The sequence below is a fragment of the Excalfactoria chinensis genome, chromosome 1, assembly GCF_039878825.1.
Source record: "Excalfactoria chinensis isolate bCotChi1 chromosome 1, bCotChi1.hap2, whole genome shotgun sequence".
Lineage (NCBI taxonomy): Eukaryota > Metazoa > Chordata > Aves > Galliformes > Phasianidae > Excalfactoria > Excalfactoria chinensis.
Genome location: NC_092825.1, coordinates 39,496,832 through 39,617,426, shown reverse-complemented (window position 1 = coordinate 39,617,426; position 120,595 = coordinate 39,496,832). Strand labels below are relative to the sequence as shown.

General features: G+C 34.1%; 2 protein-coding genes across 2 annotated transcripts; one reads left to right on the top strand and one right to left on the bottom strand.

Annotated features, from left to right (window-relative positions):
• Positions 1-2,816: 2,816 nt before the first annotated feature.
• LRRIQ1 (leucine rich repeats and IQ motif containing 1) lies at positions 2,817-100,921 on the bottom strand. The gene is made up of 27 exons (XM_072339853.1): positions 100,803-100,921; positions 100,441-100,594; positions 99,575-99,686; positions 98,441-98,535; positions 97,236-97,338; positions 96,271-96,500; positions 95,151-95,225; positions 93,766-94,974; positions 92,593-92,745; positions 90,446-90,596; positions 86,577-86,770; positions 85,706-85,833; positions 80,430-80,503; positions 79,606-79,699; positions 76,180-76,356; positions 61,107-61,571; positions 59,268-59,406; positions 56,953-57,069; positions 48,883-48,972; positions 47,896-48,017; positions 47,199-47,294; positions 46,808-46,893; positions 41,771-41,869; positions 22,329-22,458; positions 20,790-20,850; positions 15,521-15,641; positions 2,817-2,999 (listed from the first exon to the last, which is right to left on the bottom strand). Exons 1-27 carry the CDS (start codon positions 100,901-100,903, stop codon positions 2,860-2,862), a joined length of 4,716 nt encoding a protein of 1,571 aa, XP_072195954.1. The 5' UTR covers positions 100,904-100,921; the 3' UTR covers positions 2,817-2,859.
• Positions 100,902-108,284, top strand: TSPAN19 (tetraspanin 19). The gene is given in 8 exon segments (XM_072330509.1): positions 100,902-100,955; positions 101,039-101,270; positions 103,221-103,240; positions 103,243-103,269; positions 103,376-103,448; positions 104,349-104,512; positions 106,629-106,736; positions 108,129-108,284. Coding segments are annotated over 8 exon segments (834 nt in total).
• The last annotated feature ends 12,311 nt before the right edge of the window (positions 108,285-120,595 follow it).

Below are 120,595 nucleotides of genomic sequence, written 5' to 3'. Positions count from 1 at the left end.
CACCCCTTCCCCCCCCCTCCCACCCCGCACATTTTTGAAATGTGAATTTAAAACAACCTTTATTTACAGTTTCAGTAATATTCAGTATATTACGCACAGACTAGATAAATAGATGGAACAGTCCACAAGAATGCTGAACTATGAATTGTTTGATTTTGCATTTTGATCTCCAGTTAGCATGCCTTATAGTGGTCAATTTACTTATTACACTGGCACATAAAACGGCAAACATTTCAAAGTAATAAAGTCTTTCCTTCAAAACCGATATCCCATTGACCTTTCAGTAGTAAAGTGTTATTAGTAACAGCACGTTGATAGAATTTTAAGATGGAGGGCAACGAAGGACTAGAGCTTATGGCTGATGAGGCCACTGATTCATGATTTCTTCAGCTTAGTGGAGATGTGGGAGGTGGCTTGATCATAAAGGGGAATGGAAAGTGCTGATCTCTTGTCTCAGATAACCAGCAATAGGATGCAAGGAAATGGCTTAAAGATGCATTATGGGAAGTTTAGATTGGATATCAAGAAAAACTTTGTTAATGTAAACAAGAAACTTGCCCCTGGAACAGGGAAACTGTCAGAGCACCAAGACTGCCAGAGTTCAAGAAGCATTTGGACAATGATCTCAGAAATAAGGTTTAATCCTTATATTGCCACATGTAGAATTAGGATTTGGACTCAGTGGTCTTGATGGGTCCCTTCTTGCTCAAAACATTCTATGAGTCTATGACTTACACTGATTTAATGAGCAAGGCTATTGAAAGATATTAACTGCAAACTGGAGGTTCTCCACTGTATGAGCTATTAGCCAATGTAAAAATCATAGAATCATAGAATCACTCAGATTGAAAAAGACTTCTAAGATCATCCAGTCAAGCTGTCCATGCATCACCAATATTTCCCACTAAACCATGTCCCTCAGTACAACATGTAAATGTTTCTTGACAAGTGCCTCAATCACCTCCCTGGGCAGCACATTCCAACACCTGTCTTCTCCTCAGGTGAATTCATTTTCCCTCACACACAACCTGAATCTCCCCTGGCACAGCTTGAGGCCATTCCCTTTAGTACTACTGCTAGTTACATGCAAGGAGAGGCCGACTCCCACCTCACCACAACCTCCCTTCAGATATCTGTAGAGACTGATCTGGTCTCTCCTGAGTCTCCTCTTCTCTAGACTAAACAATTTCAGCTTCCTCAGCTGCTCCTCATAAGGTCTGTGCTCCAGATTCCTCACCAGCTTTGTTGCCCTTCTCTGAACAAGCTCTGGGGCCTCAATGTATTGCAGTGAGAGGCCCAAAACAGACCACGGTTCAGTACTTGAGACGCCAATGCCAAGTATAGAGGGATGATCACTTCCCTGCTCCTGCTGGCAGCACTGTTTCTGATACAAGCCAGGATGCCATTGGCCTTCTTTGCCACCTGGGCACACTACTGGCTCATGTTCAGCTAACCATCAACAAATACCCTGGGTCCATTTCCTTTACACAGTCTTCCAGACACTTTTCCTTAAGCCTGTAGCATTGCTTCCTAGCTCCAGACAGATAGATACTTCCTGCCAGGTATATGAGCATTCACAAAAATGGTGCTAAGTACTTTCAGTCCACAGTCATATACCCATGTTAGCATATAAAACCTCCTCCCAAAAGAATGCCTTATGAAATTTAAGTACATTTTAAAAACAGACACAATATATGAATTTATCTTCTTTACTGACTGAATTTTCAAGCCCCATTACCCTCTCCACCTCTCTCACTCTGTAAGGGATTGAGGCCTTACAATATTGGGCAAAAGCAGATGAGAAAATCCAAAAGCAGGCTCCTCTAGATTCAATTAGCAATTTCAACTGCCAGAGTGGAAAACATTAAAATAATGTTAGGCTTTGAAACCAAATAACCTCTTCTGCCTAGTTTGTCAGTGAGAAAAGAATTCATTAGAAGTAATGAGTTACATATCCACTTCAGAGTTTCTACCTGGAAGTAGTATGAATAGTTTAAATATAATATATTTTGTCTCTTTCTATAGATACCTTTTTTTTACATGGGTTTGAAGGAGTCTGGCCGCATGAAAAAACAGCAGGGTTAACCCTATCTTGTAGATGATTTTTTACGCTAGTCTAGCACAAAACAAGAGGTTAGTAAATGTATTTATTTATTTACATACTTATTTAATAATCTGGGAAAACATTACAAATATTTGAAATTATGGAATTTTAGTAAATTGCTTTATCATATTATTGCAGTGTTCTAGGGTGGAATTCAAGAGGATTTCTCATAGTGCTGTGAAAAAAGAAAAGAAAAAAAAAAACGTAAACACATTCCCACTATTTGCATATTTCTAAAATGCTGTGAAATTTTGTTGACTCAGAAAAACTTTTTAAACTGACTTTTTAAAGAATGACATCAGACATTACATCTAAAACACGGTTTACAAGTATGTGCTTTATTTGTGAGAAAATGAAAAATTACAGTTTACGTATATGGCATACATCATATGAGCATGAAATATTGATACATCTCCACATCCCAAAACAGTTTTTATAAGCAAGCCTAAACTTATTCATTGAACAACCATTCTTCTAGAGCTAATTGATTCTGCACCCTACACCACATAAACATACAAGCAATTGAAAAGACAAACTAAGATAATCTACTGACAGCTACAAAGCAATCTGACCAGAAAAACACCCAAACCACTGTAACCATGTATAATAAAATAAGTCATATGTAGTTAACTGAAACTGCTTATAAACGAAAATATATATGTATATATATTCACAGTCTTAAAATAAAACAGTTCTCCATATGTTTTGGGAACCAAAACTTTGATTGAATCACTTAGTTAAATAATCTCCAATATTCAGCTAATATTTTTAACCTTCTGCCTCTTCTTGCCTGTTCCCCATCCTCCACTGAACTGCAATGGATGGTCTCGAAATGATATCCGTTCTCTACAGGATGGACCCAAATGTGATCTTTCTGGGGTAGATATATTCTTTTCTAAGAAACAAACAGATAAATGACATTAAAACAAACAAACAAATAAGCATAAATTTCACTGTACCATGTTGCTTTTAATATAATAAAACATATCAATATGTCCAATCTGATAGCACACTTTTTATAATTACGTATTCCTTCCTGATTTAAAAGTCATACAGATACTTTTCACAAGGCAATAGTTTTTGAAAAACAAACAAGCAAACTGAAAGACCATATGAAAGCAACCAGTAAAATTACTACACAAATTACCATATGTGCACTTGTTTACTCTCTCTATAAATGTAATCAATTATTTTTTTTTCTTCAGATATACTCAAGTAGTCCCTAAGTCTATTTGCAAAAGGATAAAAATGCTAGAGTCATGCCTTTGCAGTATTCCTAATTTCCTTATCTTTAGATCTTTTATTTAACACCTCAAATAGTAGCAGATATCTCTTGTGCAGAAAGGCTTTTATTAAAAAAAAAAACAAACAAAACACAACCAAACAACAAAGTATCTGTCTATTTAATCAAACAGTATACATTCTATAAATCCTTTTGACTGGGAAACATAACAATTTAAAGCTGAGATCTTCAAATTAGTAAATAAACTGCTTAAGGAAACTTGAAAATAATTATAATAAAAAAACACTATTAAAAATATTGTTTCTTCTGCTTAAAGATTTTTTTTTTTTCCTGAAGTTGGAAAAGTTTTCAAACAACAAAAAGATTGTATGATATAACCTTTGTTCAATGCCCTCCCCCTCCCCCCCCCCCCTCCCCCCCCTTCCCCAAAGAAAAAAGAAAAAAAAGGAAAAAAAGAAAAGGAAAATAAAAGGAAGTATCTATTACATGTTCAGACTGGAAAAATGCTTTGGGCAAATATATGTTCAAGATCGACTCTCCTATGCACTCATCTTTAAGATTACATCAGTGATAAAGATAAATTAGACATACCATTTACTTATGTATTTTGATGAAACAAATATTTTTGTTATTTAATTCTGAAAATTGAGTAAACAGAAATGTCAAAACAAGCCCAACAATAATAAATTTGTAAATTAGTTTAAAAGTGATAGAGTCCAACATAGCAAAACAGGAAGTTGACCACATTCTGCTTGTCTAACCTGGATTATTTCTGCACTAACAACCTCACTTGATTATGAACCTATCTATACTTCTAAGTATTATTTTCATGATGGACTTCAGAAATCTGTAAATGTAGATCTCTTGGCTTTCCACTTAATACTGTACACAATTCTTTGGAGGTGATATATAGTCTTACCATTACTATGAAAGGTATATTATTACTCCATTAAAAAATCCCTAAAGACTTGCTGCAGTTTGCTACAAGATACTTGTGAAAAGTCTTTACAAGTTAGTAGTATATGCTTTTATTTTGGCATAAGGACAGCTGTATCTGTCATAGCATGAAATATGCTTGTCTAAACTACAGGGTCAATAGTTTACAATTTTATTTTATTTTATTTTATTTTTAATTTTTAATTGTAACTGATTGATACATTGCTTAGAGGGTATTGTTGTAAAATATTTTGTAAGTATAATGTAACATCTTATTAATTTTGAGTGCATATAATCTGACAAAACAACTTTCTATGTGAGAATCACAGCTCAGAATTTGTCGACCTTGTGGTCTCAGTAATAGGGCAGGATAACTTCTCAGCCTGAAGGTATTTTTTCAAAATCTCAAATACTCTACGGTTCCCTGAATCCAGGTTTAACAAGCCACAGGATACCGCAAAGTCTGGTTGTCATGGCTCTCTTTTCCTTTATGCAGCCTGAAGCACTGGTTAGACTTCCTAAGGTCTGCTTTACACGTTACCTACAGTAGTGATCTAGACAATGTTTATCAAAGCACAGACTACTCTGTATCCTTTCCACCCTTCACATGCTTCTTAGCACTTTCAGCCAAATAAAATAAAATAATCATACGGAATGATCAACTAATTTAGAATGAAAATATTCCTTGAAAATAGGATGGAAAAATACACACCCTGCAAATTACAGAACTATGGAATCATTTAGGTTGTAAAAAACCTTTTAGATCATCAAGGTCATCCATTCACCTAACAGTACAAGTCTACCGCTAAATTATTTCCATAGGCTCCACATCTATATGGAGACTGGGATTCAACCACAGGAAGCCTGTTTCAGTACCTAACCACCCCTCCTGAGAAGACATTTTTCCTGAGATTCAATTTAAGCCTCCCCTGGTGCAATGTGAGGTCATCATTGCCTTGCATTCTACCACTTGTCATCTAAGAAGAGACTAACACCTTCCTCATTGCAAGCTCTTTTCAGGTAGTTATAGAAAGCAATGAGGTCTCCCCTCAGCATCCTTTTCTATAGACTAAACAGCCCCAATTCTCTCATCCACCTCCTATGTTCCACCTTCCTGACTTTGAAGCGAATATAAGCATGCTTCTCTTCTGAGAACATATTTATGATATGAGCTCAATAATATTAATACATGGGTATTATTGTCAGCATCGCTGATCTAGAAATTGGTCTAGCTGGAGTGAGGAAAAACAGAACTGTCATGGAGAACCAAGAGAAAGTACCCTACAGAAGAATTCTCAGAGATATTCGTGAGATAGATGTAGAAGCATAACAAAGTTTGCTTACTCCTATTCATGCTATAATTAATTCTCAGACATGATATTCACAGAACTGCTAGTGGATTAGGTATTAATTATGGCTGAAAGTTGTAAGGCAAAGAAACAGTTCATTTATGTTGAAGGTATTAGACAACTATGAGAAAGGATTTTCTTGCATTTCCTTCTCCTAGAGTATAATGGAAAAAAGAACATTGAAAATATACAAATGGAATGCACTGCAAATATAGGACTTAACTGATTTATCGTATGTGTGTCTCTAAGGTTACATGCTTATTTTTAATTCATGTCCTTTGCAGTTTCAAGAATCCAGACAGGGACACTCCTGTGGCAAACCTAAGAGCAATTATCTGTATGCAAGTTTAAAGCAAGCATGTAGGTAGTCTTGTGAGAAATAAAATATCTTCTATTAATTAAAATTAACTTAGCTCAGTTACTGTCAATGTTGACAAAAGGTCCTCTAATTCTACATTATTAAAACAGGCAACTTTTTTCCTTCAGAAATATTTGATAAAGACTGGTCCACATCAGATGGTTATAACTTTGTCTAGATGGACAGAATGAAGAGACAATGATGCTATTTTGAATTAAGAGATTACAACTACAAATGATTCTTACAAATATAGCCTTGTTTACCTTTTCTTTTCTTTCTTTCTTTTTTTTTTTTAACATATTTTTAAAAATCATATTAAAATTAACAGATAACAGAAATCATATTATATTTGTTAATGTATTTATATTCATTGTATTTATTTGTACTTGTTGGACTTTTTTATTCATCTCCTTGGAGATAAATATTCTTACTTATACCTGCTCAGGGGAAGTTTTTCAATTTTATTGATTTAGATGATTTTAAAAATAATTTTAAGAAAAGGTGGGAAAATAACAAAAAGCGGGGAGGATGCTTGGTTCAGTGTATGGAAGAGTAAAGAAAGGATTCACTGAAAAACAATTGCAAATGAAAACATTTTATTATACCACACATATATCTAAAATACAGCAAGGTCAGATATTCAGGCATTATTAAAATATCTAAAAATAGTGAGATACCTCATGCTTTTTCAGAATGTGCTCTATTTGAAAGTTTTACTTTACATCTTAGTACTTTTTTTTTTTTTTTTTTTTTTTTTTTTTTTTTTTTTTTTTTTTTTTTTTTTTCCCACAGAGAGTTTTTAACTCTGTCTTGCAGTGTCACTAATAGCAATACAGATGGACAGCTTTTAAAGAAAATTTATATTTACAATACCTCATTTTTTCCCTAGACTACAATGTGTGTCTTGCAAACAAGTGCTTCAAGTATTAGCATGAATGAATGAATAAAATTAATATTATCAGAAATTTTTAATTGGAAAAATAAAATGTACAGATTTATTTTTTTCTGTATAGCAATCTGTAAGGCACAGCTTTCAATTGTGCACAAGTATGCATAACCATGTTTCTGATTTATTAATAATTTTAATCGTGACAATAATATTTTTTCATGTTATCTTCCATGAGTGTATTTGTAACAGGACTGAAAAAAGGCAACCGAAAGTTTCACATACTTTTAAGCCCACAAATATCTTTACTAAATAGAAACTAGAAGTAATGCATTGGTTTTAGACTGTAAAATATCAGTACTTTTGACATCCATAATAATAATAATAATAATTATACTGAAATAACATCAACAATGGCAACAATACTTACCATTTAGGTTTATTGGAGTTAAATAGGACCAGATAAATTTATTCAGTGTAATTTAACATGATGTATAGTTATTCTAATACCCCCTCATATGGGAACAAAATCATAGCCAAAAAAAGCAATTTAAATTTTCCTATGCCAAAGTAGGCTTCAGGAGATTGATGCTGTAACAGTAATTTACTATACTTTCAATTAATTGTAACTTTCAATTGTAGGAGTCTCTAGTATATTCTGAGATACATTCAGATGCCTGTATATATCAAATAACCATTTCCTTTGACTACGTGCTGAAAGCTTGTCATGGGCTTGGTTAACATGCTTCTATTTCGAAGCAGTCACTTTTCTGTTGTTTAATCTGTTTTCTGCTATTGATTTGTTCTGGTCTTTTTTGGTTAAAGCCTGGGTCTTTTAACAAATGTCAAGGTTTACATATCCTCTGTTTTGATAAGTAATGCAATATGTAAAATGCTTTGAATAAAATTCTTGGTGTCCAAGAAGAAAAGCTTGATTAAACAGGTTATGATAGAAATTTATGATGCATAGTATACGTCATAGGGTATTTATCGATCCACCTAACATTGTGTGTCTGGAGAGATAATTTCAAAGTCCTTACCATATTGTATTACTTAACAGCAAATATAGCATAAGAATGCATGGAAGAAAAAATCAACATCATAATGAAAGTGACCAGAACGAATCTTCAGCAGCAAAGCATTTACATCAGTTTGAGCTCTGGAAAGAAGTTAGGTTCAGCAGGTCTATGAAAACAGTGAATGTTAAAATCTCAGAAGAGTTACTTTTTTAATATTGTTATTTATGGCTGCATTGAAGTCAGATCACAGAATATTTGTTCCCCCTTTTATTTATTTTCTTTAGTTGCCTTGTTAACCTTAAAACAAAAAGAAGCATGCATTTATTGCATTTTAAATTTACATAATATTTTTATATTTCATACATATTTAAATAGTATCAAGAAGATTTAAGAGCATCTTACATGAAATCCCACATAATACGTAAAGATGCATTGCCCTTCCCTGTGGAGATCCTAATATAAAACATAACCTCGTTTGGAGGAGGGTGTGGGGGGAAAAGGAGGTGAAAAGAAATATATTAATTTTGTTTCTAGGTGTCTCTGACTTCAAGTTTGTAGACTTGAGACAAATCTTAATATTTTATAGAAATAATGATTTAAACAGTTTTTTGTTAAATCATACATTGATGCTATTCTAAGCAGATCATACTGGAAATTATGTACTTGAATAATTTCAACTCTTAACATGAAACTCAGACACATAAATGAATTCCTACAAGAAAGAATTTACAAAAATACTGGCATAAGCTACAAACATTTAATCATTTTCTACATATGGAAACAAAATAACACAAAAATTATAATAATCCAAACATGTTCCTGCAAAATACAACATACTCCAACTACACTGATTGCTCAAGAAGTAACACCTCCTGTTTATTTCCATGGAAATCACAACAGATACAAAGAGTTCAATAACACTAATTGATACAGCAAATTCATAATTACAAAATGTTATTTTTCAACATAGTCATCACCACCAGCTAAGCATCTTTGCCAGCAATGAACAAGAGCCTACACGCTGCACTTGCAACAATCTGCAACATTGGAGGTGACCCATTGCTGCTGCCAGCACTGCTGAAACCAAAAGCAACAACTCACTACACTCAGATCCACTGTTTGGTCTCTATAAACATTTAGCAAATGTCAATGAACATCAATGGGTGCCATTTCTTCCACCAGGATCATTTCAATGACACACATTTGATTCCAATGACACACCTTTGCTCCATTAGCAATTCTATGTCAAATGCTATTTTGACAGACTGCCTTGCTTGCTGTCATCTGCAAAGGAACAAAATTTAATGGAATTTTGGTGAAGGTTCAACATTTACTGCCATCCACCACCATCTTCCTCTGATGTCATGGGCCAAGATAATAAAATAGGAGGCATTACTTTCAGAGCGGCCTTCACATGAACAGGACTTTTAGCACCACTGGCTATTAAAGCTCAATATTTCCTTTGTACTCCAGCTTTTAACTATTTCCAAATTTTGATAATTTAGGACAAAAATTGCACTGAGTAACTGCCTTTGGCTGAAGTTTTCTGAAAGACTGGTCACTTCTAAGGCAAAAATATGTGAAATATTTATATTGTCCTTTGTAGAAATGACTTGAAATCTGCCAACTAGCAGAGCGTAGCTTTTAGAATATGTCCAAGTTTGATCAAGGATATACAAATTAAAGTTTTTGTGTGATTGGAGGCAATGTTCTTGATTTTTTGGCTATCTTCCCTAAAACATCAGTCAACAAGGAAGCATGCTTTACTGTGATGTTACATGGAGCTAATCAAGACTATTCCTAAAAATAATGTTGAAAGTCATGCTAGGTCAGGGAACTAAACAGCCTGCTTGTTATACGCTCTTTATTATATGCTCTCAGATTGAAGCTACAGTAACTGTGAAGATGAGGATAAGAAGCTCTTCTAGGAAGAAAACTGAAAGAATGAGGAGAAAGTTGGGGTTAAAACCTGATTGAGAAATGAGATCTAGGCTAGTTTGGAAGTGCACTGAAACAATACCCTGACATAGCTGGCAGAAGGAATAGACCGACACTGAGAGAAGAGACAAATTATTGGGAAGAGGGGTGCTGTGAACTGGCAAGGGGAGATTAAGAAAGAATAAAGAAGGCACTAGAGGCACTAGATTGGCCCTAACTCGCTTAATTTATCAAAATTGGTGGAAATGTATAGGTAGTGATAATAAAAGATATAGAGAATAGGTAGATTAAGAGTCTGGTGTGCCTAAATAGTAAACTAAGACTAAATAAACTCGGTGATGCTAAATTTTAGGAACACTGGCAAGTTAGGTACTACAGGGATTAGAGAAGAAGAAAAAAAGTAATCAGACAAGTATCTGTAGAAACAGACCTAACTCACTGATGGAAAAGAAATACTGAGAAGGAATCAGAGAGAATGCTTATGCTAGAACAAGGCAGAAATAAGAACTGCTCATATTTCAAGGAAGGGTTAGAAAGTGGAGGTACAGTTAGCAATGAAAAAGAGAATAAGGGGAGAAAATAAAGATTCTAATGGGGAAAAAACTATAGAAAAAAAAAGCTGCCATCTACTGCAACAGCCTTATAGAATAGCAAGTCTTCCCGTGCACTGATTTAGAAATATTTTTGAAGTTATATAACAAATCTTCAAAATCAAAGAGAACCTAAAACTGCTATTATTTACTCTTATATGACATGGGAGAAATCCTTGTGGTAGGTCTAATAGATCCAAGGTTTCAAGTGAATATCTAAACTACTTGGATATCAGTGTCACTGTATGAATTTTCTCTCTTTTTAAATTCCTATTATATTGAAACTATGTTCAAAACAATAAACAACAAAACCTAGTAAATTTTAACTACTTCAGAACTGTGTGACCCTTTTTCATCCATTTTATTTATTCCTTTTCTGAGCAGAAAAATATTCAGAATATTAAATTTTCTCATTATCTTGTACTGGACAAAATGCATATCCTAACATTTATGTGATCATACTACCAGATGTGGCTTACAGAAGAGATGGCTTTATTCCTAATATAGTGATAGCAGCTGTGGTTTTTGGTAAATTGGGTGCAGAATTTTACTGCGGAAAAGTAATTAGTACTGTAAGTATCTTCATATGTTTACAGCATTTCTGTGTATTTCCAAGGAGAAAGGAAAAACTTCATTGCTGTCTTCAAGGAATTCTACTAAGTAGGTTAATGGCAAAAAAACCTGAAAGGACTGCTAAATAAGTATCTCTATATTTGATCCCGTGATTCTAAAATGTTTCTTAGTTTCTGTAACTTCTATGACAAACTTCTAACAGCCAAAGGAGACTAAGAACAACAACAACAAAAAAGCCATCTGGCGATGTTCAGTAAAACATGAACAAAGGAATGAAGAAAAACTTAAAATGATATGTTTACTGTAGACAAGGAGTTTACAAATCCTAAATGATAGACAGTATTTATGGAACTGGAATATACAGACAAGACTAATAGGAAAGGGGTAGGAAAGCAGATTTTTTTATTTTTTTTTTAAGAAGTAAAGCTTCTTAAAAAGTGTAAGACAAAGCTGAGCACTTTCTCAGGGATTCTGGTTCATCAAAAGAAATGAAGGCAATAAAGTGCGTGAGGTAGTGTGAGGGTTCTTTCAAAAGGAAGAATAAGAAATGGAATATGTAAAAAGGAATGTCAAATAAAGATACCAAGGGAATTTGTCTTTTTTTTTTTTTTTTTTTTCTCTGAGTTGGTATTTCCACTGTAAGAACATTATTAATAAATTTCATTAATTTTATTTCACAGACAAAGAAAGTGGTAGAGTTAGATTTTATCTGAGAAATGATAAATGTTTTGCAGTGGACACTGTATTTAAAGACCATTTTTAGAGATAGGGGTGATTAAGAATTGACAGAATTGGGCCCCAAATTTTGTTTCTTCTTCTTTTTGTGGTTTTGTTTTGTTTCCTGAAAAACACTGTTTTACTGAAATCAGAAAGACTAAAATCCAGGAGGGAGAAGAATTAAGAATACCAGGGAGTATTTTAAATAACAATTAGAATCCCCCATTGCATACTGCTTCCAAATTATAGTTATTCCGTAAATTCCAGTCAAATGATTGAATTTCACAAGACAAGATGGAAAAGAAAATTAAGATTGTTTTAGAGCAAAGAAAATAATGATAGGTAGACAGTGCAGATATGCAGGAGGCTAAATGTGCAACATTGGTTGTATAGATGCAGGAGGGGCTGATAGAATAGAACTGATGACTGTCATAACCCACTCAAAAGCTGTTTATTAGTATAAAAATTACTATCTAGATAGTTATCAAAAGTTAATTACTTAATTTCTGTGTCTATCTTATAACTTGGTGTTTACTACATTACGAGTGTTCAGGAAAGTATTCACTAACAAATTTTACAACCAGAAATTCATGACAATATTGATGGAGTTCAAAAAAATACTGACAAGGTACACATCAGGAATGTCTTCCCTGTATTTCTTCTTGCTTTTACAAAAGCAAGGTGAGTTTATGTAAAATTGAAAGGTAGAATATACAGTCATCAAAGGGTTATTTTAACATACTGCCTTTTGTAACCCACTGGCACAAGGTATCATGGAGATCAAGATCAGTGGAGAGACAAGAATGGACCAAAAAAAAACAAAACCCCAAAAAACCAAAAAAGCAAAAAACCAAACCAAACCAAAATAAAACAACCTTCCCTAAAATCCTGTTTCCCTATTCTTTTTAATAATATATATTTAACATATAGAATAAATTTTTTCCTTTGAAGATACTGCACAGAAATATACTCTATACATAGATGCTTTTCTTAAACCAAGATTCATTATGTTCACAGAATTATTTAAATCTTAAATTATTTTTGTGTTAAGGAACAGAATAAAGATGGTTTAGAATTAATTTATTCCATCAGAGTCTTTCAGAAACACCTATTAATTTTGGATGGAACAATGTTAAAATTCTTTGCCATGTCTATCTTCAGAAATGATGTGAATCCACCCCCCAAAGTCTACAGAAAGTACATTGAAGTGGAGTAGTTTCCAAAAAACTCCAAATTCAAGTATTGCATGCTATATCTTTATAAAAACATGATTGGTCATGTTGCCATGTTATATAAAATGCATTTTTTATTTTTTTTTTTCAGTACTATACATATTTCAGGTTCTATTTTAATTTGGGCAAATGCAAGTAAAAATAAGTTCTGCATTTTTCAACCTCCCTTTAGAATCTGAAAGATCTGAACAGTTTATTGATGCAGTTACTGAATTACAAATTATATTTGTGAAACATACATAATATCCCTAACATCTCTGATATATATGAACATCTCTCTGCCATATGGCATCTACTTCTCAAAACTTCCTATCAATAATTAAAAATAACTCTGAACACCAACAAATATGGGAATTGTAAGATAAATGTAGGGCCATCTTATTGATTAAGACTTGCCAGATCACTGAGGCCAAATTCTCCTGAAAAAGAAAACTGTGTGAGGACTTGATTTGACTATCAATTCAAATGGAATACCTTCATGGTCACAGGATTTTTTAAAATCGCTTTGGTAATATTAATTCAGTGCTAATTGAAAAGGAACACATTTCATAAATCACTAGAATACTTTCCAAGCTTCTTAATTAAATATTACAGAATGTCAAATTAAGACAAAGGAGAGTACACAAGAAAATATGTTATAATGAATATGTTTCTCATATAAAAAAGATAGGCAAATATCTAGTGTTTTCAGATGAAGGTTACTACAGAACTAATAATTAATTGTAAATTAATTAGATTTTAGATTTAAATTAAAGAGCAGTAGTCTTTCACAAATTGAACTAATATAATAAATGTTTATTCACAGCAGATGAAACATATAAAGATAAAAGTATTGTCTGGTTTAATAAAAAATATGCATTTCAATGTAATGTATTATCACAGTTTAGTTTTCTCAAATCCATGATGAAAAAATTATATAGATACACATGAAGAAACACATATAGAAAATATTAAGATCTGGGCTCTTTTTTCCTTAGTACTTTGACTATGGAAAGGAAAATTAATATGGAAAAGAGAATGAACATGCCAAAGTATCCTTGTTTTTGGTGAAAACATACATATATTCCCAGACAGAGTAAACTGTCCCTCTCACACTTATGATTCTGTCAGTTGGATTGTTTTTCCCTGCTCCTCTACCAGTCTCTTCAAAGGGAATGGCATTTTTTTTTTCTTCACTCTACCAAAGCTCTGAAGACAAGTTCTACATGGCAGTTCTGTGTTGATCCTTTCTTACTTTCTTTTCTAGATGGCAATATAGTGTAGGTTACAATCTAGACAGCAGTTATGCGTTGAGATGAATATAGCATATAATATTTAACTCAATTATTCCAGATAAGCAAACATTATATTCTGAACATATGAATATTATGATAATTTTACCACTGACATTTGCGCTTAGCCACTAAATTCAGGGTTAGAGTAGTGATGAATTGCTTCTAATTTAAAAGGTGGTGCTTCACCAGCAGCCAATGTAGAGAAACAGGAAAATTCAGGATGCGATTAGAGCTTTTCTAAGATGGCAGGCAGATGAAGAATTTTATTCTTTCTCAATGGCTGCACTTAATCAAGCCTAGGATGCTAACTTATATAAAATCTATTTTTACACATTTTTTCTTGAATTTTATTTTAATTTTCTTTTAAAGTGAAAAGTCAGCTTAAATTAAAAAGAAAAGATAATAATAATAATAATTGGTTATTATATATAATTTATGAAGCAATCTGATTTATATTATGACAAAACATATCAAGGAACCTCATTACTTCGATAGTTTTAGAAATGTCAATAATTTTGCTGCAGTTATTTAATTCTGCTTATATTTTCTATAACATAAATTTTTGGGGCTTTGAAGTTTTATTTATTTTGAAATGTCACATTATGCACAAATGACAAAACAGTATTTCACATTAGAAATTTTCTTCTGTTGCATTATGCAAAGTAAAACACAAATCTGAAAATGCAAGCATTTTACATTTTTTTCTCTTACTTTCGAGTTCTGATTCTTCTGGTAATTTGTACCATATTTAAGACTGATTAAAAAATAAAGGGATTCTCTGTCATTGACCTACAGTAAGTTCTGTAGTACGCATATTTTACAGCACAGTTGGTAATCAACATGAAAGAAATCTGTGGCTTGACTAGGATAGGTGTTTTGTCTAATTAACAGAAGCTGTATTTTCCATCCTGGGGAAAAAAAGATAATAAAGAAAATTAAAAAAAAAAAAAAAAAAAAAAAAAAAAAAAGAGAGAGAGAGAGAGAGAATAAAAAAGAGAATGAAAAGGAGAATATAGAAAAGTATTAATTTTAGGATAAAATATTTTTCTGCTCTGTAATATAAAGCAAAAATAATAGCAACTTGGTCAGCAGTAGACCTAGCATACATCACAGGTGACTGTGGGTTAAAATTACAAGAAGAAATTCCATTGATACTAATGATACAATTTTTTAAACAGAACTATAGAAAATATATGAGATTTCACGTATGAAAGTAACAGAAAGACAATCAGCACACTCAGCTCCCCCAGAGTGTGTTAAAGTGATATTTAAAACTGTTAATGAAAGAATCTATAACTTACTTGAAGATCTTGCTGACTGCCTGTGTGGCTGCTTATTTTTTTCTCTGTTCACAGTCAAAGCACTTCCACTGGCCAGGGAAACAAGGTCTAACTCTGTGTCTTCTCTGCTTACAGGGCTTGCCTGGAAGCAGTGGGAGAGAATGTACACAATCATGAAATAAAATGTAACATTTTCTGAATGCAGATCACATTACCCCAAATAAACAAACAGGGTCTGTCAAACAACCTTCTTCAAAATGATACCACAATCCTTTATTGTTGCCCAGGCTGAACAAATGCACTATGTCAAAGCATTTTTGTAAATAGGAGCCGATTTTAAAATTGTGGTTTGTGATCTGAGTCAGTGCGGCAACAAAAGAAAACATTTTAGTACAGTAATTTTGAAGAAAATCAATCTTGCAGATGGCTGATGAAACCTTAAACAGCTTAAGATCATTTACTGACCAGTCTATAATTTAAGTTATAGCTGAATGTCAGGGATGTCATATTGGATTATTTTCTGCAATATTTATGTTTTATCCAGGGCATGTATCACTTCAGTCTATCAAAGACCCAGTAAGTAATCTAATCTTGTAGTTTTTTGCTACTTAATCATATCCACCAGTTAGCGTTTAAATTATACTTTAGGTAAGAGTGTTTTATTAATTATAAACTTCTACTTTTTGAAATGAGGCATGCTACCTGCACCTCAGTATGGCAAAATAGAAATGAAAATAATCTATCCACTTAGTCAGAGATCCTTGTTATGGCAACATGTAGGATAAAGGTTAAAAGTACTGACATGGAAGATTCCACGCACTTAAACTGGTAGATAGTTGATAGTTGGCAGACAGAAATTAATTCATATTTATTCAATAATAACTATCCTTGAAATGTAAAGCTATTCAATGTCAAAAGCAGTTAGCTAACAATACTAGATACTGAGGGCCAGCAGCACTGACTTGGAAAAGTCAGACATTGGAGAAGACTGAGCTACAGAATCCCCAGCACAGACCTAGTTGGCTGAAATTACTGACCATAGGGGTACATGTAAATTTTCTAGTTTCTGGCACTTCAGAAGCAGAGCCCAGGATGCAAATTAAGTCCTCTCCCTGTCTAGGCTGAAAAGACCCAAATGCTTTCAGAATCCTTTCAGAAAGAAAGTGCTGGTGGTAATGTTACCAATCTTTTGCACAATATACTAGTATCTTCCAGACTGCTGGATCAGGCCTTGAGAGACTGCGTCTCAGTTCCTTCCTCAGGCGGCTGAGTCCTGCAGTTCCTTGCTCTGAGGAAAAATGCCACAACTGTAAACTTAGGTTATTCTGGAGGAGACAGTCTCCAGACTTCCTGTTCAAACCAGCCCAATGTACCAAAAGAAGCATTTCTCCAATGTAGACAAGCTTTGTAGTCCAGTCTAACTTAGAGAACTCAGATGAAATAGAGACCTGTTTTATTTCTTTGTCTTTATCCAGGCACTGTTTAATGTAAAATTCATTGCAATTCATGCAATTTTCAAACCAGCAACTATAAAGATACAGATATTGTTTGCTCTTCCTTTGTGACTGCATACCCTTGATGCCACAGAAAGTTTATTCCTTGCTTCCTGATGTCTGTCTGTTATATGTTTAATGATCATGACTTTAAAAAGTTTTGTTTTGTGCAGGTAGCAGGCTGCATTATTGTTGTTAAAATCACTATTTTATTTTCAAGTACAGTACTAAGAATCTTTCAAAAGAATCCTGGCAACTCTCTGGCATTTTTGGCTTTCCTATTTACAGTCCTCACAAGTTTGTAACTTGTGCATTTGAAATCTTAGAAAGCTTTTACTTCCTCTTAAATTGAAATAATGCAATTAATGTGATTCTCAGATTCAAAACAATGCAACTGACCATTCTTATTTCCATCTAACCTGTTTCAACCCATAACAGAAATTTTCTCATGTCCCTGTTTCCAAAGACACCGAAGTCAGCAGTACTGTAAGCAAGTAATCTTTCCATGGAACTATTATCCAGTTTATACTACCATAGAAGCTGAGGCGTCATCAGCTTGTAGACAACATTATTCAGGGTCATATGCAAGATTTTAATAGGGTTGTCTCTCATGCAAAATATATGCTACATTCTTTCAAATAAAATCAAGTGTTTTTATGCAAGTACAATCAAAGTAATTTTTAAAGCTGCATTAATCTCTGAAGCAAACTTAATTTCAGGTTTGTAAAGAATCTCATTAAAAATCCTCTGAAGATAATTAAAACCTTGCCATTTACTTCTATAGCTTAAAGCCAAAATTTAGAAGAAATTTAAGATACTGGTACACTTTTCCACAAAGTACTGTATTGGTCTTCAGTCTGTACTGGTCACCATATTTAACTCTTTAGATATTTTTCCAATTAGTTGGAAATTAATTTTTCTCAGGAGGAATATTTGCCTTTAGAGCAGTTCTGAATATTTCCCTACTCCTATGTTAAATTATTTAAATGTTCTTGAATCTTCTGAGATAAAAAGTACTGTTTAAATTCAAGCTATATCAATCATTTTGAGATGTTGAACAGTAGTTTAATCATGTAGGTAGATTAAATGTGTAACATAAATTAGTAGAAAAGTCTATTCTACTGTAATCTGAAAACTGTGTTTAACTTAAAGTGCCCAGTATAAAGCATAAGTAAGTATGCCTTTCTATGCACTTTCCATGGTTGTATTATGCAAAATTATCAAGATGAACTTTTAAAGGTTAACAAAATGAATACACATTTTTACAGCAAAATTCTATGGACATCTAAGCGAACAAAACATATGATTACTTCGATGCCTATATAATGCTGCTTTCTATATAACATATACATTTTAGTCCATTTTCTATTTTTCGACCTAGTTCATTCTTCTCAGCATTTCATTCATGCAGAACAGCAGTGTAATATGTCTCAGGATGTGACAATCCCATAACATTTCTTGTTATGTGGGTACACCACATAATATTGTTGTGGGATTGCTGTAGACATTCGTGGACAGAAATGTTTACTGCAAACAGGAAACAGTCTACCTATATGCACATATGTTTACTGATAATTATCTAATGTGTAATTTAGATAACATTATTAGATTAAGATTTCTTCAAATTAGAGTACTTACTGCTTTAGACTTTGCCTAGAAATCAACTATTAGTAGTGCTGCACCTAGAATTCATCTCAAATCATCCAGATCATGACTTAAGCCACTGAGCTTTCACAAGAACCTAAGAAATGCATTTTTTCAACCATGAATTTTAGAAGAGTTTTAGAAGCATGTCCAAAACACATCATTGCAAAGGTGCTGAAACTGGATCACAGATGTTGAAAAAGGCCAAGATTGTCCCAAATACAGAATGAGGTACATAATCTTAGCATCGTACCATGCATAGTGTGACTTGTAAAAACTTTTATGTAACATCTTCCATTTTACATGAGGTCTGCTCTGAAAGTAATACTTTCCATTTTTTACTTTGGCCCACAGTGTCAGAGGCAGATGTTGGTGGTATGTCAGTGAAGGCTGACTCCTCCTGCAAATGTTCTATTTTGTTGCTGTGTGCTGGATGGCAGCATAAAGCCAGTCTGACAAAATGGTGTCTGACATGGAGATATGTATGAAGTACGTGGAAAACATTGCACTCATTGACATTCACTGATGCTTACTGAATGTTTATGGTGAAAAAACAGTGAGGTGGTGGGTGGTGCATTTCAGCAACAGTATCACCACAGGAGCTGTGAATCAGTGCATCACTTCTGCTGGTGCATATACAATGATGTTGGTGATTAAGTTGAAAAATAATGTTTTGTGGCTGAGAACTTGCTCTATCAAATGGTGCTATTGTGATCTTTGTAGCTGCTGTAGTTTCCACGAAAAAAGGAAATATAGGAGGCATTACTTTTGGAGTGACCTACATATGTGGATATAACACAGTTCTTGAAAATTTAACACTGAATTAATTTGGAAATAGCACCGTACAGTTCTATATGAACAGCAGCTCAATACAAGAAGTATAAAGAAACACATAAACAAAAACTTGTTGTCATACTTTTTAAACATATTTTTTATAAACAATCATAATTTATAAACATTTTGTCATACTTTATACACAAGAAATGTATTCTCATACTCAGTATCAACTGAAATCAAAGTTGTAAGCACTATCTAAATACTACAAAATCCAGATTTTCACATTTCCTCAGATAGCGATGGACAGAAGTGTATCAATAGACACTTGGAATCAACACATTCAAATGAAAGTACAGCCAAATCAAAATTAAAATTATTACTAATATCCTTTATAAAGCAAAATTCTACATTGTTCAAAAGTTTTCTCTCTCTTTTTTTTTTTTTGATCTCCCCATAATTATGTTAAAAAGAATACTGCCAACTTGGGAATGAGTCATACAGAATAAATAAATTGCTCTGCTAACTATAAAAACAAATTCTGGATATTTCTGACACTACATTTTTTCATCTAGTAGATCAACAGATTGTTAAATCATTTGTATTTCCTTTTGTGCCAGCCTACAGAATTACCCATTTCAGAAATACAGAAGTTTTTTGAAGTGCTGCAAAGAAAAGAGTTGATCACAAAAAGACAGAGGCCATTCTATGAAAAGAAGAAAAAGAAATGGTAGAAATAAATCTCTTTTTACACTGTTTTTAATAATGTCATTATATTAATATACAATTTCTATCAGTAAATCATACAGTGCAGTAACTCTAGACTGATTAAGATATGAGAATTAAGGAATTTAAGAACACTTAAGCTTGTCTGACTGACAAAAATACATGTTTTCTGTCAATAATTGGTGCTGAACCATATTTATTTTTTCAGCATTATTTTTCATTCAGCATTCTAAATGTTGATTTAGAAACTTTAAATCATAGAATCGAAGAATCACAGAATGGCTTAGTTGGAAGGGACCTTCAAGATCCATGGGTAGAGGTGTCACCCACTAGGTCAGGCTGCTCTGGGGTCTCATCCAACCTGGTCTCTAGTGCCTCGGGGGATGGGGCATTCATTACTTTTCTAGACAGACTGTTCCAGTGCCTCACCAGAAACCAGAATTCTATGTACACATACGTGTTTCCATGCCTGAAGCTTTTCCTCTGGTCTCCATCAATGGTTAACTTGATTGTGAAACTGAGACAACATTAAAGAATTATACTCAACCAAAAAAAAAAAGCTGTTGTTTGTTTTTATACCAAATATGCATTTGAAAATGCCATCAAAGGCCTAGCTGAATTCAGCAAAATTCCACATGGAAACAAGTTCTTACCACAAGTTGTACTTGTCCACTGTTGTAGATCCCATGATTCAACTCAGGCAAAAAACAACAGCTAGGAAAAATGTAGAATGGAAATTTTAATAAATATCTCTGTAATGGGTTCATTAAAATGCCTATGTAGAATCTTTTCACAAAAGCATTCCTGATCAGATCTAGCAAATTAGCAAAGATGGCATGTAAAGTAATTTCAAGGTTAAAATACATATTAAAATATCAGAGAAATTAACATTATAATAATTAGTGCCAAGTATTAAAATTAAGAATTTGCTGTTTATTCAATCATAAAATACTAATTTTAAAATGTGGATGTCAATAAATAGAACATATGACTGTACGTACATGCACTGACATAAATGGTAACTATATCAGTTTTCATCTTCTATAAGAATAAAATAGGTTTTACTTGCACAAATGTATCCCCTGTTATAAACTGTCTAACAGTGAAGTTCCACTGAAGTTTTGCTACATGCAGAAAAGGTATCATTATATTAAAAATGATGGTACAAAGATTATTGTATAGCACATGCTTGCAGAAGTAACACAGTAACATTAACAACCAACCAATCAAACAAAAAACCTTTATAACTTTCTACATCTTATTTCAAACATGATTATATGTTCTGCTCCAGTGTTTTCATGACAGATATTTTGAACAAGTTCTTGGCTTCTCACTACTATGGAACATGACAAACATATTTTCTGAAGGATATCTGCTGCATGTATTTCCTTGACTCTTCAACAGTTTAGAAAAGGGGAATATTTTTCCATATAAAACATAATAATATAGTCAGTTTCATTAAGAATCAAATAACTTTTTAAAATGAAAATAAAGTTAAAATGCTTACCAACTGACAATCATGTTTAGTTCTATTAGAGATGCCTGGCAGTGTGTCTACTAATGACTTCACTGAGTGTATATCAGTGGCTCATATAATATTTAGTACCAGGATATGCTTAGTATGTCTTAATAATAGTTTAAGGAAAAAAAATAACCTTTTCTTTAACTGTACTGATATTATACATGTTTAATAACAAAAACTAAGTACAGAGTATGTTTATAACGTTATTAATATACAGCATGAATATGTAAAAGAAGGTTTTATGTTTGATGACAAAATATTAATACACAGTATCTGGTTAAAAAGTGGATGTTTTACTTCCTTAATTGAATCAGTCAATATAGGTAATGTTACAGTTGATCTAATTACGTAAAAACATAATAGATACCATTAAAATTGCAAGGTATATGACGTTCTCCTTCCTACACTACTTACAAGACTGCACTGCAGAGTAAACCTACATTTACAGCTTATCATGAGGCTCTGTGTATCATTTTATCATCACTGTGGAAGAAGTATCTACTCCATGACTAAAACATTTCTAAAAAGTACCATGACTGGAACCCAAAAGTAGGGTAGTAGGGTCTGCTAACTTCATAGTCATGTTCATTTCATTACTATTAACTTAGGTTCCACTTTATAAAATAACTATACAATTATAAAAAATTTAATTTAAAGGCAATGATCTCACCCCCTCATATTTTCTGAACTTGCTGTTTCATAATCCGAACACTGTGTATGAAGCCATTGGTATGTGTAGTCTTTTCTCCTCTGAAGTTTCTCATCTAAACTAGTACCCGGATGAGAAAATTCTTTTTTGCCTAGGGAGGAAAAAAAGACACTCCTGTCTTTCACTATTATTTTTAAATATGAGCTTATAAAGGATTCTCCAGAAAAACCATGAGCATACTGCACTTTACCAAAGAAAAAAAGGCACGTTACATTTTACTGCAGAATTCAACTAGATATTTGTTTAGATATGTGTAATAAATCTTTTATAATTAGTCTTGATTTAAGTGGTTAATGTTCTCCTTTAGAATTAAACAGACACCTTCTGAATAAATTTGTTTTCACTGGGAAATAAAATTCTCCTTTACTCTGAAAGGTTTATAGAAAAACAAATTACAGATAAATTGCTTGTAAAGTGTTTGCGAACACTGCTTAATGTGCTATCTCTATGTTTAAAAATACACATTAATGTATATTTACAATTCTATTTTACCAATTCATAAGGTTAAATATCACAATTAAATTTAAGAGTGGAGACATGACAACCCTTTATGTCTGATTTTTCAGTGATACTTCAATTTAATCTTCTGATATTGGATTTCAAAGCAAACTGCATACCTAATTAATATATATACTTTGATGTGAGAAAGAGAATAATATAGCAACATTAAAACAAAAAACTGTATGACCCTTTCATTCTGGGTAGCATTGTGGTAGCTACCAGATATGTTCTGAAGCATAATGAAGAGGGAGAAGGTGACAGAGTTGGAAGAACCTGCAGAGGGAGAACAGTACAGCCTCTGAGGTGAATGGTTTTCTCATACTCTTTATTTTAAGCCTTAAATGGCATTCATGTTTTGACAATATAAACTGCAGTTACAGGCTATTCACAAGTACACCTTTGTGAGAGGGTTGCTACATTATCTGTAGCATTTTTTATCCTTTTCCTGCAAAAAAAAATTATAATTTTCTTTGCATGAGTAGAAAATTGTAGTTTCTCAATTCCATTTTATCTGGTGCTGCAGTGGGGCCATTGCTTTCATCTTTTAGCTTTAAGGAAATATTGCCAAAGTATTGTAACTTCTTATATCACAGTTCGAAATAAAATTGTCATTTGGTTGTGTTCTCCATTTATATCAGTATAGGAAATGTTTATTCAAACCAATCCACTCCTGAGGCTGAACCTGTTGAACTGCCTTACCCATAATATGAAGTCATAAATGTCTTGATAGTGATTGACAGCCTAGTAACTAGGTGAAAAAAAAAAAAATTACCTTCAGTTGTTCTAAAGAATGTATGCCCTTGCTATTGCATACTCTCTCAGGAAGACAAAATTAAAATCTTGGATGGAGCGTCACTGAATCTACCAAAATGAAGATATGACATCTTTCTAAAAAGAAACAGTGTCACTTCCAAGTATTAAAATACAAAAAAAAATTCTAATAACAGACTTTGTCATCTTCCTTGAATAAAGCAGAAGCCACTTCTTTCCGAAGTTTACAATATTCATTTTCCGCGTTTCTAGTTCTGGAGTACAGCTTTCTGACCTTTACATTTTGAAAATTTGTAAATTCCAAGTTTGAACCTACACTGGTACGCTTCTATCTCTTCAGACAAATAAATAAGTAAATAAAAAATCTGATTTCTAACATTTTATGTGACTTCATAAGAGCAGTCTTGGAGATTAGTTAGATTGTTAAACTGGCACACATTCTCCAGTGAGGAATAATAAGCTTAAACAGTAATTAAGTCTAGGTTCCTTATCTGAATTTACAGAAATGTTTGACTCAGTATTATCTGTCTTTCTCAGGAGAGTTACTTCTTCCTAGTAAAATATTGCATTTATAATATGCAATATAATTAATGCATATCAATTATGCATTTGCTAAAGCCCTTGTATCCTTCTCCACCTTTACAAGGAAAATCTATGTAGGGATTTAAAAACAGTATTACAAATTCATACCTGAGTTTGAGAGCTAGTGATAATTAAGACAGTGCACTTACAATAAGCTGTGACAAAACTTATAAAAAGTGTATTTTTGAGTTAGTATTTTTTCCCCCCCAAAATAATTGTTAATAATACACCTCAGTTTCAGTTTGAATTTCTGACTTAATTCTGTTTGAAACACAGTTTTACTTACTAAAACTGTGTCACATTTACATTCATACTAGAATTATTGAAATATGATTGAAATGGGAAAGTGATCAAAATAAAAGTACCCAATAAGTGCAGAAAACATTGTTATATATTTTAATTTGGAACATATCCAGTCATCGTCAAATATCAGCCTCTCTATATGTAATTCTTATGAAAATACTATGCTATGAACTAAAACACAGCATTATCACTTTCCTATTCCGCTTATGAACACCATGTGTTTGAGAATCTCATGTATCATTATCATTAACATGCATTTGCCTGATAGCTTTCTTAAATTAGGGCTCTGGGTTTTTTAAAACCTGGACCTGATTTTGTAGAAGTACTAACACTCACAAATTCCACAGAAGTTCATAAGAGCTGTAAGCATTCTGCAACTTTGAAATGGATCAGATCTATAATCTTTAATTGTTAAAGCCAGACAACTCTTAGAATATCAAAGAAAAAAGGAACACATCAAAGAAGGCAAAACTCTGTCAAAAACAAATTCACCTCAGAAGTATTTAAAGTATTGTACACTCATTAGATTATCATTTCTAAGCTTTCAATCTTTTGGATATTTTTTTACAACACACACGGTAATAATTTACCACTGGAATAGACTTACAGTTGGTATTAGTACAGTAATGCTTTTTAGGTGTTACCAATTAATAATCTATACACATTCTACACAGTCAGGCCTGAATCATAGGCACCTTCTGCCATTTTTCTGAAGTATTTGAGCATCTGAGAAGAGAGCACGTATTCAGGATAATCCACTACAATGTCCGTGGAACTGAACCATATGGGAAAAGAACAGATTGTTTTCTAGGTCTCCAAATCAGCATGCTAACTCAAAAAAACCGTAATTTTAGGATCCATAAAAATGTAAATTTCAGTCTGTCATGCTTTTTGTTTGCCAAGTATACTCTGAGACAGCATAAATCTTGTCCAGTTTAAAATATGTGTGTTTTTTATATATTTAACATTAGACTCTATCTGGATAGCCTCTTGTTAGTTATAGGAGAAGGCCTAAGAATCTATGAACTACTTCCAGTGAAGTGCCTTAAGTTCTAGCTAATACTTTTTTCTTCCAAGTCTTTCTTCAAGATTGAGGCACCTTGTGCTGCAGCAATCAGCTCTAAAAAGAAGGCTGAAACACACCCCAAAATTATGACTTAGGATGTAGAAGTCTGAGACTCAAATCAAGCTAAGGAGTACTCCAAATGCAAGTTTTCCACAGCCTTAGAATACGCATACTCATGTTCCCTACTGCAGGAAAGTGTTAAGAGAAAGCCAGTATAAAAAAGAAGATAGATGATTATGCAATATCTAGCCTTAATTAATAAACATGTATTGAAACAGAACTGTGTGAAGTCTGCAGTGTGTTCAAACATATATGGTTAAACTTTTAGTTTAGAGGGTTTTTTAATTCACTTCAAAACTTGCTTCATACAGAGTATAATGCAAATAAAGTTACAGACTAAGAAAACTAAGATCTACAATGTGAAAGAAGGGCTCAAAATTTATTCAGCATTCTAAGTTTTCCTCCCTTAATATAAAAAACCTGTGACCAAAGTTAATTTTCTCAATGTGCAATCTGGAAATCGTTCTCTTAATAAAGTAGCTGAGCTAGGTATAAAATTCATGTCAGTGCTATTAAGACATTGACATTTTTCTTATCAGTCAGTATTCTGGTACAGATTACCATTCATCAATATATATCCTGAGAGCTTATGTGTATGAGTTTGTGTGGAAGTGTATCAAATCTATAAAAAGATTAATCTGAATAAAAATTAAAATTATACATCCACTTCCCAAGGATTTTTATATTTCACGCTTTCCATGAAGTTATGTTATAATAAACACTACTACTAAAAAAATCTAAAATACTGAACCTAAAATCTAACATTTCATTTTTTTCCATACTTAAGATCAAGCAAAAAGAACATTACTTTTGTTACAGTCTGTATAACAGCTTCAGAACAGAAAGCAAGAACAACGTAAGTGATAATATTGATATCAAAGAAAAAAACAACCCTGAAAAAATTGTTAACAAACCAGAAAAAAAAAAAAAAAAAAAAAAAAAAAAAAAGGTTAAAAAGACCAAATAACAAAACCTATGCTGCAGTGTGGGAGAAATGAGAATTTCTTCTACCATAGAAATTTTGACACATTTGTTGGAAGTCTAATTTGTCCAAAGTTACTAGATTTAAGTATTAAAGAGCAATCACTACATGCCTATAATATTGTTTTGTTTTTTTTTGGAAAACGAATGATATTTGGAGCGGTCTTTAGCCTACTCACAGGTATTCAGTGTATACGTTAACAATATTCCTAAGATTTCCAGACAGTTTGTAGTACCACGTCAGTAACTGATGCAAAATTTTCTTCACTTAAAATTATAATATTCCCAGATCATCTTTATTCATCTAAAACTCAGAATTTTCAGATAGTGAAACACATTTCTACATTTAAAACATATAAACTTGTTTGTGACACAGAAAGACTGCTTAGTTTTACTTTTTTCATTTGAATAACTTTGAATAAAGCAATTTGCCTATCTGGGGCCAGAATGAATGAAATACAGAGGAATTTTTATAGCAGCACACAAATAAATGATGAAACAGATATTTTTTAAAAGAATGCCAAATCAAGTGATGGTCTGCAAAATTTTTTTATGCTTTCAAATGTATTATCAATTACAACACAAGAAGTTTTGAATATAGGAATGCTGAAGTTGTAGAAGTTTTAGGAACAAAAACAGTGAGAAATAATTGTATTTATTTCTCCTAGGAGTATGTGCTTCAAAAATTATAAAAACAAAGAAAGTTCCTAAAACTTCTGTAACTTTTTTTATCACGTATTTCAGATTCTTTACAATAAAAAATAAGGTCTACTATATCATTCTGCCTTCTGTGAATATTCTTCTCTCTAAATTCTTCGTCTGCTATTGCAATTATACACTTTTCACTTTGCAACTGTTCCTGACCTCAACCTCAGATTCATTCTTCCTTCCTGGAATTCAGGTATTTACCACTCCTAGTCATGAGTAAAATGCCTTAAGACCATAGTTTTGTTTTACTCTTTTTTTTCTGGCTGCCCTTCTTCTTTCTGCTTTCTTCCCTACTTTTTATCTTCTACATTATGATCTATCTCAGGGTGATTCACATCACTAATAAAACTTCACCTGTTTAGTTTGTTCTGTGCCAATAGTTAACATACTTCAGCCTCTCCCATCTGTGTTATCTTTCTGAACTCTTATTATTATATTATGCAAAAGCTGAATCTTTTCACTGAGTTTCCTAAACTACTGAAATTGTACAAATTTCAGTTTCTTAATTCAAGGAAAACAAAATTTTATAATTGGGACTTCACAAATATTCTTTTCTACTTCACTGCTTGTTCCTGTCTCTCTAGCACCACTACTGTTGGTTAACAGCAATTGGTATTGATACATAGTTAACTGGTTATTCCTGATTTATTCCTTACCCTATTTTGAAACAAATCCAGCTCTTACTTTACATTCAATGATACACTTTTAAGACACTTCACTGAAAGATAAATCTATTTATATTGCAGTATTGCCAATTCTTCATTCAGTATTTTCTGGTTATTTAATATCTTTCACCACAGCTGTCTGATAATACAAATATATCACACACTACAAAATGTTGTTCTACATAAAATTGCTTTGATCTTTTACTCTTTCTGTGGACATAGGATATTTCACTTCAATATTTTTTTTCATAAGCTTCACATTCCTGGAACTGTCTTCAAGATAGCTTTAAACTGTTTCTTCCAGTCTATCCAACTTGCATGACTTTGTGGGCAGTCAGTACTTTGCCCACTCCCTCATTTATGTTAAATACAACTCTCATTTGTCTTCTATAATTTCACTGTTAACAGTATCAGTTTCATTTCATGCCATTCCTTAAGACCTACACCATCCTTCTTATCTATAGGCCTAAAGAAATATTTAATCTGAGGCATATACCAGAAGCTCTCTCATATGCAAGTATTGATTTTTTTTTTTTTTTTTTTTTTTTTTTCTAATTTATAACTGTTCTGAACTGATTCAGGCAGTGACTCTTGTGAAAAAACTTGAAGATCTAATTGGGAAGAAGATTGAGATTAGATAGTTTAAGACTGCAATAATAACTATAATAATATAAGAATAGCTTATTTGGGTCAATTAAAAGTTACAGAGGAAGAAATTAAAAACAATAAAGTAGTGCAGTAGTTTACTGGTGGCAATCCACCACCCATGGACAGACTTGTTTTATATATTAAGTTTCATGTTTGCCAAACTAGGTTGATTCCTGCTTAGGAATATAAAGCAGCTGTAAAGAAATCTACTGGGGTGATATCCTAGCCATCTGTACATAAGGAGGCAAATTCCTGATGCAAACTTCTGCCTCCTGCAAGCAGCACTCTTCAAGATCCACTCAGATTTTTACAAGCCTTTCACAGGAAATATTTATTAAGCCTTACAGCACTACATTGTCCGTTCACATTATTCCTGTGTGTAGAACAGGGTGTTCTGTAGTCTATGTATTAACCACTTCAGCAACTTCAGCATAAGCAAATTTTATCAACAGGGCTGCCAGAAGAGTAAACTGAGAGTACAGCTAAGAGATACTAAAAAATCTTTGGGTAGTCAAGGCCCTTAAAGAATTAAAGAAATTAAAAAGTAAAAAATTACTACAAAATGGTATGTCCAGCATTTCCATGCTTAGTTATCTAGGATAAAAGGAGTAAAGTAGGTGAAATCAGATTGAGCCTATTATGTTTATCCTTACTGCCTAAACTCACATTCTTTATCATTCCCAAAATCTGCCTAGTTCTTCTCATATTCTATGGTAATCATTAAACTCCCTAAGGATGGACGCTCCCTTTGAAAAATGGAAATGGAGCAATAGTGCAAGAGAAAATGAGTAATTCTATAACTTTTTTAGCAGATCTTTTGATAGACATCATTTTATACATTCCCAGTTCTTAAGATGAACATATGCAATCAAGAAGTAGACAAGAACTTGTTCAGTTACTCATTAATGTGACAGCATTTCCAAGTAACAAAAGATTATCACTTTGTAGTGAGGCCAAATAAGATAAATATCTTTCTTTACATTCAGTAAACCAACCAAAATGAATTAAGACATCAGATCTTCCACAGAAATTCTTTAAAAATAAAAGAAATTCCACAACATATTCTGCAGGAGGTTGTAACTACTATATTGCTTACTATGAATTATGCAAAAAAATACAAAGAAAGAGTAAACTTTATTGAGTGTGATAACCATTAAGGTAGGTTTTGTTTATACTGAAGAACATAGAAGTAGAAGAGGACAGAAAAGTCCAAACACACATGCACACAGAAAAATAAGTAAAAAAATAAATTTAAAAAAGGAGACTGTTATGTCTCAAGAAGGCATCTCTGCTGAGAATTAAAAAAATAAATAAATAAAGCATCAATCAGGAGATATATGAAGTTAGTAAAGCTGACTTATTCTGTATTATCTCATAACTTTTATGAGCAGGAAATTAAAATATGTAATGTTGTGTCACAGCTTGGGAATGTATATTTCAAAATGTCTTAATTATGTTTATCCTTGATAATAAATATATTCTCCAGACAGTTATCTGAATAATATATTACTTTTAAGAACTTACGTTCCTTGACACTTGTGATATTCACAAGTATCATACATGATTGATATTTACCAATGCAGACTAATATTGAAAATAAAATTGAATGAAATTCTTGTATTAATGTGATATGTAGTTCAATTCTGAATACTTATAAATTGTTTATCTACTATATTTACTATGTACACATATCATTTTCAGTTTAAAGCTATTTTATTCCATGTGGGTGAAACTACTTCTGGCTTACATTCTCATGCTGGATGGAAATACCTCTTGGCATTTGATGAAGGTACCATGACAACAATTCATAGTTTTGTCAGTGCAGTAATGCATAACAGTAGAACAACTTTACATTCTCAAATACATACAAAAAATCTGCACAGATTAAGTCCAAGACTGCTGTTTAATTTACTTTTTAGCAAAACCCAGAGGTACCACTGAAGATCAGGTCTGCCATTATGTCAAACATTGTATAAACAAGGCTTGATTTAATGCTTATTGAATTGAATGGGAAAAAAAAGTCTCAGATAGACTCTACATCTAAAGTGAGGCAAATCCCAAGTGGGTAAAATTCTTATATATTTATCTTCATCTTAAAAATAACTACAAATACAAGGAACTTAAAAGGGAAAAAAATAAATACAGACATCAAATACCAGTTCTTCATAAGTTACATTTCATTGGTTGATACATCATGGAAGAAAATAAACAATCTGAAATTCCGCTGTTTCATGGATATTACCATAATATTTTCATAAAAGGGAATTTCATTTGTAAAAAAAAGGACAGGTAGAGGGGTAAAGAAAAAAAGTAAAATAAACAAACAAACAAAGAACCTTCTTTAATTTGCTGGAAACTTGCCCCAGGTTAATTCTTAATTGATGTGGCTCAAATTGTTTGCCCGTTTTACAGAGTTCTTTGCTAACTGGATTGAAATTTTCAGCTTGTAAACACATGAAAAGTGCAATAACTTAAACACAGTATATATAATTTCAGTTAAATAAAACACACTCAAGAGTATTTGGCCCTATGGGAATTTAACTTGATTATATTGATTTTGAATCAGTTATTGTTACAATGGCATCATTTTCTATTTTACAAGGAGGTTTGAATGATTCACCTCACTGAATTTAAAAAAAAAAAAAAAAAAAAAAAAAAAAAAAAAAAGGAATAAAATCCTTTTCTGTTCCATTAGTGACTTTTGTTTTGACCTTTATTTGAATTATTTTTAATGAAAAAACAAACAAGCAACCCAAGCAACTACTCCAACACCACTGAACATAAGTTCATTGTCCCTAAGCTTGGCTGGTAATATTTCACTCATAAAGTAGGTGTTTAAATTAGTCTCTTTCTAAATTTCAAAAAGATAAATTGCTCACCAAACTCCACCTCACTGACATATAAATAAGTTAAATAGCATGATGACTCTGAATGGCTAAATATCCCTCATGTTTATACTTAATAGAACTGTTAACACAGCCATAACTAATAAATGTGAAAGTATCAATTGTTTTGTCAGCTATTCAATTTTGCTTACTTGTACCCACTTACCTAAGCACCTGAAATTAGCACAGGGTCCATAAAAGAGGGAAAGCCAATTAGGTGAGTGAGCTTGTATTTGATATTAAAGAACTTCAGTAGTTAACCTTGTAAAATTTACTACAAAATGAGGGAACAGATAATCAAAGGTTTCACAATTTTGTAAACTAATTTTAATGATTACAATTACATTAACTTACACAACAATTCTTACAAAAGATACATAAATCAAAGCAAAACAAAATACAAAGTAAAGTGAAATAATTAAAAAGGATTTACCTGACTAAAGTAGGTAGGATTTGTAATGCTCACTGTTACAAAGAATGAAAAGCAGTTCATTAGGAAGTCTGAATATAAAAAGACAATGCCTTGTATTGGAGAACATAGTTTTCATTCTTCACACATGATATATCAATTGTAACACAAAAGTACCTGAGGAGAAAGGTAAATAGAATTCTTTATAACAATTGAAATGGAGAAATATAAAAATGGATTTACAGAAATTCCCTTAATGTAACCATAAAAGTGAACAAATATTCTTTTGCTGCAGCAAGATTTTTCTGCTTCTTTTGTCTGGAAACCTAAATACAGTACATTAGAAACAGTACATAGAGATACTGATATCGAGGCTTTAGAAAAAGGTACATGAAATAGGAATGAGAATACAAAAAATATACATAAGTAAACAGATAAACTGCTGCCACTTGTAACACAGTTCTTGAAACTTTCTTTCAAATCTTTGAACATCTTCAGTCTGCTTCAATGAACGCATCAAGGTATACTAAAACTGAAGCTATGTCTGAACAGCATCATCATCCTCAAGGCAGCTGGGTCTCGGAACATTCTCCTTCACGATTCTGGTTAGAAGAGGAGGAAAACAGGAGAAAAGAATACAGTGAGGTAGTAAAATAGTAAAATAAATAAATAAATAAAAAATCTAGTAATTTTCAATGATACTTAGGAAGTTTCGATTTCACTTACCTTCTCCCAAATTCCAGTCAGATTCTCCAGTTTTCACCTGACTTGTCCTAAATAATTACATCTCATAATGCTCAGAGTGCTTGTCAGTACTGTCTCGTTGTGCAACTGTATTGATTATGCAACAAAAAAAGGGAGTTCACCTCAAAGATTTCTATAAACAAATACATTACTGATTGGAAATCATAGAATCATAGAGTACTCTCATAGGGGAAATAAATTTCAAAGAAAGAAATTAGCATGACACACACATAATGTGCATGCTTAGTAAAATAGAGAAATAGTAGTAACTATTTGCAAAGAAATATATATATGAATACAGAGCAGCTATAATGATACATAAATAAATTATTAAAATTTATTTCAAGTAATATTTCCATTTGCAATCATTGAAATATCTTTGAAAGAGAACGCTGAATACAGTGCACACAACTCACACATTATGATGACAGTCTATGCAATGTTTTAGCATATGCTTGTACTCTGGTCTACAGGGTCTGACAAAACCTAAGGAGGCAGACCTGGCTAAGAGTCAGGAGTCACGCTTATTAAATTGAACTCTCAGGGGTATCATGCAATCAGAGGTCACAATCGAGGCAACAGAAGCAATGTCACGATATCAGAGAAAGGGCCAATTCAGACCTGCTCCCTGACAGGCAGTGAGGTCAGGGCTTGCGGCAAATAACTGTATTAAAAGGGAATATTCTCTGCACACTTTTAGAACTGTCATCTGAACAAACAAAGCTAGGTCATTGGTAGGTTAAATCAGAACTTTATGCCTTAGTAACACATAGCTTCTTTTCTTTTTATATTCCCTACTAATTTCTCAATAACAAAATATACACCATCAGATACCAAAGCAAATTCTCAGCAAATTTAACTTTAAAATTTTTAAATATTGAATTCTATCTTTAACAAAAAGATACCTATTATTTTCAAAATTTGAAAAATTACTGAGCTTACTTCATATGAAAAAATAAAAAGCATGAAAGTGCTTTAGGGAAATGACTTTCCACAGTCAATTTTAGTAATCTTGATACTCAATTTTCCCTTAGAAAGCATTTATAAAACTCAAGGTAAATCATATTCTCCTTCTTTAATGATAGTTGTGAAATACAATATTTGAATTACTTATAAGCACTCCTATGATTCCTTGAAAAATCATCTAACATACACACTGTCTATAGGTATAGGAATTTGCTCTTAGAGTTAGGCTTGAATAGCATAATTTTTTTAATAACTGGATTTCAATTTTAAAGTAATTTTAACGTTTTGCTTGAAAAATGTTGCATATTACCAGAATAAATTATCTGTCTGATTCACAACATCATTAGTTATGAAAAAAGGTAAAGATTAAGATGTGAGTCAACATTAAATGCATTATTGGAAGTAGCCTTAAGTAGCCTTATTGGAATACTGCAGATCTCTGACCTTACAAATATTACCAGTTCTCTTTAGCATTCCTATAGAATAAGAATCTCTATATAAGAAATTGAAAAAATATATTCTCAAATAGATGAAATATTATGGAATAAAGGCATTCCTAAGTACACTTCTGAAAAGTTTGCAGAGAAATTCCTATTAAACATAGCATCATGCTGTGCAACTGAAGCAAAATTTGTACCTGTAACCGATTCTAAGTAAACATTATATTCTTTATTCATAGCTCCACACAAAATGGAAGTACTTTTGCAAGGTGAACTTTTGTGTGATGCAACAGTTGTGATATTTCTAAATACACAGACTTTACACATTTTGTGGCCTACATTAAAGTATAATTCACTTATGATGATAAATTAAATGTTTGTAATATTTACAGCAGGAAATGCTTGGGATATACCTGAAAATGTAAGAATACACTTTTAATGAGATCTTCATTTGTAATTTTATTTTATTTTATTTTATTTTATTTTCAGCATAGAAAGAAAAAGAATAACTTGCATTTGGATATTTTGGAGTAAAAGCAAAACAAACAAATGATTTCAATACTGATCACAGTCTCCAGACATGCAAACAAATGGCAATAAATTCAATAATTGTTTTCAACTAGGCTTACTAAATCCAAGTGTTTAATACTTTATTTTAGAGGAATTTAGCCAAACCTTCTCTCCCTTACCCCCTTCAACCAAATCCACTTGGATTTAACTTGTTTCTAAAATTATCTGTCTTTTGCACTCTAAGACCTGGGTCACAACCTTACTTAGGGACAGGAAATAGTTATCAGGTCACTGAATGGTCAAATGGAAAAGGATTTGAAATGCTTCAGTACTCCGGGGTCTTTTCATCCAAAATGATTGCCTTATGTAGAATAAAATGCTGCGGATCTGAATATGGAGTCAACTTATTTATGTATATACTGGATGACCACACAGCTATACTACCTAGCTTTTGTACGCACAGTTGAAGGAAGACAGAAAAAGGAGTGCAAAAAACTCAGAAGATAAAAATAATACTATCCAAACTATTGAGCTACCTTATTCAACAATGAGATAAACTACCCATCAGCCTCTGATGACAAAATATTATTTCTTCTGAACTCATCATTGGGTTATCATTAGCAAAACAGCAGTAGTACTTTATCTTCCCCCTTATTGCGAAGTTCCTTTTAGTTAAAGGTTGGTAAACTAGCATGGTGGGAAAAGAAAGGTGACAGAGCTTATACATTGTATAAAAATCTAAGTTTGCTGGAACAAATAATCTCTCTAGGCCAGAGAATATATAACACCACAAATCATAAGTCTGCAAAACAGTAGAAACAGGAACAAAGAGATAACACACAAACAGGTGAAATATGTGGTCAAAACCAGAAACCCATAACATTATAACAGTGGAACCCTGAAGATTAGAAACACAGTGAGAGTTTATAATATTAAGTATTTATGGCCAAAACTTTCCATTGAAGAACTTCAGGCAGATCTCTCTCTCTCTCCTTTTAATTGAATGCTAAAAGTAAAAATATTAATAAAAATATAAAATGTTTATAAAATTTATGAGTATTCAGATGCTTAAATTTCTTTCATGAATATATGTAAATGACATTTTATGCACTTATTTTTAAACCTGCACTACAATTTCAGGATTGCTTCATTCCACGAATAGTGAAAAAACCTACATTATTATTGATAGACAGGAGGCTGGAAAATTAGGCCCAGATTTTATTTTTTAGTTTTGTTTTATAATAAGAAACTGGACCACTGAAACTATGTAACTGAAGCTTGAGTGCGTGCACTGTAAGGCCCCTGCAGTCCTTTACAACTTTTCAGCGTACCGCTGTTGTGAACTAGGTTTGCACTCTGCCAGCAGAGCAGCTCTGACCCATGGAGAGCACTCCTTCAGATCAACACTGCCTCAGGCTTTACTGCTTTCTCCAAAAAGTCTTACATTTCAGGCATCAAGTTGAATTTCTTCTGGAGATGATTAACCCAAACCCATGACAGATTTTTTCCAAGATATCCAACTCCTTATGTTTATTTTATCCTGGCTCTTTTTGGATGTACTGGACACAAGTAACCTACTCATTTTACATGTTAAAGGGCTGGTGGAGAGCCATTAATTCCTTAAAATGAGAAAATATTTCAATGTGAGAGTTCTGTTGTGTGAGCTCACACTAAATAATAAGAAACAAAACTAGAGAATTCTGATTTTAAAAGATAGATTCTCTTCCACACTACTTGTTTCTGTAATACATTTTCATCACATTTCAACACAGAGACCTTAGATTCTTTAAAAATGTATAATTCTGTCAATTTTGTCAGTGCCACATGGTTTAGGAAACTGCTTCTCTAATCTGGCATACAAATTTGAAGCCCAGGAGATATGTAATATGTGCATCTCGCTGTAAACATGGTAATTCAGACAGTAGGACTGCAGGAACATAAGATTTAGAGTGTGGTTATGAATCTCTTTCAGACCACAGATAAATTAATGATGATTTAATTTAGAAATGGATGTTTACAAATAATGTAAAATTTACAAATAGCTTCCTGGGAGATGATGCTATTTTACTATTTTTTCTTTTTCTTTTTTTCCAATGAAAATAGCTAATAAAAAGCTATTAGCTACAGTTCAGTGTACTTTTAATTGCACTCAAATAACTAGTAACTTAAACTTTCTTCACTTAACTCTAGTTACTTAACTTACTTAAGTGTATTTAAAGTTTAAAATCAGCATTCTACTCTCAGTGCTTTCTCTTAACTCTCACACAGATATTTAAAAGCACCATTGATCTGAATCAGTGTAAATTCTATTTCATTACATAATTTTTTTCCCAAGTGCTGTTAATACAGAATATCAAAGAAATTTTACCATTCCATTGAAATATTCTAATAAGCTTTTAATTAGTTTTCAGTAATAAAACACAACCATAAACCCATTTCATGTCTTTTTCTTGTTCAAGTATGAAGAGTTATTTCTACTTGCAATTTGAAGGGAAATGGATAAATGTTTCTATAATAAAAAAAAACACTGTCAAAGGTAATTATCAATATCATATCGGTGAAATATGTTTAATATTATACCTATTTTTTCCTTTTTACTGATTAGTCACCAATGAGGATAAAATGAAAGGAAGTATAGTACTACCAGCTGGAAGTACAATTTCCCAAGTTGCAGTATCGTGACAACACATTCCAAAGCCTTTTTAATATAACTAAACTTCCTGGCAAAAGTCATCATATGCATTCCAGGGTGAAGCCCAGTTATATTCTTTCCACTTATTTGAACTGTATGGTACATGTAGCACTGGTGGATTTGAATATGTCTAAAAATAAATATATCATAGATGTTAATAAATTACTTAATCTACTAAATTAATAAGAACATAGTGTATAAAATTCTAAGAAACACAGCAAACATTTAGGTGAATCATATCCAAATAATGAACACTTAAATAACTTGACTGAACTTCCATGTGATCTGCATTCTTCCAACTTGCTGTACAGATTGGAATCCAGGTTCTCATTCAACTGAATTGAACATAAACTATTTGGATAATCCAATAAAACTGTTGAGGTACTCAAATTAAAGAGGACTCTAAAAGTTGTATACTGTTCCAAAGACTGTGGCAAAACAGCGTGTTAAGCAAGGGGCCTCCTGTAGTTTTATACTACTGCACTGTGACAAAGCAGTCACACTGTTGGCTGGCAAAAGTAGACATCCATCCTTGTTACAAATGGAATTACACACGATGTAAGTATCGACCCACGGCTGGTAGAGATGCTCTGATACCGATTCAGTCAAGTATATATGGAACTGACCAAGAAAAGAGAAGTCAAAAGACAGATTTTTCCTTTGATTTCTGATCTACTTTGTCCAAAATAATTTAGACTGTTTTATGCTAAACTAATGACTGAAACAGCCTTCAGATAACAAGAGAAGCAGCGGTAAAACTTCATAAAAACACACTTTGTCACAAAATAGGAAATGATGTATTTTTATTTATTTATTTATTTGTTTATTTTGGTGGGGGGGGAGGGAGGATAGTTCTTTATATCTTTTTCAAGATTTTGAAACTTTTGAAATATCACTGTCTACAAAACATACCAAGCATGTTTTATCAGCTAGCTTGTGCTAAATGACACTCAACAACTCATCTGGAAGCATAACACAATGAAGCCAGAAGAAGCAGTGTAATACATATAATTCCAAGAAATGTCTGTCCAAACAAAAGAAGTGAGGCTTTCCAGATCAGTTTTTGATAAAACCAGCCTCTTAAGAGAAGCAGTAGAGCACAGTAGCATGTTCTGTGGCCTAAAAACTGTCACAATATATGACCACAGCCCAAAAATACTACTTATTTAAATAAAGTTTTAACAAACCTGTAAGCATTAGACTAATTTTAAAGAAACTAAAACAGATCAACAGACAGCATTCATATCATAAAACGCACAATGACACTAGAAATTACTTTAAAGAGTAATTTCTGCCTATGCATATACAGTACAAACAGACATTTAATTGCACTCCCATGCCTTCATATATTGCTTGTATTTTTAAATGGTATGCTCCTGTTTGTAGGAGTAATACTCTCTTATGTGTTAATGATGCATGTAATACAAAGGAATTTGTTTATGACTACCTTGTGTGCTATAATGGTACAGATGTGAAAAGAAGTTTCTCTTTGGAGATTATTAGAACATTGCTGAACAAAAGATGATGATTCATATTAACAAAAATGTAAGATGTACCTCAAATTTTAAAAGACATATTTTCACATATATCTTCTCAATCTCATTATTTTCCTACAATGTGTATATATAATTAGAAATGCATTAACTGTGCTATAGGATCAAAGACTTCCACAAGTTTTAAAAATCGGATATCAACATTTATTTTCCCTATCGCTTCCTCTTGTTTGGAAACAAGATGATCTTCATAAAAATCACTCTTTTTACAATACTTTAAACAAATAAGTCTTGTAGAGCCTGGCTACATTTTCACTGTCTAGTAACTGTATACCATTCAATAATCTCCAAAAAAACAGTTTTTATTTACAGCTGCAATTTTACCTACTTACATATACCCAAGACAAACTATATGTAAAAATAAATATGACATCTACTGTTTAATTAAGCCATAAAGATGTTTTATATGAGAGATATTATACTCATTCCTTTCCACCCTTTATTCTATAACTATTATTTTTCATTCTTTTTCTCTATTTGTATTGTTAAACATAAACTCAAGACACAGTGAAGACAAAAGAAAGTCATTCTACACTTTAACTAGATTACCTCCTAAATATTCATTACCATGATGTGTTCCAGTTTGAAAATCTAAAACTGGTCTAATTGTTTCACTTCCGAGGGCATCTCCTTTCAAAAGTAGTGATTCTGTTATTTAACAGATAACATATGTGTACTTACTATTGATGCTAAAGTTTCTTCCCTCATTTCCCACTTTAAAGAAATAAAGTGGGAATGTATAGAACACATTTTTTCCCTTTTCTTTGAGATATATTTACTAATTTATGCAGAAGACTGACTGGAGCTTACATTCTCTGCCAGAGCATTGACTACCATTCTGTGAAGGTAAAAGGGATTAAACAGTTACATCCAGGAAGTTTATCTCCACTGCAAAATTAATTGGACTATATTCTCTCTTGATTCAGAACATGGTATTCACAAGTTTTATGGATGAAGAAAGAAATAATTCCAACTTCTTGTTACAGAAATAACTTGCACTGCAGAACAGACCCAAATAAATTTATTCCAGGCAAAAGAGGAAGAAATGGTTAAAAAGTGAGAGAGGTGAAACAGGAATCAAACTTCTGTGAGAGAAGACAGAAATTATCCAAATTCTAACTTTAGAAGATCTGAATTCTGACTGAGAGGTATGCCAGTCAATGCTCTGTACTGCACTTTAGATTCAGATTAACAACCTAGTGTTTTCTGACCATGCTGTCTGTAGTAGTAGTGCCTCAGGTAAAAGGACAGTTTCATATTCTGGTCAAACAGAACCGCTTGTCTTCTTGAAGCTCACCAGATAGCATGTAAGCATCTCATGTAAAGTTGGTGAAAAAAGCCATGCTTATTAGCTATCCAAAGGATCATAATCATCCTTGAAATGAAAGACAAAGTTCAAGATTGCCAGTACAGCACTTGCCTTTTGATATCTAATCTGCCACAATGCCTTTTCTCCATGTATTTAAAAAGTAATTTCTATAATATTTAGTATCTATCTATCTATCTATCTATCTATCTATCTATCTATCTATCTATCTATCTATCTATCTAGGTTTTCCACATCTGGGATCAGGTTTCTCTCTCTGTGGTATGGCTTTGAGCAGTCATGCTACTGATTTAAGGGACATGGAGGCAGTTTGCATGTCCGTAGTCACCATATGATGATTTCAACAAATGGTGACATGTAAACATATGCCACTGGGGCACATGAAATACAGTGGAAATTAGTCAGCTGTATCTAGTAGGTGGCAACTCTACTCATGGCAGAGAAGCTGACGTAGATAATCTCTAAGCATCCTTCCAACCATAGTCCTTCTGTGATTCTGACTTATTCTATTAAATGGTAAATCAGGCCTCACATATAGAGACTCCATATTTTATGCAGATTCATACTTGAATGCAAGGAAAACAGAGATGCAAACACATTTTTTCTCTTCAGAATTTCACAAGATCTGTGAAGATCTCAGCTAAATCTGAGCATGGCCTCATGAATGTGAAGCAAATTTGGCCCTTCATATGAAGTTGACAGAATTCATTTAAGACATACCCAGCTCAGTAGCACACCTGTCTCAGGTTTAACTTCTTTTACTAGTCAGAAAAGTGAATTATCTTCTTTTTCTTTTCCCTTATGGAATTGGGAATAAGTAAGTTATTGTATGGTTATGTCATAAAAAAATGATAGAACAGCAAAGATGACACTTTTTTGAATAGAGAAATGAATTGCACAAGGAATGAAAATAGAAAAAAAAAAAAAAAAAAAAAAAAGGCTCTAAAGATGCTCATATTCTCAATAGAAGGATATTTTAAGTTTTAGTATTTTCACCTGCACTGAAACCAAGGAGAGCTTTATAGGTAATCACAACAGTTAATTAACTAAATTAGTATTTATGGATTTTTGGAAAGCAAATCATTTTTTCTTGTTGAAGCAAACTTTCCATGTTCAAGTTATTCCTTTTTCTTTTTCTGTCTCCTGTCAAATGTTGAATTTTTAGAGAATATTTGCGAAAGTAACTACTTTTAAAAAATGTTATCAATAGTCAGGAATTAATGGCTAGCTAGAGAAAAGATGACTTTGAAATGAGAAATGTGAAGTGGTATGTCATTTACAAAATTAGCTATTTTCTATCTCTGTGGCATTCTTTTATGTCCTTGAAAGTAAATTAGTAATAATAATAAATAAAAAAAAAAGCGTGCCAGTTCATTATGAATTAATGTCTAGAAGCACACTCCCTCAAATGAACTGAAATTGAAATTCTTCACTTCTGTAACTTGAAACATTAAGGAACAGATAAGGACCTTAAACGCCTGCCTTCTTCAATTTCTTCATATTGTTGTATATTCCAGGCAGGCTTGTTTAAAAGACATTAGAGGACATATATGCTTATATGCATACGGACAAAGTGAAATTCTTGCTCATACCTTCAAAGTAACCAAAATTTACAGACTGTATCTTTGCTGGTTTCACACGGAGATGTTTATTTTCATTTTTTTTGAACAACGCCAGGCGCACAGCTGGGTCTAGACGACAAGAACAAGTTAAAATCAAAGGTCAGTCTTGGCTCATTCATTCCTTCAAGCAGTTTTTCACCTTTTAGACACTTAATAATTGAAAAGACCTTTAAGTGTCGGTTTTATATTTACAGAAGGTTACATTTTCTAAAAAAAAGTTACATAAATACATGCATAACTGAGAATCCAACTCGCTATTCTTCCAGATTTTAACACTATTGATGACTGCTTAGCTAGCTTATCTCAAAATTACAAATAAATTCTGAAGTATAAATTTGCACAAAATATTTCAAAAATCTGTTTTTAAAGCTTGAAACTCAGTAAGAGATATTAACAAAATATATGACAAGTACTATTTCTAAAAGCTTTGGTTCGTAAGTATTCAGTGGTCTAAATTAAGTTATTTACACCTAAACAATGTTAACAAGGGGCAGTTTATTAGTTTATTTTTTGAGGCTAAACAGGCAGACAATAAGCTATCCATCTTCCATGTCTAATCCTTACAGAATTAAAGAAGACATAAAAAGTCTATAGGCATTTCCAAATACTATAGTATAAAATCTTGATTGGTTTCAAACATTTCAGTTATAAAACTTTGCAAAGAAGCAAAGATGATTATAATTCTGTACATAAATCTATATAAGCACATTCCGAAACTATGAAAACTTTTATGGTTAATTAACAGAAGCTGAATGGATTTCTTATTAGAAGAATTGTTTGCTCAGCATCAGAAGAAAGTAGAAGTTTAAAGGAAACCATGGGCTAGCAGAAACGTTAACCAAAAAAAAAGAAGAGAAGAAAAGCATATACATAATGAGGAGAAAATGCATGTAAGGTTCTGTGAGTATAACACTGAGCATGAAGACACGAGAAGCAGGAAGACAAAGAAAAAACCAAATAAAATGTTTCAAGCAGTTTAAACGTCATAGCATAAGCAGTGAAATACACTCTGTAATAACTGAGAAACAATTTGGCAGAAGAGGTTTGTCTAAAGAGGTGATGGCAAAGGATTAGTAATGAAGAGGGAACAGTTTGGCAATAGAATTAAGCAAAAATTATACATGGCATAGAAGGGATTTAAATGTTCATAACCAATGCAAGCACAGCAAAAGTGCATGTGTGAGACTGCCAGAAGACAGAGGGGGGGATAACAAAGGAGATGAGAAGACTGAAGGAGCATTCAGAAAGAATAAATTTACAAAAGTAATTATGTCTGATGCTTCCTTTTGAGCCTATTTCTTGGATGACCTTGCAGCAGATCATCAGTATTTATTAAGAAAGGTTATAACAGCTATGGATATAAATAGATATATATTTGGCACAAACCATAAAAATATAGCCAAGTAAATAGCCTGTTGTTGTTGTTTTTCCTATTTTCCTATTTATGAAAAAAAAAAAAAAAGTATTATGACTCTCCGTTAAGTCAGAGCAACTAAAACAACTTATTACAGAATTTGACAGCAACATAGAAAGTTGGTTTTGAACAGATCTTTGTATCTGCAGTAGACATTGAAGTTAAAAATTAATGTAACATAAACAGATCCTACGAGTACCCCTTTCTTCCTAACAGAATTGCTCCCTTGACAGATAATAACAAAAATGAAGACCCATGGCAACTTTACCTTGTAACTCTGCCTAAGACTTCTAATGGATTATGGGCATTGTAAGAGATAATGCATTGACAAAGCACGTCCAAATAAATAAATAAATAAATAATCAGTCCATAGTGCAGCAATTTTTGTTTAACTGCATGTTCTGATGACGCTAACTTCTCAAAAAGCAGCAAAGGAGACTTACTAGAGCATAGTGGAAAATATCAATGAAAGTAATTTAGTCCCTATCTAATTCCCAAGGCAGAATCAGTGAAACCTTAGACTTTTTTGTTGTCTTCAGTTGTCTAAGAGAAAGTTTTTCATCTTGTGTGATACTTATAGCTCCCAAATTAATTCAGAGGATGCCAGATTTGAAGTCATTTTACCACACTTATACTAACCGCATAAGGTAGACTCAAATTAATGAAGAAGTACAGTCAATAAAGTTAATCTTGATTAATTTTAAGGTGAGTATATTAAAATCACTTATAATAGGATAACTAGCTTTGTAGATACATTAATTTTCCACATAATGACTAATTACATCTATTTTGGCATTCATCTCTAAATGAAAAAGAAATTTGTAGTAAGTTTGTGCTCTCCAGAGTAGCGACTGTTTGGGACAATAGATCAAAGTAATATTTTGAAAAAAAAAGTATTAAAATAATAATATGCTATATTTTGTAAGTTCCGTCTGAACTTTTAAATGACAAAAGTTCTAAAAATATTGTAACTGAAGTACAAATTAATATTTACATGCTTGTAATATAGATGGTCACATGAGTACTACATATGGATTAAAGAGTACAAAATGTTTGGAGATGTTGATAACATACAGAGTTGACAAAATGACTTCTAAATTATAAATCTAGTTGGAATAAAATGAAAGACAATGTCTTTTTTCAACAGACAACCAAATACTAGTGTCAAAATTGACTAAAATATCTTAAGATAGAATGTAATTGAGCATTCCCAAACTATTTTCAAATAACAATGCAGTTTCTACAATAGCATACTGTTTTCCTATGAGGGTCTACTGAAGTTGATCCAAAACATATTTTAAATGTAATTTTCCCTTAATCTAGCCTACTATGCAATTCTGAAAAATCCTACCAGTACAAAATTAATCTGTACCAAGGAATTTCAATTGAAGTCACGTGAAGTTGTTAGAATTATTCTAGTTTTTTAAAATATTTACTCTTGCACAAAGACATCAGCAATACATGAACTGAGAACAGAGGGAAATGATGGAAATTGTTTTACAAGAGAACTTCTATCAGAAGATTTATCTCTGAGTCTTTGCGAAAGAATCTTCAGGGATTTAACTCTGTGCCAGACTACTGAATTTGTCCCTACCTGGATCACCTCATCCATTGCCTACAGCTCTTTTGTTATTAAAAATGAGCTTTTTTCTTTATCTAGTCCCAAACGTAGGCAATATTACAAAGATTAGTTTATAATACCAGTGCTTTTCAGTCTCTGAGAGAGATGGGGAAATGAACTGTATGTATGCTTTGATGACATGTATGCTTTGATTTTAGATTTCACACAGAGAACTGCTCAAGAGTCCAATAGTTCAAAATCATATGAACATCTTCCTGGATTCTCACATACTCATTTAAATGTGGCTTATTAGACAATGATCTGTGGTGGCAATCTAGAAACCAAAGACATAATTTAATGCATATTGCCTGGCAGATTCCAAATATAGAAGATTAGCTGGACAAATCCAAGAAATATTATAGAAACAATAAGGAAAGAATAGCTACTGCCTGATCTGCCTGATCATTACTAAATGTCACGATAATATGTGAAACTGAAAGAATTCAAAGCTCGCCATAAAACACAGAAAAATATTACAATATATCTGTACCAACTTTAAAGAGCTGATAAATCAAAATAGCATTGTGACAGATGAGCATCTATGAGAAAATTCAATTTGTAAATTCATTTGTAAGAAAGTCTGCATTTTATTCCATAATTGAACACTGATTAGAACCATGGGATTCTCATCCATGGTTTGAATTTCCAGATTGTACTGCTACATAGAATACATAGCAACAACACTGGGAACTTTTCATTTCTGATACTAGAATAATATAGTTTAATGGCCATTCACTAAATGTTTAATAAGAAATGATATAGTCCCCCACATTTTTATTTGGACTGTTGTTAATTCAACACATTATTTTGTATAGTGAGATCATCTGTTTGGGGGTTCTGGATTTTATGTTTTTGTGGTTGTTTGTCTTAGTTGTTGGGTTTTCTTTGCTTGTTTTGTATTGCTCTGCTGTCTTAAATTCTAAACTCAAAGTAAAAATTATTTGCTGACTCCTATGTAATATCATAATCATATTTTTTTAGTTCTAGGAGTCAAGGTTCATTCCATCTGGATTTTGCCTTTTTGAATACCCTTACAATAGCAAGAATTACCATCTCATGCTGTTAGTCACTGGTAGGAGAGTTTTCCTTTGGAGTGGAAAAGGATAAACAAGAAGTAATACAGTAGCATAGTTCAGACAAGCTGAAAGCCAGACAAGGTTTCCATATATCCCAATAGAAAAAACAAACAAACAAACAAACAAAAAGTTCACTTTCAGAGACTAATATAAAATCCACATAACCAAAGGAATTCAAAGTTAAGCAAGAAATTCTGTACTGCTGCACTAATGCATCTTCAGGAAACTAGAACTGTTACAAATTATAGACATTTTTAAACACAGCAAGGTGCAGTAATGCCTGCATTGTTTAGATTTTTAATTAGAATTTCTAAAGAATTTTATGTACCCGTGATAGGCAGAAATATTTCCAACATTATATCAGTTATATCTGGCTGCAAAATTTTTGCTATTTTGCCCAAGCTTTTTGGGCAAAAGTTCTAGCACAAACAAGCTTGTTATGGAGCTATGAATAATGCTACACAAATTTTATTCTAAGGACAATATTTTAATCATAGGAAATAAATTCAAAATCAACCTGAGTAAGTAATTAATTTTAACTTGATTCTATCAAAAGAAAAATACAAAAACTACAAATTTCAGAACTAGAAAAGAGATACATGAGAAAAAAGACATAAAGTCTGTTTAATACAGCTGTAAAATACTCATTTTTACCAGAATTTGCTTGAAAAAAAAAAAAAAAAGAGTAATTTTTCCCTGAAAGAATATGATGTCTTTGTGGACATTTAAAGTGTGACCTGTCTTCACTAAACCACATTCACCTTTATTCAAATTAATATTTAATGTTGTGCAAACAACCTTTTTAAAAGAGATGCTCTATCCTGAGATTTAAGTATAGAAACATCTAATTACTACAATCATTATTTATGTGTTGACTTATGTGTTGACTTACTTACCTACATTTTTATTACTGTATTTTCTGGGCTTCATTTTATGGGCCCTCTTCAGCATTAGCTGTGCAGTAGTAATGTCTTTAAAACCCCTACGGGAAGGATATAGCATACTGAACACTTCACATATATTAAGTTAGGTCACCTGCACAGCATTTTATAATGCACTTTTCAGAAAGTTTTTAGTTCCTATGCATAGTAAGAAATATTACAAATTATACAGACTCCTGCAATGTTTATCTTAAAATTATAATGTATTAAACTGGTCTCTGAGACACTTTTAAAAGAAACTTCAACTTTTACTTTGGTAGAAAGAAGATTCTTGAAAGGTGGAATATAAATAAGCAAGGTATAACAGCCAAATATACTGATAGCAAGATACAGAAGTTAAACATACCATTCTTCTGAAATTTTCTCTTCTTTATCAGATCTGATTGAAAATTTCTTTTTTTCTTTTATGCTGGAGTTCTGTGACATTGTTCCCTTCTCTGAACTGAAAACAAATCATAGGAGCAATATTTAAAGTTTGAAACATAAGAAAAGGTCTTGTGTGACTGTTTTGCAGTTTTTGTTATTCTGTATGCTGTTTGTGTCTTTGGAAGTTTGGAAATAATACAAAACAAATCTATTTTAATACTCCAGGAAAGCTTTATCTCAGAGACTAATAAAAGTCCTCCATTAATTTGAAATGTTTACATTTCAATTAATCAAAACATTTTTCAGTCCATTCTCTCCAAAAGAGTACAGCTGCATAAGAAATCCCTTTTAATCTTTAACTAGTCTTAGAAATATCTATTTCAACATCTACATGTGATTATGTGAATTTATTTTTTATGAATTATAGTCAAACATCATATACATGAAATGTATGTGTATACTCACATATGCTTAATTGACGAAAAATTATAACTACACTTTAGATACCTAGTTTTTAAGGTAATATCATTTTAAAAAAAGCATCAGAAAACAGTCTCAATTTCTCTTCCTTATGATGTCTGTAAAATCAAAATCTACTAAACAGAATGGGATAAAAGAAACCCAAACAGCACTCCCCTTTCCTTGACCCTTCCCCCACCTTCAATTATTTTACTTACCTTCTATGATAGTAGGTATTTTCTGCTGAGTATGAATATGGTCTGTCAATATACTGCCAAGGTGCTTGTGGTGACAATTGCAAATCATCCAAATGTTCACTGGAATCTGAAGGCCTAGCATACTTCTCAATAAGAAAAATTTAAAAAAATGTAGTTGGCAATTGCTGCAAATTTGTCACAAGTCACAGAAACAGTAATTCAAAAACCAGAAGTTATCCATGTGAACAGACTTCTGAGCATGGCTGTGACTACACAAATCTAGGACGCCAAAATGTGAAGGTAAACCAGAAAGAGTTTGCAATCTATTACTGCAACAGAAAGGATTCTTAGTAGTGCAATGACCATTAGAAGGTTTACCTTCAAGTAAATAAACAGAGCAAAAAGGTGACTTCAGTTATACTTAAAGTCCTGAAATATAATGAATTATGCATTTGTAAGACTTCTTTATTTTAAGTGTAGGAAATAAAACATTAGTAACAATACTGTGCTTGAATGAGGAAAAAAGAAAACCATAAGAAAACAAAAAGTCACAACTTCAAAGTTTGTCAAGTAACTAGCAGACATTACAGCTCAATGACCTTTAGCTGTTCTGAAAATATTCAGCTGTTGTCATATAATGCAGATCTTAGTATTTCTAAAGTACTGTGTCAACTAGCAATTTTTAATCTACTGCCAAATGTACAGATGAAGAACATCAACTTTTTTTTTTTTTTTTTTTTTTCCCCGCTACTGTGAAGTAAAGTATTGAAATAAACCCAAAATAAAGAAAAAAATAAACAAATGAAAGAAAATTTGAAAAAAAATCGCATTTGGGGATGAAGAGGAAGTCTGAGTCTTCTAAAAGTAACTGTGACTTTTTCATGTCAATAGATTGTCATAATAATCACCCCAGAATAGCATATTCTTAAGAATGAATAAAGACTGAAGACCATGTCCCTAAGAAATGAATAAAGAAAGACTGAAGAGTAAGAAGTTTCGTGACATTACCTTTGTCCAGTGCAGCTGGTTTGAGATTAGGAGTGTTTTTGAAAGGAAATGGGTGGAATCTGGAGTTAGCCATTCATTCCCTATTGCAGCCTGTACAAATGAGTAAAGTCAAATAGTGCACTGATAAAATCAGTTTAGTTTTGATAACTTTTACAAAGTCTCTTTTCAACTGTCTTCTGTACTATTTCAAGTGTTTTCAAGTCATATATCAGAACTGCCACCCGCAGACCAATCACACTCAAAACACCCTTTAAGATTCTATGTTGTACTCTTTGATCTAAAATAAATCAGATTTTATTTTTTTTGCTGTTGTTGCTGTTGTTGATAAAATGCATCTCCTATATCTCAAGTTCTTGTAATTTAACCTCAACATTGTTAGTAAACATAATTTGTTAGAAATGACTGCCAAACTCTGAAAAAATACAGACATAAGATACTTAAAGGCCTAAATACTACAAGGAGTCAATTGCTCATTCTTGAGCAACTGGGTATTTTATACTTAAATGCAGGTGCCTGATCCTGCCCAACCTATTTTTCCTGAGTTGAATGGAATTCATGAATAGTGTTCACTGAAATCTGGGGTTAAAAATGTAAAGTCTGGTGAATAATAAGGCCTATTGAGCACCCTGAAATTCTAAGAGAAAAAAAGGATAATATTTCAGTTATTTTGAAAAAATTCAGGCAGTGGTCATACAATCTGAGCATCCTATAAGCAAAGTTCTTATTTAGAGTGTAAGTGAGTACTGGTGAACCAGTATTCCTCTTCCATTCCAACCCAGGTTCATTGGATATATTTTCAATTTGTCAATTTAGATTTTAATTTAAAGTTTTTAAAATTTAATTTTTATATTTCTACTGTAAAAGATGATTCATTCCAGCATGTTTCCTTGGTTCTGGAATTCTCTATTCTTTGATTACAGTACATTTGGATTTTTATCATTTTATTTACAAATCCAGACTAATTCTATGTTCTCATAAAAAGTACAGAAAACTGTATCATATCTCTGTTCATATCACTGCAGAGACAAAACTATTACATATTCAAGTTACGCAGGTGTCTGCAGTCTGTGAACAGACCAATCAAAATGAATAACTATGAAATAGAGAGAAAATCTGGCCAAAATGTTTCAGTGAAATCAGACCTTCTTTCTATTTTGCCTTCTTTGAATTTACTCTTCAGTTGCATTAAGTCATACTTCTAGCTTTTCAGATAATTGTTAATCTGTTCATTTATATGTCCATCAGATTATGTTTATGTCTAGGACTACATTGAACGTTTTGTCCAGAAGGATGAACCCACGTTGGCTGGGACCAATGACCACGTTGCCCTCAGGTGCTTTTCAGTAACTCCCAGTATAATATTTTCCATAAATTTACCAGGCGCTGAAGTGATATTGACAGGCCTGCAATTATCAGGGTCTTCTTTCTTTACCTGCTGGAAAATTGGAAAATATTTGCCAGCTTCCAGTCAACTGGGACCTCTCCAGATAACCAAGACAGTTGAAAAATAATTGTCAGAGGTCTCTCAATGACTTCAACCAGCTCTCTGAGCACCCTGGGATAGATCCTATCAAGCCCCATGGACTTCTATGTACTCAGGTAAAGCAGCAAATCCCACACAAGTTTGGGGTTGGCTGGGAGTTGATTGTTACCACAGTCATTGTCCTGAAGTTCTGGGCATCTGCAGTCCCAGAGCTGATAATCGATGAAAATGAGACTTATCTTTGCTGGTATATTAAGGTGTATGAAAATGGCAATTTTCTTAAATATTTTTATCTTCCTCTCTTTGCCCAAGAACCGATAAAGCTGGAAAAGAGGTAGATTCCTATTTCATGTAAATATCAATCAAATTCATTTGTTCTGTACAACGATGTGTCCAAGAATGATTTAGGTATTTATATATCTTATATTAATAGTGAATATGACTCAAGCCAGACTGCCAGATTTCAGGCCGACCTCATATCCTAGCTATATGAATTTCTGTCTCTCCAATGAATTTGTTTCTGATAGAAATCAATAAAGTCATGAAATGTGAGAAGTAATATTCTGCAGTTCTATTCAATTTCAGGGAAAAGGAATCACTTAAGTAGCGCACAGAAAAAATATTTTTGTTTTATTTGCTTGCACCATAATTTGGTTAAAATTCTTTTAAAATTCAGGTTGAAACTTTTCTCACAAATACTTTCTTAGCCCAGTGCTTTACAGTAAATAATTTAATATTCTCCATCATGTTCATCATGCTTCTGTTTCTTACATAGGCTATAAAATGTCCTTCAGTGTTCTAAGCGCTGAAAAGAAATATCAATGAAAATAGAAAAACAAGATGCAAGAGTAGAAATATGCAAGACCAAAGCAAAATTAAAAAAAAAAAAACAAAAACAAAAACAAACTGATTTATCACTAAGATTATATCCACTGATATGAAGCATCTTTGGCCCTAGTGTAAGTATGTAGCATATAATAAAAATATACCACACTGTCATTTGCTTTGGCCAACAAAAATAAACACATAATTGATTTTAGATGTGTTATCTTTCACTGTGTTCATGCCCAGAGAGATAGCACTAAGTTCAAGAAACTTCTGTCCATATCTTTCCCATAAACACTGTCCTAAATTATCACTAATGCAAAGTTTATAACACATTTGCCAAAAACTAAGGCTAAAAATTAGATTGATTTCTACTGAGTTAGACTAACAGAAGAAAAAATGCAGCCTCAGATGAATTACAAAACAAATAAAATGATATCATCTGATCACATGTTCAATGTATGCAGGTATTTACTACTACATTCATGTTTATTCCTGAAGACAAAGAAGTAGTTTAACTCTGAAAGGTCAATATGGGGGCTGATACTACCCCATGTTTCCAAATGTGGTAAGCCTCAGAATCACAAGATTAATAATGATCTGACAAAACTGTGAAACTATTTTTTAGAATTAGGGAGAATTTTCTCTTTATACCTCTTTACTTTCATTTCCTCATTGTCTCAGTCACTGCTTTCAGGACAGTAATAGTTTAGCCAGAGTAAATGTATCACTGATATTTACGTAGGGACTTTATTCATATGGTATTTTAAGGTAAAATTGAAAATGTAGTCAATGGAATATTTTTGCAAAAAGAGGAGATTAATACACAAAACTCTCTCAGAACTGAATCATGACTAGTCCCTGGAAATGACAATAAATATTAAGAATGGGAGGGATAAAGAAAACATAGTTTTATTTTAAAAAATGTTTCCACATTACTATTTTATGTAGATAGAATATAGAATTCTTTCCATTAAAAAAAAAAAAATCACCCCGTACATCACCTGCCTGATTTTGCCTAATCTGTTTCTCTGGATTTTTGCTTCCTTTGGTGAGGCAGGCCATTCATTTTATTTTTGGTCTTTAACATCATCTGTAAAGAATGACTTTATTCCAACCAGATTTTGCAAAGAATCTGCCTTCTCTACATTCCAAATAGTTTTGAAGACCAAGACAATACTCAACAAGAGTTAATAGATACATGAAAAACTAAGAATGAATCTTTCCATCAGTCTTCTTTACAGAATACAAGCATAAAGTTCTTCATATTGGAGATGTATTTGCTTTCTACTTTGTTATCCTCTGATTAATATATTTGAATATTGCTAATAAATCAAACAGTTGAAACAAAAAAGACAAATGAAATGCTACTTTAATCCAAGGTCTAAATTTGAACAGCATTCTATGACTATTTCAAAAAAGATCACAAAATTCATTTTTGAGCAACACACACCACATGAAGAAATACTTTTCCTAGACATCCTGTAAGTAACTTAAATGAATGCTCTGGGATTTGGGGCAACAAAAGTGAGAAAGAAGGCATCATATGCTGAATGTTAACTCGGTAGATATTCACAGTAGAAAAGGGCATATGAAAGCAAGCCACATTGAACTGCCTTTCATCTGGCAGAAAGCTGTTAACTTTCTCTTTTGATTCCTGGCAAACATATTTTGTGGTGCATTTCACTCAAACCTAACGCTATTCCAGCACAAAATATTTCACTTAATTTTCACTGGACGTCATTCCTGTCAAAGCCTAAGTATTCCTTTGCATCACATGATGCAAAGCCAGAAAGCAATCAGAGCACATTCTACATAAGCTGTGAAGATCACAACTTCTAGTGCCTGTGTTTGTGTTTATCAGATATTGATTTAGCAAAGACCTACCACTAGGGCTAGGCTATCTATCTACTAGATAACAAGAAAACAAGATTTCAGCATTTTAGATAAGAATAATTTCTAAAAAAGGTAGAAAAGAAAACCTACGTATCTGATCACAGACTAACATGCCATTTATTAATCATATGAAGATATTTTTCATATACATTCATTTAAAAGACTGAGCTCCCAATATGTTACCTGAACCTTTCTCTTTTTTCAAAGAAAAGGATGCACCTGAGGAAATTTTCATCATAGACTCTTGCTTTTCCATTTACACTATAACTGTGTAACAAATTTCATTTAAAAAAGGGATTGTATTCTTTGCAGCATAAAACATATGAAAGTTTGATTCTGATCTGACAATTACAGGCATGCTCTTCTAATTTCTTACGCGTCAAGATAAGGTCAAATTATGGGGACCCTTTAACCTATAGGATATTTCTTTCCTGGCACAAGCTAGAAATCAAGAATCACTGTCACAAGCTCACACAGCCTGGGACAAAACACATCATACAGTATTATCTCAAAAGGAAACAAAACACTGCATGTGTCTAGTGTGGACAAGTGGTAAGTCTGAAAAAGGTGGTGGAAACTAAGAAAAAAAATTATTCTACACGCTGTTTACTTTTCAAGAATTCAAATATACTCTAGCTTTCATTGCTTCTACACTTTAAAAATTAAAAGGAAACAAAAACAAACAAACAAAAAACAACAAACAAACAAACAAAAACAACAGCAACAAAAAAGAAGAATGATCTCCCTAGGACAAACCAGAACTAGGCTAAGTTCTAAATCATAATATAACTCATGGATATTACAGTGTACTTCAGAGGTTGATTTGTTATTTATAATAATGGGAATTTATAGAAATTCACCTGAGCTCGCTTCAAACTCAGGTGATTGGGTTGTTTAGAAGATCTCTGAGCAGTCAGACAGCCTGAACAAGAAACTGCAATGTACTCACAAGTCATTGCCTTATACAAATGCCTTATAAAGGTATCTATTTGTTCTAAGAATATGGGTAATTGCTACCCTGCTGCTCTGGAGTGGGGAAGAAAAAAGAAAAAAAAAAAAAAAGAGTTTGTGTGGCTGACTGCGGTTATGTAAAAAATCTGAAGAAAACTAATCAAGAAGTTTAAAGGCTATCAAAACAGTGTTGCTTAAAAGTTCTGTTCCAGCAAGATCAGAAGCAGAATGCTTTGCCTCAGAGCAGTGGATTTATTCCTTTTGAGGAAGTAAGTTGTGATGGATTTTTTTATTTTTTTTTTAAATTTGGTTGCAACTTAAAAACATTATTTTCTTTTTAAAAAATATGACTAGATATCCCTAACTTAAACAAAACTCAAACCTAGTTTTGCAAAAAATACAGTACTCTCTGTGCCATACAACCATCAATATTGGTACTTGATGAAAATAAGATATTTGTCTGTATGTTGACCTAGTATAGGACAACAGTAGTTTGTTCAGTGACCACGGTTCTCAGAAGATAATTGTCTTAAAAAGTGATTATAGTCAATTAGTTCAACTTACTGACAGTGACATTTTGTAATTGACTCACACCATATTTTCATAACAAAAATAACAATGCTTATAGTTGCATGGTACAGAAAGTAAGAGCTGTGTCAAGCAAATGTATTGTCAGATATTATCCATCAGAGATAAAGAGCTCTGCCTTGTAGAGCTCAACATTTGCTACATGGATGGACTGCTGATGAAAGGTTGTCTTAAGATCAACCTTCTGGAGCATATAGGCTGGAATTCTCCAAAGTCCACATGAAAGACATGAAAATATCACCAAATACCAGCATCATACTCTCAGAGACATCTGCTGGCCAGATCTTTCATCTCATCTGGGATAGCCTGTGTGACACTGCACAAAAAACATACATAAAACAGTAATGCCGTCAACTGTCTCTGAATGCCTTTGGCAATTTATTAGAGCAGAGATGAATACAAGAAGTTAGCAGTAGTTGTAAAGATTAAATAATTACTATTCATGTTATTGTGAGCAAGATAAAGATTTTTCCTACAATTCAATAACATGCAATCAATTTCTCATGTGATATGGAGCCACAGATTTGTACTAATAATATATCACTGCTCAATATGCTTAAGTGGATAAAATAGATCTTTGGAAAAGACTACAGTTTTCCCCATGATGTTTTAAAACATCAACTTCTGCACAGAACTACATGCACTGAATTTACAATTAAGATATTAAAAAGTTATTTAATGAACTGGTACCTAATGGGTGGCTTACTGCACCTTGATGTTTGCAGCTTATTTAAATAGAAGCTTGCACACTAGTGACTTTGTGAACTGCAAGATAATACATAATGAAATCACTGTAACTGAAATCTTACATTGGATACAAATGGATATAAAAATAAGGATCATACCAAAGAACAACAAATGATGATTTAGTAGATATTATTTAGTATTTTTGTATTAGGTCGTAATAAGGAAAGGTTATTCTCTCATTACATTCACTCTAACCAGCAGTAAAATCTGCAGTACAAAATGGCATCCAGATATTTTTTAGCTCTTCCTTCACACTCCAGCATATGGGATCTCTTAGCCCAGCAATAAGTACTCCTCTCTACACACTTTTTTGAGGCCCATCAGATAGCCACTAATATAAAGTGTCATTATTTGACTCTGCTTCTGCACTTTGCTATAAAAACACTGAGACCAGACAGGAGGGACATAGAAGCAAAGATTTCTCCAGGCATTTTGTTTCAGCTAAAGTAAAAAGTCCATGTGATTTCTTCATTTTGCACACAGATAATAACATGTTACAACTGTATCATTCATCACTATTTCACGCAAACTTTTCAGTAGGTCTGTCTTAAAACTACTACTACATACAATCTAGTGAACATGATATGCTTGCAACAAACAAAGGAAAAAATATGACAAACATCACAGTGAATGAGAAATTTCTGAATTCCATTTACAGACAATCTTCAACTCTGAAATGTTTAATCACTGATATCCTTTCTAGGGTTAAACATTTTAAATTTACCACATACACAACTTGGAAGAAAACACGTATTATATTTTTCATCACAACAAGCTAAGGGATTGAGTAATTTATTTGACATTGATCTCCAGTTCAGCCTTTGAGTCTGATGCACAAATTAAAATGTTAGTCTGGTGATTTTGAAAAAAAGAAAAAGATGGATGGCAACTCCAGAAAGTGTTACAGTGCAAGACTCACTGAAATGATCTGGCCTTTATTTTCCTGCCTCCTCCACTCCTTCCTTTTCTCCTTGGCCTCAGGAGTACCTGTCCAGATGTGATTCTTGCTGACAGTTGGAACAAAATTGTTCACATAATTTGCAGTTAAGCAAAAACAAACACACCAAACAAGATTACTTGGGCAGGGGAGCGAAGAAATCCTGGCTCAACCAACTTAAAGTATATGAGATTCTGGACTACAGGCTGAATAATTCAAAACGTCATTTTCCTTATTTTCTACATATGAACAATTCCTCATGAATACGAACATTTATATACACATTGTAATCAGTTACTAGGATACTAAAAAAGAAAAATTTAAAAGAAAAATAGTTGTTTCCTTATTCTCATTTATTTCCTATTTAACTACAGAAATATATGGCGTTCTATGGTGGGCGCGACATTAATAGCAGAATAACTACCAGAACATCTCAAAGAGCAGGAAGCAATTATTCCATGATGAATACATTTAAATGAGTTATATATACCAAACAATTCTTTATTTCTGGACACTGAACATGTTAATTCTAGCCCTGATATTCCTTTTAATTTCTTTTATTTTCAACACTTACATGATCATTTTAGAATAAGTATACTTTATACTTGACATGAAATTTTTATATGCTAATGGATATGCTTACTTCATGAGATATGAAATCATCCACATTTATTTCTTCATAGTTATCCACTTCATCACTTTTAACAGCTGCAAGCACACTGGCCAGTTTCCTTCGCAAAAGAAAGCCCTTCCAAGATGCCTAAACAAAAAATTTAAAGCATGTTATACAAAGTCATAGATCAAACCCAAATCCAGATTCTCTATGTTATCCCATTAGGAAGATAAAACATCTTGGGTCCCGGTTTAATAGCTCAATGATCTGTTTTTTGAACTTTATGTGACATTTAAAACTACAAGACAAATTAAATGCCAGCATATGTCTAAAGCTTAGAGTACTCAAGAGGCTCTCCACAAGTAAGCAGAAAGGAATCCTGCAACTCCCTCAACTACAAACCTGGGTCAACTAATTAATTATTTGACAATTCCTTGAGGGACTATTATAAATTGAAGGGAAAGACTACATAAGAAAATGCTGTGTGTTAACTTCCAAATCACTGAGAATAAAAATACACTTATACTAAATGTTTTTTAGTTTACAAGTAGCTATTCTTGGAGACTTCTCATGCAATTGACCTAGGTCAGTTACTCTCTCTTAACAGTCTAAGATCTTTATTTAAAAATAAAAAAATACCAGTAGAAATATTAAAACAAAGAAGCACTTTAGAAATTAGATGCTAGAAAAAGTAGGAAGAAATTATGAACACATACCAACCTACAGAACCAGATCCAGGAAAACACTTCAGAGATCATAATGAAATAGATGGAAACAGCAAAACTAATTTCAAGACAGCAACTCACTCCCAAATCACTGTTTGACATAATTAGAATTGAAGATGTCATAAACATTTAAAATACTATGCAGAAAAACACCTCTCTTGAAAAATGAAGTGTTGCCAGCATTTAACAGCTTTGCAGTGAAAGCATTAAAACAGGAAGGATAAATCTTATACTCTGGTTTAGCATTTAGCTTGTTCATTTATCTTAAATAATTATCTAACTGCATAAGTCGCTAAAAATATTGCTGGTTTAAGACACACAGTTGTTCACAGTTGTTCAATATGATTAAATATATTAGATCTGCTTTCTTATAGTTTCATTAGCATATTTTTTTCCTACAGATCTTCATAAACACCCAGATAGAGCATTACTGAGGATAAAGCAAAAAATATATTTCATTCAACAAATACTTTAGTTTTAACTAATGCAATGGAGAAAAAAAACACATTCTTAATAGTACGTACAGAAGGATAAACTTGAAGACATCTGTTAACACAGATCTATGAATGCAGATCAGCACTCAACTGAGATCAAAAATACAAATTATATTATGGCAGTTTTAAAGAAATGAGACAGTAAACTGCCTTACTGTATAAATTCCTGATATACCTACCTCTGGAATGCAGTCCTAGTTACTCCTATTTACTCCTTTAAAAAAGGATAGAATAGAATACAGGTTCAGAGAGAGAAAAAGATAAGTACAGTGTAGTGTGAAGAGACTAAGTGGATTGAACTCATTAAGGAAAGAGTGAATATAAGACTAGATATGAAAGACCTACAAATACATAAAATGCAGAGAAAAGTCTATTTTTATCCACATTAACTTTGAAAATCATCAGGTTTGGGACAAAGAAAAATGGATTAGATAAATTTATGCAGATAACACTTAGCATACTATCTACACACTGTACTCAAGAAACAAATTGAGCAATAGTGGAAAAAATTGTTTAAAAATATAAAAAAACCAATGACCCTGGCAACATGGCATATAGATTCAATATCTCTTTAGAAAACTAAACAGAGCCAGGCATGGACTTGAACTCACACAAATAGTAAACTTCTAGCCTAGTACCTAGCATAGAACAACTTAAGCCATGGTGAGTTGCCAACGGCAGTATGAATGAGGGAATCCTTCTTTTTGGGAGATGAGAAAACAATGTAAGGCAGGTAAGTAGAATGGGAATGATGAATGCTTTGCTGTATAGATATGAGACATATTCTATAACTTATGCAGCATTTGCCAGCTTAATAGCATAGATATTCACCCCAGAAAGATCATGGGCACAACATGTCATAAACATAATACTAGAACTACAAAAAAATTTTAATTCAGGGAAACATTGAATAAAGCGAAAATATTTTTATGCTTTTACAAAACATCTTGTAAAGAAGGCTATTAGAAATATTAAGTTTAAAATGTTTGAATAAAAAAAACTTTAACAACAGATCTATTGATAAGTTCATAAGTAAAAATAGACATGAGATATAAAGTACACAAAATTAGTAAGTTATTTTCCTTACTAAATCTGAAAATTGGCAAAGAGAATGCTGCAAACAAACCTGGATTACTGTGGCAGCTTCATGTTTCTGTCTTGAAGCCTCTCCAAAACGACAATTTCTTGTTTTGGCACAGCCAGTCTTCCTCCTGGTATGGTACTTCCTCCAATGAGACTGGATCACTGATGCTGCCAAATGTAACCTAATGTAATGAAAATAAGTACCTTCATGAATGCCATAACCTCACCAGCAAACATGGGTTATCACAGCTGTCTGACCATAAAACCACTGAAAGAACAGCACTATGTATTACAAGGCTATGACATCAAATGATAAATTACAACCTAGATGCAGTATAAATGTTCAGAAACATAGGAGCATATTTACTCCATATAGCTTTGGAAGGACTTTCATTCATAACATTAATTAGACTCTACATTCACTGGAGAGGAAGAGTCTCCTCAAATCAAAGATTAGAAGCAGAAATAGTTTAACAGTAAGTAAGTAATCTGTCAAAGGAGGGGGGGAGGGTGTGGGAAACGGAGGCATTTATCTTCTATATTTAAAAATATTAGAGGTGGCTAATTTGAATACCGAAAACTGCATTATATAAATATCTCCAATGGAGCAGAAACAAAAAACTGACAAAGCACCATTCAATCTTTTGCCTACTTTTTGCCTCCAGTTTAACACTACTGGCCATTAATTATATATGCACATTTTCTATGCTGGCTATTGCTTCGAAAGCTTGTTCAGTGTCTGAGCTTTCTAAATATGTAGTCATTTTTTTTTGAAAGAGAAATAATTTAATGCAGTTTTGCATTAGCACATTACTATCTCAGAATCCTCCACAAAATTCACATTACAGTTGACCAGTGGGTTTCAGAAAAAAATATCTAAATTTCTCCCTCTGTTTACATATCTTCTTTCTTTGTATAGTGCATTTATTTAAATAATGAAAGACTTCGAGCAAAAAAGATGTTGCAGCACAAGTCACAGCATAGTTCAGAGTTTAAGCCAGAAGCAAGCAGTGCAAAAAGTATTCAAGTATTTCTCCTTACAATATGTTTATTAAGCTTACCCATGAGTGTGTATTTTTGAACAAATTGTTATGAATTCATAACTGAATTTTTGGGTCCTTATGAAAAACTTCAGCTTTTGTTTTCAGTGACTGTACAACCAGAACCATACACCAGCAGCAAATACATTCCCAAGAGGTAATAAACCAATTTGTTTTATGCAAGAGAATATTTGGGGGCACAGAACAAGTTGAACTGCCCCTTCACCTCTGCTTCTACTTGTAAGAAGTGGGTTGAGGCATGTTGGAGGAGTATCAAGGGCAGGGCAGACTGTTAGCTCCTCAATCATCACAACAGCAGGAGACTGGCCTAAGGTCAAAGGAATATGATGGTATATTTAAGTAACTTTTACATCTTGGCTTCTAAATGATATTGACTGTAAACTTTACATAGATGAACCTTGAATGTATTGTGAACAATACAGTAGAAAACTTTTCACTAGTTTGTAGTTTAAGTTCCATCCAAATTCCAACAAATAACCTAGTATTTTCACCTCAAAAGTTGTATATTTATGTGTTTGTGTCATAAATGCATTGCAAAAAAGGAAAAGTTAGGAGATCAAGAGAAAGTTTTAAAATTTTCTCATTAGACAGTATTTTAAACTTAAGTGTATACTTCTCTATGCTCTAGTATATTATCTGATAAAATATCATATGGAATCATATGGAAATATCATATGTATCACCCTAAAATAATTATTTTCTAATCAACTTCAAAATATTACTTACACACTATCTGCTCAATGTGTAAGTTTTAAACAGGAAATCCTCACTCCTATTGCCTATCCATTTGACCTATTTGAAAGCAAACCAGTCTGTCTTACCTTTCTGTATTATTCTCAAAATCTCTTCCCATATTACTTTCTATAACTGAATGTTGCAGTGTGAGCTGAGCAGATATGTTCTTGTTGCCATTGCTCTCCCCACTGTAATTAATACAAGACTCAGTGCTCTTCTGCCTCATTCTGTGATCTTCTTTATTTTCCTTTTGGTGCACAGATATGGAGGAGTTAATGAATGTGGCCTGAAAATGGCCATCAGTAATCCATCTTTCAGAAGGATGCAACAAGACCTGTTTATTTTCTGTCACACCCATGACAGAGAGGTTATTTTCCTGTAGGCAGCCAGTGGATGCTTGCTTTAAATGATTTTGCAGTGCTTCTGGTCTACCTCTGTCAGTAGTGCTAAGTTCACCATACTCATGTGCACATCGATGTTCAATGCTAAGTTTCATCAACTGATTAAAATACCAGCATTGCTTCTGCACAGCATCAATGGAAGAAGCAATTCTGAAAAGAAAGATAAAAATATTATTCCATATATTTCAAACTGTGAACAATTTAAAAAATATGTTATCTTTACAAACCACTCTATATTCTGAAGTACCCCCACATTTCCATACACTTACAGTGAACAGTAATTACTCTGAAAATCAGCTACAATGTTTACAAACCTTAAATATATTTTCATTTTTTTAGTAATATCTAAAGTATGCTAATATATATTAGACTGCTTATTTTACTTTATGATTTTGTAACTTTTTCAATGGTTTCAGTCTGAAATAGGCACTATTTCACTCTTCTTTTTCTGTATGATTAGGGTCATACAAAGCCAAAAATATTAGAAGATTTGATGTAAATTGTTACAAAATCTATAAAGTCTTCATCATCCATTTTTCATTTAGGACCTATGAAATGAAATATAAAAGTAACAGTGTTTTTAGAATTTGACTAGGACTACAGCAGGAAAAGTCAGACTTCAATTCCAAACAACAAACCACAAAACTAGAGAGAATACAGGAAAACAGAAACTTTTAAATGTAAATACTTTCATAATATATGGGATGGTGCTAGACTAAAGTTCCTGAAAAATTACATTTCTCTGCTTTTTTTTTTTTTTTTTTTTCTCCAATACTAGTGGAGTTCCTGCTTATCTTTGCTTACTTTTGACTTGGGGTTTTATACTAAGCTGTATTAGCCTAGTATACCAATAAAACTGAGTAAAAGAATCATACAAGGCATCTGATTTCCCATCTGATTGTTAGAACGAGTCCCAGAACATTCACCTATGAAATCTGGCTCTGATTAGTTGTGCTACACCATCTAGGACCAGGGCAAGTAAGAGCAAATATGAACTAATTGTTGCAGATACAGAAGGCTGTCTGTATTTAGACAGTGTTTATCTATTATAATATGTAGCAGGTACTTTTGGAACCAGCAAAACATTTTCCTTTGATAGCAAAGATAGATGCAGAGATTTGTAATCTGGAGCTATTTTCAGAAGAGCAAAAAGTCAATTCTAGGTCAGCAATGCAAGATAAAAAGTTGAAATAAAATCAGTTTTCTCAGGAGTCTTGAAAAAGTAAGTTCTAAGATAACAGTCGGAGTAACAGAATTTCCTGTTTATCACTCTTGAAAGGTGAAGCTTTTATAACACTTTTCTTTTGAAAAGAATTGTTGCCTTAATAACCACTTACTCTAGCAAAGTCTAAATAAGAAATTCTTCAATTATTAAGAACACTTAGGATCAGATCTTAAATTAGAGGAAGAAAGACACACTTTCTCTGCTAGTATATGTTCAATGCTGTCATCCAAACTATGAGTGGCTAAATCTGAAGCCAAATTCACACAATCTAATTATACAACTCATTATGCATTAGCTCTACATTTGTCTGCCCACTACACATTACATTTTTCCTGTTAATTTAACAAATATGGTAACAATTCCTAAAAATGATTTAAATCAACATATGTATTTGCTTGAGGATCTAACAAGCTCTAACTGCCTAGGACACTACACAGTAAGAAAAGTAATTTCTTCATCAAGAAATACTGATACAATGTTTAAGAAGACAAATTTAGTAGAAAATATTTCCAAAGTTCTACAAAATACAGTGAGAAGACCAGGGGAAAAAAAGAAAAAAATAAAGATTATTTCCCATTCTTTTGTTTTTTTCTAACTTTGGCTTAACATTCTTCTGTTTGTTTGATTGCTTGTTTATCTTTGCTGAGGCTTAGGATTAAAACTTTGGGGAAAAGAACAGACTTTTACAAACTGGGCAAAATAAGCTTCTAAAAGAAAAACATGTCTTAAAAGTACTATTCTGAGTACTCTTCATTCTTAAAAAACAGAAACAAGCAAAGGAAAAAAAAACGCCCAAAACTGTGAATGGAGTAGGATGTTTCTGCATCCTCTCCTTTGTCAATTCCAGTGGCATCTTGAACAGCTGTTTTCACTTTTTCAGTGGCTATGCATGTGAGAACTAGAAACAGTAGAGAAGACTGAAAGCCAACTGAAAATTTAGGTGGAAAATAATGTGGTCACCAAAGGTCTTATTTTTTTTAACAGAAGCAGCTTTTTGGGGAGTTGCTAGATAACTATAACTGTATTTTGGATTCTCTTGCAAAAGTGAAGATCAAAGGACAAAAGTTTTTAAAATGGGGTTTGTGCATTAGGTGGCAGTTAGTTCAGTGTCTCAGGCCAACAGGGATTTTTTTCAGCTGTAGAGAGGAAAAAAAATAGTATAGGCTTGGGGTATGCCCACCCTGTCAAAGCTGCTGGTTTCTCAGTGCCTTAGTGACTGCATTCCTGGTATGAGAGATCTGATCCTGGTCACTTACTCAAACCACAAAAAGGAAGCAGCAATCACAAAACAAACAAACAAACAAACAAACAAACAAACAAACAAACAAAAACAAAAAAAGCCATGCACAACTTATTTACCTTCTTATTGGGAACAAAAACCAAAAAAACAAAAAACCAAAACAACAACAACAACAAAAAGTAAAAAGTAAAAAGAAAGCATTAAGACCTCTGACACCAAAAGATCTCCTTTTCAATTAATGTAAATTCGTTGTTTGCCTTTAAGACCTCTTTTTGTGTTATAGATCTGTTTATACTAACTAGTTTGGAAATGCTTCTTCGTTAAGATATAACTTACATAACTTTGTTAAGATAGAACATTCTATGATTCTATGATAAGCAAGGTTCTGTGTTAGCATCTAGACAAAACAATAAATGTGATTATCCTTACGGACACACCAGAATTCATACTGTCTGGTTGCTCAGTATGTCATATAATGTAGCAGCCTCACTACAGAAAGTTTTATGGCTTTCAGCTTTGATGAGCACATTATCTTATGTTTAACGGCCACCCACCACCTTGATTTGACCTTAACAACTGAAAGCATGTTATGCTCCACATAAATTTTAGCACAGTCACAAAGGATGCACTGGTTTTGTGGAAGGAGAATGAGAGAACAAACCAGAAGAGGAAAATATCAATCTTCAGTCACAAAGTTTGACTGTGCTGGTATAGCAGCCTTGCTAGTACTTGTATACCAAGACATTGCTTTCACAAACAAATTCTAGGAACCGAAAGATTTCTTAACAAAAGATGTCTATTAGGGTTCAGCCAGGGACTTCAAGAAAAGATAAAAGCACTAGAAACAGATTATTAATCATGGGGAACCATACACTGACTTAAAATTCAGCATAAAAAATCTCACAGAGGCAAAAAAGGCAGATAACAAAAAGCCAGATGTGCCTACCAATAGCAGTTTTCTCCTGGCCACTGCTACTAAAACATAGATATAATTCTACTCCTAACTGTATGATAGCTTAATGTCATATTTTTAATGTTGCAGCTCTACTGTGATTTTCATAAGTTAATTAGTTGAGAAGTTATTCAGAAGTTTCATATACAAACTGTTATTTTTACCTGTTTTTAAGAGGAACATGCACATTTTGATATACAGCACGTTCAAATAGTACACTCCAATTTTAACTGAGCTTTTTTTTGTAATATTGTCTAGCATTATTTCAGATGCTCAGCTGCAGGTTACAAAGTTATTTAACAAATCTAACAAACACATGAAGGAGCTTGTGATTTATATGCTCTGTTCTGCGATCCTGCTTAAGAAATTCTAGTAATTTTCACTATATTATACAAACAGTACTTTAAAAGTTCCTCTAGACAGACATCTGCATATCTCATTACTGAAAACAAATGCAGCCACTGTGATTTATGTAAGTTGCTCTGAAAGTAATGCCATCTTCTTATTTCCATGGAAACTGCAACAGATACAAAGAACACATAACACTATTTGATAGAGGGGATTCTTAACTACAAAACACTATTTTTCAACACAGTCACAACCTTTAGCTGATTCACGAGTGAGCTGATCAAGACGCTCTTCATTTTGTGGTGTGACTGCTATGAGTAGCTGTCCAGATGTGGCTTGTCTTTCTGATCACTGTTGCCATAGTTTAAAAGTTTACCACTCAGCAACTCACTGTGTTCACATCCACTGTCTGGTCTCCACAAACTCTCAGCATGCATCACTGAATATTAATGGATGCCATTTTTTCTACATGAAGGAATTCAGTGTCACACCTTTGCTTCACATGTACTTCCATATCAAAATGCCATTTGTATGGGAGATTGGTAATCACAGCCTGAACCTCTGATTAATCAGCTGAGGCAAGTATGGGGTCAGCTGTGGGAGCACAGGTGAGAGTGATGTAGCTGTGCTCCCGGGAGGGGTGGAGCTTGACTCCATCCCCTCTGAGACCTCATTTAAGGGCTGACTCCCACTGGAGCAGTATCTCTTGGAGATCGCTCACCAGGGAGGACTGCCTCAGCTGCTTCAGTCAAGGCACCACCGTTGGTGAGTTTTCCCTTTACTCATTCACTTATATACCTTCTGTACATTTTGTTTCCATCTGTACATTTAAAACCAATACATTTGGCGAGCCAGGCAGGAGCCTGCAAATATCGGAAAAAAAAAATGTCTTTCCTGTGGAATGTGTTTAGCTGGTTCAAGGGGGAGAAGATCACCCCCTTAGGGAAAATCCTCCCTGGACAAATACCAGGGTTTGAGGCGTCCCCATATTTTCAATTAGCGACGATTATCGAACAATGGGGGCCCTTACGGGTAACGGGCAATATGTCCCCTTACCATCTAACTGAATACTTTCAGGGGTTGCAAAAAGATATTTTGACAACCAAAGAAAGGCAAATGGCTGCATCCATGGCTGCTTGGCCTTTATTGAATGCTTTAAATCAGGCAGAGGTTAAATCAGATAAGATTGAACATGAAAATCAATTATTAAAAGCCCGCATTGAAAAATTGGAGGGCGAAATTAATCTATTAACGGGGAAAAATTCATCATTTTTTTCAAACACCCCCCAAATTAGATATATTACAATGGATGATAGTAAGGATCCTGAAACATCGGATCAAACTAAGGTCACTAAATCTGACCTAGAAGAGCCACTTAAGACGGACTTATTAGAAGTCCGTCCTATGGTAACCCAAAAAACAAAAAAAGTCCAGGAGCGACCAGCAGGGGTGCCTCCTGATCAATGGACCCCTGCTGACTCCTATTTACACGTAACAGCACGTCCATACACACCCACCGAACTTATGGATCTAGTACAGCGCTTCAGGCAAAGACCGAGGGAAAGTGTCCCAGCCTGGCTGTTACGATTATGGGACTCGGGAGCAGAAAGTGTAATAGTTAGCGGCTCCGAGGTATCTAAACTAGCAACTATAACAGTCCATCCTGCCCTGAGGCAGAGATTGTACTCAGGGTCCCAGTTCCCTGAAGAGAATCATTCGATCGTAGATTGGATAATGGCTGCCTGCCGTATGGTATGGTCAAATAAAACAGACATGCCAATACATACAGGAATGTGGTCTTCTATGGAAGACCTACAAAATTATATCCGGGAACTAGGCATGCGAGAGGCTGTCTATGAAGATGTATCTGTTAGTCCGGACATGGTGAAGTTTTCCGCGGGAATGAGGGACCTAATCTTACAACAGGCTCCCTCACATATGTATGGAACATTGGTTTCTATATTGAATCCTCTAGTGGCCGCAGAGGCAGCAGTCCAACATGCTGCCCAATTGGTAGCGGACCTGGGGGAAACGGAGCGCCTAAGAACCAAGCGCAATATTAGAGTGATTGAAGATCCTGAAGTTTTTCCAATAGCCCGAGCCAGGAGATCGGCTCCACGAACCCCTCGGGCGGGACCCATTAGGGTGTCCCGAAAACAAATGTTTAATGATCTACTCCGAGCAGGTGTTCAATTTGCCAAAATTGATGGGCAGCCCAATCACGTTCTGCTTCAGTTGTGGAAACAGCTGAAGGATGAACAAAAATTTCAAAACCGCCCCAAAAGACCGGGGATAAGGCTTATAGAACGACGACCAACAACAGTTTGGAATCTAGAAGACTTTATCGTGCCAAATAGGAAAAAGAGGCCACCTCAGGTGCCTCGGGTCACAGTACCAGAGGCATCAGAGGTAAAAGACCTGAATCTGGCCCAGTTTATGGCGTGATGAGGGACGTCAGTCACCCTAGGGCCTCTAGACGGGACCGGAGGCCCTATGTGGAATTGACAATATATTGGTCCCGAGAAAATGTGCAGAAGGTTATGGCCCTCGTTGATACTGGGGCGGAAACATCTATAATATATGGAGACCCAACAAAATTCAGAGGGAACAAAGTAATGATTGGAGGCTTTGGGGGACAGACCGTTCCAGTCACCCAAACTTGGGTAAAATTGGGGGTCGGGCGCCTCCCACCACGGGAGTACAAGGTATCTATTGCTCCAATTCCGGAGTACATATTGGGAATTGATATCTTGTGGGGTCTGGCTCTCCACACAACAGTGGGAGAGTTCCGGTTGCGGCAGAGATGCATTAGTATCCGGGCAATTCAGACAATATTGAGAGGCCATGCAAAACATGAGCCTATTTGTCTGCCCAAGCCACGTCGGATTACTAATGTAAAACAGTACAGACTCCCAGGTGGGCAGGATGAAATAACAAAAACAGTACAGGAATTAGAAAGAGTGGGTATTATAAGGCCTGCACATAGCCCGTACAACTCCCCAATATGGCCAGTGCGAAAATCGGATGGAACATGGAGGATGACAGTAGATTACAGGGAATTAAACAAGGTCACGCCGCCCGTTCATGCAGCCGTACCCAATATTGCCTCCCTAATGGACACACTAAGTAGAGAAATTAAAACGTATCACTGTGTCCTAGACTTAGCGAATGCATTCTTCAGTATTCCAATTAGTGAAGAATCACAAGACCAGTTTGCATTCACATGGGAAGGCAGGCAGTGGACTTTTCAGGTTCTGCCGCAAGGGTACGTGCATTCACCTACTTTTTGTCATAATTTGGTGGCGCGTGATCTGGCTAAGTGGCAGAAGCCACATAATGTAAATTTATATCATTATATTGATGACCTCCTGTTAACATCCGATTCATTAGAGGCGGTGAGACAAGCAGCAGATTTATTGATAGCTTATCTGCAGAAGAGAGGGTGGGCTATAAACCCACAGAAGGTGCAAGGTCCGGGGCTATCTGTAAAATTCCTGGGAGTAATTTGGTCCGGAAAAACCAAAGTACTACCCAGTGCAGTAGTGGATAAAGTCCAAGCGTTCCCAGTCCCTACAACATCGAAACAGCTACAAGAGTTCTTAGGTATATTGGGGTATTGGCGCTCCTTTATACCTCACTTAGCTCAGTTGTTGAGGCCATTGTATAAGCTTACCAAGAAGGGTCAATCGTGGAACTGGGGGAAGGTAGAACAAGATGCTTTCCAACAGGCAAAGCTGGCAGTTAAACAAGCCCAGGCATTGGGTATATTTGATCCGACCCTCCCAGCTGAACTAGACGTTCATGTTACCCAGGATGGTTTTGGCTGGGGCCTGTGGCAACGCCAGAGTTCTGTTCGAACCCCCATTGGATTCTGGTCTCAGGTTTGGCACGGAGCAGAAGAAAGATACAGCATGATTGAAAAACAGTTATTGGCTGCCTATTCAGCGTTACAAGCGGTAGAGCCAATAACGCAAACAGCAGAGGTTATAGTTAAAACTACATTACCGATCCAGGGGTGGGTAAGAGATCTAACTCACCTTCCTAAGACAGGGGTGGCCCAAGCACAGACGGTAGCACGATGGGTCGCCTATCTAAGTCAAAGAAGCAGCCTGTCTTCGTCTCCACTCAAGGAGGAATTACAGAAGATCCTAGGCCCAGTGACATATCGCAGTGATACGCCGAAAGAACCAATGGTCGCTCCACCAGAGAAGAGCCCTGTTCAGGAAGGAAGATATCCTATTCCTGAAGATGCCTGGTATACGGATAGGTCCAGCAGAGGCAACCCGAGCAGGTGGCGAGCTATAGCATACCATCCCTCTACTGAGACAATCTGGTTTGATGAGGGGGATGGTCAGAGCAGCCAATGGGCAGAATTACGAGCCGTGTGGATGGTTATAACTAAAGAACCTGGTGATGGCATCCTGAACATCTGTACGGATAGTTGGGCCGTGTACCGGGGGCTTACTCTGTGGATTACGCAGTGGGCTACCCAGGAATGGACTATCCACGCCCGACCGATCTGGGGGAAAGACATGTGGGTAGACATTTGGAATACAGTCAAACACAGGACGGTATGTGTCTACCATGTCTCTGGTCATCAACCCCTGCAGTCACCAGGAAACGATGAAGCGGACACACTGGCCCGAGTTCGATGGATTGGGAATTCACAATCCGAAAATATTGCCCGATGGTTACATCAGAAGCTACGGCATGCTGGACAAAAGATAATGTGGGCAGCTGCTAAAGCATGGGGGCTGCCTGTACAGCTATCTGATATCGTCCAAGCATGTCAGGACTGTGACGCTTGCTCGAAGATGAGACCAAGACCGTTGCCTGAAACAACATCCCACATTGCTAGAGGATATAGTCCTCTTCAGAGATGGCAGGTTGATTACATTGGGCCCCTCCCTCGGTCTGAGGGGGCGAGATATGCCCTGACCTGCGTTGATACTGTAAGTGGACTGCTGCAAGCCTATCCCGTACCAAAGGCAAATCAAGCATATACAATTAAGGCACTCACTAAACTGATGTCTGCATATGGGACACCTCAAGTCATCGAGAGCGACCAAGGGACTCACTTTACTGGAGCGATGATACAGCGCTGGGCAGAAGAGAACAACATTGAATGGCGATTCCATCTGCCATATAATCCAACAGGGGCAGGCCTTATTGAACGCTACAATGGTATTCTTAAGGCTGCCCTGAAGACAGACTCCCAGTCCCTGCAGGGGTGGACAAAAAGATTATACGAAACCCTGCGGGACTTGAACGAAAGACCTCGGGATGGCAGACCCAGTGCTCTGAAAATGTTACACACTATATGGGCCTCCCCTCTTAGGATTCAAATTACAGGTGCTGATAATGAGGTAAAACCGCAGGTTGGTAATGACAATAATCTTCTGCTCCCTGCCCCTGAGAATCTAAAACCAGGAATCCATAAGATAAATTGGCCCTGGAAGGTGCAAGTAGGACCCAAGTGGTGTGGCCTACTTGCACCTTGGGGGAGACTATTGGAGGTGGGAGGTTCAGTTACCCCCTCGGTGATAGGTACATGGCCTACTGACATCGTGGTCAATACTCCGGTCTTTATTGCTAAAGGGACACCCATCATGTCCCTATGGCAGATCAGGACTCCTCCTCTGGTGCCAGATATAGTTATACAGCCACAGATATCTGGCCAGAGGGTATGGTATCGGAGGCCGGGACATAATCCGGTGCGAGCAGAAGTATTGACCCAAGACAAGAATACGGCCTGTATCTTGCCCTGGAGGGCAGACCTTCCTCTCCTGGTACCCTTGAAACATCTGTATTACTCTCCCTAAGATTCTAAGCCTCTAGGACCATCAGAGAACAATTTGTGTGGACTGATGAAACGCAAATGGACCTGCACCTCGAGATGGCTTGTCTCCAGTAACATCTATCAAGCACTGGCCCACGGAAGATCGTGAATACCCATCCAATCATCATTTGAATAACATCAGCATTCGGTGCGACGGGAAATTGTATCAGCGTCGCGTTGGGTCTCTGTGATAAGGGAAAACTCACCTAATCATTGGTTCACGCTGTGAAGGGGTGGAGTGTATGGGAGATTGGTAATCACAGCCTGAACCTCTGATTAATCAGCTGAGGCAAGTATGGGGTCAGCTGTGGGAGCACAGGTGAGAGTGATGTAGCTGTGCTCCCGGGAGGGGTGGAGCTTGACTCCATCCCCTCTGAGACCTCATTTAAGGGCTGACTCCCACTGGAGCAGTATCTCTTGGAGATCGCTCACCAGGGAGGACTGCCTCAGCTGCTTCAGTCAAGGCACCACCGTTGGTGAGTTTTCCCTTTACTCATTCACTTATATACCTTCTGTACATTTTGTTTCCATCTGTACATTTAAAACCAATACACCATTTCATCAGACTGTCCCTTTGCTGCCATCTGTCACACAGCAACAAAATGTAAGGAATATTGGTGGGAAGGTTCAATCTCTGCCATACCAGCAACATCTGCCTCTGATGTTGTGGGCCAACATGATAAAATAGGATACTCTACTTTTGATGCAGTCTTCATGTTAGTTTTTGATACCATTACTCACTACAGAACATATAAAAGTTATGGGATGTAAAACATTTATTAGAAAAATTTAGTTTAAAAATAAATGCAATTTTAAGCATGGTAAGAGTAGTGAACTTGCAGGCAGAAATAGCACAGACAATTGAACTGGGCAGCAGCAGTTTGTGAAACATGGATTAGGGAAGTGAGCAGTGATTAGATTTGGCAGATTACATACTAGAGGTCGCACCTACAGGGGCTCATAACTTAGCAAGATGTGAAACAGAGAGAGGTTTGCTCAGTTTTTGGCTTGTTCTTTAGCAATGTCATATTAATTCAGTTAGTTTAGGGAAAGTATTTCACTATGCACATATATCAGCTATGCTATTAAGGCTTATACATAGCAGTTTTTTAAAGTTTCTTTCACAAACTCCAGTTTTCACTGGTTATCAGGTGATGCAGAAAATATATTTTTAGTAAAAAACAAAACCAAACAAAAAAAAAAACACAAAACAGAGGGTTTTAATGTAAAACTTTAAAAGTAAATAATTTTAAGACTAATTATGATAAGACGTTCTTCAAATATTTCAGCAATTTCCAAGTTTTGGTGGATGAATTCTCAAAATGTTAAGAAACAACAACAAAAAATACAAGGCAGAAAAAAAAAAAAAAAAAGACACTCAGGAAAGGACAAGCATTTATTATCTCCTCTTCTCGCTCTTCACAAACATCTGCAAGTTCTTTCTGCTAAAATTACAGAGAATCATAGAAAAATTCCCATTGGAAGAAACCTCAGGGGGTCTCTAATCCAAACTCCTACTCCAAAGCAGAGTTAGCTCTGAGATCCCACCAGGTTGATCAGAGTTTTTTCCAGTCAACTCCTGAAAGCCTTCAAGAATGGATACTGCACACCCTCTCTGGGCAGCATGTTGCAATGCATCACTATCCTAATGACAAAAAGGCTTTTCCTTATGTTCAGTTATATGGGAACTGCCTAGGATAGAATTAATTCTATTTATAGCATCTTATATTGTACAGTGGTTTACATTTGTGACTAAAACTGTTGATAGCATGCCAGTATTCTAGCTGTTGCTGAACAATGCTTGCACAGAATCAAGGCTTTGTTTTTCATTCTGTCACTTTCAGTGGTTAGGCTGGAGGTAAGCAAAAGAATGGGAGAAGAAACAGTGAACCCTGAACAGTCCACCTGAAAATGATATTTCATGCTGTGTGATACCAGGCTTGGCAATAATACTGGGTGAGGTATGAAGGGGTACACAGTGGATGCAAGCGGAGATGATAGCCAATGACTGTTTTTTCATCCTTTGGTTCCTTTATTTTTGCTTTGCTCTCCATCCTTGCTCCCCTTTCTTTCAGTTAGTAAGCTATTTCTATCTCAGTTCATAGAGTCTTCTCACTTCTGCTCTTCTGACTATTCCCTATCTACTTGTGGTGGCTGGGGAGGAGTGAACAAGCAGCTTGTGGATTCTCAACCCATCAAATCAGCCTGAACTTCCCAGATATAGTCTGTCAGTTGTAGTCAGTCATTCCTGCTGTGCAAAGAACCTGGTTCTGTCTTCTCAGGCCTGGGCTCAAAATGCTTGACCATCTCACTAGCAGTCCACTGGACTTTTTTGTTTATCAACTGAATACTGGCTTCAATATGGAAATGATGGTATCAATGTTGGAATATCATAAAAGTTTGCACCACAAGGGCCCCAGAAATGCTCACACAAAAACACCAAATGCAAGTCTGAACCAATGCAAGGTTGACAGTGACAGTTTCCAGAACTGCATAATTACTGGTGATGAGTAATGGCGTCACAGCTACAAGCTGGAGTCAAAACAGAAGTCCATGGAGTGGTGACCTGTAAATTTCTCATTGAAGAAGTTCAAGTCACAGCTCTTAGCAGGTAAAGTGATGCACGCTGTCTTTTGGGACAGGAAAGGGGTGATCCTTTTGGACTTCCTGAAACCCAGACCAGCTATCAGCTCTGACTTCTGCATGATAGCATGGACTAAGATGAAGACTTGAACTTCCGTAGTCAGTCCACAGAAGAAAATAAGCATTCTCTTGCCCCATACCAGTTCAAAGACTGTGGAGAACAATAACAATCTTAGCTGGACGGTAGTCTGACTTCCACCTGTTCAGGTCAATGAAAGGTAGACTGCATGGGCAATATTTTCCTAGCAAGGACACCATCACAGCAGCTGTGAAACAGTGGGTCACGTCTGCTGGTGCAGATTTTTACAATAGTGGCATGCAGGCTCTTGTTCATCCCTGGCAAACAGGCATATCTAATACCAGTGAGTACACTGCAAAGTAGTGTTTTGGATATGAGCATTTGCTCTATCAAATAGTGCCATTGTGCTCTTTGTATCTGCTGTAGTTTCCATGAAAATAAATAGGAGGCAGTATTTTCAGAGAGGCCTACATATTTATTGATGATCCAAAATACTGGATGCAGTATTCTAGATGTGAGGGCTAAAAAAAGAGGAATACCCATTTCTCACAATCTACTGGCCATCTTCCTGCAGCTGCAGAGTGGGATGTTGTTAAAATTCTTTGGTAACAGGGCACATGGCTGACTCATATTCAGTTTCTTATTCATCCACACTCAAAAGATCTTTTTCAGCAGAGATGCTTCCAGTAAGCCAGTCTGAACCTTTATTGATGGCAGGAGTCATCCCTTAGGTAAAGAACTTTGCACTTGTTCTTACTGAATTCACAAGATTCCTGCTTGTCTGCATCTCCAGCGTGGCTAGGTCCATCTGTATGGCAGCTCTGTACTCAAGCATATAAACAATTTCCCCTCATACTGGGGTCATCTGGGAGCACTGTAACCGTGCACTCCATCTTCTGCTCCAGGTTATTAATAACAGTGTTTGAAGGATAAGTCTCAGTCTCAAGAGAATAGCATGAACCATTAACCACAATAATAGATAGTCTCATTCCTAGTATCCCACAATTTTTTACCTGTTAAGCTGTCCGTTCTTGCAGACCTAGGTTAAATAAACAATTCTATTTTGTGAATATTACCTTTCCTTCATGCATTTTATAATCTTGCAAAAATGTATGTAGCATTATGAGATTCTACTCCAGATAAATCACATTCATATTCTACAGTATGACAGATTTTTTTTCTGCAAAGGTTATCAGTGAAACAGGTATGAATGCTCAGTATAAGAATTTTTTCTCTACAATAAAGGAAGAGAAACAATTTTTTCCCCCCTCCCCTCATTTTTCTTTCAAGGAGTACCATTTCAAATGATAAATGGATTAGTAAGTGTCAGTTACCTATTTACAAACCAGAAACAAAAAATTACAGTTGAGAAGTGTACTTGAAGGGTTTCAAGGAGAAATATATGAGCTCCAAGAGCCATCTAAATGCTTTATCCATCAAAGAAGACTTCATAATTTCTCCCAAAATAATTTTAATCTAATTCTTAATATGACTATCTTTTCAAAGTAATCTCAGTTCTGTGAACAATGAAGATTTTACTACACTTTAAAAACATCCAATAGTAACTCAAGATAATATCCCTTTAAATATTAACAAGACACACTAGGTAATAGCTAGATGCTAAAAAAGTGGAGGTAATTTTCCTGGCCTAACAAATTACACAAGCAGAAATTTAGATGAAAGTGTTGCCTGGTGTCACAAGCTCCACCTCCTCTGGTTGAACATTCAGTACCTGGCATGATACAGAAAATTATATTTCCAAACATCATCAGAGAAGTCAGATATTAAAAGAACTACAAGGATATTGTAAAATCCAGTAGAAAATGTAAAAGAACTAAGAAAGAAGAAAATGGGCAATATACCCAAGAGTGAAAATATGAGCAGTTTGCAATATCTATATATTGCAAAGGAATGAAAAGATAAGAGGTATAAACGACAAGTTACTGCAGGACAACTAATTGTGGTAATAATGAAGTAGCAAATTTGATAAAATCAAAGACCTATGAAAAACATATATGACCCATCTCCTTAAGAGCAAGCAGAAAGCAACTTTTTCAGCTTTTCAGTCTTTTAGAAAATTAGTAATATTCTAAAAAGTAGGAAAAAAATAATCAGAGCACTTATATCCAAACTAGGTTTGGTTAGGCTGAAACTGGAAGTCATGCTAATATGATTATATCACTTCCAAGATACTGTATTACCCTTCCACTGTACAATGTTGTGTGTAAGAACTCATCCAACTGCTATTACCTCAATAATCTTTTGAGTTGAGTAACCTGTTCTCTCATACTTAATAACAGTCAAGACCAACAGATATATAAATGTCTGAAATATTCCTTGCATTAAAGCCAACAATCTTAATCTCTTTCTTAATACAAATACATAGTTCTAGGCAAAAAGTTAAGCAAAATTCATAACAAGAAAATAGAGGATTATACTGAGTACATTAAGACATAATTCTTCTAGCAATTTATATTCATATAAATACATACCCCTCTTCAACAACCTTTTTTTTCAGTAAAACATTTTCTTCAATTTGAACTTGACAAAATTCCAGAAAAGCTGTTGATTCTAATGCTTTGATTCCTTCAGCTGTGGGTAAAGTATTATAATGCAAGTTTTCACCATCAAGAAACTGTAACCTTGGAAGGACCTCACATAGTGAAGGCCTTGAAAAAGAAAAAGTCATTATTAGTTTCAATTTAAAAGAAGTTAAAAATTACACCTTAGTGAAAAAAACATATAACAAGGCAGAACATGACAACAATTATCGAAGTATTCATATGTGTTCTTATTTCACATGTAAATATACTAACAAAAAAAATAAATCAATAATAAACCTTGGAGCTGATACGAAGAGTCAGTTTCTTAGCAATACATTTTTGGTATACACTGCTGAAATACTGAACATAGGAAGGTCAAACATATGTTTAATTCATTATGTCTAGTACTTCACCTGCCTGAGCAATAGGAAAATCTAACACTCCTGTGCGTAAACACCTGCACGGTATTTGATTAGTAGGCAACACAGTAAACTGTGTCATAGATTTGTACGGTACTGATTTTGCTGACACATGTATAGACCTAGATTTAAAAACTGCCCTGAATACAAAACATTACCAATTTTAATACCATAATGATTTGCATAATAATTTACATAAAGCAATATTATATTCAGTAGGACCAACAGGAAAAAATCCACCTTTGTACTTGGGTCAATGAAAGGGATGACAAAAGAGGTAACGTCTTTTTTTTACAACAGTAGGGGCCACTTATGTAACAATGAAAATATTATCTGCTATTTTAAAAAATTAGTTACCAATTCTTTCACTTTTAGGTTACTGTAATTGGTGATCTTGTTTTACACATTTCTTATACTAGTTTAAGTTTTAATACTGCAAAATTATTTAAAATAATGCATCAACACCCAATATTTTCATTAGGCTATTGATATACAGGAAAAAAATATCTATTGTAGGCTATAAGTTTCTTTGCTATAAAAAGAGTTAACACAGCTTTCAAAATGTTAGAACTCCCTGACTATTCTCTGTGAAGATGAAGGACAATTAATTAGCTCAGATAGTATACACTACATTTAAAACTAGCAAAAGTTCCTATGACTGAGTTAGAAAACTTCTAAACGTGGTTCAGTTGAATAGATTATTAGGTTTTTGCAAATATAAAACATTCCTTTTCCAGTGTTTCTTAACTTAAGAACAATACTGCCAGAAATAGATTTGAAATAAAATTATAACTTTCGACAGACGATCCTTGAACACATAGGGGGCAATTACCAAAGCAGATGCTGAATAGTGGAACTTTAAAAAAGATGCCATATCAAAGGTGATTGATGCTGAAAGTATTGTCTCTTAGACCTATGGGATCTCAATGCTAGTTTTTCCAGCTGGGCCTTTCTTGGTGAAGGGCTGAGCCAATATTTCACCTAGTGAAAACTTCCTGGTGAATATTCTGTCACTTAAGAGTCTCTATTAATCATCACAGCATTGAAACACATTCCCATAGGAGTGCTCATACTGATCCAAGGGTTTAATTTTTAAAAAGCAACTTCTTACTACTTCACTTTTGTTGGTGTTATCACTGGCTGGACATGAAAGTACTAAACCGCTTGGGAAAATTTACAATTAATTCCTTTGTTGGTATCAAGAGGTTATGTAAAGTTCAAGGGAACACACTGCCTGAAGTTATAGTCAATGCTGTATTTGGCAAATCCATATTTTACCGTATCTCGTACTTTAAATCCTTGAGACAAATGAAACTCTTGTTTAATTAGAAAAGGTGCATTGGGTCAAATAAGCCGAAGTGTCTGTTCATATAGTTAAATGGGAATTCAGAAAGCTTTTCCCCTCAAGATTACAGAGGAAATAACAGCTAGTTCTCTCAAAAAGTAGAAATTAAAGCAATGCAAATGAGAATGTAACATACTGTCACAGTCACTGAACTTTATTCACAAAATTACCTGCATGAATCATGGAAATGTAAATAAGGCTGTTCATTAAAGGGAAAAAAAATAAAACTCAACAACCAAAAATCCATAGGAATTTATTTGTACAGCTGACAAACAAATATCCTGAACACTAATATTACATGTAGGTAATCTAAAGTATCAAATACATACATAATTTAAACACATTCTTATGTAATACTGCAGCATAAAATCTCATATTTAACTGCCCTGCAATTACAGGAAGACTAGTTTTAATTATAAAAAATTACATAAATAGGGAAGTAAATGTTTGTGGAAGTGGTCTTATATACTAGAGACTTTAAAAAAAACATCATGGTACATTTAATGGAATCACACTAAGAGTTTACAGACACTCTACTTCTACAACATACACCTGAAACATCACCCACAAGTCTAAAATTGCATTTCCAAATTGTCATTTTGCTCTCAATGGCCTGTATACTACAAAGCAGTAATTTGAGCACACTGTACATTGATTGCTACTATACTTTCACTGAACAGTTCTCTCAGCAACTTTTAAGTGTTCATGGATTGGTTTATATTTTGGATTTCAGATAACAAAATTATCGACAAACCAGGAGACTTCTACTAAAAATATATATATTTTTTAAAATCTATAAAAAATGATATTTTCTTAAAAGCTATTTGAACTCAGGAGAAAATAAGCAAGTAGATGACAGCGAACAGTTTTAGGACAATATCAGTTTGCAACTGGAAGATATAGACTGAATTCCTTTGCTCCTTACACTATGTTCTATAATCTCTTTCCTACTACAGAATGGGAATTACCATTATTAGTCCCATAGTGGGTATATTTTTCCAGAGTTTCAGAAGAATCTCTGGTCACTAATCAGAAAAAGGTAACTAACTACCAGCCTCCTCTTAAATTAATTACCAGTGTAGGATGATTAACAGTTGAAATAATATGTATTTATCCAAGATGTTATGCCATATGACATCTCAGTATTCTCTTGGCCACATATTTATGTGGGTGTTTCTGTTTTTAAGGAGACTGATGAAACAATGCATATTTACATTCAAAGAACTCCAGCCCAAACAAAAATCTCTAAATGGCTAACATTGCCCTTACATTTTTTTCCACATGAAAAATCATTAAAACTTTTAAAGCAAAATTATCAAAATTATATTTTTCCTAACATAGAAGTGTTAGTGCATACATATGTAAGTGTAAGTAAAAGTACTTACACTATACATAGTGAATGTTTTCACAGTTTTAGCAAGATTACACTAGAAGTAAATTCATGCTGCATACAACTGGGTGAAGAGTAATCTGAACATTTATTTGGAGAGTCAAATTTAATGTATTTTGACTAAAAACATTTGTTAACAGTTTTTTTTTGCTGTTTTATTATTATTATTATATATTTAATAATTTTTATTTTATTTTATTTTATTATTATTATTTTTTTACCTCCAATTCCTTTCTTGGAGAAAAGGATTTCCACTGAGTGACAACTCCCTTAGATTATTGCATCCATGTAAGCATGAAATGACACTTTTAAGGTCTGTGATGAAGTAGGAAAGAAAATAATATATCAGTTTGAATGTGTAACAGGACTTTCTATTGAAAATCACAAACACCAAAACCAAGAAGCACTGCAAACAATTTTGTTACCAATACAGTACAATTATTAGCATTATCTAGAACATCTATGTTTGAAAAAAATATATATTTTCTGTATGTTTCATAAATAATATTTGAACTATGTATATTTAGAACAATTAATATTCAAATAATTTTATAATATAGTTTAGAACTTTTTTGAATGGCTTTTAAAAATGTTTTTTTATGTGACTCTTAATGTTTCTTATACAATAGTGTTGGAGGAGGTCCAGAGGAGGGCTAAGAATATGATCAGAATGCTGGAACATCCCCCATAAAGGGACAGGCTGAGAGTTAGGCTGGAGAAGAGAAGGCTCAGGGGGACCTCATAGCAAACCTCCGGTAACTGAAAGTGAGCTACAAGAAAGCAGGTAGCAACAGGATGAGGGAAAATGGCTTTAAACTGGAAGAGAGTAGATTTAGACAAGATGTTAGAACAAAAATTTTTTGCTGTGAGACACTGGAACAGGTTGCAAGAAAGACTGTGGATGTCCACTTTCTGGAGTCAAGACCTGGCTGAATGGAGCTCTAAGCAAGCTGGACTACAGGGTAGTGTCTATAGCAGGAGCTAGAACTAGATGATCTTAAAGGTCCCTTCCAACCCAAACCACTCTATGATTCCATGAACTCACCTGATAAGCAGTTATTTTTGATATCCAGCTTTTCCAAAGATACAAATGAATTTAAAGGTACAAGCTCACTTAAGCTAAGAACAAAAAAGAAGATTTTTTTTTTCAATAAAATAGCATTTCATAAATATACAAGCACATTTTACATTTATTAAAACTAACTCATTCAGCTATGCAAGGTGCTAGAATTACCTAAACTTCTTTATCTTAAAAGCACTTAGCCTTCACAGCAGGTCAAGTTTTGCTACTTCATTGCTACTGTTGTGTTGCGTTTTTTTTTTTTTTTTTTCATCCAGTACATAATTCATTCTATTTATGTCCTTTAGTTCTGAGGATCTGAAGTCTTGCAAAATTTAAAAAGTTCAATTGGCTTTTCTTTAAGCAAGATGGCTAGAATAACATGGAACACTCGGACCTGGGAGAGGAAATAAAATCTACTTTTCCCTAGACCATTTCCTTCATTTATCACCAGTTTGTTTCCCTTTTTCACTCATCGCTTCTCAGATCCTAATTTTTCTTCAAAGCTGTATTTCCTAAATGGTCAAGTTTGCACTCTCTTGTAACAGTTTTTTAGCACTCCCTTAATTGAGCACTGAGGCAGTGTCTATTGAAGTGCCAGTTATACAGACAGCTACAAAACTGTTTTTCTTGCAATTGGAGCCTTTCTTGCACAACAAAGCAGAACCAAGACCATGACAAAATTCCTATTTAGAGTGATGAAGAATAAATTCAAGGAAACTGAGCTTTCATCTGTACAAAGGATGTTGGACTGGGTATTAGCATAACTATTGATATTGTTATTAACAAGTATTATTAAAGGTTTCTTTAAATACACCAAGGAAGCTTGTGAATAAGAATGAATGCTTAACTGTTCAGTCACCTTGCAAGGCTGTTTCCAAATATTACCTTTCAGATTTAAAGAATTACTTCTGGTTTATGTTAAATACAGATAGGGAAGGAAAAAATAAAAATCAAGATGTTAAAAATCTTCAAATAAAAATAGAATTTTTACATATAAATACACACAAAATCAACTATATTTTTTAAAAAACATACTTTTAGGTAACTTATTTTATTCCTGCAAAGACAATATTTAAGCATAGTAGGAGAATGGTATAACAAATGGCACTGGGTGTGGTCACTTCTAATGGTTAATCGTCATGGGAAGCAGCATTTTTTCATAGGAATATTTTGAAAGCTCTAATTCACAATTCCTATGGTCAGAAACACGACCATTCAAAAGCTATAACCTAATTAAAATTTGCAATTGTTCAGAGCCAAAAATGTTTGTTTGTTGCTAAAATGTTTGACTATATCTTACTCTCCAGTACGGGCATTAGAACCGAAATACAGTGTTGGACTTAATTCTGCTTAAATTCTTGACAAAACATTGGTTTCTTTATTCTTTATTCTTGTTGATAATTGCTATAGATGCAAACAAAGCAAAATAAAACTTCCTCATCGGCAAAAATGTATTTTTATATGACAATACATTAATAGTAAATACAGAGAAACAGAGATAAAAATCAATTGAGTATGTGTCATTACACATAATTCTTTTCTCAAACCATTATTTTACAGTTGGCCTGGTTCTAATTCTGTTCAGTTCTATCACCTCCATACTGGTTTTCCACAGAATCAAATAAAATGTGAAGAAGCATTAATTAAAAAAAATCATGAAGCCTCATAATAACTCTTGTACTCAGTACAGGAAATAACATCATTTTAGGTTCTCATGACTAGTCAATTACACAATATGTACACAATATTGAATATTTGTATCAAATATAATTTTAGTATGGCTGAAAGACTGAAAATCCATGATACAGATTATTCTTGAATACATGAATCTACAAGTATATCTAAGAAAATAAATGTCATACTTGAAATGAGCAACTGAAACGCTACTTTTACAATACTCTTCTTTCTACAAAAGATACTTCAAAATTTTATTTACGGTGAGTTGGGCTCATGGATCTCTCTAAGTATATACTGTGGTGAATGAGGAATTCTATTTGCCTGCTGGACTACCCTTGCCATAATGCCTGTTGGCATTATGAGAGTTAAAACATTTTCCTGCCATTCTCTAGCTTTCCACTTACTGACATTCTTTGTTAATTTTTTTTCCCCCAAGAAAATTCAAACCAGAAAGACAAAGGACATTACCGAAAACTTAATACTACTTGACCTTGTCACATTAGCCCAGGGCATATGAGAGATATAAATTACAAAGAAGACACAAAAGTAAAATATATTTGAAAAAAAGCAAGCAATAGCTTCCTCTTTCTGCTCCCATTTAGGGCTGTAGCAGGACAGGACATAGACAATCACACACACACACACACACACACACACACACACACACAAAGCCAGAAAAAAATAGAGAGGAATAGTAGCAAGTATGCAACAGAAAATGAAAACTGCTTTCTTAACACAGATGGCAGTAACTCTATGATGGCCCAAATCTTCCAAAAAAAGGAAGAGAAAGATAATAAAAACAAAAAACAACAACAACAAAAAAACCCTTATGTTAATCTAGGTATTTATATAATGTTTATTTCTTTTCCATAGTTTAAGAGTAAGAAAAATTTAATTAGCAATATTCATCATATTTTAATTAATAATTAAATATAATGTAGGCAATCTATCAGTTATTTACTTTTTTCATGAATAGCCTAGTAACAAGCATTCTTCATCAGTATTGTACATGGTGCTACATTTAGAAATAAACATATGTTCAGCAGAAAATTTCTGAAAATATGAAAAATGTATTGTAGAATAAGAGGAGGAAGAGACTGGGGATGTATGGAACACAACACCATAACTTTTTCAGGATTTACTGGATTCAATATCCCATGACAGTTAAACTTATTATGCTGACTCCGGAAAATTTGTTAAATTCTCAAAACAGAAGGGTAAGCAACATGCATGAAGAAAGAATTAATCTGATTTTTTTTTTACCATTTCTATAAAAAAAAAATTATTAAGTAGTATGTATTTAGTTCCAATAGCACATGAGCAAAAAAGTTCAGACAGAATTTGATCCTTGTCAAATCAGTATCCCAGATGTCATAGTACTTTTGCAGCTGACTACATTATTTTAATATTAATTTTTTACCTACCACACAAGTTATCCTAATGAAAACAACAGAAAGCAAAATGAATTTAGGCGTGTAAAAACAGAAATTCAGAGGGATATATTTGTCTATTGTGATGTTGCAGAAAAAAAATGTAAAGACCAATTGAAGAGCAGATTCAGTGTCACTTTGTAGAATTTTTTTTTTAAATCGAAAAATACACTAACCAGTAAGCTACAGAATTAAGTGACATTACATGTAAATAGAAATATCACGTGAAATCTTATTGTGTTTTAATTATGTAATTTTTTTTTTCTCATGCATACCTAAATCTTTATGTACAATATAAGGAAAAAGAAAATGTTCCTTTTTAAAACTAACTGAATGTTTAGCTTTCCAGCTGCTGTAATAGAAAGTGCAGATCTTCATAGACATAGTGGCACAGTAACTAGAACAAGTAGGCATTCCCTGCTGACTTTGGTTAGCTGTGTATCAACTAACCACATGCTCCGTGAGCAAAAGCCACAGCAAAATACTCAATAAAAGCAGAGGTGAAAAAATTATTGGCACTTTTATATTTGATGCATATGTAGTTCATCACTACATGCTATAATTCCCTGTTGCTACACTGTAGGTTTTAAAAAAAGGACATAGCTTTGGAGTTCTAGCTTTAGCAATTTTTGGTTCATGATACAAAACACCTCAGAAATCAATAACATAAATTAAAAAAAAAAAAAAAAAAAAGACTTGTGAATAAGTGTAATTTTTTTCTTTTATTTTACTTTCTTCATTTTTTAAAAATATACAGATTTGCAGCATTACAACTATATGAGCTTCCTGCAAGCAGTAAAAAATCATAAAATAGTACTAGCTGCAGGATGAAAGTAGAAGAAACAGATTTTCTTTCAACAGATTACTCCATCACATTCACTGTTGCTATACAGAACATCTAGATACTTATGCTGTACTACACACATATGGAGCTGCTTATAAGTACACATAAAGCGAGTGTAAAAGATCAGGCTACTGAAATGCCAGGAATCTGAAGGCCTTTAATGTGCATTTATCTTGTCTTGTTCGTCTCAAAGATTTGATATAAAGTACAGATACTTTAAGAAAATAAAGATAATTGTTGAGTGTTGGTTTTTGTTTTTGTTTTCCTTTGTTTTGCTAATTTGCAGTTTGCTCATCTATAAACATGTGCTTATCTCAGTTTAGCACAAGAACTTTAGTAGATTAGATATTCTGGCCACTGGACAAAGTAGTGTTTGGATAGTAAATAAAAAGTATAAGATCATGTGACATAAAGTAGATCTACATGGCCTCGTTCTTAAGATTTTATCTTAATGCAGTTTTGAAAATTTTTCATTGCAGACATAGCCATCACTAAATGTAAAAAAAATATCAAGCCCCAAAACCCCCATTATTTCAGAGAATATATTCTGTTTATTGTGGTAACAGTATGTTCTACGTGTTTAGGTGAGACAAATTACTTTCAGAGTTAACATATCACAAGAAGAAAATACATTTTTTTACTTGCAAAATCTATTTGAAAATCTGGTCATTCTAATTCCACAGATATACAGATGAGCCTATGAAGTTGAATAGAAAGACAGTTATGTCATACTTCAGAGCATCCTCTAGTTTTACGATGCTTGTTTTGGTCCCTCTTTACTAATATATGCCTTCAAACCGAACCCTTATGCTGATAAATGAGAGAAGGTATGCAGTATTAAAACTTGGTTTGGGAAGTATTCATACATCATGTATATGAAAGAAAAAGCAGCCCAGTGAACATTCAAACTTGGACATTTTAGCTCTAGTAGTCATATTCAAAATGACATTTAAAGTCTGTTTTGAATAAACTAGCTGAGAAATGTAAGGGTTGACAGACATACTCTAGAAACAACTGTTAAAGAAAGAAAAAAAAGAAACACTATGGCTTTTATAAAGTTGTGATGATAAAAAATTATTGTACTATAACATTCAACACAGAAAAATATTTTTCATAGTTACTGCTGTTTTGAATTCTCATAACTAAAGGTAACCAGTGCCTTTACTGGTCAACAACACACTTTCCAAGAATATCTGAAAAAGATAGCGATATTTTAAGCATACTGAGAATTACAATTATCTAATAAGCGTTATGTTAGTAAATTGCTCTGTTTCAACTACATAAATGGAAGAATCTTTCTTTTTTACCTATTCTGAGACAGCAGAAGAATCTGTAGCAGGGGCATCCAATACAAAGAAAGCATTCTCACAGAAGAAATGCTATTGTCATCCAAATATATTTCCCTTAGGAGAACATGATTTTCCAGCTTTGGAAGCTAAGTATAGAAGAGAATATTATTTAAAATTCATGTAAGTTAAAGAAACAACAGCAGTATTTTTACCACGTGCTTTTCATCAATCATTGTTAAATACAAGCAAAAAACACATTTTGAATATATATATATATATATCAGTTTCTTATTATATACTCACTAATTGTCAAACAATTGCTACAATTCAGGTGGTAAATATTTCTCAATGTTCTCCACATAGTTTGAACAGTAAAAAAAAAATTCCAAAAGAGGGAGTCAAGAGCCATACTCTTATTTCTGCTGGTTATTGACAATAGTTTTTTGCTCCTGGATATGTAAGAGAATCATTAGCAGTAAAGATGATTAATTGCCCACTTAGAAAACTACCTTTCTATTTAGCCATTCCTGAAAGTAATCTAAACTGGCATAACATCTGGAATGACAATAGTATTTTAGGACATTTTAAACAATCATCATTGCATTGAAGACTAGTTGTGATAAACCAAGGAAGGGAGTATAATTATTGAGGGATATAAAATTTAATTATTGAGTGTCCAATTTTCCAAGGACTTAGGAGCAAGAAAATACTTAGCTACCACTGATGGCAATTCTTCTGTTAGAAGAATCACCAAAAGGAAAACAAAAAGCAAATCAACAAACAACTAATATCTCAGGCAAACAGAGCACACATGATCAATAGCCTGAACCACATTACCATTAAGAAAAATGTAGGTACTGAAAACAACCACTTAATTCAAGGATTTTACCTCCTGGAGGTTATTGCCTTGTAACTTCAGAATTTGAAGCAGTCCACAGTTCTCAATGCCTTCAACTTGTGTGAGATGATTGAAAGAACAGTCCAGATGTATGAGAGTAGGTACTTCACAAAGACCTTTTGTGCTAATTAACTGATTATGATCCACAGTTAATTGCTGAAGGTTTTTCAGTGATTCCAAACCACCTGAAAATTAAAAGAAATGACCTGAATTAAGCCATCTTAAAATAAATTAAAAAGAAAAAAGCTAGTTTCTACCTTCAAGTCACAGTAATTTTAAAATGGCAAGCGTTCAGTCAAAATAATACAATTACATAACACACCGAATATTAAAGAGACAACATCCTGTATGTAAAACAAATGTTATGTCTTATAACTTAAAAACAGTGTTTCAGGTAATAAATATACAGATATTTAATTATTCTAAAAGAAACTAAAGCATACTTATCACATACTACCCTGACTGCAAGATCCAGCTCTGTATTTTCTTTTTTCCATGCTCAGGTAAGAATAAAAAGGGAGTCAGCACCATCTAGTGGCCTCAAAACAATTTCATTTCAGAGAGCATTAGCAGTAGTGAAACTTTTATAGCACAGCAGTATTGATCTATTTAAAAGCACAGAATTAACATAAAGTAGAACAAAGAGGACAGACTAAACATAGAGTAAGAAAAATCAAAATCAAGGAGTTAATACAGGATCTGGAAATTTCCTATTTGGTGTACTACACAAATTGTGTTGTTGTTGTTGTCATTTTTTACATTTCCTTCTCATCATCAGTATTAGAATGAACATCACCCAGAACAGACACATCAACATTATAATTCAAGTGGGACCACAATCTATTCTGAACTATCTAGTACAATCAAAGAGAAAAAATACAAAAGAGAGAATTATATAATAAAAATGCCTGGTATTTTAATATTTCTTCTGTACACACACAAAATAAAAAATATGCATGAAAGCCTTGTGCGCATTTTCAGAAGATATTGTCTGTTTTTCATATGATACAACCAATAACAACAAAGGAAAAAGCCATTCTGTTAAAAAAAAAAAAAAAGAAAAGAAAAAAGCACATGGTTTCAGAAAAAATTGTAGAGAACTCTAACTTAAGTAACACAGAAGCTAGCTGAGTAGAGCTTCAATCTGTTGATGTCAAACTGTGAAATGATTTAGCTAACACCGCAGTTCTGAAATAACTTCTAATCATGACAAAGGTGAATGATGCAGGACTAAAAGGTGACTGTGAACATGAAAATGAAAAACGTACACAGAAACAAAAATAAAATTGAAATGTGTTTGATAAAAATACTTGATGTACTTTCTTAAAAACAACAGGTCCAAAGAAAGATTTTAGATTAGCTAGTTATGCACTTTTATTCTTCGGATTTTAGCCAACCTACTTGTGCAATTTCAGCAAATTAAGAAAGCATATTTTTGTGAATCAAGTCAAAATGTTACTTCTTCTCTAACTCCTTGTGTAAATCATCTTCCAAATACATAAACATTGAAGTTCAGTATACTACTGATTCAATGACCTAGTTTGTGAGCATACATCCTTAAGTGAAAAAGCATAACAGATGTATTTCTTATACTTTTAATGTTATTTTAAGGGTCTTCTGTTAACTCATTTTTTCATCCAACTGATGATATATTCTAAGAAGAGGAAAGAAAATGAGAGAAAATGAGCATGCCTGATGTGTCCAACCATATGTTATTAAAACACAAGTATTATAAATATAAATAAGTGTAGCAACCAACAAAAACAAAAAGCAACACCATATGCCCTTTGTTAAAGATGGATGAACAGAGCCCACTGCATTGTACTGCAGCTTTGAAATACTGGTTCCAAGCCAATTTTAGTGAATATTTACCCAGTCAAATTCATGAGAAACTTAGTAAATGTAACACCACATTGAACAAAACAGAAAGTACAACAGGTACATGTTCCATAGAAAGTTGTACGCAGTTGCTTCAATCCTAAAGTTCATTCTTAAAGTAACTTTGCAGACATCTTTACCAAATGAGGTGCACCTCAATGAACGATCACAAAGGCAAAGCATTTTATAACCTTTTCTTTCATTATTTCCCACTAGGATACTGATATGATTTTATAGTAAACATTGATATCCCAGTATCTTTATTTGTAGATAATATAAATTGATCATAAATATGACTAGGTCAATATTGCATATAGTAGGAAAAAAACCCACAAAATATCAGTATGATCTCTAAATTTAGACTTTGTTTCTATGCATCAACATTTTTTTTCCTTAGATTTCCAATTTCTATTTGCAATACACTAGCTATTACAGAATTTCACTACCTGTCTTCACACTGTTGCAATTTTGTGTTTTATGGCTCTTTCTTATACAACAGAAACCATTTTTAAAAAAAAAATCTCTCAACTGATTGTTTCATTCAACAGCTTAAAAATCATTTTAAATTGTTTTTCAGCTGTACAGCAAACTCCCACTACATATACTTTAAGAAGTATTAACAGTATAAATCGGGGCAAATGAAATAATCAGAATCTCCTTAATTTTTTTCTACTCCCTATTCAGATGTCTTTTCAAATACTACTTTCAGATTCAGCACTGACCAAGAATTCAGCTAGAAATTTGCCTTTTTAGTCCTCCCTCAAACATTTCACAAGTTATACACAAAACTTAATACTTTGTCACAAAGAATTTCTTCTTGATAATAAGAAGACATTATTTTAATGGACAAATTTCTGAAGATTAATTTATGTTAATATTGTAATCCTCAAGTGACAGAGTGATTTCTATTTTAGTGGCATTTACAAATACCACAGTATACCATGTACCAAAACCCAAGCCAATAGAGCCATAGGGAAGCTGTTAAATCTAGGTCTGCTCAACCTGCTGCAGTACTTAGCTGGGTAAAATTTGTTCCTTTCTTCCTGGAGAGCTTCTTTTCATGCAACAATCTGGCAATTTTCAACTAGCTTTTTTCAACTGTTAATGCTGCTTATGAGGGACCACTAATGGTCTTCCCTCTGTATTTGATTTTAAAACAAAACAAAAAAACAACAACAAAAAAAATCAGTTTCTCCACTTTAGTACAGCAAGGATGACAGTGCTACTGTCCGATCTTTTGTCAGTTGAAAAAGCTCTGGATCCTGATTATTAATACACTATACAAAATCTATACAGCACAAGGCTCACATTACAATTCTTTATGGCTTGCCAGGAACTGAGACAAAATACCTGCCCCTTAGGCACTTCACAGGCAGAGAGGCGGTGCAACAGGGATTAAATCAAGTCCTTGTTCACTACATGAAAAATTGCCAGCTGGCCAACAGGTATCTCTTGGTCTGAAGTTTTTTAAGTGCTGATGCATCTGTTGTCGGCAGGTATGTGAATGATACCTGTTTGACTACCTGCTAAATGGTCCAAAATCTGCCAGACCTAACAAATATTATTTACAGATGCAGTTTGTTATAACAAGTGTCATAGTTAGGCACATTAGATACGCCTAAATGGGTTGCGTGACTGCATGTTAAACTCATGTGGTTTTTCTAGCTTTGGGACACCCAGCAACAATGAAGAGCAAGAAAAGGAATTAAGTATGGAACAATAGTTTGGAACCAGAATGGGCAGCATGTTAACAGAAAGAAAGGTTGTGGTCTAGTGTTAGTATGGTTAGCACACTTCACATAAATGTGAAGTTGAGTACAATTTAAAGTACATCTGTGTCCTAAATCCATTTCTTCATTCTCTTTGGGCTTAGCTGTTGGCTGGTTCGCTGGTTCTGAATCTCAGGAAAATATAACCTTGCATATAAACAGCACAAATATTCAGTTATTCAAATTGAAATGACTTTTCATTAATTTTCTTACCAATTCGAGTGATTCTATTGCAAGAAAGTTCAAGACTCTGGAGATTTATGCAACCATCCAAGCCACAAACTGATGAAAGGTGGTTGTTATTCAGAATCAGTATACAAAGATTTTCCAGATTTTCACAGTCAATTACCTGAATGTTGTTCTCCTGTAGCAAAGGAAAACAAGAATATTAAGTAGCATCTGCAGTGAATCAGCAGAATTAAATGTAAAAATATAGTAGATTATCACCATCACTTATTTTTACCTTAAACTTCTAGCTAGGAGTAAGGGCATCTCTTTCTCCATTAAGAAAATAAGTTCATGAATCAGAACCTGCATTTTTGTGTTCAAGTGGTATAGAACAAAAATGTATCTCACACTGCATTCTGGGTATGAAAACACCCAGAAGATGAAACAAAGTGTGTAAGGAGAATCTGAGGACACTGGGGTATTTTCCAAATACACTTTGCTAGCTTTTCTGGGAGACTGATCTGAAAAATCCATAGGAAACACTATATTTTCCAGGTACTAATGAAGACAGCATTAACTTTGATGGCATCTTATTTATTAAAAATGAAAATCTGCATTTAGAGGTCTTTTGGTTACTAACATTAACACTGTTCTTAGCTAATATTCTTTCTCCAAAAGTTCTTGCTCTTTTAACCTCTCTCACCTCAGGCTCTTTCAATAATGCTTCCTCTGATTTTCATTTCACTATTCACTGCCCTTGCTGTTTGTTTCTGTTGAGTATCTTCAGATACTCAAGAAAACAAAACAATACAAAAATTAAATTCCTTGCCTTTGCAACCAACAAATTAAGCCAAAAAGTCTAATTCCTATTCCTACCAAGATTAGGTGCTAGCTTCTTCTCAGGAGAAGATGCACTAATGCTTCCAAAGGAAGCCATAACACTGATTCCTCACAAAAGAGGCTGTTTCTTCATTAACGCTGCATGGAAGACAACAGCCTAATCAGTCAGTATAGTCAACGTATTATTCTTATTAATGTATATTACTAAGGATGAGTAAAGCATAAATAAAAGTGAATCTTCTAAAATTTTCCTCCTTCATCAAAGTATTCTGCTGTATTCCAGTGAGACAATTCTGTATATTAGAGTATAAAATTTGAAATGAAACAAAAAAAATGAAACAAAAGCAACAACAAAAAGAATTAAACAGTTCTATACATGATGTTATTTGATCTAGAATTTTTTGTATGTAAATACCAGCCTTAGAAAGACTGCCAGCTTAGGCATGCATCTTATGTTCTCATATTACTATTGTGCTTTCTTAGATCAATGTACCAAAAATGAATGAATCACAGAAATTACATTCTCAATAGATAAGTCAACTGAGAAAAGTAAAGAAAAAAAGTACATTGGAAAGAACAGATGTTGCTTACTCACAAGTCTACCATCAATAATGAGGGCACACTAACTTTCTTTTGAATGAGTGATGTTAAACATGAACAAAAAAAAAGATTTTTCATGTAAATTAAATTCCAGAACTAAGATGCACCATACAGAAAAAATGGAAAAAATATCATCGTCAAAAGTTAAATTTAGAAGATCTTTTTGGATATTGTGCCGTAACAAGTACCCAGAGATCATGTCACTAGTGTAACATGCCATGTAATTCCTAGAGCATTTATGTGAGTAATTTTCACTAATATCCAGGGTTTGCATTTCAAAGGACCTACTCCTGTCTAAGCTGAACACCTGCTGTGGTGAACAGTACCTACCTATATATTCATGACCTCAGTTATACTGAGGTAATGAATATGTTGTCAATCAAGTCATAGCAATATTAATTACTATATATACTAGTATATAATACTAGGCTGATAATATCACTTTTCTTAGCATAGGTTGATTCATTTGTGGGATGCTGTTTTAGTGCAATGCAAATTGCTATGTTCAATGCAAATCTGCTTCTGTAACTCAGTTTATTCTGGGGAGTACTTTATTGATATTCCTATGCTTTTTTTCAAAGCACTAAAATCTACATGCTGTTCAGGGTGGTAGTCAGAAAAAACACAAGCTCTGACCCTCTCAAAAATCTTTTCCAATCTAGATGATTCTATAAGTCTACTGCAAAATCACCTGAACAACAACACTGACAGTTTTCACCCTGTTATAATAAAGAATCAAATATGCTTAATACCTCCACATTGATGTACTTCAGGTCTTTGCAGCTACTTAGCCCTTCCAGTGCAACTAATCCACAGCGTCTCAGAGTCAAAACCTGTAGATTTGAACACTCCGACAGTGTTGAGAGGCTACAAGCTGGCAAATCTTCAAGTGTAAGTGTCGTGATCTACATTTTAATTAACACAATAAACAAGATTAACTGTTACTATATTGAACATTTATTATAGAATGTCACATTCTAGTTATTTTCTTTAAAATAGAGACAAAAGTACATTTTATTGACACATTAGAGAATGTAAACAACAAATATGTTAATCCTTTCACATTGATAGGCCTGATCTATTAAATGGGAAAAAATATAAAAAGTCGATTTGATTTTAATATGCACTTTAAAATAAATAAACCTGATAATGTACTAATGATAGTGAATTTGAATGGAAGATTAAAACTAAGAAAATATATTAATAGCATTGTTTATTTCCCATCTTGCTATCATGAGTGCACGTGAACAGATGGAAATAGCTCATATTGAAAGAGTATGTAGTCCAGTATGTCACCTCAGAGTGGATATCAAGATGAAAGCACAGAGAAAGCATACAGCAATACTCCATAGCTGCTGAGAACCAAGGTGTTCTTTATGGCAAAACACTGTCTATAAGTTGACCATCAATTATGTCTTGATTCTGGAATAGACTAGTCTTTCTTAAAATTCTGAAGAATACAGATATGGAAGGAGCTTAAACACAGAGCTATATACAAAAGCAAAGCCATTTTAATTTAGACGAAAATAGAAGCTAACACCTCCTGCCTTTCATAATCTTAGGATATTATATCTGAAGACACATCACTCTGCTCCAAAATGCTCAACAGGAATTCAAACATCATTCTCATTGGCCTTATTTACCATTTATGCAAAGGAACAATTCCCACTGAAATCTATATTTTCCCAATGATGATTTTCTCCTACAAAATAGCACTTCTTTCACAAAATAGCATTCTGCTTTAAAAAAACAAATAAACAAAAGAAAAAAAAAACACACAACCAATGAAATAAAAAAGCAAACAAAAAAATCTAACCAAAAAACCCAACAACAATAGCAAAAAACAACAAACAAAAACCCACACCAAACAAAACAAAAAAAGTGATGGTTTAGCTTCCAATTTCATTCTAAATCTCTGTAGTTACCTGCTGCAGAGTACTCCAGGGACCACTATGAATTATCTTCTGTCTACTTAATGGAGGCATCTTGCTAAATGAAGTCTTTCTTGATCGTTTTTTGCTGTTTGGTATCTTTCTTTGGTTTTCTCCATATATTTTAGACCAAGATTTACACGTGCTCATCCAATTTGTTCTCTTTTTTTCAATATCAGTGGGAAGAACTAACCTACTGGAACACTTAGATACCTCTTGCACTGTGTCCCAGTTCTTTATGTCTTTCTCATTAGCATCTTCCATTGGAAATACAGTTTTCTTTATTGTTTCAGACTGAGAAAATTGATCTTGGCCATCTGTGTTAGTAGCATTTGACTGGACATTTGATTGATTGCTGCATGTATCATTTGACTTATTTTCTACCGTGTAATTTGCTCCAAAATCAACAGATTCATCCTTCAAAGTGTGGATACCTGAAGCTTCTTTATTAATGTCTTTTGTTTGTAGGTAATTTTCTTCTACATATTTTACCAAATTAATACATGTGTTTTCATTATTCACTTGAGAAGAGTCCTCCTCAGAGTTTAGCAAAGTCAGTGTTGGTGTCAATTTTCTTTCCATTGAAATCATCTCACTGTTTGTTTCACCCATCATTTCAGCCTGCTCTTCTTTTTGTTCCTCAAAATGCTCATTCAGTTCCTTTTTCTCATCTCTTATTACATTCATATTTTCTGTCAATTTCTCTTCTTCGATGTTGTCCCTGTTATTTTCTCCATTTTCAGTTATTATAGCTTTAGCTATTTTTACTCTTAATTTTCTCTGTTCTTCTCTTATTTGCAGCTGTTTTTCTCTTTCAAGTCTCAGGATTGCTTTCTTTTCCTCATATTCCTTACGTCTCCCTGCCTGTTCCAAATACTTCTGTCTTTCTAGCTCTTCTTGTTTCTTTTTCTCTTCTTTTTTATTTTGCATCCTTTCTTCCATTCGCCTCCTCATTTTTTCCTCTCTTACTTTCATTTCTCTCTCAATTTCTTCTTGCATTTTCTTTTTCTTTTTTATTTCATCTTTCAACTGTTTTAAGATGGGAGCATACTCCTTATGGACTAAGTAGGCTCTAAATCTAGATTGTATTTTCACAGCTGCTGTATTCCGTTGTTCTGTCAGGTGTTTACTTTCTTTTGCTTTCTGTTCTTCAAATGCCCTTTTCTCCTGTTCCATTTGCAGCTGTAGCTTCGTGATTAATTTCTAGGCCAAAATAACAATTACGATAGATTTCAACCACTTGTAAAAAGGGCAGGTGTTAGCACAAGTTTACTATTAATAGACAGCAATTGGTGTATTAACTGTTACAGAATAACATTATTCTCTAATATAACAGCAACCTCATAGTCTTTTGATAAAAGCTCATTGTACATCTTTACCTCATGTTGCATCATTTTGTCCCTCCAAGCTTTCTTTTTCTTCTGTAACTCATCTTCCATCAGAGTTTGTTGTTCCTGCAGAATAAATCAACTTAAATATTACTGTACAAAGCCTATTATACAAAATAACCTCTCCTTCAACTCCTCCACCTTGACTTTAAAATTACGCACTTTGGTGAATGAATGCCTGCATTCAAATGAGAAAGTCAGCTGTGTGAGTAACAAAATAAACGATTTGGTATTCAAATTAAGGCAGATTTGGTCAAGTACTGAAAGATATGTACCTTCAGAGAGTTACCATCTCTGTATTTGGTCCAAACAACTGCCACTCTGCACTACTGTACTACTTTAAATTCTGTACTATCAAAAATGAAAACTATGCATTTGAAACATTACTCAAAGAAGAGGTACATTATAGTAGCAACACAGCAGAAATGAAAGTTCTGAAAGTAGCATAAACATCAACTGTGTGCTGGTATGTTAATGATAATCCTACAGTCATTCAAACAGCAAGTTTGTACAGTGAAACTGAAGGAGAGTTTTTAACTGAAATTTTTTGCCAGGGGAAGAAAAACGGAAAGTCTGTGTCTGGAATCACATCTGATTGTAAATTAACAGAGAACAGCTACGTAAAAACCAGAGGTTGATCCAAAGCCTCCCAACTCCTGGTGGAAGCAAGATAAATCAGTATCAGCCAAATTAAATATACAGCAGTTCATGAAGGAACCAGTATAAACAAACCACCATTTCTTTCACCCTAAAGCCAGGTATATAAACATTGCTTTTCATGCATGTTCAGAAACATGAAGTCTCGATTCTTCCCTAGTGGAGAAGGTTAGTCTACATCTCTCACCTTTGGAAAGTGGGCTAGCCATAGAGTTAAAGATAAAGTCAAAAGAATAACTTACTATTTAACACAGACTCACTGTCAATCAATGCAGCAAAAAAGATATCTGAACAGACAGTACTTAAATATGTCTTACGTGTCCGTTTAGTATCAGAAAGTGTAGGCAGAGTTCAAGATGACCATACAACCTCAGACAGCACTCTCTTTTTCACATTAGATCTTGAATTCAATAAATCTAGGTGGCAAAACCATTATTTAAGTATCATTAATCACCTTGTGAAGAAGCTCCAACTCCATTCTTTCAGCCTCAAATTTCTCCAGATGCTGCATCCTTCTGGCATGTTCTTCTTCATTCTGTTTTTCCTGTGCTTCTCTCTCAGCTTTCCACTTTTTCCTCTTGTCATCTTCAATCTCACTTTGTGTTTTTTCCCATTGCTCAAATTTTTGTCTGCAGTTTTCTTCTACTTCATGATAAGTAAGGCTTATGTTCATTTCATCATCAGCTACAAATTTGTAATCAAGCAAGCAAACCTTTTATTTGATTTAATAATAAGCTTTGGAGAACATTAAATGGTCTTAGTGCATTGACAAGCGAATGCAACCTAAAGGATCCTGTCCTGATTTAGCCGGAATTATATAACCCCAAGGAAATCAGAGCTACAACGAGCACTTTCTTTTGAGTGATTTATACTGTACCATATGAACTACTATGAACACTTACTATGGCAACCTCTGACGTTGCCACAGCCATATCTACCAGTGTGTGTGCCGGGATTACACTTTGTGTTCAAGATAAATGCCTTTTCTGGCTGTTAGCAGCGGCTTTTAGTATCTGATGTATTTCACTCAAAAACATGCAAAGTCTGGGGCAAATGAACTCAATCCAAACCAATGTGATAAAGAAAGTTGTGGCTAAAGAACAAGCATCATTTTAATGACTCCAGTCTGGTTTCCACTTTTGGGTTGTTGTTTTGTGTTGTTTTTTCTTTTTCTTTTTATAATTACTTGAGTCATTCTAGGGTAATATTTTCTGAAATAAATTTCTATTGAGACACTGAAGACACTGATAATGATTCCAAAATCAGATAAACCACAAGCAGTCCATGCTATTGCATGTTGTAATGTGTATTATTTTACAAAGAGTATTACGATACTTATAAATTATAAGACAGAAAAGCAGGAAGTAGTAACATGATGCTAAAGATCAACACAAGCAAATGAATTACATATTTGCTTACCTGTAAGAAAGAGATCATCGGTGACTACTTCACTTCTGGACTGATTATTATAACTAGGAGTTGTAGGAACTTTCAAGTCCTTGTTTTCACTTTCAAATAGTACCTAATACAGTTTAGATTGTCATTAAGAAACAAAAATCTCCCAGAACAAGAATAATGTTTTTTATCATAATAGTGCATGAAACTCACTGCTGACTGCTATCGTTAGTACACTGAATAATGCAAATGGGTCAGTCAAAAGATGTTTACTAGAATAAGAAATATTACCATAATTCCCGTTAAAAAACACAGTATTTCTGTGCCATTTATTTACTTAAGAGTATTTTGCATTTTTAACTTGGAAAAATAAACTCTTTATATTTGGGGGTTGTTTTTGTTCAACTTTCTATGGAAACACTCATGCAACCAAAGTGTTATGGAACTATCTGCTTCCATATTTTTAAGCAGTCTATTTGAAAACAATGCTATGGACACCAAGATTTGCTGTATTTCATTCATTTTTTTTCAGTGTCAAGAAGTAATCTATCCCTGCTTGTTTACTACCTGTTCATCACATGCTTGGGATTCAGATTAAGTTAGTTAATACATCTAAATTCACAGAAAGTAATTTTGCTTTTCTAAACAATGGTCTTCAGAGAATAAAACTTCATGTTTGCAAAAGTGCTCACTAATAAAAAAACAGGTGACAAACAAAATGTTATTAAATTCAATACAGGCTTGTGTTTTTATAAAAGTTCCAGCAAATTATTCTCTCATATCTCATTAAAATACAAAAGAACTGAGGTTCCTAACCCTTCATTTGTCCTTGAGAGCTACAGGCATTAACATCCTTCTAATCACCATAAAAAGAGTAAGATTAGAGAAAAGTGTCAGAAGTGTTACAATACTGCTGAGATATTATTCTGGGAATAAATAAGAAATGATTATTCAGTTTCGTTTTTGTTAATTGCTGTGCTCAACATTTCAAGGACTGATTAAGATAACTAAATCCAAATTTTAACTTATAGATATGGTATATTGCAATTTAGACCCATTTTCAAAGAACAGCATCAACAAATACAACTTAATGCCATACAGATAGTCTAACAGAAATAAAACTAAATATATCTATATGTCTGATTAGGAAGCTATCTAAACAAGCGTAAATTATTTAGTATACTGAATAGAATTGTGTTCACTATATATATCTTTTAAATTGTGAATACCCTTTTTTTAAATTGTTCTGGATCTTCATTATACTCAGAAGCCAATTCTGCCAATTTATGTGAAGCATAGCAAGGAATTACCTCATGAATATTACCTGAAGAAGAAAGAAATACATAATTTAGTACACAGAAAGAAAATCTACTAGCAGTACCCAGTTCTGCTCTATGCTACCTAACTACTATACTTTTTTACATAACAAAAAACATTTTTTTCTTTTTTTCCCTCCAAAAATAATTTAAGAAACAAACAAACAAACAAACAACAACAACAAAATCCAAACTATACTCAAACATATATGGGAGTCATTCTTCTAAATTAAGAACAGCAAATATTTGTAACTGGAATACACACAATGATGCTATAAAAGCCCAGTGAGATCAAGCTGCATTTGTGAAAGAATTCCACAGTATAAAATAGTCACACATGCATGGCATAGAAACATTTAGTAGAATTTGTGACAAATAGGCCAAAGCCTGTCAAAGAACTATAAAAAATAACAAAAAAGAACAACTGCTTATTACAGATAGGAAGACGTAAAGTAACCTTACCAAATATATGTAAAGATGACAACAAACTTTTGTTCCCAAAACACTACATCTAATGTATGTGAAGACCATGATTCTGTGAATAACTAGAATCACAGAATCACAAAGGTTGGAAAAGACCTACAAGATTATTCAGTCCAGCCATCTAAAAATGGAGTACAGAATTACAGATGTGTAATATAAAAATCATGAGCCTGGCTTCAGACACAACACTGCTCCCAGTGACAAAGCCCTTTCATTTAATGCCAGCTTGGATAACACTGCGGACTTTAAACATCTTATGGGTCTCAACTGTATCTGCACTCTTAACTTTAGCTAGTAGTGACCTCAACTCATCTCACATTCTCATGAAGAAACTGGCCTAGGTTCTGTTTCAGAAAATGATTCTGTAACTTGTATTGTTCTATAGTTCAGCACAAGATGAACTTTTTAAAAAGCATTATATAATTTTATTCTTAGAGATTAGTGTGCTTTCAGAAGTTGATGGAATAGGTTTTACTCCTTGCTGTACTTAAAAGTTTGTACTGTTTTATTGATGACTGTTAGTCACAGTATGTGTTGCATAAATATGCTGTGATCCCTGCTTACTTGTAGTTTCTTCATCCTCTAAATCTTGGAGTATAACCTTTTCAGCATCTTGATTTCTGCTCTTTATAAAATTTAAATAGGACAGAACTGAATCTGGCAGATCATCTGAAATCTAGAAAAATTAGACAGTTAATGTAAATTCTTCATTTTAATCTCACTGCTACAGATAAAGGTAAATACTTAATATGCAAGAACACTGATTCAATTAGGATTCATCTATAAAACACCAATGCAAATTTAGTAGCTACCAAAATTATTCAGTTTCAGTGCTGGGAATTCTCACTGTTCCTACTGTCATATAATCCAGTGAACAATTAATAATTCTCATTCTTATACTTTAATTAAATTCTAATTAGAACACATTTTAGTAGCTTATCTTCTCAAAACTTCAGAAATAAATTCCAATTAACATTTCCTTTGTAACTGTCACAGATAAAGCAATTAAGAGTTGAGACAAAAATTAACTAAAACATACAATGCATGGAATCTTTTCCATAAGGATGTTACAACTCCTTCAGAAGCAAAATTAATTTTAATTTTGGTGGTAAAAGCATTTAAGGTATGTACATATATCTGATGTTTCAACTTTCTCTCCTACGTAAACATTTCCTACTCAAAATATCATCTTCTCAAAGCTTAGGGAAAATGAACTGCCTTCTCTAGATGTGTAAGTTGTTGAGCACATAAACAATCATCACTGATGCCTTGGTCAACCATTATTTGTATCAAATTTATATGATTAGTGTTCTCATATGACTAACTACGCTAATATCCTTTAGATATTAGATCATCCACTTGAATATTCTATAGATTCTGTACAACTTTTAAGCACAAGTAAAAGCAGTGTAAGCTGTCTGATCACTTACTGACTCGGCGTCACTCACAGATTCCTCTGTTACCTCTGTGTCAGGTTCATCTGCTTCAAAGGAAGAAACGCTGATTCTACTTAATTCACTTTCTATTTCTTTTTCAATTCCTTCAATATCTTCTGTCACTCTACTTTCCATAGCGTTGTATCTGCTTTCAAAGCCACACAAAGAAAATATTAACTATCACTGCCACATCAGCCAAAATACAGACCGTGCATGAGCTGTGAGCTTATTCAGATGTAAATACCGAACAACTGCCTTTAAATTTCAGAAGGAACAGCAGAATTTTGCTCTAAACACTTCAGACCACAGAGGAAGCAAGCAGAAGTTAAGAAAAAAACTATTCTCCTTCTCCTCACCCAATGTGGGGACAGGGGAAGCAGCCAACAGCCGCTCCCTCGCAGGGAGAGGGCACCCTCGTTCCCCCCCGGCTCTCCTCTCGGAGCAGGGCATGGGACATGCTGATAAAAACCACTTCTTCCAGAAGGCACCGCGCAAGTGTACCCTTCCTGGTACCGATCTCCGAGCACCTACTCACTTCTCCTACTGGCCGCGGAGAAAGACGGACAACCCCTCCGCCTTGAAACCCCCTCAGCCACTAACCGCTGTCGGGTGCTCGCCGGGAACGAAGGGAGAGCCTCCAAGCGCTGAGCTCGTCACCACGGCAACGGGACGCTCCGGCGGCTGGCGGGAGGGCGCGCCCGCGACAGGAGTTGGCGATTCGCTGTCGGGGTGGGGGGGAGGTGCCCATTGGAAGGGTAGTGGGAAGGGCTGGAAAATGGCCTGTCCTACTATGGAAGGAGTCCGCATAGTTCAGTCAAGCAGAAGTAATTAGGGGGGCAGGGAGAATGCAGACGGTTTAGGTTTAACGTGAGGTGCTGTTTACCCGCAGCAAATTTGTCCCTGAAGGCCTGCCTAGGAGTGTAGGAATACCTCTAGCAGGACAGCGAGAGCTGGCAGGTGGAGTCAGGCAGGGTTTTCGTGCAACATTGGTCCCGTTGTGGGTATTGGGGAGGGTCTGCCATTCACAGGAGGCACAGAAGGGTGGTTTTATTAATTTATTTATTTTGTTGTTGTTTGCTTGCTTCCCAGTATCTTTAAAATAGACTGGAAGACATGTGTTGGTTAAACTTATGATACTGGACTCGAGAGCAGCTGCTTAATGTTTTCTTGCAGATGTTACCAATTGGTAAGATACTCAAATAATAATAATGTGAACACATGCCCATTTGAAATCCAGTCTAACTTTTCGCAGGATCATGCAATCAGTAAACATCTCAGTATGGTTGTGTTAAGAAAATATGTTCGAGCACTGAGTTGAATGCAGGCTTGGTGCTCATTTTTTATTGCGAAGTAAACTGTAGTCATGGTGATGGAATCACAGGATACATGTCCTGCATTCGACAAACAGCTTTGCCATTAAAAAAGAAGTGTCTGTCCACATGCCTTCTGTAACCAGGAAGTAAGGGGTGGTCAACAGAAGTGTAAAGGTGGTTAAGATGCACATAAGGAAAAAATGCATCATTGTAAGATTATATTCTCTGAGGTAAGGCAGAAATATTCAGAGCTACTAAAGATTTCCTCATAGCCATTAAATGTAAAATGAATATTGTTTCGTAAAGACAATATTTTCCTGATAAGTGATTAAAGAGGAAATTGAATCACTGTTAAAATGCTTCAAAAGAAAGCAATGCAACTATATAATTATTAGAGCAACGTGGTATAGAGGGAGGCGACCCTGCCTATAGCAGAGGGGTTGGAACTAAATGATCTTAGGGGTCCCTTCCAACCCAAACCATTCTATGATTACAGCAGAACCATTTTTGATGCCAGGGTTCAAGTGAAATTTGCAACCATTTAAAGCTATTTTTTTTCCCCCTGAAAACAATGAACAAAATCAATGGTTTAATACATTCCAGCTTTGAAAATTCTGATGAAATTTAATTGCTCTTAAAAGCAGGGCATCTTCTCCAGGGAAAATGCAAAAGCATGTATCTAATTTATCTCATAAGACTTTTGAAGTTTACACAATGCATTCTAGCCCCAAGTTCATTTCAGAGCTAGTTTGAGAATGGTTTAACTTTTTCACTCTGCAATTTAGCAATTAAATTTTTATAATTCAGATAACAAGAATATGGTCAAGAAATAAAAAACTGGTGTTTGCCAAATCTTTTCATCAGTAAATTTGATACATATGTAACATGCATTTTGTATGTAAAATAAGTTCTTATTAACTCAAGATAGGTTTTGATTATAAATGCTTCATCTTTATCATTTTACTATATTTTACAAATGGTGGAGGATGTAATTAATCTTCAGTAATTCTGACAAAAGATGAGAACCACATGCAATTCCTTTTAAACACATCCCTTTGGATTCAAAATACACATGCACATTCTGGCTATGTGCATGAGTCTGTGCATGTTTGTGTGCTTGTCTGTCTTACAAGGGAAAGGTACGGGACAACTGCAGTGGGCTGCTCTTGCAGCTTTTGTCATCTCTGCAATCTAAGTATTCCTCTATACATGCTGCCTCCAAATGTCCTCAGAAGTTAAGAGAAAAAAATGTTAATGAATATTATGTATAATATAATATATATATAACGTATTATAAATGTATAAAATGTAATGTTAGAGGCAATTGAAACCAGCCACCTTGTTGATGCATCTGCTGTTACTTCCAGCTTTTGTTCAACATCAGGCTACTGTCTAAGTTTGATCAGAAATAAAAAAATCACCTAAATATTGATAGGTTTAATTGTATCTGTTTCATATTAGTAACGTGGAAAATAACCTTAACTTAACTGTCTTCAATGGAATGTTCTTGGTTAAAAAAAAAAAAAAAAAAAAGTGTTTTATTTTTCTTTCCTTTTTATTTATCAACTTAAAATTAATTATTAAAAATAGTCAATAATCCTTGTTTTCTTTTCCAGGCTCCGGGTGTTATGGTTTTGACATTTGCTTTGTGGCTTTTATTTGACATAAATAATTTATTTGGTTTGCTGTGTGAGTATAAATAGATTTTCACTTGTTTGATTGAAATGTTTGTAAGATAAATGAACAAAAGCAGCTACTTTTTCACAAGGTGGCAGTATTGAATTGAAATGCATAGGTTATTTTTCTTTTGGGGATGTTTTCCATCAATATGATCTTCAAAAGAGGATAAAATACAGCACATATCAGTCCATGTAAAACTTATTTGTTATTACAATTTATACAGTTTATTTATTTAACTTGGTGTATGGCCTGTAGAAGTATTATTGAAATATAATCCAGATCTATTGGTACTTTAAAATATAATTTATCAAAACACATTTGGCCCACATTTGGCAAGATTATAGATAATTTAAGTGGGTATATTGCACTGGTGGAATAAATGCCTGTTGGCACTTGTGCTTTCTTTGAGTCACATGACAAGAGCAATGCTCTAAAGGAATAGTTTTTCTCATCTCTGCTGAGAAGAGTTCACCCATCCGGTAAAGAACTTCTTAGAGCATTTGTGACAGAAATGACAACCCACTGCTAGATTCTGTGCCTATTCAAATGTGATTAAAAGGTAAAGAGGACAGTTGCCAATCACAAAGACGGAGGACAGTGTGGAATTTGTATCTGGAAGATCTCTATTCGTGTCCACACAGGATTTGCACATGCAGTACTAAATTTTGGTGTACAAACAGTTGTTAATATTGTTTAGCTGAGTATGTTCAGCTCATATGTTGCCATCAACTGAATTTATGAAATACATCTTTTGGCTTCCATGACTGATTGCAGTAAGGATGTTCTTTTATCATTCTACTATTTCCATCCTCTTTGTTGGTTTGATTTGTTGTTTTTTGTTTGTTTGTTTCCTTGATAATTTTGTTAGTGGAAGTCTTGAATAAAAAGAAGTAACACCTTGTATTACAGTTTCTTCAGGTAAGAACCAACTGGTGGCACGTGTTTCTTTTATGTTACTTGGAGTTGGATTTATTATTATTTTTACATCAGTTGTGGATTCCTTGGAATTGTTCAGGCGCCTACTAGTTATGATAAGTGTAAATCAGTCTCCAGCTTTTATTAAATTTGAAAATGTGGGTGAAACCAGAATGATCCTGACTTGATGTTGTATTTAAATAGCAGGCCAATAGAAAGATCTTGTTAGATGAAGTCCAAGTTCCAATGAAATCTGAACAAAACTGGAAATTTCCATATGAATTTATCTATAGGCAGAGAGATTTGAGGAGTCCAGGAATCTCCTTTCTACTAATTTCTGGCTATTACCCTACTTATTTGGTGTTTCCTTGACAGCTTATTAGATTTTGATAAAGAATTGTCTCATTTCTAGCTTTCATGAAGTTGTATGAAAATTAGGTAATGTGGATAAAATTTTGTTTCAGTACAAATGAACAAAATTCATGAACTATCTTTGTTATCTTCTTTCTGCATCTTCTAGTCAAAGGAGTTCTTTCCTAAGTGTGAGACTTCCAGGTCTCACAGTAAGAACTGAATGTGGAAATAATGAAACAAGCTTACTTCAGTGGAGCACAGCTGTTTGTGATCCGCTTTTATTTTACACTTTCCTGGAGGTTGTGGCTTTATCACTAGCTCTGAACAGTGAATTGTGCTTTGCTTGAAGCCCAGTTCTTAGTTACAAATACTATCTAATGTTAAAAGTGACTATAATGTCATTTTCTTGGGGCCTCCGGGAAAAGAATAATTCTTATTACAAAAAATATAAATAATAATGATGAAGGGCTATTTAGGAGCTTCTGGAATAATTTCTTATATTTCTTGGTGTTGTGGTTTAGCATGGCAGGTGAATAAGCACCACACAGTTGTTTGCTCACTCCCCCATTTGTATCGTGGCATTTACATTTTCTAATGAATTAACAGCTTTACTATTTGAACGTGTAGTTTAGATCCAAGTAGAGATCAACTGCATGGAATGTCCTTACTTTTAAAAACAAGAAGCAATAACAAATACAAACATAGTTGTTACCACTAGTAATTGTACTGCCTTGAAACTTTACTAAGTCATTTATTTTTCTACTAACATCAATTCCAATAGCTTGAACACTCCTCAAAGTACTATGTGGAAGGCAATATGTACCAAATTCATAAAGATTCTGCTTCTTCCCTATTTTGCAATTCCAAAATCTATTTGAGAAAACTCCCACAATGCTTGTCTTATAAACATTGAAAGGTTCTTCAAAACCTACTAGCATAACACAAATAAATTAGTTTTACTCCACCAAAGTTAATTTGTATCACCAAGATTTATTTAATAAATGTTAATCTAAAATGCTAGAGCACTCCCTGCTTTATATTGTGGTTCTATATATTGCAAGATTTGAACTGTCAGGAATGATGCATTCTGGAGTTGATTATTTGTTCTGAAAAAATTGGTTGAAAGACTGCAGTTAAATTTCACTTGTAATTTCACTTGATCTCAACCTTAATTAAAATACCACTGGAGTATAGTCAATTACAGTAATTCATCATTCACTGTGCAAGCTTTTGAACTTTGTTGTTCAAACAGCAATAGCAACTGAATTAAGTGGGAGAAGCCTTATTTGTTGTTTTCTTTTGCTTTGTTTTTTAATCAAAACTTTCAGTAGGCTAGGAGTTCTCATGTGCAAGTATAACCTGCTATACTCTGTGATCAGCTTGTCTGCTTCAATTACTGTTGAAGGTATATTTTAACAAGTTGTGCAAAGACCCCTGATCTAGGTTCAACATAAGATGCTAACAACTTCTAGCCCAAAGCAATGCATTTCCTAGCCAAAGAGTGTGATGTTTATGTATATTTGCATCACATTTATTGTTTTTTGTTTGTTTGTTTATTGCTATTATTGTAAAGCACTGTGCTTACTAACAAAAATAACAGGTAGGATTTTCTATTTCAGGACAGCTAAGTTGAATCTAAACTATGTTCTGTGGCTCATCTGACATCACCTGGGATAAGCAACTTCTGCCTGCCTATGCTACATTTGTACTTTGGTCTGCCCTTTGATCTTCTCCTTCTACTTTCAGCTTTATTATGAGACTGATAGCTGTGACATGGTTTGGGTCATATTTAGCAAACTGATTGCTTGCAAGTGACCCTTGTCAAAATCTGAATATCAATAAAAGGTCAAGGATTATACAATCCATACATACTGTTATCTATATATGCATGTGCCAAATGCTACAAACATTTATTGACAGGTCTACCATTAGTGGAACAACAGAAGTGATGATGTTTCTGAATATGGGGATAAGAATCCAGCTGAGAAGGAACCTGTGTGGAATATTCTGGATGCTGTGCAGCAGAATGTAAGGAAAGCACGAATCAGAACTTAATTAAAAACAAAACAACTCCTTTAATAAATGATTACCTTTTCAGGGTCAGCTACTCATACTTAATGTGTGGGGGTGTGTGTATGTGCAGATTCCTTAATTTACAGGGGCATGGTTTAGATTAGCTATTTGGCACACTTGTCGATGTATTTAGGAATTAATGCTGTTCCTGTTATTGAAGTTTATTGTAGCTAAAGAAAATATGAGTTCCCTAATGTATTCAACAGTGTGTGATATCATAAGACACTAGGTCAGCATATATCTGGATGCTAACATGAACAATTGGCAAGTAGCAAGGGTATGAGGTCAAATCAGAGCTCCTACTGTGAAGGCATCTGAATAAATACTGCAACAAGCCTTTCTCAGAAATTAGCTTAAATTCTCAAATTAATTTAATTGTTAATCACTTTTGTGGTCTACAAATATGTAATTTGTTTCCTTTTTGGAAAAATCTTTTAGAGAATTTATATGACTTCAGTTATTTTGGAAGTTGTTACCAAAGTTTCTGACTGAGCCATGAGCAACATATTCTGGACTAACCCTTCAACATTAGATATTTGTGTTTAGCAATCTCTAAGACAAAATCTGGCAGTTCCACAACAAACAAACAAAATAAAAGTGACAGCATAGACATGATTGAAATTTCATCATAATTCAGAAAGAAAAAATTCTGGAATTATGTAAATGGCAAGATCAATTCTGTGAAAACACAGGTTGAAACAGGGAGATGTTCTAAAGATCTCTTGCTAAGAAAAAGAAGTTTTGCAGGTATGACTCTAGAATTGGCAAAAGGAAAAAAAAGTCTTTTCAAAATCTCTTTTTTTTTTTTTTTTTAGTTCCTCGGTTGGAGGAAAGTAGTGTTTGTGTATTTTTCTTTAAAGTGTTTTATAAACTATGTCTGCATTTACTGCATTCATTAGGGAAAAGCATTCACAATGTTTTCTTTTGTTGAAATTCATGTTGTGCACATCAATTGCACATCAATGGCTTGCACACAATTTCTATGCTGAATAAGTCATTAGCATCACAAATTGCAGTACTTACAAAGGTTAACGGTAATTGTTAAATTTTAATATTTGCAATATTTTTTTTCTGTTTGCTTTTATTCTAATATCATTTCAAACTTTAAAGAATGTTCCTTCCAAAACTATTTTTTTAAGCCTCCAAATATCCAGTGCATGTCCTTGTAAGTTATAAGTACACAAGGTTGAACTATGCTCTGCAGGAACTCCTCTTTTATGGATATAGAGGGAAATTGTCTAATTTAATTGTCTAAATCAAATCACAGACATTGGTTGAGGTAAAATTCGTCTGCAAGACAGATTTTTCTAATTATTGGAGTTACAAGTTATAACACTTTTATTTTAGATGGAATGCTGTGGAAGATACAGTGTCACATAGTGAGAAAATAATAAAAACAAGGAAAACTGTGCTCAGATCCCATGGTCATGCACAAAATCTAATCTGAAGAAATGGTTTTGTGATATCGCAGGGAATTCAACATACAACATAGTTAGAAATTAAAAAATACCTTGCAGGATATAAATTTTGCTACTAAATGGGCTTTGGAGAAAATATTCAAAGCATGTTTTCCATCAAGACTTGCCTTGCAGATATGAAAATATTAATAATAATTATTAGTTCATCACTTGTCACTCTGAAGCCTTGTTTTTTACTCTTCATGTGTCAGTCATATAGGCAAATACTTGAAAACAAAAGTGCATACCTCAGAGAATCAACATCATAGGGATATTTAATAATGATTATGATGCAGTAAGCATCTTGACATTTAGTAATCTATGCTGTGCAAATCAATAATGATAATGGTAGTGTCAGTATATGAAAAGTATGTAGTACCTCTTCTGCTTGTAATTACTATTCCTTATTTATAGAATGACAGCAATTACTTCACCTGTTTAAGTTACTCATTGCCAAAGCATCTTCAGCGTAGAGTAAGGTATTGGAATCTGAGATTTGTTGCTCAAGAACAATTCATTTTAACATCTCCATATCTTAATATACTGGACGAATATGTGGAAAGTAAGGTGTTCTCATAGAGTTTATTAATCCTGCCTTTTCTAGGTAGATATTTTATTATGACCATTCTCTAGAAGGATTTCATATAATTGTATTTTTCTAGTTTGAGTTATTCTGGTTTCACTTGTTTATATTTTCTACAACTTTAAATGATTAAACTTGATTAATTGATCCCACTTTAATACTATATAGTCAGTAATTCAGAGAGCAATGTCAGTTGTGGAATCTAAAATTCTTCCTAATGTATCTTTGTAACAGAATAGTTGTTAATAATGTGATCTCATACTGTCTGTCCACCATAAGCTACAGTCCAACCAAATTCTGTAACTGTTGTCCTAATGCAAAGATTATTGAAGTATGAATAGAAGCAGCTCCTATTGTTCTCAGTGACAACTTGGCACACACAGGTCGGAGGATAATGTACTTTAGTGTGTGTATTTTCTTAAACAATACATATCAAGACCTCTCATGAACATTCACCATTAAATGTTGCTGAATCAAGCAGATAGGTAAATAAATAGACACATGTATGAAAATAATATGTAAGACTGGCCGTGCTGCCATACATGCTGCTGGTAATAACACGAGTAATTATAGAAACATCATTATTAGTAAAGAATTTACTAAGAAGTCTTGGAAAGAACAGAGTATAAAATCTACTGTATAAACAGGGTTTTTAAACTTCATTTTTGAGATAAGAAAATGGAGATAAGTATTATTTATTTAATCTGCAGTGCTGATAGGTAGACACTAGAGGACACAGAGAGCTAAAGGATTACACAAGACATATAAAAATAAACATAAGATTCATAGAAAGCCACAATGTACATGCCTTATATGTATGCCACACCTTAGAACATTTTAAGTAAGAAGATTTGAGCCATGTAACACTATACTTCCAGAAAAAAGTTTGTTCAGAGACAGTGGGCTTCAGAGGTCGGTGACACAGCAAAAAACTCATTGCAGCTGTCATTGTCTTTAAGCTCAGAAGGTGATTGGTGATTTCAGTCCAGCTAGCTTAGAAGATGTGTGGCCAAAATTAGGAGATGTTCCTAAAGGGATGGATGATGTGAGAGTGCAGAGGGAAATAATAACTGCATAAATTCCAAATACGAGTGAATAAAGAAAGAAAATGCAGACTGTGGTTGCAGTCTTTCATGTGGCTTAAAAGCACCCTGCTGCTACAGAGACTGTCCTCGTTGTCTTCATGTTCTGCCTGAGCATTGGCACTTGTACACATATAGCTTTGTTGGAGACTAATTCAAAGCCCCATCTGGTCTAAAAATAATTAAAATAAATAAATAAATAAATAAAAATAAAAAAGCAGTCTGTTTATATCATTACTCGTGCAGTATTGTTTCTGTTGTTACTGGCCAATGCTAGTCAAGAATGAAATATGTATACATTTCAGGGCTTCAAATTTTACTATGTACATAAAGTTCTCTAACTCCTGTGCAAAAATGAATCTCTCTCTTACTTTCTCTGCATTTACCCCAACACAACCTGCGCCTAAATGAACAATGTTTCAGCTTCAGTGGTTAGCCTGGCATGCTGACTGCTTTCCCTGACAGCACCCTGTTACCTCAGGACTAGGATGCTGTCTTGAGATCTGTGGGCTCAGCCTCTGGAAGAGAACAAAACTGCAAACTTGTTTTTTCCAACCTGTATAATGGATGCTTCACTAGTTAGACTCTATTCAATATATGGGGCTGGAATCACTGCCAGTATTATACCAAAGTTAGTAACAATGTTAGTCATAAACAAAAGATGACTAATTTTTCTGGGATTCTCTGGGGATCTTAGGGAGAATTTTTAGATGACTTAGGGTGACTCTATTGCTTGGTTTAACCTGAATTCTTATAAAGGCAGAGTTACAAGCTAGATACCCTGTACCACTGAAGCAGGTGCTTTGAAATCATGTGGTAATTGAAGTCAGTCTCCCGAAATATTTTTGGACAAGGTAAGGAGGCACGAATGATGTCCCTACATGGCTAGACAGTCCTGGAAAAGCAGTGGTGTGAATGCCAACTTGTTGATTTTTGTTCATATTGTGAAAGAAATAAAAATTATAGTTATCTTGTTTCCACTTACTGCTTAGCTCCCAAGGGAACAGAATATGCAGTTCTCACAGGACAACTCTAATTTCTGTTTGGTACTTATCCAAAGCTAATTTAAGCTAATGTCAGTTCTTCAGTGAATGTCATGTCTGTGTTTTGAATTGGAATCTTCTGTAGCCCTGCAGATAAAGCTACTCCAGAACACAAGTTATGGAGAACATGTCCAGATATTTTAAATACCAATTTGGTCTAAGACAGATGTGATAATTTAGGGTATGGCTTCCAAGTCTTTGAAGATATAAGCTCAAAAGAACATGATAGATCAAAAATTTGGCTGAGATGAAAAGCTTGAAAACTATCACAGAAGCACACTAGATGTGACAACACTATTATCCATTAACAAACAATTAAAAAATGAAAACCTAGCTTGAAAATGCAACTTTAAGAGGGTGACAAGAGTTGTTTGTTTTTTTTTCATAGTGAAGCAGTGTCTTTGAACAATCATTAACCAAGATCCTATTTTCCATACTTAAAAAAAACATTTTGAATTCCAAAAAGAACATGAATGTTATTTTTCTTTAACAGATGTAATGACATTAATATATATTATCCCAGTGCTCTAATGTTATTTCAGAATGAAAAATGACATTTCTTTAAAGAACATTCTTGAGACACAGTTACCTGCCAAATGCACATGAAGACAGTCCTGCATCATGCTTTGATCACAGAACTCATGGAATTTATCTCTGATGGAAGTCATCACAGTGATCTGTATATTTAATAATTTGTTAAAAAACAAACAAACAAACAAACAAAAACCTCCTAGCTAGATTACCATCATAGACTTTCCTTTGAAAACAATTTATGTTCATATTTTGTTTTGTTTGTTTGTTTTGTTTTTCTTTTCTCCCAATACAAACTCTTTTTTCTTAAGTTATAAATATTTACATGTAGTCTTACCTCTCTCTCTCTCTCTCTCTCTTTTTTTAAAGACAAAGAATTAGTGTTTTATTTTTGATCAACTCAGTAATGCATTCCAACACAGGAAAAAAAAAGAGAAATCTTATGAATTGCTGGAGTTTGGGGTTCATTAAATGGTCTTTTTAAATACTTCTATCTGTAAATAAACAACATTATTCACATGCACTGACAATTTCAAAATCTAGAACAACTGGAAAATGGCTGTACAATTAGCTTATGGTGTTTTCTTTTGTTTAAGCACATTTTATGTACTGGTTTTGATTGAAGCTTTCCAGACTTTGAACATTGCTAATTCTTATGGTTTATCAAATGTGAAGTGGTTTATTTCTTTAAGTTCTAGATTATAATGTGAGAATTAAAGGTTCACTTCTACTTGTCCTGCCAGAAAAGAAAAGTTTGCAGCAACATACACAGACTTAAAAAAAGACTGAATGTGGGAGGGAAGCACAGACTGTATTTTTTATAAAAGCTTGAGAAGATTGATCACATACTTTATGAGCACTGGATTTGGCTGGAGTTGATAATAATGCATCTCTCAGGATCTGGTTTAGCTGCAGCTATTTTGAATTTATGTTAGTAAGAGTTCCCAACTGCTAATCATTCCCTTACCTGTATGTTTTGCAGGCACAACAAAACTCATTATTACAACTTGCAGGAGGACACATGTTGAACTTAAGTTCAAATTCAGTGAATGAAACTTAAAACTGCAAGAGAGTCATTTGTTACACATGCCATTTTTCTGTAAAAACTATAGTAGTTTTTATCATACCAAACATGTATTTCTACCTCAGTTCAGTTCCACTCCTAATGTACTCAGTTATCTGGAAGTGTAGATGAACTTGAAGGTCCTCTCAGGGAAAGGGCAAATTGCGTGGTGACCTTGTAAGAATAGACTTTAATATTAGACATTTATAAAGACCATGGGAAGAGCAGGGTTCAAAAGACAATTCCAACTTCTCCTCATAAGATAAAGAGTGTCATAATGCCCAAATGCCTAGGTGATACAACCCATAATCTGTCCAGTGTATAAAACAAATGAAGATGGTTAACTTTTTCTTGAGATCTGTGCCTGTAATTTCACACTTTTCCAGTGCAGGAGAAGCTTAAGGTTTACTGTCTATCAGACCTAATGAATACAGCACACAAACGTCAACCTGCAGTGTTAAAGTCTAGCACAGCATATGATTCTTAGATACTATATTACTTGCAAACACCATGAATTTACGGAGTGTATTTTCTTGAACATCATTCCAGTTTAAATGTGGATAGCAACATACATATTTTTGAATACTAATTGTTTTCTTGAAAGTCTGCTGCAGTTTGTCAAATCACTGTTTCATTTAATACTTATGGTTCTAAGAAACAAAATGCTGCTGCTGAATGTAAATGAAGCATTTCTCAATGCTTTTTGAGTCTGATTCAAGATTCAGTGCTGAAATATTGGATGAACATGGCTGCTACACCCTTCACTACTTTCACCTCCAGTATACCAGTCTGGTTCATGTTCTGTTATCACATTCATTGGGCTCTTATTTGTAAAGAACTCAACCAATTACTAGTTAATTAATGAAGGTTTTGGGGTTTTTTGTCTCATTTTGGATGTTTCATATCCTGATGAGGATTAGAAACACTTTTAAAGCTTCTGTGAAACTTGCTTTCACAGAATTCATGCACAGATTTCCATCATTTATGGAGGAAGGAATGAAGTAAAGAAGTAACTCCACGGTTGCTACAGAGAGCAAAGGCAACAAGAAGCACACTTGGTCTTGCATGCATTTTGCTACTTGTAAGCAGAGCCCCAGGTTAACCTTTTCTCATACTTAGGAATTCTGACCATTTCTTTCCTGTAACATGCTGTACTTATGTTTCTAATAAAGGGTATGCTTATGTGACAGTCCTTTCTTTGAATGTCCTCAGTCATATATTTTCTTTACTACAGCAGAAACCTGGAAACTCAAACTTTTCAAACCTTTCTCTGGCAAACCTGGTTGAGAATATCCAACAGATGCAAAAAAATGGGGAAGGAATGATGGACACTCAGGCAAGACATTATCTGCAGGTCCCTGCACACACCCTTGTAGCCATGTGTACTAACACAGACTTCTCACTACAGCATGGCTGTGCAATTGGGTCTTGTTTTTATATGAAATGCAGCTGAACTTTTGGACTCTTATGCACTTCTTAAATCTGCTGACCCAAAGCTCTGCATGACATGATCATCACTCATTGTGTTAGAGTATGGCTGTAAATAAATATCTCAAAATGCTAACAGTATTTCCCCTTACTAGAAAGGATTCTTCGTCATTATCTCTGAAAAATATCTGTGAATACCAATATTTTTCAAATCCTCAGTTTATCTGTTGTACCTTCAGTCATCTGTGAGAGTGTGGCCTGTGGGAATGCAAGAAGGGCTGTACAGAGCAGCAGCTGTGGAGCAAGATGAACACCTCTAGAAGAAGAAAGAATGGCTCATGTATCTGACTGGATAAGCGCCTTCACAAGCAGTTGAAGAATGTTTGTGGAATGCTCTGTTGGCATGTAAAGGTAGATAGCAAAGTTGTGCGGGTGAATGGGAAAGCTGGAAAAAGAAAACTTGCGAAGGTATATAAGTGATGTGAGAACTTGTAATAAATTATTTGGATTGTTCACATCTGAGTCCATGCATCAGATGCTGCACTGGCCCATGTGTAAGAAGGTAGTTAAGATTTAAAAAAATGAACTAAATGGAGAGAGACAATCCAAATTGCAAATAGCATGGCCACTGGCACGCTCTTTCCAAAGTGCTGTGTCATGTCATTGCTAAAGATCACAGTCATTCTTGATCTAAGCACCAGCTCACATCCTCCAGGAAGTAATTTCTTTTCCACACAGATTTATTATGTTCTGAAGAGGTAATGAATATAAATGAAAGAATCTAAGAGTAAATTTGTTTACGACATTGGCAAGGCTGTACAAACACAAAGGGTAAGTAGTCCCCTAAAACATTTCTGCATATGTATTCAGTCTTTTCAATTTCTTCCACCTCAAAAACAAATGTAAGCTCCTAGTGAATCTAACTTACAAATAATGTTGTAATTGGCTCCTTTGCATTGCACACATTTCATTGTATCTTGTCTAAATGTAAAAGTCAAAGAGAAATTCTTCAAGAGAAAGAGCAATTCACATGGACTAGACTCCATCAGGTTCTGTGAAGTTCTTCAAAATGAATAATAGCATGATCAAGAATAGGTCTTGAATCACAGTGCTTTTGTATATGATATATAATGTAATACATTGGATGTTGTCTGTATCAGTAAGATATTGTGAAGCTTATTAGAAACATAACCAGAAAAGATATAACCTTAAGCAAAAAACAATTACTTGAGACCATTGTTACTTATATCTTGATTTAGATATAAATTGTTTAAATCTGTAATTCTACATAAGAGAATAGTCTCAGACTCAGAACTTCTTGATTTCTATCTTTTTCTCTGCCACTGACATATGGGGTCATTTTATGCAAATAATTTCATCTCTTACTGTTTCAAATCTCCCTCTGTAAAGTGGAATAAGAACACTTTATTTTTTAATCTGTCTTAATTAATTTGTTTTGATTTTTATGCCTCTTATGCCTAGAGCTTATTTGGTGATCTTTGTTGGGAGTCACTGGGTGCTGTCCTAATAAAGAATTTCGCTGTCACTAGTTAAGGTTATTGAGTCTGGTTCCTGACGAGAAAAAGTCAGTATTCACATGCTAGAATCATAATAGAGTCATTTATAAAACTAAGGTGAAGCTGCTTAAAACCCAGCTATCAGCAATATATGTCTGCTCCTATTAGGAATAATCAGTGCTTCCACTCTCCATCAGTTAGACAGGTGTTCCACACTTGAAGCTGCTTAAAACCAGACAATGGCCAGACAATTTCATCCACAAATTTATACAGAGCTTATGTCACCAATAGAAAATCCAGACGATAAAGACACAACTTAAGATAGCACTTATGTTTGTTACTTTTTTTTTTTTTAAAACAATTCATTTTAATACTGTAGTATCTGTAGACATTTTCATTAGTGTCTGACTCAACAAAGCAAGAATTTTATGAAAGTACTGAAAATAAATTTTTTCTGAACTATGTAGTACCAGATGTTTGCAAAGTGGAATACATTTACGTTCCCTGGTTGGAATCACTACTGTTTTAAATGGTTTGCGTGTTTATGCAATGGTCCCTTAAAATAACTTTTGCAATTAAAAAGTTATTGGCAGCAATATTCCCACACTGATTCAGGATTCTGGTGAACATAATCATCTGTATTTTAAATTAATTCACTTGTGGTGGTGGATTATTTCTTAATGAATTTAGCCCTCAGACAACAACCAAGAGGAAATCCCAACTCAACAAGGCAAAAAAGTTTTACTCTACAATATATCAAATGATGCATCGCCATCGTCATGGATTCTGATATCTGATACAGGCAAGAGTGAAAGAGTTTGAAGGCTAAATCTGAATCTCTTCTTTTGTATAGCTTAAGTCAGACTTCTGACTTCAAATTTCATAGAAATAATGAATAATCTTGACAAGTTCACACCTTCGTGTGCCTCCGGTGGCGTAGTGGCATAAGGTGCTGCTTGCAACACCAAAGGCCCGGGGTTCGAATCCCCCCTGTGGCGCAAGTGGCAGAAATGCTGCTCTACTACACAGAAAGGCTCGAATCCCGGGAGTTGGACTCGATGATCTCTAAGGTCCCTTCCAACTTGCACGATACTGTGATACTGTGATACTGTGAAAAGCTGTAGAACTAGGTCAGCTAAGCTAAAATTATCACAACAAATTAGTCTTACAGGTCTGTTTCTAAACAACACGAGTCATATGAGCTCCTTTGAATGTGTAAACACATTCCCACACCTGGGAAATACTTTATTTTATGTAGCATCTACCCATGTTAGGATGAATCCATTAATAATGGCCAGACTTGGTTGAAATCAAAAAACCTTTGAACCTGTTTTTCATATTTTCATGATTTTTTTTTTTCATAATTCATGAATAGATTTTGTTCGTTTGTGTGGGGGTTTTTGTTTTTTGGTTTGTTTTTTTTTTTGTTATTTTGTTTTTTGTTTCATAGACATCAAAATACACAGAATCATAAAATGGTTTAGGTTGGAAGAACCTTTAAGATAATCTAGTTCCAACACCCTGCTATAGGCAAGGACACCTCTCTCTACATCAGGTTGCTTACAGCCCCATCCAGCCTGGCCTTGAATGCCTGCAGGGAGTAGTCCACAGTCTCTCTTGCAACCTGTTCTCGTGTCACGCTACCCTCACAGAATTTCTTCCTAATATCCAAATATCTAAATCTACCCTCTTCCAGTTTAAAGCCATGTCCCATTCACATTTTGCTATATGCCCTTATAAAAAAAATCTCTCCCATTTTCCTGTAGGTCTCCTTCAGCTGCTATAAGGTCCCCCAAGTGCTTTTATTTCAGCATAATCATCACACTGGTAGTTACTTTTCGGTTCTTCTCTTGTTCTCACTTCACAAAGGAAATGTGCCTGCAACTCAACTCTGCCAGTTAGGAGGCAGAAATCAGTAACATTTCTCATTACTTCCTACTAATCTAATTCAAACTGGAAGAAAAGCAAACATTCCAGATGTAACTAGGAGACTTATGAACTGTAATCCTATTGAAATTTTACTGTTAGAACTTGACTCATTCTGCAATCTCGAATTTGAGTCTTTCATTGCTATTGGAAGGCTATAAATCCTCACATACTCTTTCCCTTCCTTACTCACTTGAGTGAGCAAGATTAGGACAAATATTCCCAAATTCAAGGATTGTTATTGCTCTGTGTCATAGTTTTGCAGTTTTAAGTTCTTTATATAGCTCATGGCACGATTGTTGTGTTTTGTTCTGTTTGTCTTATTGCTTGACTACTTGCTTTTAAATTCTAGAATTTAAGAAATTGAGGCACCAATTTTTAATTTTTACACCTTGTAATTGTCCTATGGTCTCTTGACATTCAAATGTGATTAAGCACACTATTTCATAGAAATAACTGTATTTATGTAGTCACAGAAGTTTTATTTCCTGTGGAATGGAAGGATATGCTTACGGTATCTACACGAAATAAAGATATGAAATGTGAGAAAAGTCATCAGTCAGCAAGGTGTTTCTTTGATTTACAATCAAAGCTTAAGTTCATTTCAGCTAAGTGCTGAAGTCATTAACTAAGACCAACCTTGGAGACAAATTGTAAATAGATATAATAAGAAAAGTTTCCCTAAACTCGTTGCTGACTACAACCTCCTGTTCAGAAAGTGTAAATGATTTCTGTAAGATCACATGCAGAGAATCAGGCCATTGTTGCAAGTTTTGCAAGAGTCTCTGCAGCTGGTGGTAAGCACAAACAGGTTTGAACAGAGCAAAAGAGATTTAGTTCATTGCTACTAAGAAGTTACTCCCCAACTTACACCTTACTGACATTCAAAGGAATTAAAACCTGCATCTAATGATTTTGAATCTATACTTAATCCACTTGGCCATCATCGTAGATCAGTACTGTACATGAGAGGGTGTGTTTATAACATCAGAGAAAATTGCTTATGACACAAAAATAAGGTGGTAGGTTATTTAATGGTATTAATGAAAAGTTTTTATGTGGTTTCTAATGAGTTTTAACCTGTTGAAATAACATCATATAATAATTTAGCATATCTTGTAACTGTCTTCAATAATTATAAACAAGCCTTAAGGGCAGCTGACTAACAGCAACTCCCAACGATTTTCTTGCATCAGCAGCTATAGAAACAACTTCAAACACTAGGATGAGGAGGTCAGCTCTTCTGGAAGTGCTGAATTTTCAGATACTTCTGGATATCTACTGAATGTTTTTAAATCCTGATAACTTCTGAAATCTGGGATGCTAAACTGCATTTCTCTCCATGAGTTAAAGAGATTCTAAAATGAAACCCTGAGGTTCTTTAAAACATGTTTGAAATCAAATGTGCAAAGGCACTGCTTTCCTCCAGATTTTCTGGTCCTGGACCCAGTTCTCTCCTCATGAACGGGGTTTGGGGAGATGGCTGGAAAAGTATCTAGTGCACTCTTTTTTTTTCATCTCTCAGCTGTTGTTGTAATTTAGTTGATGCTGTAGTAGATGAAGTCAGGTGACCCAACTGTCATCTCTGAAGATCTTACAGCATGGGGAAGGAGAAGAAAAGTGATTTACTATGTGGCCCAAATCAGCTCTCTAGGAAAGGTTCATTAGGGTCTACCCACCGAACTACTGGCTTTAGGCAACAGGAACACAGAATAAATAAAACTGGTAAATAATACCAGAATGAACATCTATTCCAAAAGAGTCATTTTTTATATCAGTTTTTCTCTCCTTCTATTTTTGTTAGCCTTTATGCATTTTATAAACAACAGAGACAACAAAGATGTCTTTTTTTCTGTAGCTTTACAAAAAAGTATGTTGTCAATAGAAATCTGGAGGGTTTTCTTTCCCAAAACCCCACATTTTGTCTGGAGCTCTTAATGTAGCTCTGGGACATTGTTTTTCTTTGTCCACCATCAGAAGTCAACAACGAAATTCCTTATTTTTTGGGAGCTAAACCTGAAAAATTATGCTTGCTTAAAAATAGGAAAGGTGAAGTCATAAATAACTGAGAGGGGAAGTACAGCCCATTTAAATGAGGGTAGAGTTCTGCTTTTGATGTCAGTAAGCCTTCATATTTAGAATGGAATTGACATAAGTCAAAATTCAGAAGTTATATTGTATCATACAGAAAATACTTGAAAAATCTTGAGAATTGAAACTGAAAACAAAATTGTGAAAAAGTCTACCATCAGCAAGTTCTCCACAAACAGCTTCCTAAATTCTTCCACAAATTTATTTCCAATTGATTTTGAAGTTCAAAAGAAATATCAGATTAGCTTTTGAATTTCAAGGAGGGAGATCATAGCTTTAGTAGCTGATTGTACTCATGTTTTTCAAGGAAAGAATGACAGCATGCATCTTGTATTCTCAGTTTTTCTTTCCTTTTATCAATGATGTTGTAAAGTCTCTTCATATCTGTACTTGTAGAAGCTTAATGAGGCTTAATTATCATTTACATAATTTTAGTTAAAAAGAATTTGTACTAGGAAATGCAATTTACTTGTAAAAAAAGACAAAATCCCAAACGGCTGAAAAAATTTACTTTAATGTGCCCACTGACAGATGTGTCATGAGACACATAGCTTCACAATGGTTCTGCATAGCTTTTCATATTTGACAATTACAGCACTTGCAAATACAAGAAGAGTCTTGTTACTGAAGACATCAAGCAATATCCAGGAATCAGCTGAGTGCCCTCAGGTTAACAAATAACACGGTGATACAAACTTTAAATAAGGATCTAAAGCTAAAGTCAGAATGGAACAAGAACAGACACTTTGAAAAACCAAAGCTGTGGGTCTAAAAAATCGCTAGATTTATCTTGCTCCTTTTAAATATATATATAATATATATATTTATATTTATATATATATATTTAAATATATATTATATATATATTTAAAAGGAGCAAGAAAAATTACTATATTTTGAGCTCAGAAAACCAAAGCACTGACTGTTGCTTGTAGCTCAGAATCACTAGCTAAGTCTTGTCCTTTGAGTGGCACAGCTCAGCATTGCCCTCAGGGCTCCCTGGGACTCTGGCCAAACAAATGTGCAGGTGTAGGTGTACAGTCACCTGGCATGTGGAAGATTTGTGTGTGATTGCAAACTGGATGCTGTAAAG

Coding starts and splice junctions, on each gene's coding strand:
- LRRIQ1 (XM_072339853.1), bottom strand. CDS start 100,903: ATGTCCCATGCCCTGCTCCGAGAGGAGAGCCGGGGGGGAACGAGGGTG. Junction 94,975..95,150: donor ACAAAATGATGCAACATGAG/GTAAAGATGTAC, acceptor ATTTTGGCCTAG/AAATTAATCACGAAGCTACA. Junction 22,459..41,770: donor AAATTTTGGTTACTTTGAAG/GTATGAGCAAGA, acceptor TTTCCTCCCTAG/GCAAAAAAGAATTTTCTCAT.